Source organism: Thermobia domestica, chromosome 8, assembly GCF_964235325.1.
Source record: "Thermobia domestica chromosome 8, izTheDome1.hap1.1, whole genome shotgun sequence".
Lineage (NCBI taxonomy): Eukaryota > Metazoa > Arthropoda > Insecta > Zygentoma > Lepismatidae > Thermobia > Thermobia domestica.
In genome coordinates, this window is record NC_137461.1 from 139,783,349 (window position 1) to 139,927,527 (window position 144,179).

The 144,179-nt window shown below is 35.2% G+C and overlaps 1 protein-coding gene across 1 annotated transcript; it reads left to right on the plus strand.

Annotated features, from left to right (window-relative positions):
- Window positions 1-7,913: 7,913 nt before the first annotated feature.
- On the plus strand, window positions 7,914-118,111 carry LOC145693244 (transcription factor SOX-14-like). Its single transcript, XM_081769051.1, has 2 exons — window positions 7,914-8,540; window positions 114,880-118,111. The coding sequence occupies exons 1-2, from the start codon at window positions 8,344-8,346 to the stop codon at window positions 115,523-115,525; spliced, it is 843 nt and encodes a 280-aa protein (XP_081625177.1). The 5' UTR covers window positions 7,914-8,343; the 3' UTR covers window positions 115,526-118,111.
- The last annotated feature ends 26,068 nt before the right edge of the window (window positions 118,112-144,179 follow it).

Genomic DNA, 144,179 nt, shown 5'->3' on the forward strand with positions numbered 1-144,179 from the left:
ACGTGTGCTTTTGCGCTCGTCTTGGATTGACCATTAGTTCAAAAAAGAAAGGAAAAAATTAGAATTCAAGTGAATAGTGTATTACACGCTATAGTTGAGAACATGAAAGAAGGCGGTCTATTATGGCCTTCACGCTGGACTAATGGCTAGCACTTGCGTATTTTGATGAATGAAGTTCCGGGTTCGATTTCCGGCGGGAGAACTTCAAATTTCAACGCATTATGATGGTTCGGTCTGGTTTGATTTGATTTTTGGGTTTAGCACCTCTTTCAGCAGCTAGGCTATATGAGATGTGGACCTCTTAATGTATAATCCGAACCCACGCCAAAGACGCGTACGCTAACCGCTTAGCCACGAGGGAGTTTATGGTGGTTCGGATTTCATATTAAACTGAAATACCACGTCTCTTGTAGCCTTGGTGCTGAAGAAAGTTGCGAAACTTGCACCCACCAACCAACCTAGTACATATAGACTATTATTATGAAATATCCTTAATAATTAATCAATAAAAATATCATATATATTTTTCTATTAATGTGTCTACCAATATGAAATAAGGTAATTTTAATAACACTATTAGCATCTTACTTAAAACATTAAAAAATATATAGGCTATGTAAATTTGCTTCTGATAAGAGTAAAGTGTAATTCGTAGAAAATGGTGATCATCACTTGGGAAAAGAAAAGTTTGAGTGAAGCTACTTTAGCTCATTGCACAACATTAAATTAGATCATTTCATTCCTGCTAGCAATCTTTAATTACCCAACGAAAGAAAAGAGAATGTAAAATACTATGTATACTGTAAAAGTAATTCATAGTCTACACCAGTGATGGTCAAACTACAGCCCGCAAGTCAATTACGGTCCCTGGAAGATTCTATTCTTCCTAGGATATGATTGCTAATCTGATGAATGAAGAGAAGAATGCGGTTATTCGGAAGAGTTGTGTTAGGCTGATAAACAAGCATCAGTTCACCTCAGTTCGAACTAGATTATGAGAAACCAATCATTAATAAATAGGGCTTAGGATTATAAGGATTTTGTAAAAGGTAAACCACTCTTGTTTTTAACAAAATATATTTGCCCGCCTAAAGATATTTCACTTTAGTTTGACTCTCTCCTAAAAGAATTGTCCATTACGGTCTACACGCAAATTATTCTAATTGAATATTGTACTCCTCTACTGTACGATTCTTCAGTAAAATTACAAAGGAACACTGGTAAATCTGTTACGTAACATTGTTATTTAATTATAGGCTATACACTTAATCTTTAGCCCAGAGAGAATAATTTATCTACGTGATATTAGTATGATATTGATGGAACGTTATTATTATTATTATTATTATTATTATTATTATTATTATTATTATTATTATTATTATTATTATTATTATTATTCTTAGAACCTATTAATGAACATCAACTTGTTTTATTCGAACTACAAACCGGGGGCCGCATGGCTCAGTAGTAGAGCGTTCATCTCTAGTGCATGGGATCCCTGGATCGATACTAGTTAGCGTCAAGTGAACTGTGAGATAAACACCATGTGCGTGAGTTTTCTCGGAGTTCTACCATTTCCTCCCACTTTCTTCATTCCACCGTTCCGTTCCTTTCTCATCATCATCCTTTAGCTTAACTGGCATATCGTGGGACGTAAAACTGAAAGATTTCATTTCATTTCATTTTCGAACTATCAACCACGAACTTCAAGATTAAAATGGGTCGAGGCAAAACAATACATATAAAAGGAAAACGCATTTGAATATTATTTTTACACTTGTCTTATCATTAGGAAGTCATTTTCTCCACTTTCGCACGTATACAGCTGCAATGAACTAGAAGCCAATTGTAGTTTTGTTAATGGACTACGCGGGTAGACGCTTTGATTCATCCGAAATGTTGTAATGAAGATATTTAGCAAGAGCAGACGACTTATTTAGGCCCATATTAGGATTACTATTATTTAACAGCGAATGAGAAATAGATACAGTTTTGGAAGGAAAATGAAGCTTTCCTTCCAAATGGACAATTTTCTTTGCTCAGTTGCTTCTGAGGAAGAATTTCGCGAATAAGATAGTTTTTGATTACAATCGCTAAGTTTAACAAACCTTTTTAGATGTAGTAAGAGTTAGTCAAATTATATTTTTGTGCTGTCGCACCGGGAATCAAATCCGGAACCACGTGCATCAGCGTTAGCCACTTGTTTAAGCTTTTTTTTTTATTGAGAACTTATTTTATTGTTCTCATATATATATATAGTTATTTTATTGAGGACTCAATAGTACAAGTATATAGTTCAAAAACACGAAAATATATAACAACCTTACTAGTGATCAAAAAATCGCCCCAAATTATGAGAGGGCAACAGAAACTTCAAATAACTAGCAAATGAGCTGTTATAAGAAATAACATTTTGATGTTTGACATTAACACAAGAACAATTTGAATTGATATTGTGAGTGAGCTACATCTGTAACGACACCGTATGAGCACACAATCAGAGCATCAAATTATTTTTAGGCCTCGGCATACCAAAAATCAGGAGTTCGTAACAGAGTATCTGGAAATGCTAGAAATCCAACAATGTCACATTGGTAAAACCTTGAAACACGTCGGAAGACAATGTTGAAATCATCTTACTGTTCGCAAGAGGGATATACGCCGTCTGCAAGAAATCTAGTATGTGCTATCCGAGCGAATTTGACAAGATGATCGCGTACGATTTTACCATTCCATTCGTATACATTGTTGTATGACAGGATACATTCCTACTTTTCGTCCACTGATAGATAGGATTTAGTCTTATTGCAGGGATGTCAAGTAGTAACCATAAGCCATACAATTTTTTAACAAACCTTCGAGATGAAAAAGTCGAATCTCATTGTAAATATTGGCATCCAATAAGATCTCTTTCCAATAATAGACAGATGGGAGTAATTTACTTACATATGATGAGGCAAATACCCCGACAGTTTCATACCAAAATAAGGCTCACTCTTGCATGAAGGAAAAAGATTCTTGATATAGTTTAGGCCTACTATTATCATTTCGTGAAATATAGGGCACAACACTTTTACTGTTATGATTCGTATGACTCTATTGCTTAGTTCGATCGAATGTACTGAAAAATTTGAAAAAAAAATCTACTGTCTAATTCTAAAAGAACTACTGTAAAATTTGAACAAGATTACTATACAATTCATACGAGTAAAATTCGAAAAAAATTACTATAGGTCTAAAAATCTTACAATTCTACTGTTAAATTCATACAACTGTAGTACCAAAGTGAAACTTTAGTTTACATCGCCCTAATTATTCTTCATTTTTCAACCCTTCTTTTTATTTTATCTTTCATTTCTCAAATGAAAGAATGTACAAAATAATGTTTGTGTTGTAAATAATATAATTTTTAAGATAAGGAATCTTATCTAGATTTTCATCTGGCTACTTAATGCATTATCATGAATCTTATGAACCTTCCTTTACATTCTTAAATTTATTCTTCTAAATGCGATTTTACTAAAATACTATGTTAAGCACGTTTTCAAAAATCAACACCAAACTCAATTGTTAATATTTCTAGCAAACATTTCTCAAACTGTGGTCTGCGAACCACAAGTAGTGGTTCTATAATTGAAAATCTTAAACAAGTAAAGAAATATAGACTAGGTCTATGTAAATAATAGATTATATAATTTAATGAAATAAAGATTTATTTAAGACTATAGATAAATGTTTTATTATAAAATATTCTTTGTAAATAATAGATTATAAAGATTATTTTAAGACTATAGGTAAATGTTTTATTATAAAATATTCTTGATAGCTTTTATTCATTTATTAATTTCAAAAATAAAATTAAGATAATTTTAATGAAGGATGAAACAAAATGACATGCGAAAAAGAAGGATCAGCGTTAAAAATAAACTAGAGGAAGCTTTTGGTTACTCTTTCTTATGAGGAGATTTGTATTACGTACCATACATGGTGGCGAGGTGAGTGAGATATCCTGGAAGAGTCAGGGAATTTGAAATTTCTAGAAAATTTACGGAATTCTCAGAATTTCTGCTACTAGTCAGCGAGATTTCAAGCTTCCGAAAGCATAGGGTGGACATTTTTTATCATAATTTTTCGTCATCGCATCCTTGCAGTATTAAACATGTTATTCCAAAAACAATTTGGAACAGACAGTAGTTGACGGGATAATAAAAACAATATATATATATATATATATATATATATATATATATATATATATATATATATATATATATATATATATATATATATGTGTGTGTGTGTGTGTGTGGAAAGAAAGTTCTGTTAACATTTGATTCAACAAAGAAAGGAACGCAGATATTGTAAAATATTTTCCAAGACATTATTGAGTATGTACTTTTTATAATAGTGAATATGTATTTTTTATAATAGTCCAAATTTATTTATACGATCAACTTGAACTAATTCATAATGATCATAAGCTCTTAACAGAATTAATAGAAAAACGAATACTATTAAAAGAAGACAAAATTGTGGCAAAATAACAAGAAATGCTAAAAAAACAAGAAATGAAGGTAAAAGAAAGATATACATTATAATCAAATTGGGATAGTAAACTTGAAAATGAAAATGTATCTTTCAGTGACGATGACAGTTATGATGAGATAAATTCTTAAGTGCATATTGTAATTTTTTATAATAGTTGAGGTCATAATGAAAGAAAAATTATTATATTTGAATAAACAGAGAAAGGATGTAAATATTGTATAATCTTTTTCAATACGTTTTTTTTTATTATTTTACTCGAGATTTCTTCATAGTTTGTTATTAAAATACTTACCAACATATCCTCTTTTTATTGTCCTAACAAACCAATATGTACTATTTATGTTGATAGTAAAGTAGTTTAAATTGACCGAGCTCCTTGGCTTTCAGAATTTTATATCATCCCCCACCCCGTTACGAAATCCTGGCTAAACGAACCAGTATATGTTCCAGTAAAGTAGTTTAGAATGATCGAGCCCCTGGTGCGATGACCATAGTATTTCATGTCACGAACCCCCCCCTCTTCAGGAAATCCTGGCTACGTGCCTGCTGCAGTGACATGCTATTGGACATTATTTATTATTATTATTATTATTATTATTAATAATAATAATAATAATAATAATAATAATAATAATAATAATAATAATAATAATAATAATAATAATAATAATAATAATAATAATAATAATAATAATATCCTGTAAGGTATGCAACTTTTTAACTATTTTGAACCTGAAGTTCAGCGTATCGACACCTTTATTTTTAGAAACAAAACACTGTATTATATCTATATCTATATTTCTCTATCTATTTATCTATCTATCTATATCATTCTATATAAAATAAAACTAAAATAACTCTCTGTCGCTATATTAACAAAGAGTAAAGCAATCTAAATGACGTACAACCTGCTGAGTGTTGCGTAAACTGTGTACTTAAACATCCAACATCGCGCCTTTTATTTTTCGTTACGTTATATATTTGCTACAGCCAAGCCTTTCCATCGCGTTCACTCAGGAACAACAGTGAACCAGACCAAAGATGACGATGACTTGTAGGCTAAAAGTTGATTTTCTTTTATTGAGAATGTCGCTATGGCTGATTTCTCGACAATACAATAACTGAGTGCGTCTTTCCAATATAAACATCGCCGTGACTAATGCAAAACAACATCGATTTGAGCAACATGTGAAACTACTTGCAACATCACACACCCTACTATTCAAAATTGATAAATACAACTAATCGATTAAGAAAGTGTGACGTCATCAAGCATAGTTATCTCGTAGTATGAAATTAACACTCCAATAAACTTTGTGTACGACATGTTTTTCAACTTGGAGAAATTGGATAATGAATGGCGAGGTTTCAGCAGCTGGATATCCTTAAAAGCTTACTCGTACATATTTTTGGTTGTGCGAAACATTTCAGAAATGCTAGTAAACTTCTACTATTAATGCAGATAAAAATACGGTTTGGTTCTTTCCAGAGTGAAATAACTATTTCTTATATACCCCTACTCAATTTTGAGTACAAGGTCACGTTAAAATATACATCTTTGATACTTGAAATTCAATAAAATCTTATTTAGTGCAGTGTAGCTTATATCCTTGCTGACTATATAAATAACCTGCAACAGCTCTTGATAACCGAAACATTAATTGTAACATTTTCTTATCCTTCCGGACGGTGGTGCTTCCAATATATTTTTAATGATAAATTTTTAAAATACAGTTTCGTTCTTAAAACATTTATTCAACATATTTGATTGTAAATTCTAACATTTTTCTTCTTCTATAAATATAAAATTCTAAGTTTTACAAAATATATTTTTGTAATGCTAAGGTTGTTGAGAACATTACACATATTAAAGTAGAATAATTAATGATATTATATTTAAAATGGTCAATAGAAGAAAAATTTGGCTAAAATTAACTTTGATACTTGAAATTCAATAAAGTCTTATTTAGTGCAGCGTATCTTATATCCTTGCTTACTATAAATAACCTGCAACAGCTCTTGATAACCGAAACATTAATTGTAACATTTTCTTATCCTTCCGGACGGTGGTGCTGAAAGAGATGGCAGAATTTATTTGTTTTCTGAAACGGGACAAGACCAAAATTAATCCGTTACACATTGTCTCTTAAGTCCAAATTGTTATAATATTTACGTATTTCAATACCGAAAATTCTATATTGCACCCACAACTATTTGAGTAAATCTTTCCTTTCCTGATCACAGTGGTAGATCGAGAAGATAAAAGCCTGGGCAGAGAGGGGGCAACCAGAAACCAGACTATGATGGATATATGATGAGTTTACGCAAACCATTTTAATTTGAAATCCGCTTATGCACTTCGTTAACAGGAACTAGGAATATCTGATGATTCAAAATTTTTCCAATAAAGAATAAAAGACAATGTTTACTATAAACTTTAAAAAAATATAAATAATAGCTTCAATTATTTTTGTCATTCAAAAACTGGAGGAGCCTAAACCTCCCCGGCTCCGGTCTAGATCCTCCACTGCCTAATCAAGTGGCTTACCGTTTGACTTCTATGTACGTGGTTCGTAGTTCAATTTTCGGTAAATGCACTAGTAGCGGATAAAGCTGTAAAGAAATCTTGAATTTAACATCCCACGATTATGACCTTTTAGGGTAGAGACGGATGATTAATGAAAATGAAATGAAATCTAAGTTTTACGTCTCACTGTTATGACGGTTAGGCTAAAGGAGGCGGTGTCAATGAGAAATTAATGAAAATGGTGGAATGAAGAAAATGGGAGGAAACGGGAGAATCCTGAGAAAACCCACAAGCACGGTGTTTGTCCACCACAAAGTTCACTTGGCGCGAGCTGGGATCGAACCAGGGATCCCAATTACCAGAGGTGAACGCTCTACCACTGAGCCACCGAACCCCCATGAAAATGAATGAGTACGAAATAATTGGTGGAACGAAAATGTGGGAGGAAACGGAAAACTCCGAGGAAAACAATGAACATGATGTCTTTACAAATTTATATAGCCTGGGATCGAACCAGTGTCCCTCGCATTATTCTAAGGGAAACGCTCTACCATTAAGACATCATGCCTTCCTGTATAAAAATACGAATACTAGTTTTAGCATAACGTCCAGTCTTGTATACCCTTGCGCTGAAAACTGATATTAAACAACTCTAATTAATCAATCAATAAATAAATCTTCCTCACTCTTGTATTGGGAAGGAAAATACAAGTAACGGTAAATATGAGAGTTGGTGCCTTTGGGAACTTCTTAGTTTGTTTCACTGCTCAGTTTTGTTGTGACACGGCGCTGTCATATCACCACAAACTAGTCTCATTCACACGGAACCAACACACATACACAAATACATTATTTCACATTGCACACACTTACACCACATTACAAAACATAGACACCGATGCACTAATACACACACACACATACACACAGACACGCACACATACAATGTCATGCTCTCTCACACACAAAAAGAGACAAGGAGAGAGACGCAAATATACACATAAACTGTTGAGATCTCACCGCCACTGACTTGTGAATTCATCATCACACGCGGACGACCGTCGGTTGTATAAGGAAGTGGATCCACAAGCCATGTGTTGTTGGTTCAATCACAGACATTAAACAGTTTGTCCGCTTTTTATGTATTAACAAAATTCTTTTTTTAAATTTATTATTTGTCTCCCCCTCTCGTGCTGCTATTATTGACCACGTTTTCGCACGTAGCTTTTTTCTCGACGGACACTAATAGTGAGTGCGCGCGAAATATGAGTGGGAAATCTCAAGAACATATCAAAAGGCCGATGAATGCCTTTATGGTGTGGTCTCGAGGCCAAAGAAGAAAGATGGCCCAAGAAAATCCCAAGATGCACAATTCTGAGATCTCCAAGAGGCTGGGAGCCGAGTGGAAGTTATTGTCAGAGGCGGAGAAACGACCTTTCATAGACGAAGCCAAAAGGTTAAGGTAGGCTGTCTTATTTCAATTATAATTTAAGCCTTCATTTATATATTGTTTTAGTATAAATTATATTACAATTATGGAAAAGTTTATTAAACGTAAATGACACTCTAGAATCAAGCGTAATAATGAATACCGGTTGATATTAAAAGCCGACAGATAGTTTATAGTAAACGTACTAAGATTGTAATATCACAGGAAAATATTGACAAATAATTTCTAATTTTGTCACATTTAAATAACAATTAAAAGTAACGAAGAGAAATATGTTTGGTATTAAAACAATGATTACTAATATCCAAATAAGATCTGTTAATAATAATGATCACTCATTGTTTATCTTAATACCAATAATATTCATTACGACGAATTGTGATTTAACAATGATATAAAAACAGAATAAATTGTTCGTTTATTTAATGTAATTAAACAGTGACAAAACTACCAAATTGTTTGTGCTAAGCAAAAGAAATCAGTAATGTCAAAATACTAGTTATTGTAATACTCAACGCTAGGTTATATATAAAACATGTGTTGAATCTAACGAAGACCAGGAATACCCAGTTGCATCATACTTTGTGACATGATTTCTTGACATTGTCTTTAAACAATGTTCCAACGTAACAGGAAAGTGAGAAAATTTGATATTGAAATAGTGGCCAATAATTATAGAAAAATTATTAATTATTTTAACTTAAAATGTATGTTGCGCTTAATTGTAAATTAACAATGTTAAAGTGGGAAATTTGTCACAGAATTTTCCTGATTTTACAGGAAAATATTTCAGTGTGCATAATTCACTTTGTCTTCGTAAAATCATTCATTATTAGGTCTATTATATCTGGCGCACTGGGTACAATTGATGTTTGTACAACTAAAAAAGAAAATGTGAACACAAGTAGCTATATTTATTAAATTTTAAACACAATTTTCACTTTAAAAAAGAAGTTTAAAATATTACACTTGACTGAAATTTTATTCAGCTTTTTAATCTTATAGGCTGCAATTTTCAAAATTTATTGTTTTAAAAGTTCTCATTATTAAGTGGTACTTCAAATTGTAATTTTGACGTCATAAATATGCCAAGGTAATATTCCATTTAATCACCCAAACTTCTTGGATATTTTTTGAAAACCCTGTCTATGATAGTTTAAATTATAGTCTGTTGTAAAAGCTTATAAAACTCTTTTTTTATAGTCTATTTCGTTGCCGTATTTTTTTAAAATCCTGCATAAGTGCATTTAAAATTCATAGTAAGCCCTGTAATACATATCGAAAAACTACAGCCACGTTTAATGGTTCCTAAGCTGGGATGTTACAGAAACTTTCTCGAAGTTTTATTTTTAAAAAAATCCCTTCGACATAAAGAATCACTTTCCGGAGATGCACAATATTTTCTCCATGTTTTATTTACGCAGATTAAATTGTGTCAGCAACCTAGGACTATAATACTGTTTGTTCTAAATGCAGCCCTATAAGATGCCATGAAATAGCGTAATAGATACTTTCATGACACTAATCAACCTACAAAAAAGTGTACTTCTGCTCCTGGGCCCATAATATTGGTTAAAAGTTAGATTACGAAAAACAACGTGAACGCGCTAAGTATTCATTTAATTTCCCTGATTTTATGTTCAACGATAGTGTACTCCGACCAGAAGACGTACTTCCAACCGTTAACTATCTTCTAATTCAAGTGGTTCCCCAATTATATTGCGACGCTGAGTTACAATGGAAATTATGTATAATCTCCAGAAATAAAGATTGAATTATCAGCGTCATGTAATTCATGTGCATACATGGTGCTACTTTAGCCTTATGATCAATACAGTAAAAGATTTTAGGAAAAAGTCAACCAATTACTGACAAACGTTCTGTCATAAAATCATCTTCAAATTACAATTATACTTAATACGAGGAAACGTTGGTATTAAACTCTTGGTAGTAAAAATTGGTAAATGAATGCAAACAGCAACAACAACAACGCTTAATCACTGTGCATTTTAATTTGAACTGTATGTTCTATTTTAATCGTATGCATTTGTAATAACAATGAAATACTTTTTTCAGTTGATATTTTAAAATCAAAATATGTTATACAGTGAGTACGAAGTCCGCAATTACCTTCCTGGATCATCGAAAGGTTTTGGTTCTTGGAAATACATATGCCAAACGTTAGGCCTACTAATTTGTTCTCTCATAATATACTTCATATATTTACATAAAATATAATGGTACTACCATAGTTAGTTACTAAGGATGTGTTGTTTTATATGATGTATTTATTATATGCGCCCGTGCATTAAAGTGTGTGTGTACTCGTACTGTGCTTGTGTGTCGGTCTTTTGCCCCCGCCCCCTTGGAAAAGTCCTGCAGACGTCTCTGGTGAGTACATATGTAGAAATAGACCAATCGTGAAAAATAAATGGTAACGGGATTTCTTAGTCATTATTTCTTGCTGCGCTATCTGTCAACTCGGCAAATAATTGCATCATTAGTTGGACTTTACAAATTCCGGCATAACATGTATATTTGTTATACTCATATTATAAAACTGTATTAGGATTTTTTAAATTTCAAAGTATATCTGTAAGTGTAATAGTCTGATTTCACATTGTGATATTTTTAAACTTAATAGTGTTATTTTCAATCGATAATCCTCTAGTTTCAAAGTAGAGACCTGATTTTGTCTCTTAAGGCGGGGGTCGCGGTGGTTTAGTGGTACAGTCCCTGGTGCTTGGGGTCCTCGGTTCGATCCAAGCTCGCGCCAAATTGGCTTTGTGGTGGACAAAACAAGGTGTGTGTGTGTGTGTTTCCTTGGGATTCTCCCATTTCCTCATACTTTCTTGATTCTACCATTTCACTCATTCTCCTCATCATCGTATCTTTTAGCCTTCCCGGCATAACTGTGGTACGTAAAAGTGGAAGATTTCAGTTTTTTCTCACTCTCTTCAGGCTGTACTAAGTACACTGCATTTGCGAACTCGCTACTAAAATCGTAATTGGTAGGACTATAACTTCAATTTATATACTAATAGAGGGTTAAAAGTCAAATACGAAACTTATTTTTAGGACGCAAAGGCAACTCTTGTTGTATCTTACCGTTTTTGCTCTATGAGAATTAATATTGAAATGGAAGTGGTAAATTACTATTACTTGATCCTTTAGTAGGAAGATTAGGGTGAAATGAAATCTATTCTTAGGAAACTTAATTGATTGCAGAAAAGAGCTTTTCGCTATCTATTACCGATTTTCCTCTATGGTGGCGATCAACGTTAAAATCGGAAATACTTGTTTTCTGCCACTTCCGGTTTGAATAGAAAAAAATGAAATGAAATCTTTAAGTTTTCCATCCCACGGTTATGCCGGTTAGGCTAAAGGAGACGGTAATGATGAGTAATGAATGAAATGGTGGAATGAAGAAAGTAGGAGGAAATGGGAGAACCCCGAGGAAACCCATGCACACGGTGTTTGTCCACCACAAAGTTCACTTGGCGGGGGTTGGGATCGAACCCGGGACCCCAAGCACCAGAGGTGAACGTTCGTTCTACCACCACGGCCCGCAACGGTTTGAATAGAGTGTGAAAAACTAGGGAAGGAGATGAAACGTATTCTTGGGACACTGAATTGGTTTCAGAAAACAGTCTGCAGACAAGGGCGGCGATTCTGGGGGCCAGGGGGCCCAGGCCTCCCCAAAGCTCACGTGGGCCCCCATATATTTTTATGAATATGTATTTTTATATGCATATATATATATATATATATATATATATATATATATATATATATATATATTGAGAATGCCCCCTCCCCCAAAGTTACAGAGGAATCGGCGCCCTTGTCTGCAGACATCACTTATCGCTAGTCTTGTCCACAAGACGTGACGATACGAAACATAAAGTTTACTCGTCTCGTCTCGCCTCGTAAAATTTTGTAGTAGTTTTGCTCCGTCTCGATTCCAGATGAAATTTTACTAATCCGTGTCTCGATTGTCAAAAAGCTTTCCTCGTGTCGTTTTGTAAATGTATATATTAAATATGTGTCCTGAATTTTTCTTGATTTCTTCTAAAATTATCAGAATCTTTCTGAGTAACAACAGGTCCACGAAGAATGTGATATAACTAGGGGTAAAAGTGAGGGAAAACGTGCGGGGACGCCGTCCTCTTACCTCCAAAAATATATACGGCGTCCTTCCAGTTCCTAAAAAGTTACAAAGATAGGCAAGGGGACGGCGTGATGTCATGCCTCTACCTACCTTTTCAGATCCACTTTTACTCCTGGATATAACATATTCATTTAAACCATATTTATTGTTGAAGTATTTATATTGTGTAGTGACTTGTGAATCTTTAAACGTTGATAAATGTTCTTCATTGTGTACCCACAAATACTTTATCATTTTATAATTTTTGACGGATCGTGTAACACTAAAACAGTATTTGAGATCTACAGTGTTGCCCACGAGCCTCCTGAAATTTCTCGTCTCGAACATAAAAAGGTACTTCTCTTTACGTAGTTCAATACTGAAACCGGATGGTGTAATGAATTTATGCCACTTCCGGTTCTAATAAAAAAGATAAGGTTGAAAATTGTATATAAAATACTTTCTTAAGACTTGGAAGCGATTCTGGAAAGGCGCTTGTAGTTATCTAAGTACCGATTCTATACTAAGGTCATTAACATTGAGACCGGAAATGGTTGATTTCTACTACTTCCGGTTTTACTAGAAGGTTAACGCAGGAAACTGAATCTCTTCTTGGGACGCTGAACCGCTTCCCGAGAGAGATATATATAAAGTATATATATATTCAGAGCGTTTGACTACGGGCCTATGATATAAAGTACTCTCCAACTACCTCCATAAAAATTGTTGCGTGAGTACCTTAGGATTCTAGAACATGTATTTTTGGATAGAGTACATACTAGTTTTTAAGTGAAGTCTTGAACCGACTACAGTAGATCCCATAGTTTTGGAGCTATGGACCTTTAGAATTCATTTTTTCATGTTTTCGGCAGCCTATACACATAAACGATGGGGTTTTCGCCCTGTTTATTGGAAATTTTTTGTTTGTTTTACTCTCACGAATCACTCTGCTTTTGTGCAACGAATTTAGCGCCATACTATATATGGCGAGAGAGAGAGAGACACAGAGAGAGAGAGAGAGAGACTGTTCCTAAACAACACTAACAGCTTTTTGAGATGATTCCTGATACAAAGATAAGATAAAAGGTAGCTATAGACCAGCCTGGGTGCACAAATGATTCCTTTTGGAGTTATAGGCTGCCGAAAACATGTAAAAATGAACTTTAAAGGTTCATAGCTCCAAAATTATGGGACCTACCGTAGTCGGGTCAAGACCTCACTTACGAACTAATTGTGTGCCCTATCCAAATATTCAGGTTTCAGAATCCTGCCATACTTCCGCAACAATTTTTATAGAGGTAGTTGGTGAGTATTTCAGATCAGTGGCGGCGATTGGACGTTAAAAGTGGGGGGGGGCAAGACATGATCTGAATATTTGTATATCAATGCTTGTTTACCTGGTTGATGCTAACACTTTGACAAAAGGTTGTATAACTAATAGGATACTATCTTTTTCAGTTCAAATACTGTATATTTTATTTCATATTCTATTAAGTAAATTGACAAGAGCAACGCAAATAGGTACTAGCCCTTTGTATTGTTAAACAACGAAAGTGTAAGAAGAGGTTTGATTTCTTGATCATGAACATCTTAAAATTATGTCTGGAAAATTTGTGATCTGATTAAATAATTATTCAATAACAAATTTGCAAAACAAATAAATAGAAAGGATAATATTAATCATAGTAATAAATAATGATGCTTGTTTTGCAAAAGTTACATTGAAACCGGGGATTAATGAACAACTTATATTTTTAATTCCACACATGCTATTAAATGTATGTTATTACTCTTAGAAGGACAGTAAGTACTACGAGCGTATGCTACGACATTTAAAGAAATACTTTTGCAACTTCCCGAAATATGTTCGTTTCCATTAAGTGCAGTTTTCACTTTCTTGGAATACATCTAAACTTAACAATATTTAAAATCACTCCACACTCCAGTTATACAAACGAATTCTGTAACCTAGAATTATGTTCAACTCTAAATTTAATTGTATATACATTCGTACACCCCTAAAACACCACTTCACTCGTATATTACACTGCAAAACAGTGGAAAGGTAGAAGTTGTTTCTTATTACTCTGTTTTATTCAATGTTGCTTACTATTAGAAAAAAGAAAATACATTTTAGGAACTGTCAATTTTTGTGCAATTAAAGAATAACTTGTGAATGATTTTTTTTTTTTTTTTTTTTTTTTTTTTGCGAAATGTTATCTCAATTAGTTTTAAAGTGGCTGAATAACATTGTAAGTAAGAAATGAAAGTACGCTGGAATTATTGCGCCCCAATAGGTTAAATTTTGGTCAAATTTCCGTGGCAACTAAAACGCAATTTCTATAGCTTTCTTACGGGGGGATGTCCGTGTTTTGCCTGCATACTAGAAATTTGCCAACCAACACTTTGCTATTACTCGCAGAAGTTTAATTTTTGGTCGGTGAACGTGTATAGTAGTTCTGCGTCTCGGTGTTAATTTCCTCCTCTGAATCTTGCCTTTTACGCATGTGCACTGAGAAAAAAATTGTAGGTGGTGTACCTAAAAAGATAGATTACATGCGTAATTCCTGTAGTTTTTGGACTTAACGTAAAGGAGACGCATAACTGAAAACGCATTTTTATAATACTTTCTGTATAAGTGTTTCAGCTATACGTACTTTCTGTATGAAACAATGTAGGCGGTCAGGATCTCACATACAAATGGATGTATGTAACATATAGCTGATGAAGGTAACATAAGTATATGCATGATGTAACGCAAATTATTGTGTGCTTCCTTTGTATTTTCGGGCTTAAATATATCTATTTTCCGTTTTGACGTTCCTTCCAGGTTGTTTTATCATCACAATCTTCGGTAATGATGTAGTAAATATATGTTTGCTTTCTCGTTTCGGAAAGAATACACAAATCATTTTATTGTTGTTTACTGTTCTGCATTCACAGTTCTTTGTTTTCGTTATTGGTCTGTGTTAGTAAACTTAGTGCCAACGAAATTGATAACTTAGAGATATATTATGGGAAAGCAATCAGGGAAGACGTTAACAAACCGCAGAAGATGAAGAAAACAGTATGGGCAACTTACTTTCATAAATACTCAACTGACGAAAAATCAACGGATATGCTATGTCCCAAAGGAGAAAATTTTGCCGTGGGTATAATAGATCTCAAGCAACTAAAGAACATTATAAACATAAGCATTCTTTGTATGCTGCAGTGATGGATGCTATCAAACCTACCTACAGAGCTCTTCCGGATCCGCTCTTTTGGAAAAATTTTTGCATGGGAAAGACACAGAACCCCAATAAAAGTTTCAATGCACTGAAATGGCAACGATACCCAAAAACTACATTTGCGGGTTCAAAAATCGTACAAACTGCAGTATATGATGCTGTTCTGCGTTTTAATAGTGGCCGTGAAGCAAGAGCTGGTGTTCTGAAAAAGATGTGAATTTCAAGCGGTAAGTACACCTCCAAACTACTGCGAGGCATGGACAGAAAGTGTATAACGAAATCTGAGTTGTCAATCTTGAAGCTTACCAAGGAATCAAGAATGAGGAAAAGGTGTAAGAAGGATGAAGAAGACACGGCCGAAGACGAAGAATATGGTTATCGTGCTTTCTGAATGTTGTCATCCTCCTTATTGATGAAAACCTATTGTAAATTTTAAACTTTTAATTTCTCAAAATTGCATATTTGGACATTCATGTATCATTTTCTCAAACACTATTAACGCTAAAGTAGCCAAATTTTGCACAAATTTTATTCATATGTAACTCTATTTACGAAACGAAAATTATAGCATAGTTCCTTAATTTCTATCAATTACTGTTTGATGAATATAAAAAATCACATTAATTAAATCCTTCAAATTAAAAAAAAATAATTATTAGCTTTATATGTAACCTACAAAAATAATCCGGGTTCTGTAGCATTACAAGCTAGTCTAGGGTACGTGGTATAAAAATTAAACGAATCCCTTCAGTAAGTTCCAAGAAAAAATACAAATATTTTAGGGCTCTGCTAAAAATTTGAGCCCATGCCACACAGAGAAAAATCCGTTCTCCAGACAGCAGTATATTGTACAAATATACGGTATCCTCTTGTTTACTAAAGAAATCAGTACGGAGCATACGTTATCCGTATGTTACATAGGCACTGCACTTAGATGTTACATCATGCCGTTGCAGGATGTCTGACATTTAACAGTTTTCCGTATATTTGCATTTCTCGAAGGGAATCTCATGTCGTATGATTATGAAACTTCCCGCAATAAAACTTCAAAGAATGTAGATTCCGAAAATAATACTTTCCAAAAATGAACAATTTCAACCCCAAACACGGACATCTTCTCTTAACACCACGATAAGAGAAATAACCAATACGTACTCATGCAACGGCAAATATATGGCGTCATCCTTTTAAGAACCAGTAATATGTACAATAACTTTACATTTCCAAATGAAACTATATACATCAATGGTTCACTTCAAAAAAGTGGGAGGGCAACTGCCCCCCTTTGCCCCCCCTAATCGCCGCCCATGCTTCAGATTATATGCCCGTAGCCCAACACCCTCTATAAAAATTGTTGCTTGAATACCTTATGATTCTGCAACATGTATTTTAGATATCGCAGATATTGGTTCCTAAGTGAAATCTTGATCTAACTATGGTAGGTCCCATAGTTTTGGAGCTATGAACCTTTAAAGTTCATTTTTTCATGTTTTAGGCAGCCTATAACTCCGAAAGGAAGCTTTGTGCATCCAGGTTGGTCTATACTTTTCGTCTTATCTTGGTGTCAGGAATCACCTCCCAAATGTTGTCGGTGTTGTTTTGAAACACCCTATATAATAAAAATTGTCCACTCTCCATGTTTGAATTTCCTATCAGAAGGTAGTTTAATATTTTCATTATGAATATACCTTCAAATAAATCCAGAACAAATATTTGCGAAAAGCAATAATCTCGTTTTCTCTTTTCCTTCATAACCTCAAATGTAATTTAATATTGATTTATTTTTAATGCCCTTAATGGATTTATTTTATACTATATACGAGTAATTTTGTGTGTGTGTGGAAAATATTGTTGAAATTAGTTGGAGGAGAAGATGGGGAAAGAGCAACTTTTGACGAAAATTTTATTTGCCACTACAACTGGAACTAAGTTTCGGAAAAGTGTAGCTCTACTGAAATCATGTTTTACTGAAATCTGGTATTATTTCAACAAATTTCATGAAACCAGTGTCATTTCGAGAAGCAGAATAATAATAATAATAATAGCAATAAATGAACGTTGGAGAACGGATATGTATTAATCCGAAAGTGCCTTTCGGTTTATCTTCATTTTCATCAAAACAGCTTGTTGATCTCAATTAAACTTTGCATAAACATGAGAATACACGGTGAGAAAAATTAGAAAAGTAACTCTCCAGTAGCACGTGCTACTGAGGAATAATCACTTAGAAATACTTTTTCCCATACAAGTTAATAAAGGAATAATTAACACTTATATTAAAACCAAAATACAGTGTAACGGTTTCGATAACTTAAAGTTATCTTTATCAGACACTAATTGAGAGTTAGTCTGATGAAGATAAAGTTAAGTTGTCGAAACAGTTACACTATATTTTAGTATTAATAAATAAGCATATATACCCTGGTCAGAAGTATCAATTATTCCATTAGTGAGTTCCAGAGTCGTGATGGATAAAGTTAATGGAACGAAGCGACATTTCAATCAATGCTGATAGTTGAAGAGATCAGCGTTATATACCCTCTACCATACCCTCTACTGAAGTTTTAGCCTCATATCCGAAGTATGTACGTTTTTAACCTCACCAATATTTTTAATTTTAATAAAAAAAATCTGTTAACTTCAAAAAAAAAACTTTTAACCTCAAAAAGCTTTTAATTAAAAAAATACTTATTAACCTATAAACTTCTAACCTCAGCACATATTTCCATGTATGGGGTGTGGGATGTAGACAGCCACCGTTAAAGTCAGCGTTATCCGTGAAGATGTTAACGGATTGTCTTTTTTAACGAACTTTACCGAGATAATATCTCTAGCTTTATATGGCAAAACCAAATTTTAAAAACTCTATTTTTTCAAGAGTTATCATGTAGAGTAACGGACAGACTGATATATTAACATTATAATCTTATAAGGTATATTGCTGTGATCCTAATAATTCAAGTATAATTAAAAGTTTAAAAAAGGAAACAAGATTTCCTGATTTTTAGACAATCATTATTATAAAGGTAACCAAGAAAGTTTTTTCGTCTTTTTACCCCCACCTTCGAACATCGACCATGTCACCTAAGACGTACCTGGAAGATGAAAAGTAGTGCCCATAAGCATCGACGACCTTCTGCCAACTTATAGAAGGTAATGAATTAAATCGCGGTAGAACTTGGTTGGCCGTGAAGCGAAGAAGCTGTCAAGTGTATTTTGCACCTGTACTAGGAATTTTAACTGTCGTCTTCTAAGCTGATTGTCCAAGGAATGGGATAGGTGATAATATGACGGTGCAATGTCCGGGGAGTATGGCGGATGCAATAGTGTTTCCTATCCAAGACGTAGAATGGTTTCTCGGGTCATCCTAGCCACGTAGGGCTTAGTGTTGTCCTGTAACATGATGACACCTTTGCGATTCAGAAGTGCTAGCCCAAAGTTTCGAGTTTTTCTTGAACAGGCTCAACTGCTTACAGTACACAGTTGCATTGAATGCTCTGACCAGCTGGTAGCAGTTCTAGATGTACGATGCCGCGAGCAGTCCACCAAACACACAGGTGGACCTTCTTCTGGTGCAGTGCTGATTTCGACTGTTTTGGAACCGGTTCGTGAGATGCTAACCAATGATGACGGCGTCGTGGAGCTTCATACAGGACCCACTTCTCATCACGTCAACACTCTGTGCAGAAATGGCTCCTTCCTCAGACGAGACAGCAAAGAAACACAGGTGTCTGCTCGCGTTGCCTTCTGGCCCGGAGTCAAATCATGTGCGATCCATAGAGTCAACTTCTAGTGGTTCCCAAGTTGATGGAGGTGCTGCCGAATGGTTTCTCTACTCACATTGAATTGTAGTCCCAGTTTCTCACATGTGTGGCCACAGTTTGCCTCAATTGCTGCCCGAAGATCTTCATTTTGTACATGTGTTGATCTTCCAGCACGTGGTCCGTCTTCGAGTGTTTCGTTACCGTCCTTAAACTTTTTAAACAACCGCTGCACTGATCGCGTAGTCATGACACTCTCACCATAGGCTTGGCATATCTTCCGCCCGCTGCAGCGACGTTTGACCCCAGTTTGAACTCGTACAGCATACACTCTGTGGAGGTTCCATGTTCATCCTGTCCTTACGCAAGTTCACGGTGTAACTGAACTGCCACAATCAGATAGTATGTTGGATATACCCACACCAACAATTGAACTTCGCCTTATTTCCATTTGCATTAAACTCACAGTGTGAGGGCCAGTGGAAGACAGATCTCATCATCGGGTCAAGACGTCTATCATTCCGTGTGATATGGCCACATTGCAATGTTCACTACCAGATCATCGCTGCATGCTGATCTCTTTTGACCATTGCTTTACATAGGGCATTTTTGTCGTGACGACACGTCCTGTTCAAACATCAATTTCGTGGTATGAGAAATCACCTTCCTATAAACTGAATTAAGTTATTCATTTATGTTGTGTTCTTTGATGTCAACAAGGCACAGTGTCCCTTGTTCATAGGTTTCCCGTTTGCTTGCTCATGCTCAATCAATTTAGTTCTGCGTAAATCGCCCTGTCGGTACGCATTCTCATCATTCATTGGATCTTGCACTGGGAAAAGTTGAGAATTAGTGATATATGAAAAGAAAATAAATACTAAAAAGACAAAAGCAATAATGGATTGAAGGGGAAAACATACTGTCGCAAACAACGGGGTAACCAGGGTGGTCAGGGTGCATACATTTCCCCTCAAACCTAAAAGATAATATTGGCCACTAAAGTTTGGAAATAGAAGTTCTTTTGTCATTTCTTTCTCTCACAGAAATATAGGTCCAGAATACCTTACCTTTATAAGCATGGGATGAAGGAAGCAAAGAAGAGGATATTATTTTCATGTGCACACGTAATAAGATACAAGGGTAAGTCATAAATCTTGCAATATTCTGGTACACACAATATACCTGTATTTGTTACAGTACAGTGAAAGCAGGTTAACATTCATAGTATAGTCTCTGTTGTTGAACTGACTGCAGCCACCTTCCTACCAGTTCCTCGATCCCATGTTGATACGATATCTTGTCCTTAGAGATAATGAAATCAGTCAGTGCTATTTTCCACCTCCTGCTGGTTGCTGGAACATTGTGATTTCAAGAAGAGCGCCATGGACCGAATCAAGTAGTAATCCAAAGATAAAGGTCAGGACTACATGCCGATTGTGGCATTTCATCAACATAACTCTTGAGAACCACTGGATAGGACATACCAAGTTGATTTGATAATTGTCATCTACTAGTGGATAGATTTACCTCAATGGCGTGTCATATGACTTCAGAATATATTACTTGGGGCGGATAAAACTTGGTTGATCTTCTATGTTTTTACAACCTGCACGAAATTTCTGGAACCAACGAATTGCTGTGCTGTGGTTTTCCTTTCTCTTTTGCACTTTTCCCTTCCTTCCGCATCACATGTTTTGCGTTGCTGCCGCAGCGTTGTCCCCGACCTGGAACTTATATAGTAACAGTTCACGTATCAGACGTTGTTGAGCATTCATTGTCACTGCCACTAAAGACTTACTGAAGAAACTGACGGAGTACAAGCCTCCGTGTTAAATAGTGCGCTTACCACACTATCTCTTGGTCAGTTTGTCTTTGTACTTTCGGTTGATAACGGCGGAAGTCTGCTGTTTGGGTTGTGCAAATATTGCGACTTATGACTTATCTCTCTGAAGTTCTGAATGATAAAGGACAGATAAGAATAATGCATCTTTGAACCAAAGCTAAGAAAAATACTATATAAATCAAAGTTTTTGCTTACTTTACAGCAAAGAAACATGAATAGATAGAGAGAGACGAAAATTAGCTAGATGAGTCCGAAATTTGAGCGACGTGAAGAGTAAGCGAAAAAAAACATCAGTGAAACGGAGAAGTAAAGAAAACTGAACAGTAGGATAGTAATAATGATAATAAAAAGAGGAAAATAAATTAACTTAAACTTTGTTTGAAAAGACATTGTATTGTAAGAAGTATAGATAAAATATAAAGTAGAAGTAAAAAGGGATAAGAAGAAAATGCAATTTTTGAATGGTATTAAATAAGGTAATTTTTACATCAAAACAAAGCGATTGGCGGAAGACATTAAAACATTACTATATATTTAAAAATGAGCTCGGAAACAGGAAGTACGAAGAGATTATTTTAAGAATGTTTCTCGAATAAAAAGTTATGAGACAAGCATGGGTCAACTTGACCCAAATTATGCATACAGGGGTTAACAAAGGATCTGAATCTTCTGTTCAGTTCAACTGGAAATACCTTTCAGTTTCCTCAAGTCATAAAGATACTTAATCTATTTGTACAGTGCCTTGTAAAAATTGCAACATCCATAAAGGATGGCCCAAATGGCACCAAAATCGAAGGGTGAGTACGACAGTGATTAATTTTGACGAAAGATAACGGACACATAGGTAAAATAGCACCTTCTCTTGTGTAAACGTCGCTTGTGGTAGAGTTATACCACGCTCAGTCAGTAAAGGACCATCAAACGAAATGGAAACAAGGAAGCAAATGCCAGGATGCCTCGTCGACGTTAAAGAGCGTAATATCAGCACCTGAATGATTTCGAAACAGACAGAATGATCGGTATGTCATACACGTACTCGAAAACAGGTATGTCACACCATGACGTTTCAGCTCGTACAGGATATGTTGCTACGACATTGATGCATGTGTGGAAACAATAAATTGAAAAGAGTTGTAGATAGCAGCGAGTGGGTGCTGGACTACACAATGCGACCACATCAGGGGATGACTACCACATTGTTCTCATGGCTTATAACTTCCTCCTTAATGTTAGCTCGACACTTGAACACCATAATGTGAGTGAACGTCTGTGCGTCGGCAGTTCAACGCCGTCTGCTGCAAGCTGGGCTGGTGACACGTATGTCGCTGCGTCAGCTGGCATTAACCAGGAACCACTAACGTCCCAGACTGAGATCGGCGCATGGACTCGTTGCTAGCGTGTTGAGTATTAAAATGTAGGACACGATCAAGCGGGACTCGTCCAAAAAATTACATTTCGCTACTCATCAGGCCAGTGACGGAATCCCATGTGCCCATTGCCGCCTTAGGAGTTTGTGGTTGCTGATCAATGGCAGCCGACACAATAGTATGCGTGCCATCAACTTATCAGACTGTCGGACCATCGAGGCATACAAGTCCACAACCGTTACAGTGCTTCAGCGTTAAGCCAACTCTGTGGACGAAAACTGTATGGTCCATTACGGCTGTATGGACAGGACGGCGGTCATCCCGTGCTATGATCGCATTACATCATTCAGTACTCGCTCGTTACTGTTTACAACTCTTTTCTATCCATTGTTTTCACACATGCATTACTGTCGTAGCAGCATGCCCGTACAAGCCGAAATATCATCGTATGACCTACGTTTTTCCCGAAGACGGATCATCTTGTCCCTGTTCAAACTTACTCACATGCTGATATTGCACTCTTTGACTTCGACGAGCCATTCTGGATTTGCTTCCACTTTCCACTTTGTTTGACGATTCTTCGGGTCTAACATTACCACAAGCAAGGGCGGCACATTAGCACAAGGGAGGACGCTTCTGGGCCTGTGCGTCCGCCATCCTTCATCAAACTTAATAATTTATTGCTAGTACTATTCTTACTAGGTGATACAAGTCTCACAAACTGTAGTGTAGTGTATATACAGAGTGGACCATTTGCAATGAGACACTCTTGTAACTTTTAAACTAATGGACAAAAACGCTGAAATTTTGTAGTTCAAATAATGATAGAGGAACATTGTTTGGATATACTCTGTAATCCTTTCTTATTCGTTACTTTCGCAACAATGGGAGTATATTCTGTCCAAATATTTTATGTTTCTAGCTATGGTAGTATGGCTTAAGCCAGTGGTTCTCAACCTTTTTAACTGACGGCACACATTGCTGAATATCCTGGATATCACGACACACCTGTTTGATATATTATTATTATTATTATTTTATTATTATTATTATTATTATTATTATTATTATTATTATCTATTATAATAGTGAAACCTATTAATTCTTATAATGACTCTATATAGCACTGAACAGTATTGCTACCGTTGGAGATGTTGAGGTACAGTCTGTCTCGATATTAACTAATTATTATTAAATTCTTCATAACTTTTAAGTTCTAAAATTTCGCGACACAGCTTAAGGGACTGCGTAACACACCAGTGTGACGCGACACATCGGTTGAAAACCACTGGCCTAATCGTTGATGAGTGAGTCACCTGTGTTCTTTTATATACAAGTATATACGAATGAAAACATACGTTGTGAAAGACAGTAAGAGATAAATTGAATGCAATATCAGTGTATCATGTGCATATCTCTTTTACCAACATGGTAAAAAAAATAGTCTTTTCATTTATAAAAGAACAAAACCAAGCAAACATAAAGTTATCTTCAATTTCGTAATCACTTCACAGTAACGGTTCTATCTCGTGTGAATTAGGTCTGATTAATATGTTGACATTGATTATATTTATCACAGATACAAGCTTTTAGTTCGAAAAAATCGAACTCAAGACGAAAAAAACGTGTCCACTGCACATGTTGAGTTCTGATCTTGCTCTTAAAACAGTTTTTACTTCAAATTGAATGACTATATCAAATTAAATCGTTCAATATATTGTTATCGCTCAATTCATCTAGCAGTAAATATTCATTTTTAAAAATAATTTTCCTGTTTCAGTTACTAAACTTGTTCTTTCAATACTATCATACTACAGCCTTCAAAAAATGAACCATAAAAGAACTTTGAAAGTACTGTTTTTTATAAGATTTCTCAGCACTCATGCCATGTAATTGGTTGTTTCGTTATTCACATGATATCTCGTTAAATTGCAAGCTCGATCGGAAAGGATAAACAGTTCATCAAATGAAAGATACAATTCAATCACACCAATTTTCTGCTTTAACTAGAATTAGTTGTTGAATGCAAATCAATTACTGAACGATTATCATCATCATAGGTATTCTGCCATTATTGGCAGTTCACTTACTGCAACTGAGAAGCTTCCATGCTTCATGGTCTTTCGCTAACCTTTTTGTCTTCACGTACGATTTTTTTGGTTTGGTGATATCGTCCATTAATTGTAGTCTCCTTTGCCCTCTCTCTCAGTTTCCTGCAACCATAGCTTCTACTACGTCTCTCATAATAGAGTTCCTTCTTAGCCAATGTCCCAACCAGTTTCTCTTCCTCTTCTTAATAATATCTAAAATTGTTCTTTTCTCCTTCATCACTTCTAACGCCTTCTCATTTGTTTTCCTCTCGATCCAGGTAGTTCTCTCCATTCTTCTCAACACTCCCATTTCGGAAATTTCCAAGCTACGGCAAAACTTACAAGTACACCAATGAATTTCCGAGAAAATTATACATGAATGTGATGTATCACTTGCACCTATTTCCATTTGAAAAACCGAAGTTGAATCCAATATGGCGGGCGGAGTGGGTAAAATGTATCAGAGTAGCAGTACTTGATCCAATTTGTTTTGCATATGCCCACTTTCATGTGCAGTTATATCTAAAGAAACTAAAAGCAATTTTGTGTCCGAGCGTTTATATAACTGAATTACGGATATATGAAGGCCTATAAATATGGCACTCGTATATGTATGAAAAGTCTTGTAGAATGTCTTTATCCATCCAGCTACCATGCAGATACCAGAGCAGAAACGCTAAGAGACAATGAAAAAATATTGAAAAAATATATTTCTTCTCCTTTCTTATTACTCCATTGAAATTGAAATGATAAAATTTAACCAATTTCAGTTTCAATATTGGAACTTGGAACTATCTAGATAATTCCTTCAGTGTGTCAAGAACAGGTACGATCTCCATCATTATCTCTCTATTGAAACCAGAAGTGGTAAATTGATCAATATTAGGTTCCTATAACTTGTAGATCTTCTGTCATCTTACAATAATAACTACCTTTATTATTATTATTATTATTATTAGCGTAATCCAATACCTTTAATCACAGATATGCTCTATACATACATAATTTATTTCCTTTTTATACATTTAAAATAATATTTGCTTTTACACATGGGTTACATTACATTTTATTTGTACTTCATTGGTTTTCGTTGAATGGACTTTTACACTACTGCTCCTAACACAGCGATTTGTAAAAGAAAATTACTTTTATTATGCTTAAAACACCAAGTAAATTGATTTTTGTACTAACATTTTTAGCTAATGAATGGATTTTCAATACCTCACGTGAAATAAAAATTATTCGGGATACAGGTATTATGCTTTCATCATGCGAGTAACTGTCTGCAGTGTTTTAGTCTTGTAAGACAAACTACCGCTGAAGCTCAAAAAATTAACTAACCGTAATTAGCTAACTGATTAATTAACTAACTAAATACTAATGCTTTTTCGAAAAAAAAGGCTCTTTGTGATTTCTTCATCCAATTACTAACTTTGATATCGTCACATTGCTTCAGTTGCAAAGCGCTCACTTCTGGGGTCTCTGGTTCGATTCAAGCTCGCACCCAGCGGGGATTTCTAATGGGCATACACCGTGTACATGGACTTTCTCGGGATTCTCCTGTTTCCTCTGACTTTCTGCGTTCCACCTATTCATTAATTATGATCATTTCCGTCTCGATGCATAATCGTAGGACGTAAAGCTAGAAATTTAATTTAACTTCATTTTGAGACAATGTTGTATTTGTGAGTCTTAGGGGTTCACGTAGTCAACTACACGGCTCACGACATATTGAGCAAGTACTTGACTATTGAAGTGCTGTCTAGTCTTGGTAATAAAACATTCTATGTAGTTGAACAAAGAAAGCGTATATTTATAACATGAAGATGGACCAAATAATTAACCTTGTGGAACTGTATAAAGATTGCAAATGTTTGTGTAATATATCGTACATACAATTGAATATATACAAATCTCTAGAAGCCTGAAATCAGGCGTCCCCCGCGAGCCCATATTTTCCTCTTTTTTTCTCGATTTACATCTAATAACTTTGACCGTTAGCAAATCACAAACAACTGATATGCCTTGACAGCCAGTGTTGTAGACACGGCTAGAATATCTACAGAACTCTGAAGAACTTATGTATGTGAACCTTTTGTAACGCATCACCGAACCTTTTGTAACGCATCACCGATCAATATACTGTAATACACTCGTGTTAAGAAACCATAAACTTGATTCCGTGGGAATTCAAGGTTCGACATAGGAACTTGTAAGATTTTGAACGGTATTGTCTTGTTCGCTTCAAAAGTTGAATTATGCAACCAACTTGTCATTAGTACTGTTTGGGTTGCCTAACTACAGCTTTGTCGCAACAAACTTGGAAGCCAGGAAAAACGTACTACCTCAAAGAAATAGAAAGACAAGTACGAAAGCCATATTTATTTATTTATTTATTTATTTATTTAATTGTGCTATTAAGAGTACGCTTCAGTTCAAGTATCCTTCTGTACAAACTTTCAAATATTTGGTTTGAACAACTTAATTTCAGGTGTGCAGAATTAAAGAAATACAAAGCCCATTTCAGTGTGGTGTAATGTAATACGATAGTAAAAATTACTTACATTCACATTTTTTAAATCGTTATAAGCTGTAGTTGGTCTTGACTCAAACAATTCGTCCGTCCAATCAAGCTCTCAATTTCACTTCAATATTGAGCGATTCAATTCACAATGAGTTCGAAAGTGATTGAAAGATCAGAACATCTGGCGGAGACAAGTCTGCACAGTATAAAAGATGAGGCAGTGCTTCCCGTTGGAGTTCTTGAACCAAGGGTTTGGTCATATTTGCGATCTGAGGATGGGCGCTGTCATGTTACAGAAATCGCATACTAGGTCCTTTTGGATGAATTACTTTGTTGAGTCGGTGCAGTTGTTGAACGTAGAGCTTCGCATTATGTGTCTGGTTGCGCTCAAGCAGTTTGCAATGAGTTATGGCTTCCCAGTCCCACATACAACATAAACTTTCGAGGATAAAGCTCTTAATTTGCTCGCATATTCGCATGTTTTTCTGGGCTGAACCATTCTTTACGCTGCCTCATATTAACATAAAGTCGCCATTTTCTATCGACAGTGACAATACGGTAAGGAAAACATTATTTGTGATCATGTGTTGAGTGATGCCAAGCGAGAAAGCCAGCGGGGATTGTGGATCGTTTGCTTTTTGTTGTTTTCATTCAAAGTCTGTGACACCTATGCACCAAGTTTCTGAACTTTGCCCGCTGAGTGAAGATGGTTTACCACATTAAAAAAAAAAAAAAAGAAAGAAAGAAAAGAAAAGAAAAGAAAAGAAAATCACAGTACATGTGCTCTACTAATTCTCTATGCATTTCACTTGGATTTTCGTGAAGAATGTGATTTAATCTCTCTTCATCAAACTCGACTGGTTGACTGATGAATAACCTGTCCTTGAGGTCAAAATTTCCATTATTGAAGCTCGAAAACCAACTGGAAGCAGCATTTTGAGGCATTAATCCTTCTCTGTACACAGCAAAAATCTCACGAGCAGTTTACTACTTCGATTAAAATCAAGAAGCAAAAGGCGTCGAAATTGCTGTTTTGTCCACTTGACACTCCATTCTGAAAAGACACAAAAATCAACAAAATAAATATATTAAAACATACTACCTTGTAGAGCAAATAATTCTCTTTTAAATACGAGTGTATATATTTTCGTAATATAAACATTTTGCCAATCCATTTTATTTCTGCGTGTATTTTTTAAATTAAAAAAAAAAACTCTTGCGAATTACTCCTCAAGTGTCCTCCCATCTCGCCTAATCCCATCTTGCGTAACGATTTATCAGCCACTGGGAATCATGCTCACATTTCAGAAAAGAAATACTCTATGTATTAATCTTTCGTACATAAGAAAATCAATAACCCAGTTTCAGTATATTTCAATCAATATTGGAAATCTCTGTTTTCTACTCTGTTAACTTCCTATCGCGTATGCTTTGCAAATAAGTCACAGCCATGTTTAGAACAGTTTCATAAAGAGTATCTGTTACTTTCATATATCAGCAGCACAATTCATTAGAAGTATACAGGGTGTTTCAAAACAACACCGACAATCTTTGAGAGCTGATTCCTGATAAGACAAAAAGTATAGACCAACCTGTATGCACAAATGTTCCTTTTTAGTGCTATGACCAGCCGAAAAATTGTCGGAAAATTGCAAAAACAGCCACAATTCGAGAACAAAATGTTGGATCGAAATCTAGTAAAAGGAAAAGTTCATTATTTTTAGTCGTCGTCAATTCTATTACTGCTCAAAGTGATGTGACGCAGGGGCGGCGCAAGGGTGAGTATCAAATAAACTGAAAATCCCTGGTATATTTTATCAAATTGACTGAGGAAAATTGACTATAATCAAGTAAATTACGTCAAGGAACAAAAATCGTGCTACGTTGTAAAAGTTAGAACAATGCTGTTAGAATTCATAAAAAGAAGAGATACATATGTTTGATTAATCTAGCGTGCTCAGAGTAGAATAAATTTTCCAAGAGGGAACTGCCCTTCCGATAGACATATTCTCTGAGTGTATGACTTATCGGTTTTTTTTTTTTTTTTTTTTTTTTTTTGAAAATACTGAAATATGTATGTTGCATGAGGAAGCACAACTTTTGTAGGTGTAATTATTAAGAATGTATTGTATTTCATAACCAATCCATTACTTTAATCTCTCTCTTATTGTTTCTTTTTCTTTCATTTTTTAAATTTTTGAATATATCCTTAGTTGTTTACATTCCTGAACTAATTCACTATTAAATTTACTATCATACGAACTTCTAACTTTATTATAACATGTTACCTAACTGTCTTTTCCGTCTTACTCTTACAAGTTCTCCTGATGGAAGTTTCGTACACACGTTTCATTCGCAGTACCCTTTCACTTTTCATGCCCTAATACGTTTGCTATACCCCAAATTATGTAAAAGTTAAGAACCAGTGACAACACTAGAGGGGAATAGGAGGACCGGTGACGGCACCTGACCCCCGCAGACGAGTTGTGTTATGATATAGTTGAAGTAATATAAAATTGCCCTTTTCGTATACAAAAATTTGCAGTCTCCCATTTTTTTCTGTCCCTTCTCTTATCCCCACCCAATTTACTAAAACTAGCATCGTTAATGTTAGGAATCTTTCAGTGAGTTTCTGTATCAATTCCATCCGAATTTAAAATACTTTTCACTGAATGTTTAATAGATTAAGCAATAGTTACTGCAGGCACGTAGCCAGGATTTCGTAAAGGGCTCCCCCGTGGTCCGTGACATGAAATACTGTGGTCATCACACCAGGGGCTCGATCATTCTAAACTATTTTACTGGCAACTTACATTGGTTCGTTAGCCAGGATTTCGTAATTCGGGAGGGGGGATGACATGAAATACTGTGGTCATCACAACAGGAGCTCGATCAATTTAAACTATTATACTTCCAACATATATTGGTTTGTTAGGACAATAAAATGAGGATATGGTAATAAGTATTTTAATAACAAACTATGAAGAAATCTCGAGTAAAAGAATAGAAAAATTATTGAAAAAGATTTTACAATATCTACCTTCACTCCTCTGTTCATTCAAATGTAATAATTTTTCTTTCAGTATGACCTCAACTATCATAAAAAGTGCATATCCACTATTATAAAAAGTACATATCCAATAATGTCTTGTAAAATATTTTACAATGTTTGCGTTCCTTTCTCTGTTGAATCAAATGTTAACAGAACTTTCTTTCCACATAACTTTTTGTTTTTACCATTCCGTCAACTACTGTCTGTTTCAAATGACAAGTTAATGCAGCAGTAGAAAACTTTTTGAAATAACATGTTTGATACTGCAGAGAAGCGATGACGAAAAATTATGATAAAAAAATGTCCACATTGTTACAGAACGGCATTATGCTTTCGAAAGCTTGAAATTTCCCTGACTAATAGCAGAAATTCTGAGAATTCTGTAACTTTTCTAAAAATTTCAATTTTCCTGACTTTTCTAGAATATCCCGCTCATTCGCCACAATGTATTGCAAATAATACACATCTTCTCATAAGAAAAGTAACCAAAAGCTTGCTGTACTTTTTATTTTTAACGCTGATTCTTCTTTTTCTCGTTGCTTTTTGTTTCACCCTTCCTTATTTTTTCATTTCTGGTTTCGAAGTAGGGACCGGGCCCTCCCTTGGCTACGTGCCTGGTTACTGATTCAATGAAGCAATCGATGCAATTTAGTTCACTATTGTTGATTACGTAGGTCTTGTAGGAATGACCTGGTAACGCCTATTTAATCGTAATGTGAAATATCCTAATACAAAGAGTGTTCAATACATATCCTCATATATTAATGTCTAAACCTTATCAAATATGAATTGAAGTAACATTTGTCGACGCACTATCCTATCACTACGTTTTTTTCATATGTCTATGAGCCTCTTTACTCAGTCACTGTAGAATTATTTTCTCCGTTCCTCCATCAATAGAAAATTGCCTGAACTATTTCTTGTCCATAATACGACTAATAATGCTAAAAGACTCACAAATCGAATTTAGTTCGTACAGTTAGCATTTCTTACAATCAACCTACAACTGCAGCTCTCAGCCTTTCGAAACTTATGAGCCTCATAGACTTCTCTTCCATACAAATAATAGCAACAATGTATTAAAAACATTTTAATGGTGAGCCATTGACAAATTGTAAGCAACGCCTTAAAATTGAAACCAAATATTTCAGTTTAACGATCCACGCTAAGGAGACAATGATTAAGGCAAGTGAATGGTGATGGCAGATATGGTGGAATGAGAATGTGGAAGGAAATTGGAGTATCCCAAGAAAACCTATAGACAAGACACGATGGTGTCACCACAAAGTTACTTGGCTAGGAATCGAACCAGGGAACACACGTACCAGAGGTGAGCTGTTTACCACTGAGTCACCGTGACCCCTCTCCCACACTCTCTGAGAGACGCGGTCAATCAGTTAAGAATAATTGACTTAGAAAAACGTACTTACCGTTCTCGAACAAAGGAAACTCTACGAATTACGCATTCTGAACCGTTTATACTTCCTGTATATTGGTTTATCACATACACAATATTTGCTAGACCGATACATCTGTCAGAATCATAGTGCTTCTAGGGCCATGGCGGCTTAGTGATACTTCGGTGCGGAATGGACCTCGTTCGATCCGAGATTATAAACGTTCGTGGTAGATACCATCGTACCTATATCCTATTTTCTTTTACATTCTTATTTCACGAATTATTTCTCAATAATTAGCTTCCATCTATTATCTGTCTCTATTATTGGATCGGATTTGAGTTTAGCATCCCTTCGGTAGCAAAGTTATATGAGATATGGAGCTACGGATTAACATGAGATCCGAACCGCCTGCTTTCCTGCTGGGAATCGGAGCCGGATCTCCTATGCCAAAGTTGCATACGCTAGCGACATAACATGAGTGATCTCTCTGTCTTCATTAGTCTAGAGGGCATAACATTTAAATGTTACGGACTTCATATAGTTTCAGTACTTCCTCGATACCAATTCTGTGCTGAGACAAAGATCAATTAAATATGTGTATTTTCCCTTCTTCGAATTCTAACTATGTTCTTCTAACTTGACTTGACTTCTCCACGTTCTAAGACTTTTGTCAGTTAGTTGAAATATCATGTTACTTGTAGTTAATTTGTCTGTCAAAATATCCCAGGAATTCTTCAATTTCTTTGGAGTGACCTTTGCCCCGCAACTGTACCACGTAGAGTTGTGCGTTAATGGAAACGACGGCTAAAAATAATAAACGTTCTCTTTCACAGACTTCGATCCAACATTTTGGTCTCGAGTTATGTCTTTTTTTTTTTTTTTGGTATTCTCTCGACCGATTTTTGGCTGGTCATAGCGCCAAAAGGAAGCATTTTTGTATTTACGTTGGTCTATAATTTTGTCTTATCTTGGTGTCAGGAATCAGCTCCCAAACATTGTCAGTGTTGTTTTAAAACACCTTGTATATTTCTATCCTGTTTCTAATTAACTCCTGCCAATGACCTTCCAATATTCCCAAAATAAACCGAAAGTGAACTAAACTCACTAAATCGCTTTTCCCTCTATGCTTTCTTGTTGTACAGCATTTATATATTTATATTGTAGTTGACAGAGATTGCCAATGTTGCTTGAAAAATCTGGTTAAAATGCTTATACTCGAATTCCCTCTTTAGTGCAGAAATTTCCTGATTTCATCTTACCGCCATTTTAGGCGAGATAGAATTAGACAAGATGGGAATTCCCATCTTGCCTAAAATGGCTGACATTCTTATCTTGGAGACATCAATGTCTGATAAATCGTTAGGCGAGATGGAATGAAATCACTCCTCAATCTCTGAATTGTTAATTAGAATAGAGCAGTGGTTCTCAAACTTCTTGTTACTGCGACCCACATTAAATAAAAGAAAAGATTTTGTGCCCCACCTATTTTTATTCAAATACGTATTGATATTCTACGTTGTCTATCGTATATATATATAGCCCCTTTAGCCCCCTGGAACCGCCCTTATGTACATATATATATATATACAGTGGCGGATCCAGGATATGATCAAGGGAAGGGTTAAACCATAGTTTGCCGCTTTATCCAGTGTAAAACAGATTTGAAGTCCATTTTATCCAGAGTATATCTGAGGGTCAAGGGAGGGCTATAGCCCCTATAGTTTCCCCTTGGATCCGCCTTTATATATATATATATATATATATATATATATATATATATATATATATATATATATTCAAAGAGAGTTAAAGTGTTTCCATAGACAGGTAACACAGAGCTAACACTATTCCCGACGCAATGCCCTACCCCGTGACAGATTTTGACTCACCCGCTCTCTTTCCATCCTAATCCAGCGTCTCTACTGACTGTACAACAGGACACACTCTGAGTAACCACTTACTCCACACCTCATTAACAAACGCTTCCAATTCTCGTTTTCTGAATAATACTTCACAACATATGTTTCTACATCAAAACAAAATTTCCATAATTAAAAGGAAGAACTTCTCGCGACCCACCAATGGGTCGCAACCCACACTTTGAGAAACACTAGAATAGAGCAACGTGAAGAATGTACATTTTGTATGATTTTGCATTACATTTATATTTGTATGAATATAAAATGAAATGAAATAAAACCTTAGTTTTATGTCCCACAATTATGCCAGTTAGGCTAAAGGAGACGATGATGAGGAGAAATGAATAAAATGGTGGAATGAATAAAGTGGGAGGAAACGGGAAAACCCAGACCCACACGGTGTTTTTCCATCACAAAATTCGCTTGGTCCGGGCTGGGATCGAACCTGGGACCCCACGCACCAGAGGTGAACGCTTTACCACTTTTTTAATCTTCCTGACTTATTTTTCTATTTCCACCACTTTTTAGGACTACTACACTCGACAGGGACACAAACACAGAAACATCACAGAGCTAATACTATTCCCGACAGGGACAGTTAAGGTTCCACCCTTGCTACTACAAAGGGGACTCTAACCCCCAATGAGCTTCCCCACAAAGCTCACTTGTGGTCAAAGATCGAACCAAGGACCCCATGCACCAGAGGTGAACGCTCTACCATTGAGCCATCGGTGTCCTTGTAAGAATTTGAATGAAGCAAAAATTTGTATCATATTCATTTCGAATGGAAGAGAAATTTTGAGCTCAATATGTGATTCTTATTGCTCATTTCAGCTTATGGGACTAAGGATGACAAAAATCTAATAAACATAGCAGAAATTGATTTTTGTTTTCGGTTTCGTTCTTTAACTGAACACTCTTTGGCACATATGGTACATACAAGTGAATTTCAACATACCACTTGGAAAACATTATAAATCACTCAAAAACGTGGCCAGATAACGAGCAAATGGAGTAAATGTGAAGTGGAAGGATATATAATTTTCAATATCCAATAAGTACTTGCTCGCTTACCTGATACTTGCGTCACAGAGAAAGAAGGAAAAAAAGATATATGTGGAAAGAGTTATCCAATCATATTCATTGACTGAATATATACATGTGCAAGAAAACTCTTATGTGTGTTTTTATATATACTGTTATGTAATTCTATAAGTGGAACACTCCTCAAGTACGGATTTCAATTTTATCTTTTCTATATTTGCCATATATTAACACGATCGGAAGAGACTTATAAAGTGAGCTTCCTCCAAACATCTTATTCCTTTATCTGTGTCGTCTTGTCTTTTTTGAGTGCTTTTTCCCGACATACCCCATTGAGCCAGGTATCCCTTCTCTTACGAGTGGTTAAATGCACGTGTTTTGTATGCTTGTGGTACCATGTTCGGTTCACGATTGGGATACTTACTTCGAATATAAAGAGTAATTTGGATTCTAGTTTAAATATTTTGACCCAGATATATAGTCTTGATGCTGAAAGAAATACTGATTTCTAATTAATTGCCTAGTCAACCATTAATCATTACTTAATCATTAATAGAGCTGGGTAGAGCCACCAGTTTTTTTACCTGTAATTTAAAAGGATATGTAGAGCCTGTCTATCTCATCTATGCCCTCGGAAAGTATGCGAACTATATTTCGACCCCACCCTCGCCACCCTCTGACGGGGGAAATTCTTCCTTTGCTTAGGGAAAAGAAGTGAATGACCTCAGCTGTGTTGCCAATTTGTCATTCAATCGTTTGGTCTTGACGAGTGAAGATCGTAGGCTACTTAGAATGGCTAACAAGATAGAGGACAGCGAAGTCCGTGAAATAATTCATTTTGGCAACTCTTCCGCATCTAACAATTGAAAGATCTCGGCCGCAACAACTTCTCCCTCCTCTTTTGAGAGAGGTACGGGAAAGCACACATCGACTGCAGCGCCAGAAGGGGCACAGATCAAATAGAAAGGTTCTAGTAAACTTTAAACTAGAGAGGTATAGTGAAGAGATAAACTGGAAATTCAGGTCAGAAACACTATACACGGAAGGAAGAAGTCATAGTTGTTTCTGTTATAAGGATCACGCTAGTAAGCCTTATAAGATTAATGTTAGGCCGATCGTCCGTTACTTCACACTACAACTCTTGGATGAAGGTAAAGTTTTGAATTATATTTTTTTCGAGCAATAGACAACTAGAACGGTTATCTCGACCGAGTTTGTTAATGAAGTCAATCTGTTAACATCTAGAACAATTATCTCTGCAGAGTTCGTTTATGGAATGAATTCGTTGGTGACGGTGACTTTAACGATAACTATCTATGCTCATTTATGTGCTGAGGTGAGAATATTATTTCAGGTTAAAGTTTTTTTTAAACTTAAAAGTTGTTTTGAGGTTAACAAATTTCTCAAAACGTATTGCTTTGATTTAAACCTTAAATACTTGAGGTATGAGAAGACACATAAAGCCTAGAATATTGCTCTTGCTTACACTGATAACAAGTGGATGTGCTTCCCAGAGATTAAAAATATATTTTGTTAATCCTAATATTATATTTGATGTTACAACCTCAGATCAAGGGTGTATCAACAAGGAAAGACATTAACCAATTGCAGACTCCCCCAAAACTTCCCAACCCTACATACCTAGGTACACCTGTGCACTTCCTCAATAAAACTATACTTGTTTAACAGGGAAATAATTTATGTAACATGAAAATTTGATCTTACACTTCATCTGTACTCCTTTTCTTATAAAACCAATATAGTTCTATCACTTTTCTGAAATATAGGTGTAAGTATTTTACAATTATTAACCGTCTTCTCGGTTGCAGAATAATACTCGTTCAATACTATATGGACGTAGTGGCCTATAGTATCGCACTCCTCTCCAAAGCTTGGACCCTTTCCAAGAAAAAATTCTGGGTGTGTGCCTGCCTCATATGCTTAAGGTATTGGAGAGTATCTACCTTGCACACTTGAGGTATGAGAGAGTATATAAACCCTATTAGTTTAATTTTAAATATAAGATTTTGTGGTTAAACTAAAAAAAAAAAATATTGATGAAGTTAAAACGTTACATACTTGGGGTATGGGAGGATATAAAAAATAGTATAATACTGACTGTTCCAGCCAGGCCCGTGCTGGCCCACCGGGACGTGTCCCGGTGCGCCCTCCGAAATATCACAGTATAAATAAAGGTACAAGTTTTTAGTAATAAATTCTTGCAGTTTTATTGGTAAAGAACCCGTGAAAGGTGCAGTGCGCCCTTTAAATTAGGCGCCCTTCCGAGACCACATCAAAGATGAACGATTTTATTTACTCTTCTGTATGGCACAGTTCTGTACAATAAATACACATAGTTACTGTTATCGAACCATCCGTGAAAGGTACAGTGCGCCCTTTACATAAGGCGCCCTACGAAACATCACGTTATAGATAAGTGGTTTTAGTTATGCTGTATACCAGCTTTGTTTAATTAATTCAAATACTGACTGGTAGTACAGAACCTGTGAAGAATACAAGGCGCCCTTTACATAAGATGCCCTGCGAAGCATCACATTATTTTTTTAATTTTTTCTTCTGTATTTCAGTTTTGTATTATAAATTCATACAGTTGCTATTGGCAGAGAACACGTAAAGAGTAGAATCATTTACAAAAATATTATGAAGTTATATAGCTATAAAACGAAACAATGTCATACATCAAGAATAGTTCGGATAGTCAAACGTACGATCCATTTATGTAATACTACACTGACACTAGTCTCTAATTTACCATTTTTACGGCATCGAAGATTTCACAGTCTTAATATGCATCCATATATCCGAGCATATTGATTGTTCCTGTGTGTTTTAAAACAGTGTTCGGATAATCAGTATCTGTTGTATTTCTGAAATATAGCTGTATTAATTTCCGTAAAATGTGGTCTTCCTGTCATCACGGCACGGCGCGTGTTCAGGTTGTGGATCGAGGAGAAGGCCTCTAGGATATAGAGGTTAGCTGCGAATATACTGAGTAAGTAGTCGCGGACAGACAAAAGATGATTATCCAGCTTGAGAATTTGGTGTGAGGCTAACAATCTCATCCTATAAAAAAAAAAAAAAAAAAAAAAAATCAGATAAGTTCGCAGAATCTTCGGATCAGAACTGATAACTTGGCACGAACTCCGCAAAGTAAAATCGACATGAGATTTGGATCATGAAATATAAGAAGCAATATAGGGTAGGCGCGTTAAAATTTATAAAAAGAGTTTAGAAATAGAGGTTGGACCTAGTGGGATATCAATAAGTTAGATGAGAAGGAAATGGAGAAACCAAGTCCGAAAAATTTTACGTTCTTTTACGGGGAACAAATTAAAAATTACCAACTAGAAACAGGGCTTTCCGTTCACAAACGAATACGTAATATCAGCAATTACATAGGTTGAATTTGTTAATGATAGATTTTCTTTTACTTCTCTTAAGGGTCAGTGGTGTAATATTATTGTTTTAAATGCACATGCCCCAACAGAAAATAAGGATGGCGATTAAAAAATACAGTTTTTACGAAAGAATAGAATGGGTATTTGATCATCTCCTGCAATACCATATGAAAATTCTGTTAGGCTGTTTCAGTGCGAAGGTAGGACCAGAGGGTATTTTCAAACCGATTATACGGAATAAATGTTTGCATAAGGAAGGTTGTGTCAACGGCGTTAGACTCGTGAACTGTGCAATATCCAGAAACCTTATCGTGAAGATTACAAAATTCCAACATCGCGACATTCATAAATACACTTGGACTTCATCAGATGGAAAAACACATATTCAAACTGATCATGTTTTAGTAGACAGAAAAGAACAGTCTAGCACAACTGATGTTCGGTCGTACAGAGGAGTTGATTGTGATAGTAAGGGAGAGACTATCGTGGAATAAAGGAAATATTCAATATCTGAAAACGGAGCCTTTTATTTATTATTTTAAATAAAGGAGACTCAGGTGAGAGGGGAGCCAGATTGAAGTGTCGAATAGATTCTCGGTTTTAGAAGGTTCGGAGTGCACTAGTGTTCAAGATACTTGGTTGAAATTAGAGATAACATTAAAATTTCAGCAAAAGAAATATTGGAGCACGCAGAAATACGTAGGAACAAATCATGGTTCAACCAGGAATGTACTAAAGTAGCAGAAAAGAGAAAACAGAAGAAACTGCGTTGGCTACAAAATCCGAACGAAATAACTACATAAAATTTCATGTCATCTGGCAGAAAACTTCGAAAACTTTTAGAACAAAGAAACGCGACTTTAGAAATTTAAAATTAATTAACTTGAAGATAATAGTGAAAACAAAAACATTCGGGACATGTATAAATGCATCAACGAACTTAAGAAAGGCTATCAACTTCGTGCTTATATATTAAAGAAATCTAAAGGAGCGGTTCTCAATGATACAGATAACATCTTAAATAGATGGAAAGATTTCTTTGACGATTTGCTTAACACATAGCCAAAAACTAATGCGCATGGAGAAAGTGAAATGCATGCAGCATAACCGTATATTCCAGAACCTAACCAGACAGAAATAGAAATCGCTATTAAAAATAAATAAATAAATAAATAAACTCACATCTCCAGGTGTAGATGAAATTCTGGTTGACTTAATTTTAGCTGGAGGGGAAAAATTATAGAGCAAGATACACAAACTCATTCTCATTATCTGGAACAAGGAGGAATTACCACAAGAGTGATATGAATCATTGTCCCAGTTCAGAAGAAAAGCAACAAAACTGATTGTAATAATTATCGAGGCATTTCTCTTCTGTCAACATCCAATAAATCCTCTTAAACATTGTATTAGCAATATTGACTATACGCAGATGAAATTATTGGAGATTATCATAACCGTAAAATCGATCAACTATCGACCAGATATTTACCATTCGACTAATACTTGAAAAGAAATAAGAGAATACAACATCCTGGCACATCAATTATTGACTTTAGACTCTGGTAGGAAGGAAACATTGTACAATATGCTTACAGAATTTGCAATACCGAAAAAGGTAGATTAATTAAGATATGTTTAAATGAATCCCAAATGAAGGTTCGAATAGAGAAATTCTTGTTCACGAGCTTTCACGTTGTGAATGACCTGAAACAAGGAGATGCGTTATCGTCATTATTATTTAACTTTGTTCTGGAGAACACAATAAGGAAAATCAAAGACAGCAATCAGGTCCTAGAGCTGAATTGTATTTGCCAGGTTATAGCGTATGCTGATGATGTAGATTTAATAGGTAATGATAGAATAATAGAAAGGAATGCAGAAATCTTAATTAACGCTTCCAGGAATATGGACTTAAAAGTAAATTCAGAGAAAACTAAATAAATGGAAGTTTGTCGGGATCGTAATACTGCATTCTATGGATGCGTTAAAATACCAAATAATATTTCCTTTCGACAAAGTGGATACTTTCAAATATCTAGGATTATTATTAACAGACCAAAACCATAATCACTAAAAAATTTGGTGTCAACTGATAGCAGAGATTTCGTGCTATTATTCAGTTACAAATCTTTTGTTGTCGCTAATTCTGTTGAGGAATTTGTAGCTCAAAATATAAAACGATAATCATGCCTGCTGTGCTGTATGGTTGCGAAACATGGTCATTGACTCTGAGGGAAAATCGCAGACTGAAAGTATTTGAAAACAAGATTCTTAAACCAATATTCGAACTCAAAAAGGAACGGGAATGGGGAAAGGCTGAAACTTCATAAGGAGGAATGCACAATTTTATACCCTTTACCAAACATTGTTAGGGTCATCAAGTGTAGGAGGCTCAAATGGTTATGTAGCCAGAATGGAAGAAATTAGAAACGCTTTCGAAGTTGTAACTGGAAATCCAAATAGGAAAATGACCGTTAGGAAGACCGAGGTGCAGATGGGAGGACAATATTAAAGTGGTTCTCGCAGATAGAGATGCGCACGAGACGAGTCGAGACAGGATTTTCCTAACAAAATTCGAGTCGAGACACGGCTCTTCCAATAGAGAAATATACATTTTTCGAGTCGAGACATAACTTTTACAGCACATTTTCGAGACGAGACAGCCACAAATCTTGTCTCGTGCGCATCCCTACTCGCAGAGATTGATATATAAAGTAGAAATCAATGGAGAGCTTTTGTAAACGAGGCAATGAGCCTCCTGCGTCCATAGGCGTGCTATATTAAGTTGTTGATACATTTAGCTTCTTTTTGTTTGATAGAAATGTTATTACAGGAACTAAAATTTTTCTGTAGTAAAGAGGATTTCGATTCGAGATTAGCTATTTACGTTGATATTAAAAGAAATTTGGTGGTGATTTTGATATAAAATGGCACCCATACTCTTTCAAAGTCTCTCTCTCTCTCTCTCTCTCTCTCTCTCTCTATATATATATATATATATATATATATATATATTCCCGTTTGTATGGGCGCCCTTTTAGTAGACTGGTCCACCGCCCTCATTAGTATCCCAGCACGGCCCTGGTTCCAGCTACCAATATAGATTCATTCATAAACGTGAGTACCGCCTGATCCTCTGTATTGTATTTACTAGAGTCCATTCACTTCTACACGTCAATTAATTATCCAATATAAGTCTCATGTATTTCGTATTGAGTCAAAAAAATCAGGCCCATAACAGATAAATTTTTATGGTAGGAAACCAGGAGGTAAGTATTTCACCTATGTAGAAGCTAAGGGGCGGTACACAGCAGAAGTGAGTACAGGATATCTTTCTTTACGCTTGAGGAGTTTAATTTGCACTGTAATCAAGAATGAAAATTACAACAATGAGAAAGGAACTAGAAGCAAGTCATCTATTAAAGGTAAATCTCAGCGTTTGTTCGGTGGAACTAAAGAAAAACCTGGAAGAATCTCAGGCAAGATGGCCGACGCATGACTTAAAAGCTGGAAAATCCCGACTGCGAAGTAAAGCCACTAGTAAGTAGCCTGCAGCTGCTCGGTGATGGAGCATTTTTCGATACGTTCAGGTATGTACGAACTCGTATTCAAACTCTTATGCATGATCAACTGCAAAATGATTGTACCTCTCTATGACCTGGAAATCCCCTGGATTCTGTTTAGTGATTCCATGAGTTGTTGCAGGAACCTCAAATGGATGTGAATCAACTCATTCATAAGTTGATCCGTATTTTTTTTAAATTCGTCTTTTCCCGATGTGAAAGATATAAAAGACATCCTATAGATGTAAGATACATCTCCTGCTTGCAGTGTGAAGCAGACTGCGGAAATTGGAAAGGATTCCGATCCGGAGTATTAAACGCTGAGAAAGCCTTGTCATCCGCATGAAAGATCTGAACATACCGCTTAATACTAAAGTTATTATGCTATACAGATTGTTAGGACATACAAGAACTACCGGCTCGGTAGCCGACTATGCAGATCAAATTCCTGTCCATGAGATAGTGCACACACAACATGATGCAAGCAAACTGAATGAGCCTTTATATACCACCAAACCTGCTGGTTATGGGAATAATTTAATAACTTTTAATGGTGACAAACATCCAGACCAGTAGCCACAGACACCACCTGCAAATCAATAATTATCACTTTAGACGAAGTGTGAACGACTATGTTAGGTTGGCTTTCTAATTGCTTCTGAAATTGGTATCTGAGGCTCCTTCAGCACAGTCCATCCCTGGTCCTTGAGATCCTCATGCACAGATAATATCGGAACTTCTTATTCGAATTCCATGGATTCTACCATAATTTGCTATAATGTAGGCTGCAGTCCCACAGCTGGCCAAACACATTCCACATATTCTAGAACCCCTCGAAGCTTTGATTAAACTAGGAATAGAATATTGATATGGTTCCCATGAATCTTACCCGGAAGGTTAAGTAAACCTCAAGAAGAGTAGAGTAAATAACTGTATCCCAGGAGCATTCGTAGAATTCTAATCTGTCAGTAGAACTAAGCAACGTTAGAGGCATCTATTTCCTAACTACACGATTATCCCTCACCACTAGTCAATAGCCTCAATTCGACGTGCTCAACTCAATTTCTCACTGGATTGCGAGTAGAAGACAGCACAGATAAAATATAAATAAAATCTCGAGTGATAAGTTGTGCAGCTTACTAGAACGCCTGTACAGGGATGATCAACCTCAACGAAGGAATACCAAGTTCACCTTCTCTTACCAGAATATGAAAGAAGGCCTTGGGGGCATCATGGGATAGACGAAGCTATAGGTACACCTCTGGCTGCACTCATCTATCGTTTCCTTTGAACGAACCTACTGCTGTACGGTTTAGCACCAATACCTGGTAGAACAGGAACAGGACAGCGGTAACTTCTGCAGTTTCAATAGCATTTTCCTAATATGTTCGAGATGAAGCGCTAAGGAAGTCTTGGTTGACTGAAGTCCCGAGGATGTAAAATATACTCTAAAGTGGCTACAACCAGGGCTTGAAGAATGAATCCGAATCCCACTTTAAACTGTAGCTCCATCATGTTCTTAATATTTTCCTCCTTACCAAAGAGTTCCATTGGGAGTACAGAGTTCGTCTTTAAGTTGGGCTCCAGTCTGTTCTTCCTAAGTATCTCCACTCCTGTGCTTAGTTGTCACCGTCGCATTTGGCCAAAAACAAATTTGAAGGTAGGTGTCTGTGGCCACGATAACACATATGGCGCATGGTTCCGAAAAAAAAAGAAAGGCAAAATAATTTGCTTGAGACGTATATTGTAATTGGTTAGTTACAGTGAATACTCCGTATAGGTACACTCGTGCTAATAAATTAAGGATAATGCGGATACAAGGTGAAACAACGCTCTGGTGGGCGGTTTTCGGTTGGAAATCACCTCGGGGTATAACCATGCGGTGCATTTGACCATTCGGTGCGGTGCATGCGGTGCGGTCGTCGCACGGTGGCGCTGGCAGCAGTTCAAATACGCAGAGGTGTGTTGGTGCATGTCAGAGTACGGTGCAGCGTGTAAGTGTGCAGATGTTGTCAGACGTGCTAATGGTAACTGTGTGTTGAAAATGGCTCAAAGAACACATATTGATGACGTTATAAGAGGTAGAATAATAGGGCGACTGGAGACTGGTCAAACACAGCAGGTCGTAGCACGGGCCCTCCGTGTACCACAAAGTGTGATCTCAAGATTATGGCAACGATTCCAGCAGACAGGAAACGTGTCCAGGCGCTACAGTACGGGACGTCTACAGTGTACAGCACCACAAGAAGATCGATATCACACCATCAGTGCCCGCAGACGGCCACGGGTAGCCTTGCTCGGGACTTTGCTACAGCCACTGGAACAGTTGTCTCCCGACACACAGTCTACAGACGACTGAACACACATGGTTTATTCGCCCGGAGACCTGCAAGGTGCATTCCACTGACCCCTGTTCACAGGAGAGCCCGTAAAGCCTGATGTCAAGAACACAGTACATGGTCAATGGAACAGTGGTCCCAAGTTATGTTCACGGACGAGTCCAGGTACAGTCTGAACAGTGATTCTCGCCGAGTTATCATCTGGCGTAAATCAGGAACTAGATACCAACCCCATAATGTCCTTGAAAGGGACCTGCATGGAGGTAGTCGTTTGATGGTGTGGGGTGGGATTATGGTTGGTTCACGTACAGCCCTGCATGTCTTTGACAGAGGAACTGTAACAGATCAGGTGTATCGGGACGTCATTTTGCATCAGTATGTTCGCCTTTTCAGGAGTGCAGTGGGTCCCACCTTACTCCTGATGGATGATAACGCATGGCCCCACCGAGCTGCCATCGTGGAGGAGTACCGTGAAACAAAAGATATCAGGCTAATGGAGTGGCCTGCCTGTTCTCCAGACCTAAATCCCATCGAGCATGTCTGGGATGCTCTCGGTCGACGTATCGCTGCACGTCTTCAAACCCCTAGGACACTTCAGGAACTCCGACAGGCACTGGTGCAAGAATGGGAGGCTATACACCAGCAGCTGCTCGACCACTTGATCCAGAGTATGCCAACCCGTTGTGCGGTCTGTGTACGTGTTCATGGTGATCATATCCCATATTGATGTTGGGGTACATGCGCAGGAAACAGTGGCGTTGTGTAGCACATGTGTTTCTCAACTTATCACCAATACCGTGGATACCGTGGATACCACCAATAACGTGATACCGATATGTTTCGTTTGTTCGTATGTTGTGTTCACTATGTGCCTATGCTATTAGCGCCAGTTTTCTGTAGTGCCACGTTGTATAGTACCACAATCTACAATTATCCTTAATTTTTGAGCATGAGTGTAGATACAAACATTTTTTCCTTAATTTCAGTCCTGCAGCTTCGCATACAACTTCCGACTGCCCAATATCCTTCTCGGCCAGACTGCTTAGCGTCTAATGGTCAAATCACTCTTTTCTTTGATAAACCAACTCACTGGTGTTAATTATACACTGTCTAATTTTCAGTAGATGCACTGTATGTTCTCAATATCACTGAAGTGAGGTCCCTGAGGTAGTACATTCATAGAGACTTCTTGCTGCTTCCTTCTTGAGGTCATTACACATGGTGAGAAAAAAGAAAGCGTCTGTGTCATGTTCTTTTCTTAAATACGCACCGGTCTACCCTCCTGCCATCTGCTATAAACCTGGTAGAAAATCCCAAAGATATTCCAGAAGGAGTGGTTGATGTGGTGACGCTGCCTATCACATTGTGCGGTAGATGAAATGAAAGCCTGCGAGATTAAGCAATGTATGGGAGTGTCTGGGTTTCATCCGCTGCTCCAAATAGTCACAATTGGATTTACATCCAGCAATTATGAAGCCATATCAAATGCTACAGGTTGTCTGAATGTTCTTCAAAGCATATAAACACGTCAGTTGTCATCTTGGAAGATGGGAAAGTCCACTGCATATTCATCATGAAGACGGAGAAATAGCAACTCCTGGTTATAGAAAATGTCCTAATAACTATGCAGAACACAAATTGTATTCACATTCATCTACAGTATATACAGAACTCACATTCCCCTCACATATAAGTGGACCCAAGTCATGATGGACGCAAGTAAAAGACACTACTTCTCGCATTATATATATATATATATATATATATATATATATATATATATATATATATATATATATATATATATATATATATATATATATATATATATATATATACACTCACACCCTCATGGAACTTTCTTTAGCTCGATTTACACAGTCCACACGTAATTGCATACATTATGAGTGAAGTGCTTCATAAGACTTTATTCATCTACGCTTAGTATCATGGCAATAAACACAAAAACGCGAGTCATCAGACCACACTACATGTTTCTAGCCTGCTACAGTCCACTGCTTATGTTCTTAAACTCACTAAAGACGCACAGTGTTATGCGGCTAAGTAAGAAATTATTTCTATCGTGGTACTCAATTATAACCAATGCATTATGTTTCTTATGCAGTGTTCTTTCGGAAATTGTATGTTGGATTCCGGTATCAATACGTAGAAAGAAATGATTAGGAACTAATTTCAAAATTTAAGTATCTACTTGTAGCAAGCAACTTGAAACATAATATAGAAAAAATACTTCTGAACTGATTGTGTTCCATTCCTATAGTAATATAAATAGACCTATAAGAGCAATATTGTGTCCAACGTTCATTTTACGTAAATCTATGTTATTAAGCAAATACAGTAGCTCATCAACATAGCATCAATATAAAACTTAGTTTAATAAATAAAGTTTTGTTTCTTTGGATACAAACCCCAAAATGGTTCGGATTTTTCTACAAATAAATCTAGTCTCATATAGGTTCCAGGTTGAAAAAGGAACGTTAAACACCAAGTAATGATTAATCAAAGGAAACAATAAACATAAAAAGGCAGGAAAATGATCACACATTGGTCCTTAAAAACGTGAAATGAGAAAACCTTAAAGACTGTAGTACCTAACATTAGAGAGAGGATTAAAAAAAAGTGCAATGAGTTTTTCGTAGTACAAATGAAGTACTTTCGGTTTATTTATGCACTCTTGCTATATTTACTTTTGATAATGATGTTGGTCGTTTACTCATTAAATAGAGCAATCTTTTTTTAACTATCCACAAACGCTTCGGTAGTGAGTGAAACGAAGAGAGAGCTCGTTGATCATTGATTGTCATTTGTTGACATGTGTTTCTTTTTTCTCCTCCCCCACCCACCCACACAACTCGGCGGCAATCACTGCTCGCATATCGTCCCCCCCACACGTCAGTCAATCTGCACTTGAGCTTTTCAACAATCACAATAATGTAACAAGCTGTCATGGCACTTCAAGTAGATAGTAAACACATCACAGACAATATATACACACTTTACACATGCATTAAATATTTCTTGAAGGAGAACAGCGAGGGAGATATTTTTGTTTTACTAATTTAAACGTTTGCCTAACGAAACTCTTTCTGTTCTCTTTTGGTGTATTTTTTTACATTCATATTACTCAATTACCGGTATGTTTTTTAATCTGTATCTAACAAAATTCCAAATGATTATTATTTTTTTTATTTAATTGTCTATATGCTATATAACACCCTAGCAGAACAGATGATAGGCCCAACTGTGGGGAACGATAGATTTACCAAGTGCCCTACGTTGTAACTATCCACTGAAAGAGTCCAAAATAACGAAAGGAAGAAAGAAGAAAAGCCAGGCAGAGGCCACTCAGTAATGTAGCAATACAATAAAGTTTTCTAACCAAATGTTTTGATCTAAATGTATTTTTCACAGTTGGAAAGTTTAATTCAATTACTACATACAACTAGCACAAAGAGTAGTTTCAAAGAATTTTAAAAAAAACATTAACTAATTATCTGTAAATTGTACTATTTTTGTTGTTACTACATCACTTTGGCAAGCCCCATATCTTGATATGAAAGAAAGGTATAATAATAATAATAATAATAATAATAATAATAATAATAATAATAATAATAATAATAATAATAATAATAATAATAATATCAATTAGGCTACATCAAATGTTGTATCATCTGGTTTGTGGCTGTGTAGTAAGTCTTCTTCCGATTTGTTGTGATGAAACTTCTGTAATATGTTATTTCTTTTCGCAAATATGTGTTCAATGAATATTGCCATTTTTTATATTTTACTTTCTTTTTGTTTGGGAAATAAAAAACTTTTGCATGTCCTCCTTATAGCCACTTTTGTTGCATTTGATCAATTCCGTTTTTATGTCGATATGTCACCTAACTGATGGTAACTTTTCACAACGCTCTCTTTTACTTTTTTTAAAATTTTCCTACTACAGGTAATATTGAATCGCATTACAAATAATAAATATATTGATTTTTAATTGACTTTTTGATAAGAAGTATTTTGTTCTATAAATATTGTTTCTAGGGAAGATTTTGTCCTATGAGCATGTCTTCACCTAAGAGGGGATTTTGTCCAGGTACTTCTCACCGCATTCCAAGCCTACATCATCAATAGAACCTTCTCCCCGATTACAGACTAGAATGCTAACCATATAATTAACAGGGGGATTTTCAACGAAAATAATTACTGCATTTGATTTGGGATGATTGACAAGAAACCAATATATATATATATGTTCATTAATGCCATGTTATAACTGCATTAAACAGTGATTTTTTTAAAAAAAAATCATTAACAACTAATCGTGTAGATCAGAATTTCTCATTTTTGAATTCAAGTTTCCGGTTAATTCAGTCCGGAAGTGTGGTAGATCAATTGTTGTATTGGGGATTCAAACAACAAAAATTAAATGAGATTTGTAAATTGGTGATAAAATTTGAACTGAAGGGCTAAAAGAAGAACTCGAGTTACATTTAAGATAAATTTCCTATATATACAACTGACAGTTAAGCTGGATTTTTGTAACGTATACCTAAAATAAAAACAGTATATATAAAAATTCAGATAATTTATTCTGAAGGAAGGAAAATGAAGACACACAGGAAAAAAATGAGGTAAGTCTAGAAATGGTAGAAAATGAGTTAAGAACAGAATAATGTAGCCTGAAAGGTGTAGTTTGTATGGACTAAATCCCACAGTAAGAAGAAATTAGTCACTAAGAAAATTAATGCTAAAGGGTTTGACTACATGGGAAGAAGTAGGTAAGCCAGTAGAAAACAGGGCAATTGTGTAAAATTATATAAAAAAACTGACTTAACTCGTTTTCTCCCTGTAGTCTTTTTTCTTCGTTCAGAATAAATTATCTGAATTTTCTTTTATATATACTCCTATTTTAGGTATACGTTACGAAAATCCAGTTTAACTGTCACTTTTATATATTTTACAGTTCTTTGTGTCACTCTATTTATACGAATATGTTCAATCAAACCACGTATGTATGTATATAATATGGTAATGTTGAGTTTCTGTCACTTAGTAACATTATTTTCTATGTATAAATAGAAATTGACGAGTAATGCTGCGCGTTATAGAAGTCAACTTTTTTTTTAAATAATGCTTGCAACATGGGATGGATATTGTCCCCTTTAAAACCTTATTTTCTTTTCTTTAAGTTTACATCCCATGAATATGCTTCGAGACAAAGGGGGACGGTTATAATGAACGAAATGTTGAAGTGAAGAAAATTCGACGAAATGGGAGAACTCCGAGAAAGCCTATGCACACGATGTCTGTACACTACAAAGCCCATTTGGTACTAGCTGGGATCAAACCAGGGACCTCATTTATCAAAAATGAGCGCTCTATCACTGAGACATCTCTCTCTCTTAACTTATTAATGTTAATGCTTTTTGCCCCAGACAGTAGGGTTGTTTATGAATTATATACCCGAAGTTTCATTCAAATAAAACAAATTTCACAACAGTTATCGTGGAACAAATAGACACACAAATACCGATTGAGTCGAATAGTAGAAGATCGCTGCGCTCACTTCAATAACTACTTTTAAAAGGTCTTTTATGTGTCCGAATGGTTATCATACGCTATCTTTGGTGTTGCACATGGTCCTCGGGGAAATTTGATATCAGCAAGTTACTTAATATCTAATAAATTCCTGTTTAGACACGCAGAAATAACGTGATGCAAGCGGACGTGCTAATTATGCATCATTCAATTAGAAGCTGATCGGCTGGCCACAACCCTCATGGATTGAGATTTTCTTTTCTAAAAGATGTTACCTTGAACGTAAGGAAATATGACGAAAAGAGATGTGGATGAAGAATACTTAAATTTCTGAAACTAAACGTTTTCTGCAAATAGTAGCCAATAGGTACGTATTGTAAATACCTGTCTTAATACCGTAACTATTATGTTTTTAAGTATGGTAAATAAATTAATTAATAAGTAAGAATTTGCTAGCATAAAAATCGTTAAGTCTTTCTTCTCTTACTTTTAAATATTTTCTTTTTACTTTGTGTAAAGTATTCAGTTGAATGATAAATTTTCCAGCAGTCTCAAAGGGTCAAGTGAAGCGAATGGTGATATAACTGTGGTAATAGTATTTATTCGCGTAGCATTGTGCTGAGAACTCTGATTTATGCCCTCCCAACTTCTGCGGACTATTTTTCAGTTGGCGATTAATTCCTCTGGTGTAGAACGTTATCTGCCTAGCGGAGAACTAATCCTGAATAATGAAGATTACAGTTTCAGAAACAATATGGTATCAAACCTTTCCTCCTCAAGTGGAAACAATGTTGAATTCTCTATTCATTACTCCTATTACAGTACGAAACTGGAGAAACTGACTACGTATTTTAACTCCTTAACTGTATGGAAATAATGTGTTGGATATAATATTAATACCACAGTCCTTCAAAATATTTTTTTTGTAAAAAAGTTGCAAGTTGAAATGATTTTGTTGGAAGACGTTTATTGATTTTTTTTATTGCAATTTACGAAACAAAGCAACATATAGTACTCATCTGCAATAATCAAATGGAAGGTAGATATCACAAATCTTTTCAGTTCAGCTTTCCGCATACGATTACACCGTCTTTTAGGCAGTGAACTTTTTTATATTCTGTATTTTATTTTATTTTGTATGATGGTGCCGTTTCCCGAACTGCGGTCCGCGAACCAGAAGTGGTCCTCAAGTTCTACCATTGCGATCCTTTTACTAAGACTGAACAATAGTCTAAGAGACAGGAACTGTAAAATTCTAGTAAATTTTGTATTATACACAGTAATTGAGAATCTCAAATAGGTAGAGTTTGGAAATCATATAGCCTAAATAAGCGCTTTTCATTCTCTCTCCCAGCATTGGCATTTTATGAATTCTAGAAGAATTTTTGCTATTAATAGCAATATAAAATTGTCGGAATTTTAATTAATACTACTTTACAAATATAAGTACATTTGTAATAATAAAAATATGCTTATTTTATAAAAGTTTGGAAAAAGCTGCTTTATGTGGATTTTTACGTTATTTTTTTTTTAGTAGCACATAGTTCGTTAGAAAATTGAATACTGATAAAAGTATAACATAAAAAATAGATAAAATTACCCAAAACACTACTAAAGTCATGTAAAGTATAGTAGCTCAGTGGTAGAGCGTTTACCACTGATGCAAGGGGCTCCAGTTTGATTAGAGGCCGTGTAAACTTGTGATGGACAAATACTGTGTCTATGAGCTTTCAAAGGGTTCTCCCGTGGCCTCCCACATTCTAATTCCATCAATTATTTCATAATCAATCACTTTCATTAACCATCTTTCTCTTTTTAGCCTACAGCGCATATTTGTGGAACGTAAAATATTTCACGAGTAGTTAAGACATATAAATGTAAGAGAATTGATAACAAAATAAAGAGCTAAGTGTACGGATGTTAAAGAGTTGAATATAAATACTATTGATCAAACAGGTAAATGTAATACACAAATAATTAAAGGTGAAATTAGATTCTATAAAAGTTAGATGGACAGCTGTATGAAAGTAAAAAAAGAAAAGAAAAGAAAAGAAAGAAGAAAATAGAAAAGAAAAGAAAGTGAACGCTACGCGGACTTCATAATATTAATCATCATCATCATAAATATTCTGCAATTACTGGAAGGTTACTCGCCGCAACTAGAAGATGTCATGCTCCATCGTCTCCACATACGATATTTCTGTTTTGATATCCTCCATTAATTGTAGTCTTCTTCTTCCCCTTCCCCTCTTTCCTGCCTCCATATTCTAGCACGTCTCTTATGACACAGTTCCTTCTTATCTAATGTCCTAACTAGTTTCTCTTCCTCCTCTTAACATCTAAAACTGTTCCTTTCCCCCACCATTTCTAACATCCCCTCATTAGTTTCCCGCTGAACTCAACTAATTCTCGGGGGCCGCGGTGGCTCAGTGGTGCCGGTGGGTGTAGCCGAGTGGTCTGAGCGTTAGGCTGATGATCGTGAGGTGAAGCTCATTTGGGGTTCGAGTCCTACTGTAATTGCAAGGGTGGAATTTTAACTGTCCTCGTTGTTTGTGTGTTCGTCTCCCTGTCGAGTCTAGTAGTCCTGAGAAATGGTTAAAATAGAAAAAATAGGTAGTTTAGAAAAACAAAAAAGTGGTAGAGCGTTCACCTCCGGTGCATGGGGTCCGGGTTCAAACCCTGCTCTCGCCAAGTGAACTTTGTGATAGACAGACACCGTGTGCTTGGGTTTCCTCTGGGTTCTCCCGTTTCCTCCCACTTTCTTAATACCACCATTTCATTCATTCCTCATCATCACCGTCTCCTTTAGCCTAGCCGGCATAGTCGTGGGACGTAAAACTCACAAATTTCATTTCAATTTTTTCAACTAATTCTCTCCATTCTTCTGCACACCCACATTTCGAAAGCTTATAATATTAAAATAAAATTTAAAAAATAACAAAGCAATCAATTAGGTCGTTAATATAGCTGCAGTTATTGTGGATTTTAAGTATTTTCATTCTCGATCTGATTTTTCTTTTCTGAAAACGTCAACCAAAATGACAACATACCATACACGATCTCAAGAATTCATTCAAACTTGGTCGAACTTGATATGAAGGTATACCTTACTTTTGTTTATGACGCACATGTAGTATTTTCCTGTACATGCCTTTGATTCCCTAGTTACTGGCAATTGAAGTTGAGACTTAACAACTTAACCCAGTCGTACTTTCGCAAATTATTTCACTTATTGCTAATCAGAACAATAATAAATACATGGAATAAACCTCTTAATCTTGACTCAAGTTAAACATAAACCTGCTAAATATTAAACAAATACTGAAAAGGTATATTTGTTCCTATTTAGGAAATTTATTGCTACTTAAGAAATATTTAGGTGTTCTTTCTTACAGTGAAAAATTGAACGTGCATTAGAAGGATAAAGTGAAGAGGTAGACTATATTAGGGATACCATGTATGCAAAAACTGAATAATTATGGCTTCATTTAACTTATAACCACTTACACAAATAAATTGGTATTTCTTCGATATAAAGGTATTCTGGCTTCTTATAGTTCTATGAAAGCAGACAAAAAAATTAAGAATTAATTTCAGAAAAACGTGTGACTGTTAGAAGGGGGACATTGTATAACATTCTTACAGAATTTTGGAATATCGGAAAAGCTAGTTAGGTGTTTAAATGTTTAAAATGAATCCCAAAGTAAAGTCCGAGTATGAAAATACTTATCCAGAAGCTTTCACGTCAAGAATGGCTTGAAACAAGGAGATGTATTTTTTTTCCATTATTACACAGGTCTGCAACCAAAAAACTGTTTTCATAAGTTTAGCTGATTTTTAGGCTTCTGTGTGCACCGAAGTCGAAAATGACCCGGATGAGGATCACTGACACATATCGTAATGTGTCATGAATGAGAGTACGAGATTACAAAGAAAAACCAAAAGCAATAAGTCTGAATTTAGTACGATTACATCTTAGATTTGTGAAACGTTAGTAAGTAGTTCTGGCTACATTGTTTGTTGTTCAAATACTACTTGTGCGCGAGTACGCGAGTTTTTGTTAGCCCTGATATTAGAATACTCATATCTGACAAAGTGTTTCATCAGTTCAATGACTCCAACTCAAAAAGAGGCTTATGTTGCCTTTACTGTGGTCATCAAAACGTTTTTGGGAAACCTAAAAGACCCACAGTACAAGAAAATGATGGAAAAATTGATGCCCGCGTTGCGAAAGCTTGGTTGCTCCATGAGCTTAAAAGTCAATTTTCTCAGCTCCCACCTTGACTACTTTCCTGACAATGTGGGAGCACTGAGTGAAGAGCAGGCGGAGCGTTTTCATAAAGATACAAAAGAAATGGAACGACATTATCAGGGGAACTGGAGTGTTAGGATGATGGTAGACTACTGCTGGATGTTGCTTAGAGATTTTGCGGCAGCCACCTACAAAAGGACAAGCGCCAAACGAAGTTTGACCTTTAAAAAAAAGACGATTTCACAAGCAATCTGATTAAGAGTGGTATTACATTTTTGTCTTCACGTGTGTGCGTATTGCTGTACATTAACTTGTGTTACGCTGTTAATGGTGTTTCTGTAAATCGCATATTTGTGTTCATTTTCTTGTTCAACAATGACCACCCGTTTGTTCGAAATCCAGGCATCCCAGAACAAAACGGTTGTCATTCCTGGATTCAGCACACCCCAGCACATACGAATCAGTTAACTAAACCGAAACAGCTTAGCATTGATTTATTTTTGCAGACCTGCGTTATTCAATTTTGTTCTAGAATACGCTAAAAAGAAAATCAAAGATAACAACTAGGGTCTAGAGCTACTAGTAACTGGCACGGGCCAGGTTATGACTTACGCTGATGATGTAAATCTGATAAGGGATGATATGAGAACAATAGAAAGAAATGCAGAGGTTTTATTAAACGTCTTTGGGAACATGAATTTAAAAGTAAATTCAGAGAAAACTACATACTTGTAAAGTCTCAAGGATCATAATTCTGCAAATTATGGATTCGCAATAACATCAAATAATACTTTCAACAAAGTAGATACTTTCAAATGTCTAGGATCAATATTAACAGACTGAAACCATATCCAAACCATTACATGTCAACTGAAAGCAGGTAATATGTGCTATTATTCAGTCCAAAATCTTTTGCTTTCGCAGATTCTGTTTAAGAATTTCAAACTTAAAATATATAAAACGAAAATTATATCTGTTATACTGTTTGGTTCCGAAACATGAAACCTAACATTGTTGCGGTCATTAAGTCTACGCGACTTGTAGGACATGTACATAGCGTGTAAGAAAGTAGGAACAGTATCAAATTTTTAATTGGAAACCCAATCGAAAATAATAATAATAATAAAAAACATTATGAAGACCTAGGCGCATATGGGAGGGCAATATTAAAATGTACCTCGCGAAAATAGAAATACAAAATAGAACCATAATCCAGTTGTCTAAGGACAGAAGTCAATGGAAAGCTCTTTTGTGAATGCGGCATTAAATATCGTTGTTCCATAGGCCATAAAGTTAGTTATGTACGACAAATGAGCAAAGGGAACGGCCGTGCTTCTGTAGAGTAGCGTTCACTTCTGGTATATGGAGTCTCTGCTTCGATCCTCGCTCTCCCTAAGTGGACTTTCTGGTGACACCTAGATGTTAGAGACACCTAGCGGGGAAAGAAAAAAACATAGACTGGATTATTTAACTACAGTTGAAAGAAATGACCATTTCAAAATATCGTAAGACGGAGTTACTTTGCACATCAGGGGTTACTTTGCACAAAATATGAAAAGAATTTTGCAGTTCTCTATCGGTAAAACAATGAACAGTAAAGAGAAAGTTTCAACTGCCACCGTAAGATAGAACATCTAACTGTATTTTGGCTATAATGTCGGCGGTTAACATCAGTTCTAATTAGCGGGAGGGTTCGTTGTAGAATTATGGAAAGAAATTTGGAAAAATTATGGAAATTTGGAAAATTATGGAATATTTTGAAAGATATCACGTACAAGAATTTCAAAGTTAAGTCAGTTTCGTGTGTATAGTGGGACTTTGATGCAATAGTTGAAATTGAAATGTAAAACATTATAAAGTCATTTAAAAAAGTAAAACTGAGAGAAGGCGGTTACAGCCTCTGCCCGGGGTTACTTTGCACCGGTCCAAAATATCGCTTAGATAGGAAATTATTACTATTGGAAACTCCTGCATTTTAAATTTAGGTAAATTTCCTATTTAGGTAGATGCCGGAATGAATTTCTTATTGGAAAATAAATTATGAACAGTGGCGGATCCAGAAAAGTAGTTTGAGAGGGGCTTCACTCACAAAGGCTTCGTTTTTTAGAAATCACTAGACTTTGGGGGGCGGAGCTTGCAGCTTATAAGCATAGGAATGACTAACATTAATTAAAAAAAAAGAAAGAAGAAATCATGCCATTTGGGTGGGCTTCAGCCTGAAAGTCCCAGACCTCGTAAATCTTCCGCTGATTACGGTTGGGACGATATTCTTGGACATAAGGAATAACCAAGGCAAATCAGTTCACAGGGATTTATTTTCTGTTCCTGAGTTTACATTTTTGTGGGACATATTCTAAACTATTAGAATGTGGTTCCTGTGCCGGTACCAGAAAATAAATCTACAAATATCGGTAATTTAAACTAATTCTGATACCGGTGCCATCATCCTAATATCAATATTTGTAGATTGCATGCAGTTTTGTATAGAAAATAAAATGTATAAATACTGAAGGGAAAACATTGCACAGAAACGTTATGTTCGTATGTTGAACATACTTTTTTGTACGTTGTGCAAAGTAACCCCGCCTATGGGGTTACTTTGCACCAAAGTTTATATTTCAATAACTATAGTCATATTGAATGTTTACTAATGAACTTGCACTATTTTTTTCCTTATATATCTAGCTATTATATCTATGTTTAAAATACAGTGTTCTAAATCATTACGTTTGTAAGTTACATGTGATTTTCTTTAAAATTACTTAAATCTTGTGCAAAGTAACCCCGTCTTACGGTATTTAATTTTGACATACGTTCATGCATTGTAACGCTTGCCATTAACATTTAATGTTCAACTGAGGAATATTTTGTGGTGTTCAGTTTCTTTGAAGGAATGTATTCTTTGTAGAATCTGAGCCTTTCTAGCTATAAAGGATGTAAAAATACTACGCGTTTAATTGGTATTGAATATTAGTTATTAATGCATACATTCGTTTCAAATCCCCAATTCTATTTACAATATTTTCCGCAAATTTACGCCATGTATGCTCCAACAAGAACATCACAAGCAAACAAAAATACGGAAAGGATATTAATGTGAAAAAGGCTATATTGCTGAAGTTTATATATACATTCTGGTAGTTTGAGTTTCTGTCTGGTAGCATCAAACAATAACTACTGAACCAATTGAAATAATACTTGATATAATAATCAACCTTATTCTACCAAAGATCATATGATATTGAATTTATTCATTTTGTTCAACGTAGTCAAGGAATCGACATAGGCAACGCCTCGGTGTGGAAACAGCATCGGAAAAGACTTTTTCGTTATGTATTTGATAGATTCCTTTATTTCCAACGAAAGTATGGAGATGGAAAACATTGAAGGCGTTTTTCTTGCTCGTATTCTTTCCATGCATGTCAGCCTACCTGTTGATCGACAGGTCTCTGTTCTCTATTTCTTTTATTTCTTTCTTTTGAACAACTGGATACACCTTGTTCTTCCCGTACATGTAAGCTGGCCTGGAAATCGACAGAGGGAGCAACGCCAAAGGCATTGCTCTTCGTTATCTGTTTGACTTACTCTTTTACTTTCAACGAGGGCGTGTGAGGGCGTCACCCCTCAAGATATGGGGAATTGGGTGCAAAATAATTTTTATCATTACATTTTCATTGAACTACGCATCCTGAGGGTTTAAGGCGTTCACATACACTCCATAAACCAATTCTCTCGTTGCAATGAGAACATTACAGTTTATAGATATTATTTAAGGCGTCAAGCCGACTCTACATTTATTTATTTATATAGCAAAGTCTAAGTGCATTCTCACGATGTATCATCCTATATTAATCCTAGGATGATATTGACAGTTTTATGTCTGTCTACAAAAGGATTAATTGAAAGATAAAAGCGCTATCATAAGAAGAAAAGGCTTCTCTTAAAAGGCTTGTTTGTAAAAAATGTGTCAAATACCTTCTTCTTTATGATTACAAATCACCTTCATATTGAAGAATAAAATATGCTAAGTATTAAGTAGTTTTTTTTTTCTTTTCTAATCCTAATCTATCGTCCTTATTGTCTAGGAAGCATTGCTTTTGGATGATGAAAATATTATGGATTGAGTTTGTTTTGCATTAATGCAGAGGAAAGAATAAAAATATATTAAGCATAGTTTTGTAGACTCAAAATTGAAACGTCTCATGCCTTGTTGTTAGTAACCATATGCTATTCGTACATATTGTGAAGTTCAGTGTTGTTTTACTCCCTTCATCCACCTAATGTTTCCCAGGAAATCTTGTTTACACAGCTCTAAGCATTATATGGTGATTCTTCCTTCAAATTTAATGACCAAGTTTCAGTCTGGCATAGTACAACTCAGACAGAACTCTCAGGCAAGACACATTATTATTATTATTATTATTATTATTATTATTATTATTATTATTATTATTATTATTATTATTATTATTATTATTATTATTATTATTATTATTATATTTTTAAACTATACAATGCATAAGTGTCGAAAGACTTATAGAACGCCTTCTTCCTTCTATCTGTTCATTTGTTTGTCTGTCGGTCGATAGATATCAGACAAAGAACAGTAAGAGTTATCAAAAAGCGGTTTTCTGCAATAGACTAAGCAACTCAAGAAGAGATTTCATATATTAGGCTGAACTTCTATTCAAATCGGAAGCGGTAGAAATCAACTATTCGTTTTAATGTTTATCGCCATAGAACCAAAACTGTAACGGATAGCGACAAACGGGTTTTTGCAACCGCTTCAGCTTCTCACGAGAACATATCATCACTACCTGGAACACTTTACCACAAGTGACTGAAATTTGTTAGTTCTTCCGATTTCAATACTGATTTGCATAGAGCAATAACGGTAAACGATATGGAGAAGCGGTTTCTTACAATCGATTCAGCGATCGAAGAAATATGTTTCATGTCCTCCGTTGACTCTTTATTCAAACTGGAAGTAGTAGAAGTTAACAATTACCGGTTTTAATGTTGATTACTATATAACAAAAACGGTAATAAACAGCAACAAACGGATTTCAGTAATCAATTCAACGTCAACACACCATCTCCATCCTCAACATTCTATTCAAATCGGATGTGGTTGTAATTTACTAGTACTTCCGGTTTCAAGAGCAAAAACAGTAAGGATTACCAAAAAAACTGTGACAGAGAATCAGTGCTCTAGGAATGAGTTTTATCTCCTCTTCTATCTATCTGTTGAAACAGAAAGTGATGAAAATCTACGTTTATTAGATTACAACACTGATCGCATAATTTATAAAACAAAAATAATTAATGACAAACAGATTTTTTATATGGGTTCAGTACCAAGGACATATTATATCTCTGATTTTATTCTTTTTATTGTAACCAGAAGTGCCAGGTATCAATTACTACTTCTCATAGAAGATCACACATAGACAGAAAATAGTAAGAGATAGTAATCTAATCTAACCTAATCTAATCTAAATAAAATAGTTTGTTTGTCTGTCTGTGTGCGGCCTGGGGACCAAACGAGTGGACCGAGAGTTACCAAATTTGGGTCACGGATGCCTTGGTACAGGCCCCAGACCAAAAGGAAGCATTTTTTTAAAATTTCCAACCAGGGGCGTCCCAGAGGCAGACGTTTACCATTACATGTAAAAGTAGTAGAAAATGACAGATATTAGTGTCGAATTCATAGTTTTTGCGGTCGCTGAGATCAATGGTGAAACTCTGATCACATAACTTCCAAATTCACCCCATTTGGCTGCGGGACGTTGGTCACTGGGGGGGGGGGAGAATATCGAGACATGTAAAAATAATCCTAAATGAACTATATTAGTGTCAAATCCAGTTTTCGAAGTAGCTGAGATGAATAGTGATACTCCAACAGGCGTTGACATCCAAATACGGCCCCCATGCGAAGAATGGTTATTTCAGCTAGTTATATATATATATATATATATATATATATATATATATATATATATATATATATACATATATATATATATATATATATATATATATATATATATATATATATATATATATATATATATATATATATATATATATATATATTTGATTTTATTCATCGATTGCATCCAGTAGTTATAGATGTAATATTTCAAATTTGAATATTAAATCCGCATAGTTTGAAAGTCTACCATGGCTTTACAATGTATGACTCTTCTCTTCTTTTATTATTATAAAAACATATTTCATTCGGCAGAAGAGGGAAGTAGTATCTTTCAATAGGCTGTAACGCACTTCGCTGGTAGCGTGTAGTATTGTCTCCTTGATTGGCTCGTTATCAACTTACCGTTTATACATCTATGTGATTGGTCCTCCTGAATTACGTGTTTTTAACGTCTTTTGTAATGCCTTGTGATGCCAAAGGAGATTATAGGTAGCTTTAGTGTAATTTACAATGGTTCTTCTTCATAGATAAAAATGAGTACAGAAAAAATATCATTGCTTAGCACTTTTCATCAGTGTAATATAATTGGTTGACAGCAGATAGCCTTCGTGAAGAAAATCAAAATAGTTTCTTATGCATTGCATATTCTTTCATTTTAAATCTAGATAAGTGAAAATAAAGTGCAAATTTAAGTAAAGTCTAATACTTGCTTCGAGTGATTGGGAAAAGTTTTTACATAAAGAATTCAAAGTCAGATTGGTCCATTCCACTTTTATGGGAACAGACTTCACAGGTTAAAGTTCACTTCCTTTCAGCGGGTACTAAAGGCTTAATTTTGTAACTTTTAACAAGGAAAAAGATAAATGTTTTTATAATAATGAGACTTTTACGGATGATAGACTCATTCAGAATAAACCTCTGGCTCATGGGTTTCCATGGTTAGTTTCCGCCAAGTGGACTTTGTAGTGGACAAACACCTGAGCAGGGGTTTTCTTGTTTCCTCCCATTTTCGTCATTCCACCATTACCATGCATCTCATCATCACTTTTTCCCATTAAATTCCTTTCTAGGTTTACAAATGCTACCTAAGTTGGTCTTCCCATTCGATTTGTTCCAGTAAATCCTCTTAATCCAAGTATTGCTACCCTCATTCTGGTTTTCTTTCTAAATCCAAACTGATTTATCTGCTGGTATTTCTTCTATCTTGGATTCCAATCTTCTATAAATGATTTTTCTCAAAATCTTTGAAGCATGAGTAAGCAGGCTTATCCTTCTATGAATCTCACATTTCTCAAATTCACTACTGTTTTTGGTATTACCACTATCTTGCTTGTCTGGAAGTCTGGAGGGACCTGCCTTTCTTCGCAAATGTTTTAAATTAATTTGTATAACCTGTCCTGAACTTTCTGCCCCGTACTTTGTATGATTTCTGCTGGAGTTTTTCCATATTTTAGGTTTGTAATCAGAGGCGGATCTAGAAGCTAAAAACTGGGGGAGGGCAGTTAGAATTCAGACTATGGTAGGTATATCATGAGTTTACTACAAACTTTCAAAAATATATAAATTATAGCTTAAATTATTTTTGTCACTTAGGAAAATGGGGGGTCTAGGCCCCCGGCCCAGGCTAGATCCGCCAGTGTTTGTAATCTCTGTCGTACTCGGAATTGAGCATGAAGTCTCCTCTCGCCTCTTCTACTTCCTCCATATTTTCTGCCGCTTCCATAGACTCTCTCCAAATAAGAGTCAATTAAAATTAATAGAAAGGAAGGAAAGTAAGAGACTCCATAGAACACAGACAAGTAAACTACAGCCCACGTGACAGACACGGCCCTCTGGCAGGTTCTATCCGCCTCGTGACATGGTTACTAATCAGACGAATTTAACTTCAGTTCTGAGTATAAGTGCATCCCAGTTCGAACCAGACTATGATGGTACTCACAATTTCATTGATCAAATTTCCCTTCATAATTTTTCATTCAATAATAAAGCTTAGTATTACAAGAATTTTGTAAACTGTACCATTGTGTTGTGTATTGTTGTATTTAATAAATTATATTGGAACACCTAAAATTTCTTTCTTTTTTTCTTTACCCCCTCCAAAATTGCCCATCACTGCCGTAGAAAATTTAAGATTTCTGTCTTCAGGTGGATCACCATCCGAAAGTCAGTATAGATTTTGATTAATTCCCTTAACTACAGCGTAATGAAATGTTACATATTATAAATATTACACTACAAAATTGTTATGTTTCTGCTACAACACAAAATACTGATTAATTATCATTATTATCATTATTACAATTCAGTTAATCAATTGTCATTCCTTCCAAATTCCTCCGCAACTGTGTATACAAAGTACTTCACTACAATTATGTAGATTAAATACAACTAAAACTTAATAGTTTCATAATTTCTGTCACTGTTAGATGTTATTTTGCATAGGTATTGGGCACTGGCAACAACTTTTTATATCATAACAAATATTTTTCTATGTCGAACACCGTATACAGTATTACGCGATACAGTACATTTGTTAAAATTGGAATTGCAAGGAACCGAACTATTTTTCAAAATTGGACAAGTTTCCTCATTATGCAAAATTGCATAGAGATATTAGTGTAAGTCTGAATAAATTATACTAATTTTATGTACATATTTATAGCCGTATCTGCTGTTTACGATTGTAGATTATGGCTGATTTTCATTTTTATACATGTAAAATTTCACAGTATATTTATAAATATCAATTACTTCATTATCTTTTATCCTTGTACGCTAGATTTCACACTGGATTTCACTGCACTGCTTTAACACTACACTGCAATATATCTTTAGGTTTATGCACTTAAAAACTAAGGACTAGGCCTATTAGACCTTCTTCCGAAGGTCTAACAAGGAATTGATCATTTCTGACATGTGAGAGGTTTGGCTACAGCGAGAGCTTAGCTTTGAAATATTGGTCTAGATATGTGCATGTTATTTGATCTTGCATTAGTAAACCATTCCCCAATGACTTCGGTAATTTCCTCGTTGCAGGTTTTCTTTAGTTTCCTTTTCATTTCCTAGCAGCCATTCGTCCATTATTTCATCTTTCCATTTTAGCGCATCATAAATTTACACTTTTCCGCATTTAAATCATGCCATTATTGTCGGTACAGAGATTGTCTTTCTGTTCTGTTTTGGTCACTTTAGTGACAATGAGACATGAGACTTACTGTAGCTATGATTCTGAGTGTCAGAAACTTGGAAACATATTAGTTTTCCTATGTAAAAAATTCAGTGGATTGCTTTATAGGGTCAGTACTTGTTTTCCACTATTCCGCATTCTCTAACTATTGGTTTGGGGTATTATATACCAAGTCACTCAGCATTGGTAAAGGAGAAAGGAATACTGTTTAAACATCTCCCATATTTTCACTACCTGCCAAGTCACCGTTATTCAAACCCTCTCAAAAGATGAGTATTAAGTTATACGTAAACAACGCAGAGTAGACGAACAAGATGAAAGCGGTGAAAATACTGCAGGATATTAATTATAAATTTCCCTATCATGTATTATTCTGAAAATATTTCCTTATTATTCACATACTTTCTAGTGAATTTTTGAGTTATTGCTTTCTGTTTCGATTCCGTATTACGCAAAAAAAAAAAAAAAAAAAAGGCTGGGACCAAGGAAATTTTTTACATTGGTCAAGTTTCCACCATGTCCACGTTCCGGCTTGGATAAGTTTTACTGTATTATTATTATATCCGCAACAGGCAAAGAAAACCACAACATTCAATCTTATTAAGTTTTCATGACAACTAATCTAAGTATTCCGTTACCATTTACTACACTCCCAGTTTGCCTTACGCAATAGTTCTCTCTTTTAACCTTCTCTACTCTGTCCATCTTTTTCTTTGTACTACATTTTCTATCACATCTTCAAAATATGCATTTTGTTTTCAAGCAGCGTCCTGATCAGTTTCTTTTCTTCAATTTAATTAACACTAGTATCAGTCTTCTCTGTGACAATTTTTTAAAACGTTTTCTAATTTGTTTTGCATATCATCACATCAATTTTTTCGTCCTTCTTCACATTCATATTTCAAAGCACTTTCCCTATTGTTCATTCCTGGAATTACAAAACAAAAACATTAATCGATGATGATTTTATTAACAGTTTCTCAGGAACCCAAATTTAATTTCTCTTCTCCCTAAATGATACTTCATCCATTTCTATTTGTTTCGTGAATTCAACGGCACCTCAAGAGAAATATGTATATTACGGAAAAACGAATTAAAATGGTTCTAGTCATCGGAATTTTAAAATGGAGAAAAGTAGAGAACATGAGTCATGCATTGGGAAACCTGTGAGAAAAATGTTAACAATAGTAATGGAGAAATTAACATTAGATACACTGTTAGTGGTTTCTCAAAATCAAGAAAAAATCTTATTACAGAAACCACCCTTTCTTGTATGCCCACCTAGTAATATTTTATTAAAAATAAGACGTCAAAATTCTCATTTTATTTCAAGAAAATTTTAGTAAAAATTAATATTTATTCCTCATTTTTAAGGATCTAAATTCTATTTAAGGTGAGTCTTTTTCTTCTTAAAGATGAGAAAGTAACTTTCTTATCAATGAGAAAATGTTCTCAGGTTTGAGAAAGACGTGTCTTTCTTAAGAATGAGAACGTTATACATAAAAGGAACTCTCAAATACGAAAAATAAAAGTAAGAGGTATAAAAATAAACTTAACAAAAAGTACAAACATATTTTTATATACGCGAATTTCTATACCTAACGATTAAAAACTGGTTAGCTACATATTTCAACCTAAGTTTTCGTTGATTGGTTGATTTCAAGTTTAGCGTCCCGTTCAGTAACGAGATACGACCTTACAGTTTAATTTGACTCATAAACCATATGAGCTCCCACCGATAATCGAACCCAGATCTCTGACAAATGAATTTCCTTTAGATGTCATCTTCCGTATGTCTGGGTCAAAATGGGATAATTTCAAACATGAATCTCTATTTATGCTGCTCGTTATTAAAAATGTAGCGCCAGGAAGCAGATAAAGTAGCAGCGTCAAAAGTCAGTAGACAGATACTTGATGGTACAAATAGAAAATGATTAGACTCCCTGCTCTGCGCTACGCTTGACAGCTTAACATAATTGGCGACGGTCAGTAGCCTGTGGGCCACCACGGGTCGTCAGAATGGGTGCAACATGGCAAGGTATCGAGAGGATGAGCCTTGGATATCTTCCTGAAATACGGCAAGCCCGCGTCTTTGACATGATGCCACAGATTATCATCTGTAGCTGGCGGAGTTAGCAGAAGTGAGAGGCGTTGTGCATCCATCGACCAGACTGGCGAAAGATAAACTCCGCTCCGGCCAAGGAAGGAGAACAACATTGTGACCAGTTCGGAAATGTAGGACAGTATGTTATACACAAGAACGAGCATTATCCTGCTGGAATGTACATCCCGGCAGGACATGCACTATAGAAACACGATCAGATCCAACATCTCATCAATATACCGTTAGTGGATCAATTATTGTCATGGCGCAGGAGACGCGAACGAGGACGGATCCAGTGGTTCCTCATACAATAGTACTTGGTGCCGGACCGAAGTGGCTATGCAAACTGTAGGCGTCTCCCAGCCTAGTGCCACGGCAGCCCGATATGGATGCTGCCAAGATGATGCTGCAGACAGATGCGGGATTCTTTTGAAAATAAAATATCCTGCTATTCGTCTCTCCATGCTCGTCGCTTGTCACGCATCTTCCATACTCATACTGTACAATCAGTTGAAAACGCAGTAATGGACTTCGTGCATATATACCCCGCTCTGCCAAACGACGTAGAACTGTTCGTGGGGACACTGGCGCAGGAGACGCGAACGGGCTCTGGGGACACTGGGCTCTGTACAAATCTCCAGTGCTTGTGCTAGTATGTGGGATTCGGCTGTCCGATCCATCAGAGCCATACGCCAAGCTATCTGCTCTCACGATCCGTGGTATATCACAGTCGTTGAGATCTGGCGGGTTGCTGTGCAGTGCCTTCAGTTGAACTTGTCTATACTGTATTAAACTGTTCCCTTTGGCTTCTTTCCTACCTCCAACATTAACCTAGAAGCTTCGGTTTTCCTGTGTTGCTGTTGTAGAAGCTGCACGACGGTAAAAATATTGGGATGTTCTTTTGTTAGCTTACGTTTAATGTTTAATTTGGAATAATAATAATAATAATAATAATAATAATAATAATAATAATAATAATAATACAATCACTAGTCAATATTCGATCAGAATCAACACCATCATCAATTAAAAGATATTATTTTGCCCATTAACGTCTTAATCCACCTACCCACTAAAATAATGGACTTTTGTGTCGTGATAAGCTCCCCTGCGCTTCGACAATTGGCCACTTGCTGCATACCGTTGGAAAGGTCATTCCATCACCTTTCAAATCCTCTATGTCTTACCTCTGTAAAATAGTTACAGGGTGAACAACACGCAACAAATTCAAAAATGTTTCACAACGTGTAGCTTTCAAATCGTTGAGATTAGGACCTATGTTCATATGAAATTTTTTGCTTAGAACCACTCATACTATTATTTCCCAAAATATTATCCTTACTTCCTGGGACACCCTGTATATATGATACTATTGCATGTAGTATAGAACCATTATAGAAGACAAATCACCTGATAAAATGATGCCATGAAAGGAGATGTGATGTAGAAGAAAAGTCTCCTTTTTAAGGGCAGCATTATATTACTGTACATCCTCTTGCACTGTTTGTTTAATATATTTTTTCTATGACTTGAGGATGTAAACTGCGGCACCTTTTAAGTATTGCGAGCCTTGGCATTATGGAAATAAACTACTGGAAATCAACTGCTGAAAAACTACTTAAATTAAGTTGTAAAATGACTTCATTTTAGACCGAAATAAGTTTGTTTTGTGTACGTTTCAGTTGCAATGTCAAACGGATTTCTTGCAACTAAGTCAATCGATTTTCCATTTCTCTGCGGGTGTTAAAAAAAATCAAATTCCTGTTTACAAAAGTACACATGAATAATACTGCTAATAACATTACTGTATCCTAGTTATTTTCCCGGGAAGAATAAATAGAATAACATCCAAAATTTATTATGAAACTTGAAGAAATAGTTATTCTTCTTACAGAATCCGTTGGAATTATTAAATAGATTATTACCGCCATTTAGAAATATGAGTTCCGATGTAGATGAAAACACGCTAGTAGGCATGTAGTTCAGAGCTGCATTTCCCTTAAAAAAATCTCTCTAGATATATATAAAATTTCTTGTCTCGGAAGACAGGTTGGACGGGAATTTTTGTTCTGCCTAAAGATAAGATAATTAAAAATATTTTCTACAAAGTGCTGGAGGATTTTCAGGCAGAACGGGCATGAATCGTTTTACCTTTCAGTCTTAGTTGGCAATTTGATAATATCTTCTATTATCTTTTTGTATTCTATTCTTCTCAATTGATTGAATGCTAGGTAATGGATCTTGCAGATACCCCAGATGAAAGCAACATGATAAAATATAATGAAAATAAAATGTCCGTGACCCCTCGGGGATCCGTGGACCATAGATTGGGAAACACTGTATTACATGATTCATACTTTAAAACTAGGAATTGATATAAGATGATTGTAAATATAATGAAAGAGCATTATCAGCGTTTAAAAATACAGAAGTCATCACACACTATACTCTAATGGAACACTTCTGCTAATATTTGATTATATACTAGTTTTGGATTGTGAACGACTTTTATGCTCGTTTGGGTTCGAACAGTGATTAAGGAACCTGGGTAATATGAACTTTTTTTTAAAAAAAAATAAAAGAAATAAAGTTACTAATTTTACAGTTATTGTTATGTAGCATTTGAATTTCCTTTCACCAAGCGCAAAATCGTACAAGAATGCTTCCAAAATTCTAGTAGTTTACATGACGGAACGAAAGTTTTTGAGGTGAAACGAGATGATTTAAAAAAAAAATCTTCGAAAATTGAGACAAGAAGAGACTTAAAAAAATATACGGTTAGGACGAGAATATCATATTCCTTGTCTTGTCTCGTCTCTGTGGTTAGCACTAAGAAACATCGTGCACCCAAAAGCACCAAATTAGCCATTAGAACAGCGGGAAGAACAAGTGAAAAATACAATATTTAGTGGTGTTACATACGCGAAGCTTCCTTCACTTCTCTGCATAATCACCACCTTAATTTAGATATTTGTCGTATCTGTTCACAAGATTCAGAATTCCCATGTCACACTTTTCTGCCGCCAGTTCATTAAGCCAGATGGTCACTATATTCGAACAAAAGACTCAGTATTGACACTCTTGACACGATATCACACAGATTGAGACACCTTTCTTGATCAGATTGTGACTGGTGATGAGACCTGGGTGTTTCACATCATTCTAGAGTGCAACCGCTAGTCGCTTCAGTGTGATAATCCCTTATCATCCAAAAGAGCGAGAAAATCCAAATAGACTCTCTCAACACGAAAGGTCATGGCAACCGTCTTTTAGAATCGTAAAGGTGTTCTTTTGGTGGATTTTGTCCTAGCGATTTCCACCTTTTTCTATGCTGAAAGAGTTTCTGGCTGGTTAACATTTTGGAAGTGACGAAGAATGCAAGGGAGAGTGCAATGGCCACATGGCTTAATGAACTGGGGACAGATAAGTACAAAATGGGAATTCTGAAGCTCGTGACTGAATACGAAAAATGTTTAAATATAAGAGTTGATTGTGTATAGATGTAAAGGAAGCTTTAGGTATATAACACAATTGTTTTTTTTTCAACAAATATTGCGTTTTACATTTTTGTATAACTAATCGATCTTTATTTTTGGATGACCCTCGTATATACACGGAGAAAAAATCGAGTGCATTTAGTTAGAAGGAACATCCGTAGATTACGGCTACAGACGGCTTTCCTGGCGCTGCCCCCGCCACGGCAGGAAAATTGCAATCTGTGTTATAGTGCAGTTTTTCTGTACTGCATTGGAACCAGGTCAAGCTAGGTGGTGTATACTATTCCTTATCTTTTTAGGGATGTTTCGTACAGATTTGCTAATTGCTTCTATGTGCTCAATTCTTTTTTCTATAGGTTACATACATATTTTATGAATAACGTTTGCGATGTTCAGGGTTAACTATGGATATTGTATGTATATCTAGATTGTACATTGCTGTCAGTATACAACCAGATAATGTTTATCAAAATGCTTAAATAACCACATCTGAACCTGCCAACTGAGGACACACATGTGCTGGTACAGAAAATCTCATGTGAGATATAGAATCCTGCACATTTTTGCCTCTTCGAATTTTTCTGGACTAAATATCAGATTCATTTTCTCGTAGTGTATCCACATATACATTTATTCGTTGTCGAAATACGAATTTTCATTACATTCATCTCAAATAAACTATTTATGGTTTGAAACACTTATAAACAACAAAGACGCCAACCAAAATTGGAGGATTCAGTAGACATCGTTAGGAAGAGAGCACAAACAACGGGAAAGGTTGAAATCTTGCATTTGCTATTGTTCCCCGTATTCATCAGAGCATATCATAACACACAGCTTATACGTCTACAGAAAAGGCAAGGGCATCTTCTTTCATCTCTTCACCCATAGTTGCGTGTGCGCAAGCACTGTTCTTTTGTTTCAAATGAGAAGGGCCAAACACAAAGTTGTTTTCAAGAAAGTTAAGCTTTCGAAGGAGTACTGTTTGAGCGTCTTGTTTCAAGGCACTTTGTTCGTATATGCTGAACCGAAAACAAGTTATGGTAAAATTTATAATGCGGAAATTTTATTCTTTAAGCTTTATTAAAACAAGAAAGTTAGGAAAATGGAAGCACAGAAATAGATCTCGTTCCATCCAACAGATCCAGAATAGTATAACCCTTGCCAAGGGAAGACAGGAATTTGTCCTCTCCTTTAGAGACTAAATATGCTCTATAGTAGTGTGAATGATACCTAATATGCACTAGAGAAAGTTAAACACTTTTTGAATATATTAGATGGGCACGAAAAATATTTGTTTCCTTGCTGAGATCTTCGTTAGTTTCGACTTGATTTTTTCAAGTTAATATTCTTCGCAAATATGCGAAACCTCAATTTTGTTTACTCATCTCATGTGGCAGCATTTCCTTTAGACTATCTGGTTCATATTAGTTTTGCTATCTTAAGTAACTTGAACTAGAAAACAAATCAGTCACTTTAGAGTATGTACCGACTAACGATCTATGTATTTTTTTCTTTAAAGGAAAGTGGTTAACTATGGCAATATGTCTTATAACTATGGAAATGAGATATGAAGATTTTTTAACGGGAGGAGGTTATAATAAAATATCACAAATGAAAATAAAAATATTCGGAACCACTAGATAGAAGCACTAACGAATGACACTAATTTTATCGTTAGTGCTTGAAGTGGGGATCAGCTTGAACTTGGCTCCATTTAATGTTTTTACTTGTAGCACTTACACTAATGTAGCACTAACGTTAGGGATTGATGCACTAAGAAACACTAACGATGCACTAACAATTGCACTAGAAGAGGCCATTAGTGCTTTTGAATTTGGAGGTAATTTCTTGCAATGAAAAATTCCCCATGCATTTCTTATGGGAGTTTCGTGACTTATAATTCTCTATATCTACACTAATAGTGAAGCACTAACGAAACTATTAGTATTTCCTAGAAGCAATAACGATGCACTAACGAACGGCACTAATTTTTTCCTTATTGCTTGAAGTGGGGTGCAGCGTGTACCATTTTTTCACTCTAGAGCCTACACTAATGAAGCACTAACTTAGGGGTTGGTGCGCTAGGAAGCACTAACGATAGACACTAATTTTATCGTTAGTGCGTCAAGTGGTTGGACTAAGTTCACGGACGTCGTAATTTGCCAGATTTCTTTACTTTTTTATGATTCGTGAATACGTTTTTTTTTCTGTGCATTTATACTTTAAATTACAAATTTGCGTAAAACTCAAATTACTACTCATATTTAACATTAAGAATATACGAAGGAAATACAATGATGTATCAATTTTTTTCTACTGTATTAGTAACAATATATAAATTTTATGGCGTATATCCATATTGTTAAGAAAATGTACAAGAAAAAGAAAGGAAAAGCATTTATCAAAATTTATTCATATAAGTATACACGAAATCAGTATTTTATATGTGAGAACGCACAACCTCTTACTTCAATTCATCTGTCAAGCAATTATTATATATATTATGAGCACAGACCTTATTACTATTTGAAGTCAAATCAACGAATAAATTTATCATAAATCTTGTACTGTAGCTTTACTGTAAGGAAGATAGTGTGCTTATTTATAGGATTATTTTACAATTGTAAATTTACATTCAATAAAATACTGAAAATAATAACATCATTTTCATTGCAAAATTTCTTGGGAATTGACGTTAGGGAGGCAAACTTTTCTTCAGTTCCTAAATTTGAAAAAGACATTGACTATGTTGTAGTATTGTAATCAAGATCTCTTGGAAGGGATAAAAAGTGGTGGGGAACGGCATATACAGGATGGCCCAAAAGTACTTATATAGCCCTGCATTGATCAAATATAACATTCTAATTTATGGATTTATTTATTCGTCCCTTCCGAGCTTAAGATATAAGTAAAAATACATTAAGAACAAATAATAGAGAAACTAAGTCTACCTGATGGATAACAATAAGAAATTATATAAAATGCAATGAACTGATCAGTATGGTACTGTATACCTACTTTTGCGCCATCCTGTGAACTGTGAAAGTTGATGGTCTGCCATCATCGGCTTCAAACCTCCAAACTGAGAAAAATCCATTATCCGGATAGCGGTATATTGTACAAATATACGGAATTCTTATGTTTACTACTGAAATCAGTAAGAAGCATACATTATCCAAATACTTCATATATACTGCCCTTTTCTCGCTTAGACACTACATCATGCCGTTGCAGGATGTCTGACATCTAACAATCTTCCATATATTATATACGTATGCGTATGTAACATACTTCAGCTATGTGTCATATATGTCCATCTGTATTGAGATCTTGACCTCCTATATACAATTCTTTCTTTTGTTCAAAAAGTACGTAAAATATATGTTTTCAACTATACGTTTGCTATACGTTTAGTTACATAGGGTTGTATATTAAGTCCAAAACTACAGGATTTACACATGCAACCTACATTTTTACGTACTCCACATACAAAATTTTTCTCAGTGCATGCTAACAGCAGACCCCTTCCTTCATAACTTTTTAGTGTTGCACACAAGTAAAAAAAAAGCTGAAACCCAAATTAACATATAAATTTTAAAATTTTCAAAAAAAGAAAAAGAATATATTTTGATATTCGAATCTACCTAGAAACCAAATGGCAACATCATAAACGACAACTTCCATTCCAAAACAGAAAGAAGAAAAAAATCAATATTCTCCCTGAAGAAAGAATCCGAAGAAAGGTTTCCTTATCCATAATGCAATTCCATTTTAAACGAAAAGTGTTATTTGTTTTTGCTATATCTTTTGTTAATTTTAAAACTAAATACATTATAAAAGAAAAAAAAACCTAATTAATTCAAGGATTGTAGCACACATGTAAGAAATAGTAATGGAATAAGAAAAATAAAGAAGAATAAATAAACAAACACAAAGAAAGATAAAACTTGCAACAATAAGAGGTTATAGAAATAACAGTGTGAAAATGTTTCGCGCCTCCCACTGAGTCTATTGCACCCTCGGCGATTGTTGGGCTTGACTCGCAGATAAAGTAAGAAACAGAGGCGTATTCAATTAGCATGAATGTTGAAATCTGGCCAGATAATCCGCTTTCGGTTTGGAGTCTGTTTTATCTGCGAGGCAGACCCTGTAAGCTGGTATTAACAAATGGTTCCACAATTATCAACAGAGTTGCACGATTTTCAAAATAATCGCTTTCGTATTCCGACTCACAGGAACAGAAATAAAGAGAGAAAAGAGGGTGCGAGTAAGGGTGGGAGGAGAGATCAACAGAAGCATAATACTTCTACCGTCTTTTGTTCTCGGTAGCCATTGATGAAGATACTTTGTTTTTCGTTATAGAGAATAAGGAGCTTTGAATTACATTTCTCTCTCCTCTTTCCTCATGAAAAATGAAAATATGAAATTTAAAAACTGTGTGGCCGATACGGTTACATTGAATATGCTGTTTATTATAAGGGAACATAGGATTTTTTTAAAAGAATAAAACCGTGTATTGTGTTTTTATTCCTAACGAAAAACCTTGAAAATAAGTAACAAATATCCACCTTTTATCCCTAAGGCCAATGTACTCTATTTATAGTGAATTTCGTTATTTCTTCCCGTAAAATGTTATATTTAGTTATTTTTGCAATAAAATGCACTATTATGTTATTTCTCCTCAAAAATGTCCTGTTTCGTTATTAGGATCATAAACAATCTGGTGGGGTCTATGATATTGTAACGTTATTACGAACGTTACTCCACACGTTAACACTCGAATGAAAACGAATTTTTGATTATTTTTTGGGGGTAGATAGCTGAACTATTATCTCGGCCGAGCTCGTTAATGAAGTCAATCTGTTAACACCTTCATGGATAACGGTGATTTTAAAGCTGGCTATCCATATCCAATTCATAAATAAATGTGTTTCACATAACGCTAATATGTAGCCCTCAACACATATAAGAGTCGTGGGGTTGCATAAACATCTAGGCAAAAATATTTAGATATTCTTAATCCTGATTATAAATACAAATTCATTCATTCGTTCATAAATGAACATTTCGTTTGACTCTCTTTTACTCTTGACATAAAATGTCATATTTTAAATTTGATAGTGTATTGTTATCCATCCAATTTTACACCCAATTGCTGACCTCTTATTTCGTTGTTTCTTGTCCTTGCATGTCCTATTTTTAGAAATAATAACTTGTACTTATTGATTTCTTGTTCTAAGATAGTATATTCTAGATTTATTAGGTTGAGTTTAAATTTATTATGATTTCTTTTATTTTACGGGACTATTTATTGTGCCCTTAATTTCATTTCACCTTCTTGTAGTAATAAGGGGAATTGAAAGATCAGGATATGAAAGAACACAGAGTGGAATGGATTGGAAAACAAATAATAAAGGAAAGAACATGCAACAAATGGCGGAAGCATACGATTTTGCTATCCTGAATAACTTCTATAAGAAGAAAGAAGAACATCGAAGATCGACTTGATCTTATGGAGGAGATAAAACCTACATGGTACAAAGATTGCAAAGTAATACCAGATGAAAGTCTAACGGAGCAACACCGCCTCGTAGTAGCCGATATCTGCATCAAGGAAAAAGTTGGAAGAAGACGAGAAATGTTCTACATCGCAAATACTGAAAATGAAAGGAGAAGAGGTACACGTGGAAGGGGAGTGGACCAGAGTATCAGTAGCACTCAGAAAAACAGCAAGAAAAGTTTGAGAGAAACAAAAGGAAGAGGCCTCATTGACAAGGAAATGTGGTGGTGGAATAAAAAAGTTCAAGTAATTGTGAAGGAAGAAGAGGAACGATACGACAAAATGTTAGAGCTCTGGCATTTAATAAGACCTGAAGGATTACAAGGTAGGGAAGAAGAATACCAAGAAGTTGGAAGCAAAAGAGGGAGGAAAGATTATATACAATCTTTCGAAGGTAAGAGAAAGGCAAAAAAAAGTTATTTCCCATGTGTACTGCATCAAGGATGAAAACAATGAGATTCTAATAAGTGAAAAGGTAAAGAAGAGATGAAAGGTGTAACGTGAAACTGGACATATTTCGACTGAATCTGAATGATATACTGTTTCTTTCTAAACTTACCCTTGATAATGTTAATTTTTCATAGTATGATTGTCCGATAACATGACGACAATGCGAAGACAACACATGTCCATCCCCAAATCTCTTCACAGCGTTATGCTTTCACCTAACTCTGTTAATCGATGTCCAGCTCAATATCCCAGTGGATAGATCTATGCATGCTTATCAATAATTGTTACCTGAGCTGCTGCTACGCTATAATCAAATCTAAACTGCAAACACCATCATACAGCCAAGAATTCCATGTGGTTAAAAGTTCTAGCTGAATTTTGTCATTCTCCATCTTAGTTTACCTTCATTTATAACAGCGTTTCCCAACCTTTTTCAACTTGCGGCACACTACGGGTGTAACTTAAATTCTAGCGGCACACTCATAGATATTATTATTATTATTATTATTATTATTATTATTATTATTATTATTATTATTATTATTATTTGCAAATATAAAATACCATGTTTTTTTTCTGTGATTACTGATCATCTTCTCACAGAGATGAAGGCTCGATCACTGGTTTTCCCCTATGCTAATTCATTATGCTTATTTTTTATTCTAATTTTAAAATAGAAAACAATTGCAATGAAACATAGGACTCAGATTTTAAAAAATGCGCTTTCTTTTCCGAAAACTGTATCCAACCTTTCACTAAGAACGAAGATAACTAAATTACGAACGTACAAATAAATGTCTTGTACTTTTAACTCTGCTGTTTTAGCCAAAATCGGTGCATATTATTGCAATCACACAGCTTGCGATGCGTCAAAGTCAAAACACAGCTGTTGAACAAAGTGTTGTTCTGTCATTCACGTGCGAATGAGTGTTCTACGAACGTTCACTTGACGCGTACCGTACAAGTAGTTCCATTTCTCGGTGTTAGTATGACTCTCAATTGAAGCGTAACATAGCAGCTAACCGTGGAAATGTGTACGAACCGAAATACTGTCTGCTACACAGTAATAGATGTAGAATAATGTATTACAATTACAGTATTTTTTTCCATGGTAGAAATTCATAGTAATGTGAAATATAAAAATATATTTTTTTCCGTATGTCTTGCAATTTGGTTGCTATAGAATTAATAATTTTCTTTCGATTTCCTTGCGGCACACCAGCGGTCCATTCGCGGCACACCGATTGGGAAACGCTTATTTATAACGTAAACAAAGCTCCCACACTTAGCGATAACTAATAATTCTCCATCTGTCCGATGGACATCGATGTTCTTAATTTCATAATGAGATTTTAGAAAATCCTTTCGTTTACACCATATTTTCTTTATTCAGTACGATGACACAGTCTACTCCAAAAACGATGCAGACATCGCAATCGAAACTATTGATTGTTATACTTTCCTATACAACGGCAATTTATCTCCATAAAACGTTCAAACACGTAAATAAAGGATGAATTATGAAACATACTTATTAATCTAACATGAAACATGAGAAATTTGAAATAGGAAAGAAAAGAATAACGAAGAAACAAAAATAATACGAGTATAGGGTACTGTCAGATTCCATACGAGATATGGCCTCATTCCGCTCTCTCCCCTACGCATTCGAATCCTCAACCAATCTGTAACGAACAAGGTATATTATACCCGAGTCAGGGATTGTTTCGGCTTGTGACTATGGTAGAGGTAGAAAATGTAATGAAAAAGATGAAGAGTGGAAAAGCCCCAGGACCACACAATATCTCTACCGAAGCATGGAAAAGTTTAGGTAAAAAAGGTGTGCAGTTTTTTGCTCAATTTTCTAATATGATATCGGAATTAGGGAATATGGAAAAAGAATGGAGAAGCAACTACTTTGAGCTGGTTTTTGAAAACAAAGGAGATGTGGAAGAATGTGTCAACTAAAGGGGTATAAAACTTATAAGCCTGCAATGAAGCTCTGGGAGAGAGTGATAGAAGCAGGATTGAGGGGAGAGACCGAAATATCACCGAACCAATTAAGTTTCATGCCAGGACGGTCGACAGTGTATGTAATATTTGCACTTAGGATGCTAATGGAAAAATACAAAGAACACCTGAAGATCTTTATATGGTTTCCATCGACCTAGAGAAAGCGCATGATAGAGTGCCATGAAATTTTATTTGGTGGATACTGAAGAAATGTGTCCCGAAGACATACATCTGTATGATTCAAGATATGTATGATGGATGTAGAACAGGAGTGAAGAGCGCATATGGAATAACGTAAGACTTCACGGTTAAAGGCATCAGAGATCTTACCTCACATCTTTTTGCAATTGTTATAGATCATAAACGTTATCCAAGAGTTAGCACCTTGAAGTATGTTATTTGCGGACACATCGTGCTGGTGAGTGACACCAAGGCAGGACTGCAAGAGAAATTAGATACGTGGAGAGGAGCATTGATTGAGCAAATAACTTGACGGAATATTTAGATTGTTCTTCTAGGAGAAATGTAATCGAGAATACAAGAATACGACTGAAAGAGGTGGTAATGACGAGGAAATTCAAGTACTTGGAATCAATACTACAGGAAAATATAGGAATAGAAGATGTAAATATCAGAATTAGCAGCGGTTGGATAAAATGGAGAGAAGCGGCAGGAATATTGTGTGCCCAAGGACTGATTGCATCTGAAAGAAAATCACCTATCTCTCTAAATAAAATATGTATACGTCTTAAACTTTGTAGGTCATATGTACTGGTAGGTTAGTAATAATGAAGCTGGTAAACCTTATTCTATATTGTATATACTTAACTTGTATACAATGCTAAAAACATACATATCTACAAAATATACATCTTTTAAAATCTTCTATTTAGTATACAAATGTAAGTTCCATGCCATTATAGAAAAGGGAATATAAATAATCACACAGTTTAAAACATCTTCAAGCCAAAGCTAGTTTCGCAAATTACATTATTACCTGCCCAGATATACTAAATTAAAATAAACCTTGTTTTCCAACCCTACGCTACTCCAATTCACCAAACTATTTGCTTTATACCTAGATATTATTCCAAATATTTACAAAGTGTCGAGTATGTACATCACTGTTAGGATTATATGTGTCACTGTTAGGAAAAATCAAGTAAAGATAGATATAGTCTGCTACTTAATAATATGCATTTCCATATATATACGAGGGTGGATCAATCATTAATGCTTGAAATGTATTAATGAACATATAACAGCAAAAAGAATTACAGATCATAGCGTGAACTATCCTCTACAGAAAATTAGTGTTCAATATAGTCTCCATGATTTTGAAAACATTTGCACCATCGTCGAACCCAGATATCAATACTATATTTTGGACAAATTCATGGGTTTGCTTCTTGTCGCATGATTTTAATACTGTTTTAACTTGCTTGGGAACCCCTTAGCAGAAACTTTGTAATATCCCAAGCAGTGATGTAAATTTTCCTATTCATATAAACATACTCCACTTATTCCTACATTGTTGTATAACCGTAAAATCTATTTGTAATAAATATTGTCTGAAAAAAAGTTTCATGAAGTGAAAATCTAATAATTCTTCATTCCTGCAAAATGATTCAGAAACTTCAATACAGTATATTCTTCCCTCAAAATTCACCTTTGATCTCACAAAATATATTTCGTTAATTTAATAACGATGTTTTCTCATAGCTTTAAACACAATAAAATCAAAAATTTCTTCTTATTTTCTGTTACAAACATAATCTTCATAAGGAACTGGAACTTTTATGTAGTTCCTTACAAAGCAAGCCTATATGTGAAGAAATAGTGGAATTTTATTTTTTTGAAATAACTGATAAATCCACAAAGGTTTCTTTTCACTTCCTCGTTACATTTTAAACAATGGGATGGGATATTTGTACTCTACGAACTCGATTTATGTTCTCTTCACTTTAGACACACACACACACACACACACAGAGACGCTATGTAAGTTTTTACTTGCCATCTTGAAATATTAGAAAATTTTCCGGTCCGCGAAAGCTAATTGGAAAATTAAAATTTATTGCTGTTTAACTTTCCTCTACAAGAATTCTATTTTATAGCTCAATGTGCAGTTAAATATAGTGGAAAAATTTCCACCTAATATCACTATACATAATATTCAAAATTGTCTGGGTTATGAAAAGTTTTTTCACTTGTTTCTGCAAAGAAATAAAACTTTCCGATTCATAAAAAGTTGTTTTACCTTTTGCTTCAAAATGATGAAAATTTTCCTACTTATAAAAAGTTTTTCAATTTTTCCATACACAACAGAAAATTTTACGATTTATACAAAAAACTGTTTCACTTGTTCCTATATAGTAGCGGAAATTTGCTGCCATGAAAATTTTCAGATTCTTTAAATGATCTTCCACTCTTTAACATTTCTATACATGAAGTCAATCATTTTTATGGTTAATGAAGAATTGTTACTTGATCACTGATATTTGTTTAAAACGGAAAATTTTCCGGAAAAATATTGGGGAAAATTTCCCGGAAAATTTTCTGAAATGAAAAATTTTCCGAGGAAAATTTTCCACCTCACATCACAAATTCCAAGCCTCCAATTACTCCTTGGCCAGAGCCATACGAGACATTCAATGTATCAGCAATATCCTGAACTGTAATCTGCCCATCTCAAAGCAATTCATTAGCACGTTCTCGATTTGCGTTTGTGACCGATATTGTTGGCCAGCCGCTTCTAGATTTATCTGCAATTTCTGTTCCTCCGTTTCTAAACTTCTTCATCCAATGCCGCACTTACTGATATCCATTACAGCGTCCCCATAAACATTTTTCAGGGGATTATTGATTTGCATAGGGGGACAATCTTGTTTTGCGAGAAATTCAATGACAAATGTTTCTTGTAGCTTCAGATCCATGGTTTTAATCAGGCAAACTAAGAAAGAAAAGACTACATTAGTAGAGTAAGGTTACGTCTATATCATGCATAAATAGTTCAGTAGCATAGTAGAAAGTAAGATAATTTGGCGTATTCCTGACACGCAAAGCATATTTTCGTCTTCAGGCAGCTACAATTTATCTACATTGAAATTATTGCACACACTACTATACTTTATACATTCGTCCTCATAACGATACTACATTCGTACTGCAAACGTAATTGTATTCTGTTCAATTTTCCGCAAACGCTACAGATACGCAATGTCGAGTTTCTGCAATTTTCTTGGGCAATTCCGACACTTGCTATGGGGAGTTCCGATATTCTTCTAAGTAAAAATTAAAAGGTAAAATGCAGTAATACAGGTACAAATGTAAGTGGCAAATGTAAGTAGCACATTCATACATTAAAATCTTAGGAGAACTTTAAAATGTGTCCTAGTTTATCCCACAAATTATTCTTTTTATAACACTCTTCCGAAGTCTTAGAAAATGATTCTACTACGTCTTTTGTTGGGCCTCTAGCTCTAGAAAATGATAACCCTTAAGATTTCTGTGTAGTCATTGATGGATGCCGGTTTTAGAATCAATACATCAAATCATATCTAGCTACTTCCGATTTCTTGCTGAAATGGTGTTCAATTTAGTAATTATCAGCATAAGAAAAAATTAGCCGACGTAAATCGCTGACGATGAGACTAAATCTCACGGTGTCAAATTTTAGGATTAATTTTACGAATTCCTTCTCTTGCTTTTCTGAGAGGATTGGACAATTCCTGAACTTCTTAGTAATGAATCTATGTACTTTGGAAACCTTTTCTCGTAATGTGTTTCTAGGCATATCAAATTGTCTGTCTCCGGTTGTTGGTGCCATTTCGTTTCGAGTAGTCTCAACGACACTTCGTATTTCTGAATGACTACTGAATGGTTTTACGTTGATAACTACCTACCATTCTGCTGCAGTTATAAATGTAAAACACTGATAAGGTCACTTGAACACTTTACGTTTGATACTAATATAATAGGTTGTAGGAATTGCAAAATTGCCGAAGTATAGGAACTCTTCAACGTTGACTGTCCCTAATACACTAAAACGACCCAACTACTGTTAGTTATATACAGTATATCCTTATATAGAAAAACTGAAAAAAGCAACAACACCCGCCACCCCACTATACTCTTACCTATAGAGCGCCAACTTCCATATGGTGCATTATTTCTTCTTTTCTCTCTTATCAAGCAAGTGAACGCTTAGTTACGTGAAACCGTATTTTACATGACACTATCTTATAGACAGGTATAGTTGGAGTGGGTCAATGAAAACTTGACCCACGACCCACTGACCCACCACCCACCGTGACCCACTCTGACCCACCACCCACCGTGACCCACCATGACCCACCACCCACCGTGACCCACTGTGACCTACCATGACCCACCACCCACGGTGATCCATTGTGACCCACCACCCACAGTTACCCACTCTGACCCACCACCCACCATGAACCACTCATCCACTGTGACCTATTCTGACTCACCAAAATCCATCGTCATCAACTCTGAACGCGATTCATGGCCTCTTCTGTACTGACTAAAGAGTTTACACTTGTAATAAAACATGACCGTGAAATTGTCACTAATCGGAGTTTGAATTTCTAGTCAATTGCTCAAGCACCGCTCTGTCAGAATAATGGTGGATCTGATCTTTATGATATAAAATGGTAAAGAGTTTGTCAGTGAGGAAATTGAAACAGTTCGAGGTGAGGGGAAATTAGTGTGTGCGTAAAATATACTTGCACTAAGAGAGTATTTTTGCAAGTGTTAATTTCGGAACGCATTGCAAAAGAAAAATTCTATTCGCAGGAAAATACCCCTGTACAATATGGAAAAGGTTATGGTTTCTCAGTTCACAGTATTTTTCTCACAAAAGACTTGAAAAATCAGTTTTTCATAATGTATAAAGGTGCTCGGGTACCCTATGTGAGAGCATCTCCATAAAGTATGCTCATAATTGTAATTTGTGTAATCACTGAACACCACGTTAAATTTAAGATACAAATATGCATAATTGCAATTATTATGAATATTTATTCAAAGTAGTTTACCTAAAGCAAAGAAGAGACTTACTAAAAAATAGGTTCAAAGTTGAATAGCACAAATAAGCCATTAGTAATACAAGTTGGCATATACATTTTCTATAGCTCGTAATTTTCCACTTTAAAACAAACCTGAAATCGGGTTTATTTCCTGTTGGTAACATTTTCGTGGTAAATCATCCGGAGCGGAATGGTGTCCATACTTCAGCCAAGAAATAAATAGCTCGTCTACTTTGAGCTTGTCTAGCGGTGGGCCATTAACATTGATGAACAACAAGTTAGATAATCTTTGACCACTTAGTCTATTTCTAATATCAGTCATCTGTAAATTCATAAGTAGAAGTCCCCGTTCGAACTCTGTCGTGGAAATTGATAATACTTCTACCCGATTTCTGCAACTCCTCATCGACAATCTGCTTGTTAGACTTAAGTCTGATAACGATTTTTCTCGGTCAGTTTTGAAATACTCAGCAAGAAGTATCATCTCTCTATCACCATACAACATCTTTTCCATATCGACCATGTCAGTTGGCAATGTCGACTCATGGAGAACAGAAACTTCATCTACCACGCCTTCGATAGGGAATCTTGTGAATAAATTATCAGTTAAAGCCTGATGAACTGAAGAATTCTTATTTGTTTATAAATTTAATTTTTGTAATTACACATGAAGGTTTGATGCCATTACGAAGTTCCCTCTCCCGTCCAGAAAGCGAAAGAGAACGTGGTTCCTGGAAAGTGTTCAGAGGTGAATGGGAATTTCTCTCCTTCTTCCCCTTCAATTACCACACTGCTGTTTGCCATGTGCCAAATTACGATGAATTTCAATTAAATTATCATAGTATAATTATTTCCTTGTTGAATTATCAATACTTTTCAGTGGAAAAAAGGATGAAATTTGAAAGTTCCAAATCAAGGTAAGTAGACCAACGTAAAGGGAAAAAAGTGTGAAATTTTCCATATAATTATGCGTACAATCCAAACTTAAAATTTCCGTGTAATTAAGCTTACAGTACAAATTTTAAGTTTATTATTCTCACAACTTTATGGGTTGATTGTCCTGTGCTGTAAGCGCTCCATATAATAAACATAAGCTTCAGCAATTATTATAGTAGAAAGCAATGGATATATGAAGCCAAGCACTGTAATTTTTTGTTTCTGATTTTTTCCCCTTAAATAACGTCGATCGTTTTCGATCATTTTTACAAACCAACTCACTACCAATTTTCCATATATAGAAAGTGCCCCCCCTCCATAAAGGAGAATTTAAAAATATGCTAGGACATATTTTGTTTATTTTCAATAAAGAATTAATACACTGAATTTCAGCTCAGTAAGTATAACGGCTTGCGAGATACTATTTTTTTCCGCAAAAATTCGGATCCTCACCCTCCTTAGGATATGTAGCTTTTATAATGAAAGCAATACAACATCCCAATTTGGATTAAGGCCTAACTACATAACAAAAGTAATTTCATTTGACTTTGCAATTCGGCCGTGATGATCAGGCACACATAGTTACATTCAATTTTTATATAATAATTTATATATTACAGTGATTCAAAAATGTATTTTTTCCAGTAGTTAGCTCCTCTAAAAACTCACAGATCTCGAAAGCCAAGTAGTAGTATAAGTCCTATTGCTATTATTACTATTAAAAGTATCAATATCCAAAAGCGCCTGAAGTTCTTTTTTCACTTGGTTATATATACTCACCTCAGGTAAGTAGACAGAAACAAGTGGAACAGGAAGGGAAATGAAGGTCTTGGAAGTAGAACGAAGATAAATTTACCAGTCTTCAGAAGATACTGTCTACAATGCAGTGAGTAGAGAGGGTCGGTAGATCATACTGAGTCGGTGGGTCGCAGTGGGTCACGGTGGGTGGTGGGTCGCAGTGGGTCATGGTGGGTGGTGGGTCGCAGTGGGTCACGGTGGGTGGTGGGTCACAGTGGGTCATGGTGGGTGGTGGGTCGCAGTGGGTCACGGTAGGTGGTGGGTCAGAGTGGGTCACATGCCGTTGACCCACGACCCACTGACCCACTCAAAAAACTTGACCCACTTGACCCACTGACTCACCGACCCACTGACCCACTCCATCTCTGTTAGACAAATGATCTGACTTAAACACATCTATCCGATATGATAATAGTGATAGAAATGACGAGCTGCTCTTATAACTCACAACATACCCAAACCCCTGTGAGTCTACGAACTTCATTTGTCTTCGAAAATCAAATGGACTACAGGGCTGCAAGCTTAGAACTGTAAGAATTCCCCAAATATCAGGACCGCCCCAAACGACCTTAATATAATTTAATATAGCTATAGTATCGTTTAGTAATATAGCTATAATAGTAATACAGAGGTTGTTCAGGCTACGTTTGTCCGATTTCGTTCCTTCCCCCTCCCGGGCAGAATGGACTCACTCGACCTGGCTCATGGCGTCCTGTAGTGTTGAACAGTGGCTTCCCGGGAACGGAGTTGTTTTTCCGCGCGGACGACAATAACGCACAAAACAGGACCATTGTTGTGAGTGTTGTGTTAAACTTGTTTCAAGTGTGTGGGTTTCCGATCTGTGACCAAAATGCCGCTCAAACTAAGCCGGTTTTGGGAAGGCTGTGTTGCGGCTCTTTATGACGCCCACTTTAGTGTTTCTGTCATTAGAAAACAGTGCAAGAAGAATGGTTGCCACATCAGTTTAAGTTGAATAAAAAATATTATTAAAAAGTACAAGGGCACGAAGCTCCACCATTTGGATCACTAACGAAGTTACCTAGGAAGCGAGAATGCACCAAGGCCACCTCTATCATGCAGAGGAAACTAAGCAAAATGGCAATGCAAGAAAATCCACCAACACAAAGGTGTATGGCTAATCGTCTTGACGTGTCTTTGGGGACTGTGAGCCAAAACTCGCGGCCATCTTCACGGATGCATCAGATTGGGAGCGCATGACATACCTTTCAGCACACAATATTCATATTTTTCAATTTTCATTCATATTTTTCATTCTTACCCTCACGGATGCCATTTTGTTCAGTTGGATGTGAACTATCGATTCATATATGTATCATCTTTGTGCAATATTTTTAGTTATAGAAAAAGCTCGAGAATTAATCATCATTTTATCCTATATCTCATTGATTCAATCCCATATCTCCGAGATAAGAATTTCTTTCATTTAGAAGAGATGATAATTCCTAACAACTTACCTAATCTCATTCCGCTGAACGGCAATCATTGATGTCTCTAAAGTAAGAATTTCCGCCATTTTAGGCAAGATGATAATTCCTAACTTGCCAAATCCCATCCCGCCTAACAGCAGCGATTGAAGTCTCCAAGATAAGAATTTCCACCATTTTAGGCGAGATGATAATTCCTAACTTGTCTAATTTTATCTCGCCTAAAACGTAATGAAGGAACTTCTGTACTAAGGAGAGCACTACGAAACTACCGAATCATAAATATATTTGGAGGAAAAATCTACATTATTTATTACTCTCAATCAAACATCACATATGAGGCGTATAGTTTCTAAATCCGCCATCTCCAATTTTCAAAAAAAATGAGGTAAGTAGATTTACTGGTATTCCTTTCCATGCCCTACATGATGGTGAAAAGAGTTGTTTGAAATGTCGCCACCTCCACCCTCAATTACTACTTTAAAGTTCAGGATATTCTTCAAAAGCCGTCATCTCCACTCAGCAGTATGTTTGTAAACCCCATCATCTCAATTCTATTCTATTCTATGCTATGAATTGAAGACCGACGTTAATGAAAAACAGTTGCAAGATGTTGTTCAACTCCTAACGAAACACTTCGGGGAGAATTGGCGTGCTAATTCAAACTTAGCCATTTATGTTGATGCTGAAAAGAGACTGACTGCGTCAACAGAAGAAAGTGTAGATGAGGCTTAGGCTGAATGCCAGTGATTCGAACATCATTCTGATGAGAACTATATCTGAAAACAGTGTAAAGATTACTTTCAATCCTTTTCTTGTTGGTAAAGGTGGCATTTATTCCGAAGTTCTCATCCTCCCACGTCCGCTTTTCGTGGGTTTTTCGCACCAATTCTTTCATCCTCAAATGTGTGTTTTAAAATGAATCGGTCGTACAATTTAGTCAAAATTTAAATTAATCATGTTTATAGATTTTTCATGCACTTTCTGACGCATTTTCTGACGATAGTATATGTATTTTTAAAATTTTCAAAAAGTCTAAAAGTTGGCATCACTGTTAGAAATTCCCCTGCCCTTATGGATGGCAGAGAGAGACTGAGATGTACACGGAGATGCAGTGACGTTACCAGAATAAAGCATTCCGCTTGAAAACCAACGCCTCTATGCGTCGCAACGGCATCCTTTGTGGTCGCACAATGCCAGAGTTTTACCGGTCGGAGAAGCCAGTGTCTGCGATTTCCACCGCGCCGTTTCTATCGACTTCCCTCTCACCCTCCCACCATTTCCTTCTCTCCTCTTCCTTCTTTCACTCTTATCTCTCATGTCGTACGTGCTGCTCTCTAGCTGCGAGTGATGGAAGTAGGCTCAACTGATGCTTTCACCATTGTCCCCCACTATCCTCTATTCTTTCTAAAACTAAGAAATTCATTCATTCTAAAACATTTTGATATTGTAATCTATAGAAAATAGTACCAAAATATTGATAAAGCAGAGGTCTAATAAGAAAGAAACGTTTGAAAAAATATTAGACCTATAAACTTTCTTAGTTCACCATAAATGATAGAAGCCATTCCTAAGCGAAGAATTAAACCACTAATAGAATTCCATTATTCAATATTGAAGTCGTTCCATATCGAAGTTGAAGTGGATGGATTTGCCAAAGGGGAAGTGAATCTTCGAGAGTGTATTATGTATGATATTACGCAATAATTTATTACTGGTAAATTTCGAACAGGTCTGTTTGAACGCGGTACTAGTGGGAAATTGAACTTAATTTTGTCGTTTTTCGAGCGGTTGCTATAGAACTTAAGGTAAGTGTCACTAAATCAGTTCACGGTGATTATAATCTGTATTTGTCGAGCTGCATTGAACAGCAATAATTTTAAAATATATTTTTATTACGTGTCTGACATTCTTTATATTGTTTATTTATTTTTTTAAAATTTTCCGTAATAGATCGCTTCATTGATTTTGTTTCACGTCCTTACACAAAACCGAGGTTATGAAGGTCTTTGCTAATATTTACGTGACCTGGAATCGTGCTGGAAATTGAGTCCAATGAAATGGAGCGGGAAATGCGCTGTTGCTTAGAGGTTGCATGATTCAACTTGACCCATTAATTACGCAAAACAGAGTTCTGTACTACACGCTATTAACACGTAATATTGTTAAATAATTCACATAAACTACTAATATTCTGTCCAACTTCAAATCAATATCATTCATTCGCAGATCCCTTTACACTATCAGTGGCAACTTTTGTACCGAAAATGCCTTCCGGATGACAATACTCTGGTTTGAATGAACAACAGTCAACCGACTCACCTACACGACAACAATAGTCTGTTGGATTAGCACGCACAAACGTGCTACAGCAACCGCAACGACCCGTATAGCCTGGTCTCTAAAACCAATTATAGAACTGTTTTGCCTGTAATACACCGGAAGAATTCAGAACAATTCATGGAGATGCCTCCCGAACGCACACTTGAGGAAACGTCAAACACCATAAGTGCGCCAACAGTGTTTTTCCACTTCTGAAGATATGGTTAAAAAAAACAGCACTTAAAGAACTATAACATGAACGGTAAGAGTTATTAGAATTATACAGTAACAACAACAGTGAAAATATAAAACAAAGACAACAATAATAACAAAGTGAGCAGCAGTCCGACAACACTGTATCTTCGGGAGATATTCTCCGTACAGCACAAGGGGGATACTGGCAACATTTCATGAATGAGAATTGACGACCTGAACACACCCTTGCGTTTTATTAGGTAGTGAAATTGGCAGATCTAGGTCAAGCTTCACGACTCCTTACGATAAGTTAGTTGGCCAATCAAGTGTCTCGACGGGAAATGGTTCAAAGTAAGCCTCAACAACCGTATTTCTGGAAAAGTTCGTTTTGCAAGTGCATTAGTCTTGGAGTCTTAGGTTATGTCTATGATGACACTTTTCTTCTCTTTTCCACATCAAATCTTAGGTATGATAATACAGATTGCCTATATTTGCGTTGTTCAAGTTTTAATATGTAATGGGACGTATACCCATTCCTATTGTTATAGTTCACCGTTTACTCACCTCAAATTTACGAAAGAATGAACGTATATAGGGATGGTTATACGATGTACTTTTGGAAACGGTCTAGTGTATACCTAATTAAAAATTAAAACATTACACCACAGTGAAGCAAATACTACCTGTAATCAAGAAAATTTTCAAAACAAACCCACTAAACCATTACAAACAAATCTAAATATTACACAGCATCAAAAGTCATTCAGCAAAAGTGACAACTACGCATATCAACAAAAAAACTCTCGCTTTTCTTGTTTTCGTGAAGACTGATATATTCCTCCATACTCGCTATCAATCGGAAATTATAGATACGATTTTTCGTAGATGTACTGTTACGAGTACCAGAATGTTGAAAGAAGCAAGACGCGAAGAACGAAGGGAGAGAGAGAGATCTGAGAAGAGTGCCTCATACCAGAGTAAGTGTGTGTGTGTGTGTGTGTGTTTATGTGTTTCTATGTGAGTGTATGTGTGTCTGTCATGAGGGGGGAAAGGGTGCAACTGAAGAATTTTATCTGAAAGCTGAAGCTTGCTACAGATATCAGGGCTGAATGGGGAACACAATGAAGGCCTATTTAGGAGAATTGTAGGTGTCAAAGCTTCCATTCATTCGCCATTGAAGGCGCGAAGAAAGGACATATTCACGTTGAATAACGGTCCTCATTTTTTTCCTAACAAAAAAAAGTCAGAATAATCCCCTTACCCTTGCTCTTTTTCTTTCTTTCTCTTCCTTGTAATATTCCATCTTGAGGCGTTGTTGTATGCGATCTATCTACCGACAAGATATAACCAAAGCTTTTGTGGTTGCATTGTGTTTCTCAGTTCTCCAGTCGTTTACTGATAAAGAGACAGGTGATGTAATCAATGGACTACAATGTTATCATTCTCTTACGAGGCTTAATCAAACCATCATATTTTAACAGAACAAAACCCAAAGTAACACATCTGCTACGCGATAGACAGGACAAAAGTGGCTTTTTGATTCGGGTCGCCTTTTTGGCGAATTATGAGAGAGAATCTTTTTTCTTATTTATAGGATATACTTCAATTGAAAGAGATTCATTATATTATCATATTTATTTTCCTTTAAGTTAAAATTAATAAGGTTCTTGTAGTTCACCATGGATTATGTGCTTAGACTTATTGCGGATGGCTGAAAGCATGTGTAACTACTGACTACATATAGCAAGTTGGTTCATTACAAAGAGATGCAGACCATTTTATCATAGTACTTATACATAAGAGGCATATATCGTATAAAATGTAGTCCTTACAAGACGAGAAAGAGATTTATGGATATTTGTTTGTCGGTCTCGAAGTATGTATAAAATTGCCATACTCTTCAACGTATAAGAATCTCTATTTGTTTAAATTTCCTTTCTGACCCTCAAAATAAGGATAGTTTTCTGCAGGGAAAAACAAAAAGTTCCGATTTTCTAGAAAACGACTATAAGGACTTTGTTTATATTTTCATAAATCGATATTTCATTACCGATCCTGTAATGTACTTTTTAAGGTATAAGTAATTTTTCTGGAAATTCCAGAAGGGGTAGTTTACTCTTCAGGTTAAGTTTTTCGGACATTTTTTTTTCTTGAAATAAGACGCAATTTTATTCATATTTTATAAATAGTTCAGTTAAGGATGGTATCGAGACGAAACGAGACTGCAGTCAGCCTTGGTCTCGTCTCGGTTGACAAATACGCATCCCGATGTTTGATCCCATGTCGAGACGAAATTCGCTGTCTCGATCTCGACCTCATCTTGATCAACAAATGCTTGTCTTGATCTCGGTGTCCAAATCTCGATCTCGTCTTGGTCTCATTTGAATAGTTTCAAAATAAAGAATATGAAATTTAAAAAAAATATACAAGTAGTATTATCTCTCAGCGTGTCGTTTGCTTTTTTTGTTTATTCTTTCATTCTTGATTGCAGAATTACTATAGACCGCGTTCCCCTTCGTAAATAACTGACTAACGCTCTTGCTTTCTGTGTGTATGTCTAAGGGGGGGGGGGGACACGGTGGCTTAGTGATAGAGTGCTTATCTCTAGTGCGTGAGGTATCTAAGTTTGTGGTGGACAACATTATGTCCGTGTTTTTTTTTCGTGCTACACCCGTTTCCTCCCATTTTCTCATTCCACAATTCTTCCATCATCAGTCACTTGCTTTAATTATCTGCCTCCTTTAGCCTAACATTCATAATCGTGTGATATTAAACTGAAATATTTCATTTCATTTCATTTTATGTACATATGTCTTCGGCGGATTCAATCCACAGCGGTGTGTCAAATCTTGAATAACAGGAACAGTGATTCAGATCTCGCTGTTAGCAATAGGTCTTGTCTCATATAGCCTCACTACTAACTATAAACTTAATCATTCAACTCTAATGCTATAGTTTATCTACTTTATATTGAATCAATATTCAATTCCAAATACTAGATGATACGTAATTTCACTACAAATATTGGAATTGTATCTCGAACTACAGTTCGCGCAGAGATAAAGAAAGAAAATCTTTGTAGCACTTCTTTTCTTCCTTTTAAAGTATTTATATAGAATTTGTACTTTTAATGTAAAGTGCTCGTTGATAGTTTCAACCAATTCTCTGATTTAATTTGATGCTCTTTTCAAATGGAGGTTGGTTACCACTACTTTAAGGGCGGCTAGTACAAAAACAACACAAATTTTGAACTCTTCCCTCCTTGGGTAATTTCTAAACTACGTATAAAATTAATGTTGGAAGATTGAAACATTATGTGGTTGCTTTACAAAAGTAGGTTTAGAAATAGTGAATATGTCACTATTCACACATTCATATTCACATATTCACAACATGTTTTTTCAGTGACTAAAATGGCTGGAAAAAAGTAAACAAAATATATTGAATTCCAACTCAAAATTGTGCACTTTCTAAACCCTTTCGATATACTACGTTATCAGAGGTGTCATTGCTTCCTTGCTTCTTGTGTATACGCATGTGACTATGACCATCCAAGGACAATTGTCAGGATTACTATTAGGAACTAGATTTCTGGTCTTTCGGCGTCTACGGCCGTGTTAGTCCGTCACCATTACCTTTGGCACCATCCGGACATTTGTCTGGGTTGAATGAGTGAAACACAAGAGAACCTCAGTCAGGATGAATGGCCTGAGAAAGTTTTTACACTTTTTCGACTGAGTGTCCCCACCGGAAATCGAATCCGGGACCGCTCACATCAAAAGCGAGAGAGTTAAGGACTATGCTATGTAGCACTACACAAAAATAGTTTTTTCACTATCGTACATGTAACTTAATAAGGCAAGAATTTTGTTTAAAAAATAATTAAAGTATATAATTAAAATATTTTTTTAAAATCAATATTCGAGACGAAACCGAGACTTTCGTAACTGACCATAATCTCATACTTAGAATTACAATTAGGATTAGTTTTCCGGGCTTTCGGCATCTATGGCTATGTTCGCCTGCCACGTATGAGGAATGACTTTCCTCAAGGATCATACTATCCGAGGAAAGGGAAGGAAGAAAGAATTGGGAAAGGAAGGAGGAAGCGGCCTGAGACCTGTATGTTAGGTATCATGTTGGCATTCGCCTGGTGAACCTCCGGGTTCCAAAGGCAATTGAGTTATATATATATATATATATATATATATATATATATATATATATATATATATATATATATATATATATATATATATATATATATATATATATATAACAGAAATATTTAATATTTCCTAATTCGTCATGGCTTAAAATGCAATGTGAAGAACTTACAGAAAATCTTAGTATCAGAATCTTTTCATTCATATTACATTATATACTAATTAATAATTAACATATCAAAGGAATCATTTTTACTGGGTTTTAAAGTTGATATATCATGCAAATGTTAGAGATCTAATATATTTTCTAGGATAACATAAAAATAATTACAACTGAAACAGTAGATATTCAACTAACACCACCAAATGAAACAATTCAATACGCACACTTGTGTATCAGAAGTATTTTCATATAACGTTGGATAACTATTTAAACACTTAATTTGATATTAATAGTGGTTGATTTTATTTGAGCTAAACGAAATTGAGATGGACAGTACGGTTTAAGTGGTTTTGTTATAGTTCTCTCGTTTGCTGATTTTATTCTGCATGGATCAATCTTGTTTTTAATTTTAAGTAAGATCAGCAGCACTAAAAATGGAATTATTATTATTATTATTATTATTATTATTATTATTATTATTATTATTATTATTATTATTATTATTATTATTATTATTATTATTATTAGTTTGATGTCCCGCGGTTATGCTCTTTAGGCTGAGACGGAATGATTAATGAAAGTGAATGATTGTGAAATTTATTTTTGTGCTTTCCCACCGGAAATCGAACCCAGGACCACGTGGGAGGTCTTAAATGTAGGAAGTTAAACTAAAAATTTTAATTACAGCTTTCAATATTCTTTATATGTGATTGTAGAGGAGACAAAGTTACTTCGAATTTTCCATCATCTGCAGTCCCTTTCAAAAGGAATCCAAAATTATTTGTCTACATATTACTCTAAAATGGCGAAGATGTAGAAGTTCTAGCGTTTCTAAGTACATATTGAATATAAATATTTAATGAGCTTCTGGAGACAAAACTGTAATGAATATTAAAAAAAAAAAAAAAAAGAATAGAAACTTGTCAAAATTTTAAATAAAATAGCAGTGATGTTTCCATAATACATGTCTTTTCAACAATGACAACAATAATAAAAAATAGAGGCCACAGAGTTTCTAGGGTGTTAGGCTTAAAATCTGCTTAATCTGCTGTTAGCGTCACATATACATAGAGGAAATGACGTAGAATGCCTCGCATCAGTCATTCAGGAGGTGATTGTGTCTGCTGAAACACAGCATTGTTAGCTATTGAAGTGGCCACCATTGTTGTGCGACTGCTGTGGACAGTGTTTGCAGTCCTCACCCATAGTGCATTATCCACTTTTTGAAAAAAAAACTGTGAGAGAGTTACAAAAAAAAAAGTGGGGCTGAACACAGGGCGAGAAATACAAGAAAACAATAGCTACAGAAAAATGTGTTCCAAAAGGGAGAAGAGAATAGATCTAACTCACTTTGAAAACAGAACAGCAAAACAAAACAATGAAATTAGGGTTGAAAAAAGTTAACACACACATGTATACATATACATAAACTTCAAGCTTGCGTATAGTTCATGAGCATGTGCTGTGTTTGTTAGTTTTCCTCTATTTTTTTAAATTTACTTTTTGGTTGACATTTTCGTTTCTGAAAAGCTGGCTCGCGTTGTCAATTAAGCTGTGTTGTTGTTTCTTTAAAAAAATAAAATAAAATAAAAAAACTTAGACCATGGATGTCATCAGAGGAAGTTAACGAATCAGTCGGTCTTGGACTCTAAGCCACTATTATCACTGATTATTCTATTGAAAAAGAAAATAATCTCTTAAAAAGAAGCAAAGATGGTTGCAGCTATAGTAAGAGCTTCCATTTAACACATTTCATTGAATATCAGGTCTCTCAATTTCCGTATGAAGTTTTTTATTATCTATTTTATATTGATATAGGTAAATGGGTAGATGTTTCAGTGCAACTCTGGAATATCTGGAGTAATTTGAATCAAGTTTGGTACACATATGACTTACAATCTGAAAAAAAAAACTGTGGCGGTAAGACACCTTTAGTACCCCTAGAAGTGAGGGTGAAAAAGAGTTTATATTTAACAACAGCCCCTAACAGACTAGACAACACTTCGTAACCAAAAATGTTGTTGGTTGCCTATACCACAGGGATAATACTTTCATTGAAATGCGTATTCTATGGGGGAAAGGGAATTCAAATATTCTTCGTAAACATGCTCTCCTAGTGCGAAGAAAGGATATTTCAGACAGGGGTAACATTGCAGTCGTTATTTATTCTATTTGGTTCTTTACTCTCAGTTTTCGTTTGCACTAGATCTATTATTCTGGCGTGAAGAACGAGCATTTCAGCATTAAAGCATTTATATTAAACTACTGCGCAATTAAAAAAACTTCATCGATGTATATATATCGATGTGTGTGTTTTTTACGGCCTATCTTAATTCGAATCTATAGCCTGTATCCTAAATCATGCTAGCTGTATCCTACTTACTATTAAACAGGAATTCCAGTGTCTCTTGTTACCCATTGATTACGACGACTGTATTTTTAAAAGCTGAATTCTATTCTAGATTCAAAATCTATTTTGACATGAGTTGGATTTGTTGGGAGCATAAATTGAAATATTAGCGGTTAGGTACAGTACAAAATGCTTTAAAAAAAAAGACACTTGAGATTGACAAATGTCAATAATTGTCTCTCGTGTTGCAACAACTTGGAAGTTTGAGGTGGAATATCTGCTTCATTTATGTGTAATTAAAGGCGACTGACACTGATCCATAATACTTTGTTCATACATTCATCCCTCGGTTTTACGGAGCTCCATTTAACAGATATCGGAAGCAATGGACAAGATCAAGAGCAGCCCCAATTCAAAATTCCTGATTTTAAACTAAAAATACTACAGTGTTATAGTGTAACATCTTGCACTTACATTGGATAATGTACTTAATTAAAATTAGGGTGCCCTATTATTCCTTTTTCTTACGTAATATAATTATGAATATCAGCCACTGTAAACTTAGTGTTGGAACTTACTGGCAACATCGGACCGCTGTTACCCCTTTTAATCTATTAAAATGAATGAGTGTGTATATTGTAGATAGTCTTTACGCAGCCATAGTTTATACAGAATTTTATAACTGGGCTGCAAAGCTAAGATTTATTTGTAGAATATACACTGCCCCGCACGGAAGTGTGTTTTCGTTGTCAGGCACGTGCACAGGAATCCAGGAATCTATTTCAGGATAGGTCCAAAGCTTTAGGGTCTCCAAATTCTATATGAGCACAGAATATTTGTAAAATCATTCCTAAGACTAGACTAAATTTACAGTAAAGTAGAGTTGAGTTGAGTTGATTTTGAGTTTAACGTCCCCTTCAGCAGCGAGGCTATATGAGACGTGGACCTACTGATTAATGTGGAATCCGAACCACATGAGCTCCCGCCGGGAATCGAACCCGGGTCTCCCAAACAGTAAAGTACAGATTTAGGTTTGGGAGTTTCAAACCCATAGAACCCACCCTCGCCTACAATCCTGTTCATTGTCTAATTTGGAGAGTATTTCTGATTATTTAGAGATAGCATTAAATATTTGTGAATAAATAGCTGTTAGAGAAGTTCATATCCATTAAAGAAAAGTGATGGATTATATTAGAAGTAAAAAAAGAAAAAGAAAGAAAGAAAGAAAAGAAAATAGAAAAATGAAAGAAAAGAACATGTATTGGAGATCCTCCTAAATGTCTTAAAATGTCATATTGTTCAGTATTTATAATTCTTCTCCTGCTTTCCAGACATTGCCAAGTGTGATGATAAAGGTAGTCCATTTTCCATTATTCAATATGCGTGTTAATACGCAATTTTATACTTTATAAATAGTAATTTCTTCATTTCTACAGTACTCCTGTAATCATTACATATATTCCAATTTATAGGTTTTAGTATTAGTAGAATACAATATTGTCGCTGTATATTAACAAAATATCCTTAGTATTTGTGTTGGAATAATAAAATTATTGTTATGTTTGTATTTTACGTGAATGCAAGTTTGATTATAGTTACATAACTGAGTTAAATATTCATTTTTCTTAGCATTTTCCCACAGAAATCTGGGTCTCACAATCGAAATTGCCCAGATGAGGGGGAGTAACTTGGATGTTTACATCGTAAAACTGATGTAGATGTGGTTTATTAAAACTTTAAATACATTTCTATGATCATATTGTATCTAAGATTGATTTTTCTTAGGAGAGTTAGGATTTGCGAATTAACTATAATAAAAAAAATATTTTTTTTAAAAAAATTGCAAATATATTAGTGATTTCCAGCTTTTTTAAACTATCGACACCGTGACACACTTACGAGGAGGGTTAGATAAGTTTCTGGCCTCGGAGTGAAAACACGACGCCAGGCAGACAGTGAAAGTATTTTATTCACCGTAGTTGCCTTGTAGACTAACACACTTAATACAATGATCCAGTAGCAATTCTATCCCATGCTAATAAAACATTTTGTCTTGTGTTGCAAACCATGCCTCTGCAGCTGCTATGACGTCATTAGTGTCTCTCAATTTAGTTTCTTTCAGATGTATCTTAAGTTTGGGGAAAAGATAATAGTTTCAGGGGACTAGATCTGGAGAATAGGGGAGATGGTCAATGATATCAAGCTTCAGTTCATAAAGTTTGTGCATTGTGATGGCTGCTTTGTAGAAGAAGCGTGGTCTTGCAAGAAGGCGATGCGTGTGAACAGTTTTCCTCGACTCTTTTCCTTGAATGCGGTATGCATTTTTTTCCAACAGGTTCATATCTTTCGGTATTCCATGCACTGCCTTTTTCCAGATATTTGCTCAGTATTACCCCTTCACAATCCCAAAAAATGACACCCATCTCTTTTCCATAGTATTTTTCTCTGCAACATTTTTTCGGCCCTGGTGACCCACTTTGGCACCAATGAATACAGAAACTGAATTTTGGCCTCGGGATCATGCACATATAATGGCGTTTCATCAAGAGTAACAATTTGTTTAATAAAGTTGAAAGCACTCACTGAAAATCGGCGCACCATTTGTACATAGTCCCGTTTTGTCTGCTTCTGATCAGCTGAAAGGAGTTTGGCAACCCACTTTGCCGACAATTTTTCATACCAAGTTCTTCACGCACGATGTAATACACGCGCTCCACACTGATTCCTATGGTCTCTGCAATACGTAACAGACCAGTTCGTCCGTCTGCAAGGATCATGTCGTGCACACGATTCACAGTTTCTACGGTCACCACTGTTTTGGGTCTTCTACACCTTTCCTCAATTAGGTACATCTTCTGCTCCTCCTGAACTCTGCTACCACGATTTCACTGTACTCTATGAAAGACAGTCATTGACCATTGTTTGTATCAATTCATTAAAAATTTCCCTCTCTCCCATATTCTTTGAGAAGAGGTGTTTGATGACTCTCTCTTTAAAGTTCACACCGCCATGGTCACTTCAAACCTGCAACAAAAGAGAAGTATTTGTAATATACAGGTAAAATGAAATGTGTACATCTATGATTTTTTTCAAAACATCCTCTAAAATATAGCCACATAAGATAGTATACATGTAAGTATTTTAAAATATGATTTCATTTACTATGCTAGCCAGAAACTTATCTAAGCTAATCCCCGTCGTAAATTGCGCTATGTATCATTGAAATGTATCGTATACAGTCCAGAGTTATAGGCATTTTGTACATCATAAAACTTATTTTTAAATTCTAAAATTTCGCAACACGCCTATTGAAAATCGCTGTTTAAAGTACAACTATAACCGAAGATAGGTAGGTCAAGCTAGAGGACAGATGCATTATATATAAGCGAACCTGAGTTTGTGTGTGATCGAATCATACAATCACTACTTAACCTATTAAAATTATGGTTGGCATGATTATCAGTCTGAAGTCTTCCAAGGATCTTATGATATTACATTAACAATTTTCGCCATGGAATGTAAGAGATGGGTAGGAAGATTGGCAAGTAAAAAGTAATCGAAAACGACAAATATTAGTGTCTTTTATGGATCGTTGACATGAATAGTTACCATTGCGATGCCTTTAAGTCCAAATTCATCTTCCATCAGCATGGAGGATGACTGTGATGTACGAAAGAATTGACGAGGAGTGATGTACGAAGGATAGTGTATCGAAAGTTCGGGACCATAGGTCAACTACATTATGAATTATGAAACAAATGGAAAGACAAGAAAAATGATGGAAATAGGTGGTTTTGAATATTGAAAAATGGTGGATTTTTTTTTTAAACCGCACCAGCAGTTTGGACACCAAACAGATAAAACGCCCTATGCTAAATGAAAAAGCAACGTTGCCAGACAAGTAGGTTGGCCATCACTATACCAACAATACAGAATTGTTGGAAAACGACAGGCTTAAGGTGTTCTAGATTTCCTAACATAACAATGTTCACGTTCACCATTTCATTTTAAGTTCCGTTCAAATACCTTTTGAACTTAAAACATTTATATCGAGAGAGGGAGACAGAGAGAAAGTGTTCGGATCCAGAAACTTCGGTAATCAAAACAATTAGCTCAGCGCTCTCTGTTTTATCTTTGGTCTCCGACTTGACTTCCGTGGCACAGTGTCATTGATTTCTTACTTACTTGACCAGAGTCTTCTACGTTCTGTTTCAAATAGCTCGATAGTTTCCTCATGGTTCTGGGTCAACGCCGACAGATCTCTAAGGTCAGCCTAATATTCTATATGTTGCTTGCATCATTGCTTAAATTATTTATACTTATTTCAGTATTTCAAATAGGACTAAGTTCTCATACCAAAATTTAACCATATTGGCTTTAAGAACGTAATTTTCTGGTTTAATCAAAGAAGAGAAATGGTATTTTTTAAATTGTATTTGGTCTAGGGATTAATTCGTGCGGTTGGTACGCACACATTGAAGCTGTAGTACAAACACAAAATACATAAATTCCTTAAGAAAATTATTGTCCATCGCTAGCCACCACTTTCGCCCATCTGTCAGGCAATGTACGGATTCCGTGGCGAAAGAAGTCCTCATCCTTGGAAGCGATCCAGTCAGAGACCCATGTTTCGATACCTTCTGAAGAAGTAAACCGCTGTCCAATCAAATCGTTGTTCATGCAATCGAACAAGTAGTAGTCCGAAGGAGCAACGTCTGGTGAATACGGCGGGTGGGGTAAAACTTCCCATCCGGCATTTTCTAAATAGGTTTTGACCGGTTTTGCGACATGTGGGCGAGCGTTATCATGTTGAACAATAAGTTTATCATATCTGTTCTCCCATTCTGGCCAGAGCTTGCTTCAAACGCATTAATTGTCGTCGATAACGTTCTCCATTCATAGTTTCACCCGGTTGCAGCAGCTCATAGTACACCACACCTTTCATATCCCACCATATGCACAGCATAACTTTTGCACAGTGAATATCTCGTTTGGTTGTGATGGACCTGGTTCACCTGGTTTCACCCAGGCCTTTTTTCGTTTAGTGTTCTCGTAATGGATCCACTTCTCATCACCCGTAATAATTCGATGCAGAAACCCCTTTCTGCTCTGTCGTTGAAGCAGCAATTCGCAAATGGTTTTTCGTCTTTCAACGTCTCTGTCTTTCAATTCATGTGGAACCCAATGTGACATCTTTTGAATCACTCCCATGGCTTTCAAGCGTTTGGAGACTGTTGTTTGATCAACGCCTAATGCTGCTGCAAGTTGTTCCTGCGTTTGACACGAATCCTGCTCGAGCAATGCTGTCAATTCTTCGTCTTGAAATTTTTTTGGCTGTCCAGCTCACTCTTGGTCTGCCAAGCCGAAATCACCACTTCTAAACCGTGCAAACCACTTCTGACACGTTCGCTCAGCTAGAGCATGGTCACCATACACTTCCACCAAAATACGATGACTTTCAGTCGCACTTTTCTGCATGTTAAAGTAATGCAGCAGGACACCCCGCAAAAACACTTTATCAGGCACAAATTGCGCCATGTTCACTTAACTACAAACTGGTGTTGTTGACGCTTTAATCCACTGCCCTATACTACGAACGATACGCGATGACAGGGGTTTGCAACACATGTGTGGATACACGGAACTGTGGGACGCTCCGTTCGTTGCGCCATCTCTTGTCCAACCGCACGAATTAATTCATAGACCAAATATATAAATGCATGTGCTTTGAGAAGGGAGCAATGCCTCACCAAATTTTTACATTAGGGGCCGCTGACTTTGACGTCCCCCATATTTTTGCTAATGAGTACAACATAAAAAAAATCAAAGGACGTATGAAAAGAAATGTAAAGAAGGAAATGGAAAGCATATCATATTCCCTTAAATTACTTTTCTCACCTGCTTGTCTATTCCTGAAGTACTGAATGCCTTAGTTAGGTTGTGTGTATGAAAAGCCAGCAAGGAGAGCTCAGACAACTGAAAGTTTGTGTCGTAAAGGCTAGAAGTGGTGATGAACCGGGATCAAACGCACTAAAGACTTGTACGGTAGAGATAAACGAGGATGCGTGAAGTTTTCAGAGGTTACACAGGGGAGTGAAAGATGAAACAGATAGAAGGCTTGTGAATTAAAGATATATATTCAGGAGCGTTAGAAACCGCTAGCTCCACGATCTATGTTAGGAATAACGTGCGCTGCAATGTATTTTTATTCTTTTCGCGCTTTTGGACGGCCTTAGGTCCGAAATAATCACTTTTCTCTACATGTGTACATTCATTTTATTTTGATGCCAGAACTCGTCTCTTACAATTTGTCGGTATAGTTCGTTAGCACTCTGTATATGCAAGAGTTGCTTCATGCTATGTTTAGTTTTTACAAAAAGACCTGACTACTTATTTGTCTTATTAAAGATCTATATTCATGCAAAAGCGTACTGTAGAATTTAACATTTTAGGTTTAAATGAATATCACAATTACCAAATTGAAAAAGATAAAGAGTTTTATAATTATGAGTATATATATATATATATATATATATATATATATATATATATATATATATATATATATATATATATGAGTAGTATAAGTTAGTTACATATATGAGTAAGATTAGTAAGATTATACATGTTTTTCTTTATAAAGACAGAAGGATGGTTAGATGTTTGGAACAAGAATGTACAAAGAAACACCTTCAGAAATGGAGACTTAGTTTTTAAACTAATGTAGTTTAAAAATACCATATGCCTTTGCTAGAGAAACATCTTCAGTTAATGATATAGATTACTCTTAATCAAAAAAAAAAATCACAGCAGTAATATTCTTCTGTTTCTGCTTCTGAGGAAACCAAAGCTCGAAATAGATTGGGAGAATTATCTTTTCATTTTTTACCTCCGGATTCTGAGACATACATGATCAAATCGCTAGCAATAGAGTCAATCAAACGGTATATACGTAGCTACGTTAGCGCCGATTCTTCTCGGTTATCCCTTGTATGTATATATACGTATATATCTACAACAATAGAGATGTATTGTTACACTGACATCCCTTGTTCTTCTCTCTCTTGCTCCCTTCATCCAATATAATAGTTAGAAAATGTGGTAGTATTTATTGCCCAACTGGAATAATAGATTTAGGGGGCGGAGGCAGTGATCTTTTAAGTGGTTTGGCCAGCCGGTTGTTCTGATAATAAACTCTTCGGTGTTGATAATAAAGTCTTCATTTTGGTATCTCTCACTCCCACTTTCATCCCCCTTCCCCATCGTTTGGTTTTCTCCGTATCATTCATTCGTCCCACCCTAGTGCTTGCCTTCCCTCTGAAAAGGGGCGTTTGTTGCCGCCGTGCTTCCGATTAAACGATATTCAATTTGTGAAATGAAAAGAGAACAAAATAGCATACACCCTCTCTTATACAGACTGTGTGTGAGTGTGTGTGTAAAGAGGGTGGAAGAGAAACATGATTGATTTATTAAACCAAATAGAATAGTCCAGCTTAGCTTATTGTCAAGATAGACAGAAATTCGACTGTAGTCTCCTAACCTAGTGGCTCAGACGTTGTCTGTCGATTCTCTACTGTAGAGAGAGATATCAAATGAAGCTATGTCCTTCTAAAGCTGACCAATTCACTGGGTGTTCTATTAGTTTTCCTTAAACACAGCATGGAAACGTTAAGGTAATATTTATATGTAATTGTTAGAAGTGTGCGTGTCACCGTTAAAACAATTCAAACAACAATAGATAGAGTCTGCTTTTTAACAATATATTTTTGTTACATATACACAGTGTATAAGTATATGAACTGTTGTTTTCAGCGGTATTGTTGGCAAAAAACACATTTTTAGCGCCTTAAAAATATTTTTCGATTTCTCCAAAACTACGCATCAGAATTTCTCATCAAACATCTTATCTTGTTAAACTGACTGTGTTCTATAAATTGATAATGTCTCCTCTTTGGAAAATATTATAAGTAATTTTTAATCTATTTATAAAAAGGGAGGTTCCCAATTCGACTCATATGTCTATACATAAAATAAGTCCTGAGTGACTGAGTGATAAAGGCCTAAGTCAAATTGCTTAATCTAGAAACTTCAAATTTTGACAATGCATAGGATTTGCTACGTAAGGTACCATTAAGTAAGGATTTTTGGAAATTCGATAGAGAAGGAAAAAAATGGGCTGATTTTTGTTCTCGCCTTTTCTTTCCCTTCTAGGGGAAATATTTGCCAAATTTCATGTCTCTGTAAAAAAAAAAAAAAAAGGTTAGCGGAAGAACGTGGAGTATGGGAGCTTCTCAGTTGCGGTAAGTGACCTGCTAATAATGCCAGAATTCGAATGATGATGTTGATCCTTCCGACATTCAGATGCATGGACATGTTCCTCTTTCAACATATTGAAGTCCTGAATGAGTCAGTGACAGATCAGCGTCTAGGCCAAACCGTTGAAGCTAGAAACTAGAAATTTTTGACACAGCGCGTAAGATTTGTTACTTAAGATACCACTAAGTGAGGATTTTTGAAAATCCCACGGGAAGTAGGAAAACGGAAAAACAATTACCATAGTGAAATGTCCATATATGCAAATCTCGGAAGGGTATATAGGTGAAATTTGGTATATATACTTCCCGTTTAAAATAATTAGACACGTATTTCACAGTTTATTTTTGACATTTCTAGAAGGGAAGAAAAAACCTGGGGTTACAGTTGTTATAACAAAATAACTATATCTCGAAATCCTTTAAGATTAGAGACATGAAATTTGATATTTAGACTTTATATTTAAAATAATTACAAATGTGTTACAATTTTAAAAAAAAACATTTCTACTTACAGGGGAAGAAAAAGGAGGATAGAAAATAGAGTAGGGGTTACAATTGTTAAAATAAGATGGCCATCTTTCGAAATCCCTTAATCTCGAAATTGTGTCTTTGTTATTTTGTAAATGTAAGGATTTTATTCGGTTGAGAGAATGATAAAAGAAAATATATAGGCTCATAGAGGAATTAATGACATTAAGTATTCAGAAACGTAATATGCCTAGAAGTATTTAGAAGTTCGTTAAAACCTTAAAGTAAGAGTTGTGTCTATTTAAATTTAACTTTATCCACACTAGTGTCGTATCACGAATTAAGTGGAATTGCGTAACAAAGTTAGTTAAGTCCAAGAAGTGGTAGCTATTGTGAGATTTCATTTTTTGTGCGCAATATCAACGTCTGGAATCATTTTATACAAAAATTATCCTTTCAAATATACATGTATTATAAACATATAATGTACATTATGTAATGTGTATAATGATTCTAATGTAGGCTACATATGTAATATGTTAGTATGTATATTGCATTTTAAAACTCATACAAGTAAGAGCGAGTTAGAGGATTCAAGGCAGATTCTTAGTGTTAAATATTTAAGCACACTGGGAAAACCATTCGGGCTTTTATAAGTTATAGGCATGGAGTTTGGTTTTTTACAGGCTAAAATAAGAGGTGCTAGGGTGTTGGCCGAGCAAATGCAAGAGATCTAGGGATAAAGTCCCCAGCTAACTAAAGGCTTGGGTATATATATATATATCTATTTGATCCATCTATATGTGCCCGATTGTAAATTTTTCTCTGCTGCTCACAGATTCGACGAATCCGAATGATTTAAACAACAGGAAAAAGTCAAGTATCGCACCACGTTCCCGTGTGTATGGTGTGTACATCATGGCTCGCAAGGTGAACCGGTTTTGGGATGGGTACGTCGTAGCACTTTTCCACACCGATTTTCTGTGATACAGAATTAAATGAATTAGGGCAGGGAAAATAGATGTGCATTGGAGTCAGCGATCATCAGAAACATAATTAATCGACATGAACATCACGATGTTTCAGAACTTCGTTCACTCATTAAGGGGGTTAGAAAGTGACCGTAGACTGCGGTGACTCCACCTGTAGCTGAAGTTACGTCGAATGGCCGTGCAAGAAAGCCCTCCTACACAATATATGACGGCGAGACGATTGCACGTGGCACAGTCAACTGGAACCACTACCTACGTGACGAATTAACTCTTTGGATGATGTTTAAAGGTTGTGGGTATGTCCTTACTGCAGCCCATCGGAGGGAGAGAAAGACTCAGTGAAGGCATCTCTACGAACACCATCTATCCGGGGAAAAGTGGAAGTTTGTTGCCACACTCAATAAAGATGTGTTTACCTATCAGATTGTGGCAAAATTCGAGGAATAACGTACACCCAACGAGACACAAAAACCCGTCCTGATTCCATCAAAAGGATTTTTGGTTGTCACGGGATATTGCTATGAAGTTAACAATTCAGTAGAGGACTAAAAACTGCAAACTGAACTCCACGTTTTATCAGAAACATCACAAATTTATACAAACGATCTGCCCTGTTTGTATGGAAATACAATAAATCAAGTTCATTTGCGTATGGACAAGGGCTCATCACATATATCCTGTTCTACACAGAGATTTCTGCAACAGATGGCGGAAGACACCGGCATCCAGGCTATTCTCTTCCTTTAACATACCAGTGAAGTCACCTCATGCCAAATTCATGGATTTTTGCGGATCTGGCCTATTGAAAAGAGCACTTGCATCTCGTCATATCGCCACTGTCCGTTCCCGCTGGAAAGCCTGCCAGAAGTGGCTCAAGATTCCAGTTCCTGAATTTCAACGGAGTTCTGCATTGGAAATTACAGTGCAGGGCTATTGCCAAGATACATGGTGTCCCCATCGGGGCTAACAGATGATGGTTCTGTGGTTTTATGGAATATATATCATTAATTGCATGTTAGTGTCATAATGAAAAGCATGAAGGGAGTATATTTTAATATTGGTTTAATTTTAATCATTGGTAACGAGGTTATCATACAGCATCAAATTTTAGATTTAGAAAATATGATATTCTTTATTTTCTGGAAGACTTTGCATGAAGAACTTACGTTAATAATGTTTCGAATATTTTTACTACCAAATGATAAGACTCCTAAATAACTAACCCTATGGTCTTTGAAACCTGGAGGTTCAATGTCGCGTTCACCAAACCTCTCCCTTGACCAACTGAATCCAATTTCTATTTTGTACTTCTATTTCTGCGAGACCAATCTTAATATTGTCCTCCCATCTGCGACTAGGTCTACCTAATGGTCGTTTTCTGATTGGATTTCCAGTCAAAATTTCTACTTTCGTCCATTCTGGGTACATGACCTGCGTATCTGAACCTCTTACCCTTGATGACTCTAACAATGTTTGAGGGGGCACGGTGGCTCAGTGATAGAGCGTTCACCTCCGGTGCTTGGGGTCCCTGGTTCGATCCCAGCTTGCACCGTGTGGGCTTTGTGGTAGCTTTGTGGGTTTTCTCGGGGTCTCCCGTTTCCTCCGTCTTTCTTCATTACACCATTTCACTCATGTCTCATCATCATCGTCTCCTTTAGCCTAATCGGCATAACTGTGGGACGTAAAGATTTCATTTCATTTCTAACAATGTTTGACAAACGGCATAAATTTTGCACTTGTTTGTAAAGTTCCAGTTACTCTCTATTTCCCGTTCCTCTTGGGTTCTAATATTCGTCTCAGGGTTTAATTCTGAAATGCCTTCAGTCTGTGTTCTTTTCTCAGAATAAGCGACCGTTTATATATATATATATATATATATATATATATATATATATATATATATATATATATATATATATATATATATATATATATATATATCTTAAACTTCAAATTCCTAGACAAAATTTGCGACAATAAGGCTACCTAGTTATTAGAAAATAGACTTATTACTTTTAAACTCCCCCCCTCCGCTTCTATAGTTTATACAGCTTCTTTTGTTTTTTGGTGCTAGTTGATGTAGTTAGCATATCACATTAAACTGCACGTCTACGTCCACGTAGCTTGTGTTGGAAACATGTTTATTATTTCTTTTTTCAAACCAACCGACAACAGTTCTTTTGTTATTTAACATTCACTGTTATTGTATATTCTTTACAAATTTTCCCCGTTTTTTTGACATCCTCCTAAGTTTTGGTACAAATTTCGCAGCAATTGAAATTTTTATGATAGAATAGGCTTAAAAGTTGTAACAGAAGATGTCAAGATCAAGGGTGAAGATATATTGTGTTGTCATCTGCAGATTGGAAAATTGACTAATATACTCATCCCTAAGTATTGTGGACCTCAATTTAACGGATATTGGAAGCAACGAGCAAGTCGATTCAGTTTGAAAGTACTGATTTTAAACTAGAAATGTTATATATTGAATAAAAAATGTGTATATTTATACTGTACATGTATCTTACATTGTCAAATTGAATAGTTTGCCTGTAGCCTATTATTCATTTTTCTTTTGCAACGCAATGGTGGATATTAGCCACTGTAACATCGGACAACTATTACCGCAATTTTAATCTTGAAACGATGGATGAGAGTGTTCTCAATTCTGATTGGTTTCCTTCTATATCATCATCATAGGTATTCTGTTATTATTGACAGCTCACTTGCAGCAAACTGATGAGCGTCCATGCATTATGGTTCTCAGCTAACCTATCGCCTTGACATAGTAATTTTCTGGTTTCATCATCTCCCCTCTTTAGCCTCCCTTCTTTCCTTGCCACTGTACATTCTAGCACATCCCTCATGATATAGTTTCTTCTCAGCCAATATCCCAACCAAATTCTCTTTCTTTCTTTAATTATAAAAATAGTAATTTTCTTTCCTACTATTTATCTTCCGTTCAATGCACCTAATTTTCTCCATTCTTCTCCACATCAACATTTCGGAAGACTAGAGTCCTTCTTTTAAATCGTTATGTCTATGCTTCTGCCCCACATAAGTACAATATTCCATACGAAGTATTTTATGTACTCCTTCGTGGATATATGGTTACCGTACGCGTCTTTGGGTTTCATTCCCAGTGAGAGCTCATATGGTTTGGTCCCACCTTTAGGTGAGGGTTCATGTCTCATAAAGCCTCGTTACTGAACAGGACACTAATTTACAAATCAGCCAACGAAATATTTTTTGAATTGTTTTCTTAACCTTATTCAAGAATGCCCAAAATAGGCTTTTCTTCTACCTGAATGCTTCAATAATAGGTTACCACTATAAAATAGGCAGCAGCTAGGGAATAGAAAGTTCAGCACCTACTTTCCTGAACGAACGCCCATGAGTAATTCAGTAATTGTAATTGTATCTGCTTTGAAACTGTTCGTTATGTTTTATTGAAGCTTACAAAGACCAATAAGTATCTCTTGTTTAATCAAGTCTGTTAACTTAAAGAGTCAGATAAATCTTATCCATAAGATGATAGACGCCCATTATCATGTGTACTTTTTATTATTATTATTTTCTTTAATTTTTGTGTTTGCGAACTGCAAACTTTCCCACAATATATTATAAAGTGCTCCAAGTGTTCAAGTGTCTAAAGTATTACGTAAATGATAGTTTTGCGTGATGAGCTTATATTCTTTAAACAAAAAAAGTAAACATTACTTTTACAATTTAAGAAAAAAACATCCTAAAAAGTACTTGTTAAATCATTTAGTAAAAGTCAATTTTAGCTTAAAATTTTTGGTGTCGTATTTGGAATATTGGTATTATGATAATAAGAAAACAATTAAGGAGTGCACAAAATTTAAAATGGTTTGATTTTACTCATCAGTAATAGAAATATTTATCGCAAAGAGAAGGGGGAGATGTTGGGTGGTACTTCTTAATGAAAAAACATAGTACATCTTGATAATGTATACCTTTTATTAATTATCTTATATTCTCGTGTGAAGGTCATTATGTGGATGTGTAATGGAAATTTTATTGCTTATTCATTAATTACAAGTAGATCAATTTGTCTGTTTGTTGAAGTTTAGCGTCCATCGTCATGAATTTAATGTATTCCCACCGGAAATCAAATCCAAAAATACATGCACTAAAGGCGCACGTGCTAATCAGCAGGAAAGGCTATAAAGACTAATTGTATTGATCTGTGCAGAAAGGACTCTTTCCAAAATTTTGAACGATGAATAACCACAATGATTGTTTCGTCAATATGTTAAAATCGGCGTCAAATGTGACTGCCGAAGCCGAAAAATCGACAGCTTGTGTTTGAGTAATTAGTGTCTATCCAGAAAGTCAATCTTCATAAATTTCAGGGAAGCTTCGAGTGCACCAGGTGCCATTCAATTTATACAGCCTGGAATGTGATGGAAAATACAGACAAACTTTAAGTTCAAATAGGGTATACATTGGAAAGACTATTGTAATGATAATGATTTAGTTAGGAAATTTCTATGTGAAACTTCATAAATGATAACTGCAAGGTTCTACCTGGTATTCAGAAGGAAGAAGAATACACGACACGAATATGGAATCTATATGATTAGAAAATGAGGTTGAACTAAATACAAAATAAAGACAAATGGGTGTTTTGGATGTTTTATTTTGGATTGATATTTAGTGTCCCTTTCAGCATTGAGGCTATATGAGACGTGAACCTACAGCTTAATGTGAGATGAAAACCATATGAGCTCCTATCAGGAATTGAACCTGGATCTGCCGCACCAAGAAGCTAAACATATAGTCATGAAGGAGCTCTTGAAAACAGGTTCCGTTTCACATTGTGGAAGTACGATAGGTTTCCCAACAATGGATATCCAATATAGAAATCGGAAGATCTTAGGACAGAGCATCCATATTATTTTTACTCTGACATCTATTGACAGGCGAACGGATGACAGTATTAGCCTGTAAGACTCCCCTTACTTACTCATGTATAGCTTGGAAGTGAAACTTAAATTTCGCTATAGCGGAAAAATCATCCTTCATTAATTTTTTAAAGGAAATTTTGATTATAAATACAGACTGCACTTACTTCCGGTAACAGGTTTGTTAATTCTAATCTCGAAATTTGGTGGCGAATAATCAGAAACTAAAAGCCCCACTTGGCCAAATTTGAAATATTAGTAGATCTTAACAAGCTTAATATATGTGTAAAATGTCGTGGTGTGGAGGCACTTGGTTATTTGTCATTTTGAGTTATTGGCGATCAAACTTGAGGTTTGGACTCAAGTAAGTTCAAACCCCAACTTTGATTACAAATAACTTGAGGCCCAAACATCTGAGCAACATAGTATTTCATTTGCATAATAAACTCATGAAGAGTTACCACCATGCCAAATTTAGCCATGGTTGGATGAGTACTATCAATGGTTTTTAGTGAAATTTCTTGACTTCACCGACTTAAAAAAAAAACAACGTCATGGCCAATGATTTGGAAACTTAAGATCTGTACATCAAAATATCTCACACTATACTTGGATACGTAAAAGCCTCGTCAACTTTTATCACCATACCAATCTTGGGGAAGATCGGATGAGTTATAGTGATCATGATTTTATTCAAATTTCATTTCACTAAACCAAACCTAAATTTGGAAGTCAATAGCTTTCAAGAATGAATGGTATGTATACCATAATATTTCATGACTGTACTAATCTACACAAAATCTATTTCCATACTAAATTTGGTCAAGAACAGATTAACATTGTCGATAGTATAGAACACATAATGAGTTTTACTAAATTAAACCCCAACTATAATGGCCAATAACTCTGGTACTAAAGGTCTGCACATTAAAATGTGTACTAAGCTCGTGAAGTTCTATGACTATCCAAATTTTGGTCAAGATCGGATGACTTCCATCCATCTTGTATGATATTTAGTGTCCTCCTGATATTGTTTTCTTTAAAAGAAAAAATCAAATGAAGGACAAGAATGTTCCTAGTGAAAATGAAGTAGCATTTTTTGTTTCATTATCAAAAAAGAAACATATGTTACTTTAATTTATAGTATTTTTTCTGACCGCAATGACACTAATGAAATTACGCTAGAAGGGAATGTAACTTTATTGTATTATTGTAGTCACATTGCATCGTAATTATGAGCGTTAACCCCATTATATTGACTGCAATAGTTACACTGACAACTGTATAGTCATACCAATACCAAGCAACAAGAAAAAAAGTAGATATGGAGTTAAAGCAGCACTTAACCTAAGAAAGATTTCATTCACTGTTGTTTTGTCTTTCAGAATTTTATCATTTTATGAGAACGAAGAGTATACAAGTTACATAGGTGTATGAACGTTCTTAAATGAGTGAGAATTTGGGTTAATATTTTTAATTTTTTTTTTCAACAAACCAAATATCTACAAAGCAATATTCAAATAATATTAAATACATAACAGCAATGATTAGCTTAATACTATATCATGAATATAATTTACAGTGAGCTTGTAATTTTGCTTCATTTATGTTTGCAAAGATGATGCCATTTGTTAATTAGTAAGAGCAAACAAGAAATGTAGATTGGTTAGGTTACCTCAGATCCCCTTTCAGCACCATGAGAAATGGATCTACAACTTAATGTGGAATCTGAACCAATCAAAATTGTGTTTCCCGCGTGTGTACGCTATCCACATAGCCACAAGGGACATTCAAAATTCCCCCGAGAAAAAAGTCAATTCATTCGAATATTTTTTGCTTTACTAGTAAAATGTACTGTTGATAAAATCTTTTCCATATTTCAATTGGAAGCAACGGCGTAATCATTTGATCCATTGAGTTGGAACAACTTTAATGTGTAGCCCGGTTTTATAATATTTTTTTCATCTGTCAATATTTTACCTGGTGTACTTGTCTCTCAAAATAAGTAGATTACTAAAATTGTATATATTGAAAAAAAACTACAGTGTAATATAGTTTGCCGAATTTTAATCGCCAATAAGTGCAACTATTGGTCAAAGAGAGAGAGAGAGAGAGAGAGAGAGAGGGGGGGGGCATCGAAAGAAATAACCAGATCTAAAAGGTACTAAATCTTGATTTAAAAAGTAAAAGAAATTACAAGTTTATTAGATTCACAAGTACCTGTAGTAAGTCTCCATGTCGACAGCAAGGTGGAAAGGATTGCAGCAAGCGTCGATAAAAATCTAAGAAATACGAAATCTAAGAATAAAAATCTAAGTGGAATGTTGTTGTGACCGCCTAAAGTTTGTAAAACTAACGTAAGTGCAAAACCAGTGGATATTGTTGTAATACAAGTGTATATCCTAACAACTGATCATGATGACAATGAAGTAGAAGTAATATGTGACAAAATTAGTGATATATTGCATTAGGAGAGAAGATGTAAGGTTAACGCCATAGTAAGGGAAGGCTTCAACAGAGGGTGGGAGAAGGATTTGAGAATAAGATAGTGGAATCATTTGAACTAGATACAAAGAACACATGGTACCAGATGTTGGTCAACTTCTATAGGCAACATATTTGGTAATGACACATAAGTGGTTTAAGAAAAGAAAAACGAAGTTGTACAAGTGGAAAAGTCCAAGAGATTAAAGACGCTACCAAATCGATTATATCCTCGTCAAGTAACGTTTCAGGAATAGTGTACGGGACGCTAAGACACTACTGGGAGTGGACATGGACTCTTTTCGCAATCCCTTAGTGGCGAAAGTAGAAACATGGTTAAAGTCAATCAAGAAAATTGGAAAGAGAAATCGAAAATGGAATTTAAAACGACAACGAAATACAGTATTGTCAGTAATATGAAATAAGATATAGAAGAACAATTCTGTTAAATAGATGATAGGATAGCAGCGTGCAAGAAAACTGGGGAAGAGTTGAGCGGATTTTGCTAGATACACTTAGTAACGACATTGGAAAGATGGAAAGAGTACCAAGAAAACGATGGATAACTAAAGAGATGCTTAAGAAGATGAAGAAACGTGGAAGGGTGAAAATCACGGAATCAAAGAATACAATAGGTTGAATAATGAATCGAGAAGAGAAACTGATAGAGGTAGAGAGAAGTATATGGGAGCAGTATGTCAAGAAATAATGGAACTTATGCGCCGTAGCAGATATGATCTGATGTGTTAGAAAGCACAGGAGTTGGGTGGAAGAATAACCAAAGTATATGCGCTATTGGAATCGAAGATCAACAAGGTCACTTAATCACTGATCATCATAGAATCCTTAGGATCTGGAAAGCATACATAATTATCTATATTATTATTATTATTATTATTATTATTATTATTATTATTATTATTATTATTATTATTATTATTATTATTAGAAAAACCGCCAAGATATATAATAATCGAAATAGAAAAAGAAGTGGACGAAGAAAACAAAGTGAAGTAGTACAATGTAGACCCAATATTCTGAAAAGTGAAGTAGTACAAAATATCAAAGACATGAAAAGGAAGAAAGCCACTGGAGACGACGAAATAACAGCGGATTTGGTCAAGGGATTAGGAGACATTGCAATGAAAATATTGATTTCCCTTATTAACAAGATCTACATCCTATGTACTTGAGTGGAGAATGGCCAATGGATTTTCTAAATGTTACAATGATTGCATTACCTAAGTAAAAGTAAGCAAAGAAGTGCAGTGCTCACAGAACTATTAGCCTTATTTCCTACGGTAAAAAGATTATTGTGCGCTTATTCAATAAGCAGTTGTAAAGTAAGATAGAAGAGGTATTGGAGGAAGATCAATTTGGATTCCGAAAAGGAAAAGGCACCCACCAGAGATGCTATTAGGTTGATGATGTTTAAATCAGAACGAGTTCTCAACATAAAGGAAGAGCTATGTTTGTGCTTCATCGAGGGGCAAAAATCTTTCTATTGTGTCAATAGGACCAAACTTCTCAAAATACAAGTACTTAAGGAATTCAGAATCAACTGGAGAGACCATCGATGGAATCTGTGCACAGGACAAAGAGTGAAGTGGCACCTGAACCAAGGAGAAACAGTGTGGAGACTTAAAGAGAAGTCAAACAAGACAGTCAGTCAAGTTATATCAGGAATTGCAACGTTTACAGTGAATGCCTAATGAAGGAAGTATTAACAGAAGTTGAAGACTTCAAAATTGTTTCTTCATCATCAACAAGGTGAGGAATGAGGACGATACGATTATTAGAGCTAGAACCAAGGAAGGACTACAGAAAATGAACATAACAGTTGACATTGGGAAACAATATGTAATGGAAATCAACATCGAAAAGTCGAAAGTCATGAGAATATCCTGTAGAAACATTGTCTAAGGATCAGATTAGAATAAAGAGAGCTTGAAGACGTCGATCATTTCAAATATTTGGAAAGTATTTTGACAAGAGATTTACTGCATCAAAGATAGGTCAAGAATTGCTGTAGCAAGAAAGGCATTCAACAAAAAAAGATCATTCCTAGCTAGTGGGCTTAACATTGAACTAAGGAAGAGGCTTCTAAAATGGATATGGAGCAGGGATTGTATGGCTCAGAGACTTGGACATTACGTAAGTTAGAGAGGAAATATTTAGAGAGCTTTGAAATGTGGTGTTGGAAGAAGATAGAGAAGATAAAATGTACAGAGAAAGTAAAAAATGAAGTTTAAAACGAGTAGGAGAGAAGAGGATACTCTAATCCAGCATCTTTCACAGAAAGGCCAACTGGATTGGACATATGTTGCTGATAAATTTCCTTCTTCACACCACTACAGCGGGTAAGATGGAAAGAAAAAATAAACGAAACTTTTCAGTTTAACACCCACGATTATGCTAAGACTAAGGCAAGTGAATGATGATGGAAGAATTAGGGGAATGAGAGTGAGAGAAGAAACGGGAGTATGCCGAGAAAACTAACGGACACGATGTTGTCCACCACAAATTTACTTGGCGGAGGATCGAACCAGGGATCCCACGCACCAGAGGTAAGCCCTCTATCATTGAGTCACTGCGTCCCCAGATCGAAGAAAAGCGAAGAGTAGGATGAGGTACTTATGAATGACTTTGAATATATATATTGGGAGTTAAGGGAAGAAGCTGAAGATCGAGAAATGTGGAAAAAAACATTTCCAAACATTAATCTAAAGCGGAAAAGTTCCTATTAGTCTCAGGAATACCAACAGGAGTGAACTTAATAATAATAAGCTCATCGTACTTACCTGGCGATCTTTCTTGTTATTGAAGATGTATATGTCGATAAGCCTGCTACTTTGGACAAAAAAAGAACCCTAGATTACTTCGCTGGTTTGCCGGCTTACATTTGCCATATTTCAGGTAGAGCCGACTGAAATTCATAAATGCCAATTTTCGAACGCTCTTTTCATATATAAAAGTCATTAATACATTTTTTTTTTTTTACTCGAGTAGCTTATGCAATAATAAGCTCTACACTTTGTATTGCTCCTTGTGTTCCGATATCATTTTTGAGCCCAAATTAAACCTTTAAAAATATGTTATGCTCTAGTTTTCCTCCCATTCTTTGATAGATAACCCTGCACACAAGCTTCGACATCTGATAGTAAACATATTTTCCTATTGCCTTCATCTTTTCACTTTTCCTTTCTCTTTGGAATTTAAATTACGACACTCTCCTCAAAGTCTTTTGGCACTCCTCCGACTATACGAGTTTCATTTAGTAATTTAAAGAATTCTATTGTGTTTGTAAAGAAAAATGGTGTTGACATGTTTTATAGTTTACTGATGCTACAGTCGCTGGATTATCCAGTTTAAATTATTAGTTCTTGGTTCAATTATATCACTGCACTATATTCTTTCGATTTACTGCTAATTATCTAGTTAATTAATTTTACTTTTCTCTCTGTTTCTTTGCAGAGCTTTGCATATGAAGGAACATCCTGATTACAAGTACAGACCAAGACGGAAACCAAAGTCCATGATGAAAAAGGATCCTAAATATCCATTTTCCTTGCCGCTAATATCTCCAAATATGGATCCATTGCATGGAGTGCCACGATCTCTAATACCTCCCATGCCAGCACCTCCTTTGTTAGCCTCTGACTTAGATAAGATGAGGGATTTTCCAAGGTCACTTTTCCATCCATTTCCATATCCTTTATATCCTCGACTGGATCCAGCAACATTGGTAAAGTTAAGTGAAGAGAAGTTACGAGAAGACCTTGGATCTGCTGCAGCTGTCGCCGCTGCTGCTGGATCTCCTACTTCACCATCAACGTCATCGCCAAGCGCCGCTGCAGCTGCCGCTAAAGTCACGTCGTCTCCTGATCTTTCCGCCCTTTACAGCAATTCACTCTATTCATCGAGTTTAATGTCAGGATTAGCAGCACATCCTTATTCTAGTTTGGCGGGGCCTTGTGTTGTTCCGTGTGGTTGTGGACCAGGATTTAGCTCCTCTCAAGACATTAAGAGACCAGTTGCTTATGTTTTGGTGAAACCTGATGAGCATTACGCAGGTCATAGTTCTTCAGGAAGTTCATTATCGTCCACACATGTGATATGAAGACCACTTCCGGTTCTCCCGTCGGTAAGGGAGAACCAGGTGTTGTCAGGAAGATCAAGTTTAAGTGGCTGGTGGGATGACGTTAGGGAATCGAATTCCGAAAGACCTTCTTCTGCACCAGAAGTACCCCTCAGTTTGTCATCATCGAGTGATGGAGTTCAGTGAAATGGTATGTGATAGACCTTTACAGTGGAGAAAACATGTTCTTTTATTAACGAAAAAAGGCCTAGCTCTTATTGCAATTTATACTTGAAATAATGATGTGTTGTATAAATACAATAGATTTATCAATCGAGTAAACGATTCGAGATATTTAATTTCAATTTTGCAATTGAGCTGGCACGTTGTGTTGATAGAATTGTTGCCAATGTGCACCACATTAAATTATGTGCCAAATATACAACTCAGTTGTAATTATATAATGACTTTACCTACTTTACTTAAAATAATTACAATATTTAACGACATATCGTTGGCAATTGCTTAATTCATGACTTAGTACGCAATCTTATGTACAAATGAATTAAATGAATAACCACTGCAATGAAGAAACAACAAGAACCATATCTATATTAATGAAATCTAAATGACAGTACTTAATGCAATGATAAGTTAAATCAACTTTTTTAAAGCTGGTACACTAAGTAAATTTCAATTTTGAGATTTTTTTTCATTAATCTACAACTTAAGATAGCTGGACATGTAAAACAAGTTATTTCCTTTGAAATATCGAAAATCATTGTATTCTTAACATGGTATCTTACAAGCATTGTCATATTGAGTTAAAATTTGAGCCTCAGTGATAGCTTAAAACGTTCAATAACTAGATCTCCAAGTCTGAGAAGAAATCTTGAATCAAATTGATCCATTTTACTCATTTCTCGGGAATTACTCTTGCACTGTGAGTTCAACGCGTTATGAGCAGGTTTGTAAATCTTGCACTATGTGAAGCACTTAAAAATCATGATTTAACTAAAGTTCTTGATACTGTCAAGTTCCCTCTGTGTCCATCTGCATTTAAATTCCAAGCTTTTACTATTAATTCCTAAGCAGTTACTGTCACTTTACCAAACGAAAATTATTTTTGGTTAGGACTAACGTTAAATAGAAATTTACAGTACTACTGGCAAAATTTACAGTAAACAGAAAATGATAGAAGATCATATTTATGGCAAATATTTAGCAATAACGACGCCATCTTTAATTTCTTGGGAGAGGGACGTGAAGGAGCAGATACATTTTCAGAGACAGTTGTTTTAATCTCTCCGAAAATCATAGTTTTACATTATTTGCCATATCATAAAACACAACATGTCTTTGGAAGGCAGTTGGGAGGAAGACTTTAGTAGCTGGGGCAACCGCCCCTTGCCCCCTCTAGAGTCATTACTGATATCTATGCTGAGGTCTTACGGTCAACAAGTGAAAGAAAAACTGCAAACAAGCTTTATAACATTCATGAGAAAATGGTAAAAACTTATATAAGAAATAGAAAACAGTAAAATAAATAAATAAATAAAATAAAATTTATTAGGTGGCAACAAAAGGTAGTGGTATTGTAATATAGTTTTAATCATAATATTTTACAGTTCTCTGGAGTATTTCTTCCTCACAGTCATAAGATTAGACGGTTGGATCCCACGTTAAAGTGTAAGCTTACTTCTCGAATAGCCTTCGGTGCTGACAGGGACGTTAAATGCCTATCAGTATACCTAACACTTTTTTTGAAAGGTTTAGCGGTATCGAAAGTCACGTCATTGAACAAATGCAACAATATTTCCATATTTTGTAATACGGGAAGTGGAAATAAAGAAATGTAGTACATTAGCTGAAACTACTTAATCTGACCATTAAACAAGTCGGTCATACCTGATGTGTGTAGTGCGCAATTATTAAACTAAATTTTGGTGAATATAAAGGAGTTTCTCCTGTCAGCCCCTTTTAATCATAGGTTCTGGATAAGTTACTATTTTTGCCAACAATGAAACTTCTCTGAAAAAAATGTTTCAGGAGACACTACTGTTTGATGGGAAAAGCGGCTTAAGTTTGGAGGCCTAAATAATAGCTGCAAGTTGATAACTCATTTTTCTATATGTTTTAAACATTTCTTCGTTACGAAATATTAGCGATCAACCAAAAATTATGAAGCAATCGTCGCATTATCCATCCGTGTTACTTATAGAGAATTTCAGGAAAATTCTGACTTTAAATATGAGTGAAGTAAGTACCGTATTTGCTGGTGCATTAAACGAACTTCTTTATGAATAAGTTCAAAAAATGGGTGCGTTTCACACTCCGTTACAGTTATTTGTATTAGTTCAATGTCAATAAGTTTTCCCGATTATTCTGTGTTGTTTAATGTCTTTCTTGCTTCTTTACGATGTGTACAACAGCATTCTAGTTACGTAACTCAGTACGTGCAGTAACTCAGTAAATACAGTTAGGATGCAATCGCTGTTATTGTTGTAGTGTGTATGTTTTTCTCTGAACGGACATGCACTATATACAACCTCTGACACGAGCAATTCTACAGTTACTTAAGCACTGGTAATTCTACACATATCTCTTGCTAAAATATCACTTTATTTTTTTTAAAAAAAAAGCTTTATAATATGGAGTGAAAGTATTTTTTATTCGAAATTGAATACAAAAAATGAAGTGCGCTTTACAGTCAGCAAATACGATAATACAGAATGAATTTTTTACTCTAGTGGCTCCTGACGATACCTCTGTTATCTGTAAAAGTCTTTACCTTCAGAAATATTTCCTATATTTGGATATTTAAATTAATTTATGAACATTTTAAGCATAATAAACTTACATATGGAGGATATTTTCTGACTACGATTTTACTATTGTCATAAAGTTGGAGATAACAAACTCTGACTTTCATTATTACGTACTTCGAAGCCTTAAGTATGATCTACGTATCAAATCCAGAAAACATAGACAATTTTTGATACAGATTCAAAAAGACCTCATAAACATCACACTCCCAATATATATCAGTTCTATGAACACAAAATTCAAGTTCTTCAAAAAATTCTACAGTAAAATATACTGAACTGGCCTTTCACTTAACTCGATCGCACGTGTATGTCTATGAAAAGCATTAACACAATCGGTTGGACTATAACGTTCCATATAGAGGGCACGGAGACTCATTAGTACGGTTCTCACCTCTGCAAAGGATCCCTGGTATGATGCCACAACATATTAGAAAGTGATAGACAATATCGTATATATTGATTTTCTCGTAGTTCTCGCGTTTCCTACCACATTCTTCCATAATTATTCATTTTCATTAATCATTTATCTCCCTTAGACTAAAGGACATAATCCAGGGGCGTTATACTGAAGTTTTATTATTTTAACGTTCCTTTTCAGCTCCGAGCTATAAATGAAATCCGGAACACTACTTGGATTTGTATATGAGAGAAGCACCCTACCATGAATCGAACCCGGAACCTTGAGTACAAGAAGTATGCCATCAATATAAGAGTAAAAACATTGTAATTAAGGACTCACGGAAATTTAGGAATTTTGAGGTTCTTACAAGTGATACATAAATTTGCATAATTACTTGTGCATTTGGAATACAATCATTAACACGCTTAGACAGATTTGTCTGTAACTATGTGAGGACATGTGCAAAAATATTAACATCTCGAGAAAGATTTTTTATTGGCTATTAATTTAAAAAAAATATATATATATATAAAAAGAAATGTGTTTACCAAAAAACTATTCACAAAACTATCATACACGTAAATGGAAACAAATAGACGAAACTAACGAATACATTGTACAGTAATATAAGGGAAAAGGATGTTTTTATAATTCTAGTCTAAAGGAAACAAACATTCCATGAATGTAAAAATAAAAATCTAAATAAACAAAATGTAGTGTGATATCATTTTTAAAAAAAGCATGTGTATATAAAACATATATTATATATACTGTATATTGTAACAAATCACAAGACTGGAGTATTACTGTTCATTGTTGGAAGTCCATTGTATTGTATTATAACGAGTAAATAGATACAAAGTATTATGCAAAAATATAGCGGAGAAATTCTTGTTCCATCCTCTCATCATTGAAGTATTATTGATAGTTTTATTTTGTTATGTTTTACTTACTTAAAATTTTGAAAAAGTAAACATCAACCAAAGTAATACCGAAAGAAAATGTATGTTAGTTGTTTTGTTAGACATCTTACTAAATTAACAAACGAAAACGTTTTAAAATTTATAAATGCTTAACCATTGTACGAACTAAATACTTTTGTACGGTTGGAAGAGAATTAAAATTAACATACTGGTAATCGTGTATTCAGACCTCTAATATACGGGTTGTTTAACATTAATTAGCAGTAATATTTATATTAATTTTATTTCTAATAAAGGATATAACATATCAGGACCTTAGAAGAGAAAGGCTTATGTTTTTTCCTCGCATCAGACAGGTCTTGACAACACATAGATACCGCGTTTTGCCCTGGTCCGCTGTTAGTATTCTCACAGTTTCTAAATAAACAAAGATTCGCCCTTGCTATCTTGAAGTACTTGCAAAACTTTCAGCTTGATTTCCCAAAACCCGATTTCAGGATTCGCTCTTTCTTTTATAAGGTTCAGATATTTCATATGCTTTATTTCCATTTAAACGTACCTAGTGACTAATTACTTTGTAATTTGTTTATTATGCAATACTTTTTAAATGAATTATTTGTTAAATATATTTTTTAAAAATGTTTAGGTATTTAATAATGATTTTGCTGAGCAATATTAACTAATAAATAGTTGATTAACTATTAAATGAATAACCTTTAGTACGCATTGTTAATTATTTGTATAAATTGTTTTTTTAGTATTTAATAATTTGTCTATTGAGGAATACTCTTTTTTAAATGCTATTGTTAACTTGCCATATTTTTAAATATGATTAAATTCGATTATTTTAAAATACTTAAGTACAACACTTCTTTGCATTGTAATAATTAATGTTTCAACTTCATTTTGAAACACAACATAACATACTGTACATGTCAATGATAAATTGAGTATTATTTGTTACATTTAGCTGCTGAATTTGAATATACTATTTTAGGTTTATTAGAATACTTTAAACTTAAGTATAAAATAAATTTTCGAATTAATGTATGATTTGAGATTCTTTTTGTGTATAATTCTTGCATTATTATTCTAATATTGTTGTCTCTTCAATACCTTAATTAAAATATATTATATTGTTCCGATTGAGCGTGTGTAAGATACGTTCAAATTTTCCTTTTTAATATGTTCACCGTGCTAGTAACTTTTATCGGCATAATCACAATTCTCTTCGTGGCTTTGTATGTTTATATTCTACAACGATTTATTTTTTATGTGTCATGCACTTTTATTAGCCAAAAGGATGGGTATTAAACTAATAACTTTTTTACATTTATATTTAATTATTTTATGACAGGGAAAAATACTAGTCAAAAGCGAAACCGAGTAGTATATCGGTATTCACCTTATTCCACAAGTATTGCATGGGTAACTTATCTTAGGCATCAGACGTTCAGAACTCAAGCTAATATGAGAAGTTTAATTTAAATGCCCTTTGTAATAAGCTCTCCAAGCTGTTCTAGTGGCTAAGGGTGTAGCTTTGGTATACATGGTCCCAGATTAGATTCCCGGTGGGAAAGCACAATCATTATCGTCCGTTTCCTTCAGGCTAAATAGCATAACAGAGGGACGTTAAACTAAAAAGATAATTTCAGTTTTTCGGTTATAATAAATAAATATTTGAAAGGATTGAATATAAAGATACCATAAAGATGCATTTTTTGTCTTTGGCAAGTGTTTACTATTACAGCGAGGCTTTTAAGATTACATTTTATTTTTCTATAACGAATGAATATTTCAAATTGATTGCAATTGACTTCTGTAGGTAATGTTCTATTATGTGATTAACGTGGCTATTAAAACTTTAGCTAAATGTTAGAAAGTTATGTTTTTTAAAAAATTAAGAAAAAACAATATCAGTACCTAGGCGAAACTTTCAATAAAAAGAGTTTATCTTTAAATAGGATTTGACGATTTTTTTTGTCAAAAATTGAAAACAAAAACAAAGAATATTTTCTTAAAGAATCCACAATAGAGACATTGAACATGTTTATGCATGTTATATGTACACATGCATCACATATTTCAATATTTGGCAAATTTAATTTTTTGTCTAAATTGTAAAACATTTTTACAAGAACACAACATTGGAGGAAACAATCAATGTGTAGCAATGGATTAATTATGCCTGATAAATATATAGAAAATGCGTTGTTTGCGAATATTGTTTACCTGGTAGATGTATTCTAAAGATTGTATCTTTTTCTGTTGCAATTATCTTTTAGATATTGTTGACTCTTAACTCATAACTTCCAGACAAAGATAGTCGTTTGTAATTATAAAATTATAACTTAACGGCATGGAATACCTGTGTCATTCTTTTAGCTTATTAATTTATATTCTAATTTTTTTTCTTTGAAATGAATTGGAATTGTAATTATGTAATTTTGCTGGGTTTTCTTCAATTCTAGTTGAATGTCGTTTGTTTGTTCAAATTGAATTTGTATTATAAGTATGTTTAATATTACTATAAATGAAATTCGGTTGTCAAATATTTAAATTACACACCACAATAACACAAAATTTAATTTTCAAAATTTAATAAAGGGACAATGAAAGTCTTTGGAAAAAAGAAGGAAATCAGTCAAATCAAATAATTGTAAAAATTCTAGTTAATTTCAAAGAAAAATAATTCCCCATATATATATCGATGAGTAAAAAAGATGCGCAGATACTCAACACCGTTAAGTAAATATCGCTTAAATATTCACGATAAACAATAGAAAAGACAGAAAACAAGTCGAATCATACGTAATATCTAACAACCACTCTCTAACCAACGCAATATCTAATTCCAAGACATTCTGTAAAATATGTAACCAACACACGTTACCCTTCTGAGAACAAAATCAATTGAATACGTATGAGAAATTCGCACAAATAAATTTAATTATTCTTTAAAAGCTATTTTTAAAAAAATAATTTTGTTACTCATTTGTAATGCTTTCCTCCGTACTTATGGTGTCCCAAAAGTAATGGTAAAAAATGAAACGAAAGATTCCTGACACCAAAATAAGAAAAAAATTTATATGACCTATAGTTCGGAAGTGGACAGGGGCAGAGCTATAGTCCGGAAATGGAGTGTATAGCCTATATATGAGTTCCTATGGTAATATTCTGTTTTCAGTGAGTATGTGAAAAATACTTTTGACTGTAGAGGTTTGTTTGTTAATTTGAGTACACTATACTGTATCATACATAAATTGAATTACATTTTTATATATACTGTATACATAAGGCTACAAGATTGTCGATTTAGTTCTTTCTTTCTGGCCCTAGTCTGAACTTGTTTTTTTTCAACTGAAATCGAAACGCGAAAAATAATTTAAATCATCACACATGCATACTCTTCTCAAAAGCATGAGTATTTTTAAACACAAATAGGATAACTAGTCTGTAGTAATAATAATGAGAACCAAGAAACTAAGAATGCGAGTCATTGTTTATTGTAATTAAACATCCCTCTGAGAGTTCAATGAAAGCTGTAAACATCAGCCTGATTGCAGCGCCTTCGGGGCATCATTTGTGATTAAGCCCACTGCTTATGATTATTGTCAAGCCAAAAAAAAAAAAAAATTGATAGTCTTTCCAACGCTTAGACAAAAAGCAGTTTTTTATAATTTTTTCCTCAGTTCTGCGGAGTCTTCGTCTTGTGATGACGGTAGTTTTAGTTCTCCGTGTTTCGTTGTAAACTTCTATCTCTTTGCTTAGTATGCCCACTTGAACTGGTTAGTAATTTCAATGATGACATCACCGAAACGTAATATAAAGTTGGCAAGTTTCAGAAAAATAAGTGTCCGGATTTCACGTACTGAAAATATGGTAGTCTTATATATACACATCAAGTTTCAGTAAAACAGTATTTTCTTGAAGTCACAAAATCAAGAATTTCTTTTGTCACTTTATTTTATTGAATACATTTAAGTCTATTTGTGTAAATATAATAATTATAATCACAGTATTCTGTGGTATGATGAGTTGTTGGAATAAGAAAATGAAACACAACTGGCATTTCAAGAAAAATGAAAACAAAATAGTTCTTTCCTGAAAAATATGTTAGATCTCTGAAATTTAATGTATTGTGCAATGTTGTGTAGCTAAACAAAAAAAAAGTTGAAAAGAAGAAAAAGTATTGAGTTTTAATGTTTGTTTTCTGTGTTGTTATATAGTTCAACTGAAACTAAATATATAGATTAATATTACAAATAAGGGAAGACAAAAAAAGAAGAGAATGTCTTTTGAAGCCTCTTGAAAGTTATTTTCAAATCACGTTCTCAAATAATTTGTAAATAAAAAAAACAAAATTGTGGAATTATATTGGCTTTTATTTTTATTTTGTTGCTTTGTTATAAGAAATCCAAATATACTCCAATTAAAACAACCGTTCAGTAAATGAGAGTTGAAAACAGATTAAGGAAATCTAGTATTGCTCTGGAAACAATATTCCACTGTGTTAAACAAATCAATCAGTCTAGAGTCAAATTACCCTGGAGCACAATCCAAAATTAAAGAAAAAATCTTAGTCTTCTTTGCTCATAGTATTCAAAATATGTTTTAGAATCATCTACTTAAAGTGTTCAGAACAGCTTGCAATCCTCGTTCTATTTTTTTTAAAAGGAGAGGAAATCATCTACAGTGCTTAACAACAAATCAATCTAGACATTTCCTTTTAGTATCCAAAAAATTTAAAAAATTTACAAGTGCAAGTTTTTCAATTACTGAAAGAAGTTTTCCATCTTTGATTTTTAAAACCATATGTTTATTAAAATTGTTTTGCGAAACTAGCACTAAGTCCACATCCCATAACGTGGTACGCAAAAGCCTTCACACCATAATTGTATAGTAGTTGAAGGTGTATCACCATGCCAAGATTAATCTAGACCTATGAATTCGACTGAGGAAGTATAAGGTTCAAGTTCATTTGCTCCGTCCCTCGTATATCATGTAGAGGAATACGGACAGTCGAAAGTTGCAGAGAACATTTGAAGAGTACAGGGGAAAAAGGGGAATGTCCATTTTTACTAATTTTTCAGGAAACGATTTTTAAAGTTCAAAACTTTTCATTTCCTAAACTAATTGAAAATGCTACATATTTGGTTTACAAGTTCGTTATTATATTGGAAACCAGCTTGCGAAATCTTATGCTCAACGTATATTATTGTAAGGAAAAGAATACAAAAAAAAAAAAAAAAAAAAAAAAAAAACATGAGGTTGGTTTGTACTGGGAAAAAAGGGGTCTATAGCAGGCAAAACAATGGAAAAAAGAGGCGATTGTTTTTCTAAATTACAAACAATATTATTAAAAATAGATCGTTTTTTCTTTGTCGTTTTTATTCTCCTTTATTTCCCTAATTACTTCTTTGGTAGTTCCATATAGAAGATTTGATCATCTGGGTTGCATAAGATCTTCAGAGCTTGCATATTCTACCATTTTTCTTCCGAGGTAGGCAACTTGCCTTTAAAATAAAGGAAAAGATCTTGTAAATTACACCAATAATTATAGTGTTGATCATAGCATCCTATTCAAATTGTTCTCAACCGATTAAATATAGTACTTTATTGTACAACGAAAATTTTGGAAATGTACTTTTATCCTTGAATCAGGATCAAGTATGGGAGAGTGGGGCAAAGAGAACAAGTGGGGTACTAAGTTTCATTGACTTTGTTGACCTGATAGTCAACGTCGTACAAACAACTACCTGATATTGCTTACGGAAGGTGCAGTTGTTTAAGCACGTTTGATAACATTACAATGTTAAAAATCAGCTTCTGAGGCAAGAGTGATATATTTTAAACTCATTTATTAGATAATAATTCATTGAATATACCTGTATTTCACGCATGTCCGTGACAGAACAAGATGGTATGAAAATCTGAATTTTGTCCAAAAGTGGACATCCCCCTTTTTCCATTGTAAGTGATGACGATACGCCTTCTTCCATTTTACAAGCATTTTTTAAACAGCTATAGCAGGCTAACCGTAAACTTTTCTTCCATTTTTTGTATATTGAATGAAACTATTCAGCGTGCTCTACAAGATGGCATGAAAATATAAATTTTGCCCAGAAGTGGACATCCCCCTTTTTCCTTTGGACTCTTCATATGAGAAGATTTATATCTGGTAAGGAAGCATAAGAATCGAGTTAATTCCCTCCGTCCCTAACATATCGAGAGGAATACGAACAGTCGAAAGTTGTACGAACCCTATATCCTACAAGGGATAGATAGATATAAAGTTCATGAGTTTGTAGTGATTCTTGACAAGACAGGATATAACTGTTGGAATATGATAGAACAGAGAAACTTCGAAAAATATAAACCATGACTTGTGAATGTTTAACTTAGAATTCACTGTTGGACGTAAAAAATGCAGCAGCAAGAAGGAAATGAGATAGCAACTCCAAATGTGAAAGACGAGGCTGTTTAAAGCACAAGTATGAAATGATTACTTGTGGAACGTATGACCAGAGGTGCACACTTTGGCTTAACCTCACTCAACCTTACGCTTATACCATCAACCCAACATCACGCTCAGTCGACCTCACGCTCACACATATCAATTAGAGATCATTGCTATAACGGTAACATTTGGAAAATCTGATAAATAATCTCTCACTTCCTATCAATCAACAGTAGCGGTACCATGCAGTGGAATTCTGCTCTGAATGACTTAAAGTGTTTATTATATAGATCTGTAGATGGCGGAAACTTAGTACTACTTGTGACGTCGTTGCGAAAAGTGAAAATACTAAGTAATCGGCGGCGTCACGGAGAGTGCTTATTCGATTCTAAAATAGTTAACATACACATCTGTGCATCAAACCTATTATTATTATTATTATTATTATTATTATTATTATTATTATTATTATTATTATTATTATTATTATTATTATTAATTTATTTATTTATTTATTTATTTATTTATTTCTAATTGCTATAGTTTATTAAGTGAAAAGTTGTATTAGCACTTAAAATTTATATTTTTGTTGGTTACAATTCAAATAATAATACAGAGGTTAAATGGCATAGAACACAAAAATTTCAGCGAGCCAATGTAGGCACATCGCCACAAGCCAAAGAACTATTTCCCTGTGAAAATCCGAAACGTACAGTAATTTCTAAGTAGTGACCGAAAATGACTAATCTGAATGTGCTGACAATTTTAACTACATAATGAAGCCTTTGCTAGCGAGGTTGTAATTGTTGGAGGCGTCGTTTCTCTTGCTTCTATGACTCTGTAACACTCCTTGATGTGGTATGGGTGCAATATTGATGATCCTGAGAATTCTTAGCCAATCTCTTCGCCATAATGTAATGCTTTAGTGGTTCATCTTCAAAATAGGATCAACAATAATAGTCCCAAGGATTGAAAAGAAAAATCCTGACGGGAAAATAATTTCCTCTGCAATACTGCATGCTCATTATGGCTATTTTTTGTTCTAAAAGGAGATTCGTCAACATATCGCTACTTCAAACTGCTTTCAGTCGTGGAACTCAAGAGTAGCTTGTAGGCCTGTGACAAGGTAAGACTACAGCAAACACAACATCTTGAGCCATTACGTTGTTTGATTGTCAGTTAGTAACGATTGAGTTTAAGGAATTTGTTTTTCTTCCCAACTCCTACATAATATTTAACTTCAGAGAGAAAACTTTCATATTCTTATATACAAGATTATTTATATGTATACCACATTTTTAGGAAGATGATCATAAATTGTCTTTATCTATAAAACTTTTAGCCTTAATAGGCTGCCTAGCAACAAACAACAATTCACAACCATTTTTTAAAATGTACTAATATATAAGTGATAAAAACCTACTCTTATACTAATAACTACAACTTTCCCTTTATCTGTATTTGTGTCGATTTCCTTGTGTGTTGACAAAGCAATCTTACCTACTGCTTCATAAACCTGTTTCACGGCGTAACTGCTTTCCGCATCGACGGTCTTATATAGTAGAGACAGAATGCCGTGAAGTACTATAGGAAGAGGAAGGTGGGAAACATTTATGTTGGATGCTTACTCTATTGCAGAAACTTAGTGATAAACAGGGGTCATTGACATCAGGTACTATGGACGGTTCACTTATAGCTGGGAGAAAAGCAGTATATATTGGATACTCTATCTCAGTATCCGTAGATTGATCAATGAGAGTAAGCACAGTGAGCATAAGGAACTCGTTGGGGTCCTTTTGTGACGGAGCACCTTGAGCACTGGATAATGAGTGAGATGGTAGTTAAAGTATTATTAGCAGGTGAAAATGTTGGTGTCAAAGGAGCTACACTCCAATGTTTGGATGGCTGCAGACTCGGGAACATGCGTTTATCGTGTGGTCCATATGGTTGCTTGCAGAACAATTAGGATGAACATTCGTACGATAACTTTGGATGAGTAATTTCGAAGGAATGTGGTTCTTTAATTCAATAGACGCTATACGTACTCCATTTAGCACAAGGAAGCGGTACTTGTGAGACCACTGTTTATTTTATATCTTCTTCAAACTTCTGTAATTACCGAGGGCAGAATTTAGAAAACTGACCAAGTTCAAGAGGTAGATCCGTGATACTTACGTATACGTGTAAGGACATTTAGAACAGAAACAACACTACAAATGCCATCTTGATATTAAAATGGAAGCTCACTCGGGGTAATGAGAAGGAATTATTCAAACTGATCTGGAGTATTGTTAAAAAAAAAAAAAAAAAAAAAAAGTACAATAATCCTCAATCTTTGAATACCATCGATCTGCTCCGAATTCACATGTACATGTTCATCCAGCCAAACATGGATATTCAAAGCAATTGGGCATATATGACGCATGCTTTTCTGAAATACAAGCTCACAGTGTTCTGTCATAAATCCCAAAACATGTTACTCACAAATTCAAACAAAACAAAATAGAACTTTTCAAACAATGAGCAAACTCTGTAACAAAATTAAAGCTCCAGACAACCAAGATAAACACTGATAGGAGTCAATAGAGAAAACATTTAACTAGCCTCACATAAATGGTTACACATCTGGCATATCGAGTAGGAGCCAATATTCGCACATCTTCGTCTACCTGTAAACGAAGACCACTGAGTGTAATTATTTTCTTCCTAGTTTGTAATGCGCCTGTCATTTCATGACTGCACTACAGATCTACATTTCTTTCATGTTGTTGCTTACTTGTGTATTATTTACAGTTCCATTTTCTATATTATTATTCATATATCTTCTCGGCAAAGGCATATGGAATGGTAAATGGAATAAATTTTGCACCTCAAAAAGAATAAGACAAAGTTTTGATATAACATTTTTTTAAATGAATAAATATATCGTATAAAATTTATCGAATTTTAGAAAAAGCTTAAAATATCATAGAAACATTAATTTCACTGATTGTATCAGAGAGAACGAGTTTAAACTATCAGTGGAACATTTAGATCTAATGTAAGAAGTAGAGTCAACATAAAGTATTGTGATTTTTCTACATACATTTCAGTTTAGATTTTTGCAAAGATGATAGCAATTAAAATGCAAGTCCACAAGAAAAACACGTTCATAGAATGGAAAACCTTCCTCCCCCCTCCTCATAAACGTTAACTACAAGCAATGGAAGATGTGTAGTTGAAACAGTTACTTATCAACAAAATTATTGTATGATTTTTACTTCTTATTTCAGCCTTTTTGTTTCTATTGAATAGTAGTATGCCTAACTTTAAATAAACTGAACTAACTTTAAACAAATAAGGAGCTGGCATAGTTTAAAGGATACATCTGTTATCACATGCATCCTTAGGCAGATGTTAATGTTGATACTACACCTCTACGATATTCTCAAAACACACAGATATATTCTGTTGTCTTTTATGTCTGTTGCTTCCTTAGTCTTGTAGTAGTCTGCAAAGGATACTGAGAAATTATTTGTTATTTCTATATTGCTACCTTATGTGCATTCATAGTAATATTTATATGAAGTAGATAGAGGAATATAAAATATGGATAATACAAATACATCGAAATGAAGTGGATTATAAATAATAGTAAGAATAATGAAGTAAAATATGGATTTATAAAGCTACTTAAATATAGTAATATTAATATGGTATAAAGAGAATCAGAAACCAATTTATAATACTTATATATCAGTAGTCAGTATATATCAGTATCAGTAGTATATCAGAAGCACTCGGGTTTAACGCCGGAAATCTGAAAGGAAGAATATATCAATTATACACAAGCTCATACTAAAACATGCAAATACTAAAACTAGACACTAATACTAAAACCCATTAGATCTAACATATCTAAAAGAGTTCTAACATAACTATTTTTCACACGCATACATAATTTACTACTATATACATAAGCTAAAATATAAAAGTTCCACGCATAGGTTACTACTATGTAGAACAAAAGTAGCATATAATAACATTCCTACTAGATTACAAATACAACTAAATTGATAAAACTTCTGGAATTTACGAATCAGCATTTCTTTTAATTTACCTACTTCAACTTTACAAAACTAGAGTCAACTTGGTGATTTAGTATGTTACTTATCTTTTCATGTTATTTTCTTATTATTAATTGTATATCTTCTGTCATGTGATTATGTTTAACTTGTAACACAATTTAACCTGAAATGTTGTCGGATTCATTTGCCGAATACTTGTTTTAGTCTAAACTATCATCGAAAATTCACATCTGATACGATTGGACTAGAGTAAGGCCACGCTAAGAAGAGCTCTGACAACTCTCACGTGCGATCAAGCGCGGTTGCCATATTTATCTTCTGTAACAATATAAATATAACAAGGGGCACATTTTGTGGAAATGAATCATATATGTATTACAACAAAAATACTATTTAACATTATGCCTGACGAAAGTATGACAAAAGAAACAAACAAATTAGTATTGCGTTAAGATAATTTACAAAATCGTAAAGAAAACAACCGTTACTTCTAAACACATAGGGCCTTATGCAGAGTCGTTTTGACATATGATTAGCGTCATACTAAATGCCTGACTACTGCATGGAAACATATGTTAGTCGAACTCTTTAGTATGAGATCGGGCTTCTCCGTAGCTAAGCGGTTAGCGTACGCCTTTAGCATGGGAGACCCCGGTTCTATTCCCGGCGGGAGCTCATGTGGCTCGCATTCCACGTTAATTAGGAGGTCCACGTCTCATATAGCCTCGCTGTTGAAAGAGACGTTAAACTCAAAATCAGTTCAACTCTTTAGTATGACACTAAACACGCGTCAGAACGACTCTGGTAAGACCCATAACGTTATATATATATATAGATAGATAGATAGATAGATAGATAGATAGATAGATAGATAGATAGATAGATATTAATGAAAACTAGTTACGTTAGAGAAGGGCTTTCAATTGTAGATAATTTAATTCCATTTACTGTAGAAATCTTACGTTTTTTTCCTAGGGTGGATAAAATTTCCGTCGGTTCAGCTAGGTATTTCAGGCACTTCTCTTTTGTGATTCTTTTCACAGTTGTAGGGCTATTGTATAAAGCTGAATCTACTCTTTCAATCACTTTATTCAATGGCAATAAAGGATCGTCGTTACGTTCTTTCTCCAAATATTCCCTAAGATTAAACACAAATTCCCGTTCTCCTTTAGCCTAACCGGCATATCCGTGGGACGTAAAACTCAAACAAATTCCCGTGCCTGATTTGTCAAGGGCACCCTCTTTCCGCACTTCTTGCGCACTTCAGGCATTGTGTTCATAAACACAAACACACACACATACACATACTAAATTTATATTTTAGGTCTATGTGAATAATACGAATACAAACTATGTTCCACTGATGAATGAAAATAACAACACAATATTCACACCAGTGCACTGAGATGATAACACAAAAAATCAAAACAACCTGACATCACAAAAAATTTCACAGTAATGAGTAGGTATAAATGCGACAACACTGTTCGGTTACCATGGAAACAACCTAGTGTTTCCAAATGTATTTTTGTGGGTCTAAACCTATCCTCCCCTTCACATATTGGTGAAAAAATGTCTTCTACGAAAAGACAAACATAGCTGGATCACGTGCGTTACTTTCCAACCACTCAATTTCTAAATCAGTCCTAAATCTGAAAAGCTCATTATAACAATCTCTGTAATATATAGAGTATGTAGGTACATTTTTTCCTTATGTCAACAAATTTTCTACAAAGATCATTAGAAATTATACTCATTTCAGCCTGACATTCCAAATAATAGTTCATTGCCCTTGAACTCTAGAAGAGTCCATGCAGACTCACTACCCTCTTTGCTTTCAATTCCACGAAAACCTACTCCCTGCGGCGATAGGGAGGTGGACCGGTTGTTGTTCCATGTAACCCCACTTCTATTTACGTAGCAAATTTGTCAAAAGGACAGAGTTGTGTCAATAAGTGGAAAAAGAAAAAAAAGTATTCATTATTGTGGCAATAACTTTAGGCCCAGTGGAACTACGTTGTGCTGGAATGTTGAGGAGTAAAGTGAAGTACTATTAATTTTAAAATATCTAGTTTGTATATATTTCAACTTATAATCTGATTCAATCAGTGATAAAGTAATTCGATTCCTTTATCGTTCTGTCATGTGGTCGCTTTGATTCTTCTTGCTATGACGGTTCGCAACACTGTCGTCAACTTACACGATGTTAGATCTGTCAGAGCTCAGGTTACGATGGCCCTAGTCTAATGAATTCACGTGAGGTATTTACCGCCCCCCCCCCCCCAACTACGAATCTGAGGTGGGTTAATACATATTTTCCTCGACAGTTGCTGCGGTGGCGACTTTACAATTAAGATATTTAAATCAATTTCCCTTCCGGAAATCTATATGATGAAAGGACAAAACTGAAAGATAAGAAATTGAACGTTGCATAACCATAAGGGTTTTTGTACAAGTTCATGTAGAAGAACCGTGAGTAAAGTGTGCGATTCGCGTTTTCCTATAGCTATTTTCAATGGTTTACTGCCTATATATGAAAACCATGTCATGACCCTGTTCTTGCGATATATCAAATAGTGTCAGATAATTTCATGACAGAAAAAGAATGTTAAAGAATTTATGAAATAATGTTAAAATATTAAGGTTGAATGATCCCAGGGTTGGAAATCGTATTTAGAATTCATATAGGAACATGCATTGTATAAAATTGTGCAATATAAAGAAACTATGATGTAGATACGTACATCAGTCTACTAAAACAATTAAACAAATAAAGGTAGTTGTTTAGTTTAACTTTGATCTATCTCAGGAAAGGAACGAGAAGTAAAGGGGCAAAACTTCTTATTTGTTTTTTATCAACACAAGTAGACTTGTAATTAAGCATAAAGTGAAGTAAATATACATAAATAAGCCACTGAAATTCTAAGAAGATATGCTTTTTCAAGAATCTTATCTCTCTTTTAGTCGTCGGGTACTATTAATTTAGAATGCATAACAGTTATTTGACATAATAAAACACCACCATTATTCGAACAACTTAAAAATTCAAATTTCTCTTCCTGGCAAAAGGTAGAACTGATAAATTTAGCTTTAAATATCTTTCTTGGGTCTAATTTAAAAGTAGAAGAGAGATTTTTGTTTAGTTTAACGTCCCACGTTCATGCACCGAGGCTAAAGAGATGATGATAATGAGATGGATGATAATAGTGGGATGAAGATCGTAGGAGGAAGCGAGAGTACTCCGAGAACACCCACACTCACGATTTTTATTAAACACAAAATCCAGGGATCTCACTCGCCAGTCACCTCAACCATAGGTTGGTGGGCAACATGGAAATTTTAAAACTTTTCTCTCGCTTGGGAGAGCTATTTTATACTTTGATAAGGCCTCTTCTTCGTAATTACATCTAGATATTCCATCCTTGGTCTTCCTCTTCCTGGTTTTCCATCTGCCTTTCCCTCTATCAGCAGTGATCCAATCGGAGTGTCGAATAAGATGACCAAGCATGCCCTTTCTTCTTTTTTTTCTGTCGTCCTTCACTTGCTTCCTTTAGTACGTCTTCATTCCTTTTCCTTTCGATCCATGATATGCGCAGCATTCTGCGCCAACACCACATTTCAAGTGCTTTTAGCTTGGATATTTCAGCTTTTCTCAATGTTCACATCTCTGATCCGTACAGCGCCACGCTCCATAATAATGTCTTAATAAATCGTTTACGAACGTCCAGCGACACATTTCTTGATGTTGGTAGTCCTCTTTTCCTATTGAATGCTTGTTTAGCCTGTGTTATTCTGGAACTTACGTCTTTTTCACTTCTTCCATCCGAGGATATTAGACTTCCTAAATAGTGGAACGTCTTAACGTCTTCGATTTTCTCTCCATCTAGCCATACGTTTGCCTCTTCCTGTCCTCCTCTTGTGCACTTTATCACTTTTGTTTTCTTCTTATTTATCTTCATTTTGCATGTTTTTTCCAGTTGGTCGTTCAAGTTTGAAACTGCTTCCTGCATGTCCCCATCGTTCTCCGCTATCAATGCTATATCATCAGCAAACCTTATTGTGCTGAAACTTTGGCCATTTACTTTTACGCCTTTCTCGTTTTTATCCAAGAATTCTTTCATAGCCTCTTCTTCATAGACGTTAAACGGTCCACATCCTTGCCTCACTCCTTTACTGATTCTTGCTTCCTTCTGATCTATTCCTATAACAGCTGTCTGGTTCCTATAAAGTTGGCATATTATTCTTCTGTCTTTGTAATCTACTTTCATATTCTTCAACGCTCTGAACATGATATTCCAATCTACGTTGTCAAAAGCTTTCTCTATATCTACAAATGCTATCACAATTGGTTTGTTTATTCTGATGTGATATTCCATGATCAACTGTAGACTCAGTATTTCTTCCCTTGTTCCTCTTTTCCTCCTGAATCCAGACTGGTCCTCTGATAACCGTTCTTCGATCTTCCCCTCTATTCGTTGTGCTATAATTTTGCACAGTATTTTTGATGCGTGGGAAAGCAAACTTAACGTTCTATGTTCTTCGCATTTCCGTGCGCCTTTCCTCTTCGGGATAGGTACCAATATGCTTTTCTCGAAGTCTCTTGGTATTTTTCCCGAGATCTACATTTCATTAATAAGATTAAATAGTTTCTTCTTTGTTCCTATTCCGAGATTCTTAATCACTTCCGTTGGTATTTGATCTATACCTGGGGCTTTACCATGTTTCATTTTCTCCAAAGCATTATCAAATTCGCACTTTAAAATTGATGGTCCTAATTCATTTTCATCCATGTCTTCATCCTTCTCTATCTCTTCTTCGTTCGCTTCGTCTCCTTTGTAGAGTTCTTCAATGTATTCCTTCCATCTTCTTGTTACCTGCTCCTCTTCTATTAGCGTTGTTCCGCCCTTGTCTATGATAATGTCTGCGCGTTTCTTTTTCTCACCGAACTGTTTTCTAACCTTTCTATATGCCGTTTCTATATTGTCTTTGACTATATTTTCTTCAATTTCTTTGCATAAATTGTTTATCCAGTTTTCACTGGCCTTCTTTACTTCTCTGTTGATGTGATTTCTGCACCTTCTGTATTCCTCTTCTTTGTTTGCTATCTTGAACTGTCTTCTTTGCTCCATCATTTCCAATATTTCTGCTGCTATCCAGGGTTTATATTGGGTTCTCGTTTCTCTTCCTATGTGCTCGTCGGCAGCTTTTGTAATCTCTGCTTTCATGGCTTCCCATTTCAAGTCGATGTCGTCACCTGCTAAAGCTACCGTAGACGTCTCTTTGTCTATCGCATTTGCAAATTCCCTTTTCATGTTTTTATCTCTTCTTAGCTTGATTGTGTTTCATCTTTTGTTTGGTGCTACCACTCGTTTCCTCCTTAGTCAGAGTTTGCTCTTCATCAAAACTAAATTATGGTTTGAGTCAACGTCTGCTACTGGGTAACTCTTACTGTTCTTCACTTGATTTCTAAATGCTTGTCGGACTAGTATATGGTCTATTTGATATATTTCTCTGTCTACTGGTCATGTCCATGTGTATCTTCTTCTTAGTGGTTGTTCGAAAAGAGTGTTCGTTACAGTCAGATTATGTATGGCTTTTGCAGAACTCAATTAACCCCTTTCTGCATGATTTTTTTCCTTTAACGAAAAAATAATCAGTATTGGAAATCCTCATATGGGAACTTGAAAAATGAATTAAAACTTGAATTTTAGTTTTTTCACTTAATTCCGACGATATATAAGTAAGTGCCATATATGACAAACTTACAACTCACAAAGAACATGCCAGATGACACTAAACTCTCTTCATACACGTCAATATCTCACACAGCAGACAAAACAGTCATTTGGTGCCTTTCATAAATCACAAAAAAAGCTAAAGTGAAAAATGGGTATGTGCCATATATGGCACGGCATGCGGTAAGGGGTTAATCATGTACCTCTCGCATTCCTTTCCCCTACGCCGAAATCCCCAGTTACATTCTCTTCTTTGTCTTCGCCGACTACTGAGTTCCAGTCACCCATGATGATTAATTGTCCTGGTCTTCAACTTTCATCAATACTTCTTCTATTTACTCATAGATTTCTTCTACTTCCTCATCTGTGTAGCTTGATATAGGCATATATACTTGGATTATCGTAATATTTCTTGGTTAGGTTGCTATCTTCAATATTATTATCCTTTCATTTTATTTTCAACTGCCTATGACTTTCTATCCTATCTTCTTATTCAAGACAAAACCGACTCCTGCTGTACCGTTTGCAGCTCCTAAGTAAATCATTCTGAGGTCCCCGCTCCACATGTCTCCTCCATCAGGCCATCTAACTTCTCTAATTCCCAAGATATCTATCTTCATGCTTTCCATTTCTTTCTTCAGGTTTTCCAGTTTTCCACACTGTAACAGCGATCGCACATTCCAGGTTTCTGCAGGGGTTTCGTTTGATGACGACCGACGAGGCCCTGCTGTGTTTCCCTCCACTCCTGGGGACGACTCTCTGTGAAACAGTAGTGTCATATTCCCTTATATTACATTCTCTTATTTCTTTTTCCATTTTGTTTTCTAGGGACTGAGTAAAGTAGTGGTGTCCCAGGTCCTTTCACCTCGCAGTGAAACAACCATAGAGGACATCCTGTCCCTGCCTGTTTTGTTCACATCTGAACCTTGCCGATGTCAATCATCTTCAGCCTCAGTGTGGTTATGGTAGAGATGTTGCCCACTACCATAATATCTCTCTTCATCTGACTCCTATCCCTAAAGACCTGTCCAGCATGGGAAGCCCTCTGATAGCGAAGCTATATCCGGCATAGCTCTTGGGATCATTAGAGTACGCAAGCCCCCCCTCCACCGCGGCAAGGTGGAGATACTGAGGGAGGGGAGATAAAAGTAACAAACAAATTATTATAGTTTGTGATAAAGATTCGTAATTTTTAAAGGTTCTTCTCATAATGTTTGTATGTATATTTTGAATACTAATTACAGAGTTATTTGCTGAAAGACTTTATAGAAAATAAATTACATAGCCCTACATCTCGATCTGTTTTCCTGAAAAGAAGAATCGTTTTAAAAGCTGTTTTAAGAAAGTTAAAAAAAGAAAGATAACCCACCTTACGCATAGCAAAATGTATTGAAATTTTGGTTTATTTTGTGCTTTAGTATATTCTAACAAGAGGTCACTTTACTGTGGCATGAAGACTGTAATACTGACATTGCAAGTAAGTGTGATTTTACTTTGATTCTTGAAATCTTCAACCCTTTTAGAAACAAAGATTAGTTTCCCCTCAACCTCCTATGCAAATGACAGGTCGGATGAAGCACATGTTACATCAGAAAACAGCATTTTTTTAAAATCAAATATTCTTGTTTTTACCCTGCCAAAATAGATTTTTTTCCCTAAATTTTCCCTAGTTTTGGTCTGAAAGAAGGCAACCGGACAATTATATGTTTTGGGGACACTCGTATTGACAGTGAAACAATTAACAAATCAGATAAAGTAGATGGTTAATTATTATAATCTATGGTTATGATATTTTCTTTTCTTTCATCGTTTTTTAAAATCGTTCTAGATTAAAAATATAAACACTGTATCAAATTTGAGACTTAAAATTACCGTAATTTCCTGTATTGTAATTATTTTGTTTATCTACAGCGAAATTTTTATGTTCATACTGCAATATTATCGTTCAGTTTGCACCCCTGACTGTGGCAAAAATGCAGGAATCCAGTCCTAAAAGAAATTCGTAAATATTTAGAGTTTTTTTTTTTCAGAGTTAGTCAAAGTTCCTGTGAACAGATTTATACCATTGAGCAGACGTATACAAAGACAAGTCAAAGTGTAGTAGGACCAAGTGGGCACGGAATATAATTGTCCTTTGTATCATGATAGATCAAGCGATAGCGAGTAATGGCTTTCTGATATGGATTTAGCATCTGAGGAACAGGTTCTATCTTTGATCTTATTATCATATTGCACCCAATACTTATAGATGCACTGCTTCAAGCTTGAGTATTGAATTTGCATAGTTCTTTGTTTCACACTGTGAAATGATACTGACGTGTTTGAAATCAAACCCACACTCTTTGTGACGTTTGGTAGCCAGCTCGTGTACCTTTGGTTCTGGATTGGATATCAGGGAGAGAGAATCACAATTTGAATATATTTTGGTCTTTCAAATTTTACATTAAACTGTATATCTACTTCTCCAGCAATCTATTCGGAATTATTATCATTTTGGTTAGTCAATTCTTTACTATATGTAACGTTTCGTATTCATAGGGTATATAGGTTGGTTACTTAGTTTCAAGTTTTACTTTCCAAGGCTCTATGAAAGCAGACCTACAGCTTAATGCTGGCTCCAAACCTCATGAGCTTCTAGCGAGAATCGATCCAGTCTCTCATGGTAACCATGTAGTCAGCAAGAAATTCTGTAATAAATGAGAAAATTAGAAAAGATTAGGACACTATTGGTCAATATAACATCATGTTAAACAAATATCCCCTTCCTTAGCAAGCGGATTCCGTCTTTCTCCACCTAGCGTTTGAGACACTTATGAGAAAAAAATGCTCCAAGATTTTATTAATGATACTGTTCGAAAAATATAGGAAGGTGTACACTGTACAAAGTGTTTGCTTAAATTTCTTGACGATTATTTTTACATAATTCCCCCATTCAGCCAAATGATCTGGTTAAACTTCGAGCTTCCTCCGAATTAAAAGGCATGAATTGTTAACGTCACAGAGCACTTCACTGATGAGTACTAATTTACATAAATACTACAGAATGAATTGAAGGGAAACGAGACTCACTAATACATTGAACATTTAGATAGAGAAAATAATGAGAATATTTTTTATTTGTGATACATGTGTTGATATCCATATTCGAGATTTTCCAAACTTCAGAATTTTATTGAATGACACGAGCGGAGCTTAGGGCGGTTTCTGTTTGCCCTATGTAAAAGGCTGACACTGTCTCTCAGTCTGTTACCACAGTTTTGCCAGAAATGGATGCAGCATTATGAGGCTGCAGGCAGAAGTAAAATTTGTCTGAAAAGATAATATCCATATCCATTGGATCTCCATAAATGATATTCGCGGCATCTTTACAACACAGACTAGAACAACAAGTCGTAATTAGTGCACCAATGTTCAGGATGTGGTCATCCAATCCTTCTAGTCATGCGTACAAGATGTCTGTCTTCTGCTGTTCTCAACCTCGCTCACTATTAAACGATATCTCTCTGGCCTGCCTTCAGTTATTGTATCTGAAATAGTTTCGATTTCAGACCATTTTCCCCGGGGAATTTCAATATACAGGGGGTTAAAGTAGTACTGCGAAAATACTTATAACCCTTGCTGAGTACAACCGGAGATTTGCTCCGGATAATTTCTTACCCTGGGAGTTAACTTCCCTTCGGTCCATCCTCTGAAATCATCACTGACCCATTGGATCGTAGATGTCAATTATGATGGATTGTGGAGCTGTACTGCTAATATTTATTTTCTCCTTTTATGCTTTATCTAATCTACAAGTGCAAGGTGAACTCGATGGAATGTCTAGCAGGTAATTTTGACCTGTCACCCTTGTAGTTATTCTTGATACATTTATCTCCTCCTGACTCTGTGGGTAGAAATCCAGCAACGGACAAAATATCCTTATGTCTCTTTTATCTTTTTCGTCACAAATGTATTCACAATTCTCTCTTTCTCTTTCTGTAGCGTAGGATGTCCAACTTAAAAGGGTATTGTAACAGTAGAAAGGGTAAAACATAACTGTTTTTCTGAGGCAAATTCACAATCTCAATTCTATGCAATCTTTTTGTATTTTATTGCCAGAAAACCAATCCAAAAGTAGCTACTTTTATCTCATCTCTCAGAGACATTACTGAATACGAACCTTTTAAAAAAATGTCATTTCATGGTCTCAACTTTTAGGAACTCTATTAAATTGAAACACAAAAGGGGCGTCTTTATTTATTATTTTTCGAAAGAGAGAGAGAGAGAGAGAGAAGGAAAAAATAGAAGGCATAAATTAAGCGCTCTTTTATTCTTATAATCTTTTGTCTTCTCCTATCTCTTCTCCTGTCTGCAGAACAGAGAAAATACACATCCACCTTTGTTTCCCCTGTCTTTTTCAGCTTTACATTAAACAAGCAAAACGCTGAAGGACAAAAGCCAGTTGTAAAGAAACATACAACAAAGAAGTCCATTGATACGTAACTATAAAAGAATAAAAAGAAAGAGCCTACAAATAATCATGTTTTTTGTTTGCTGAAGGAAATGAAGCATTACTTACAGTGTGATATAATCTTAAACCGATAATCTTTGTGTACAAAAAGCATTTGCTCGTATGTTTTTTTTATATATAAATATACTCGTTTATGTATAGTAAAACTATCTTAAATATTTGGATGCGATAACATTCTAACATTTTAAGGTTAGTTTGTTTCTTCCTATATCGCATTTGTCTATTTCGGGAATTATCAAAAGTTAATATTCTGTATGTGGGAACGAAACAGCTTTTTCTTGAGAATTAATATTAGTGAATTACGTAACTGATACCGAAGGGGAGAAAGAAAAAGAGAACATTTTTCATTTTAACATGCAATTTCCTTAGTACAAGGGTTCATAATTGAGCCATTATCAAGAAATAATGCATTGAACTGCTTCATCATAAGACACATAAAAATGTGTTGAAATATTTGTCAATAGTTGCAAATGTTCTAAATAGGACAGTTTCCTTCATTTTTACGTTTAAAATCCAATCAGGAGCCAGCATTCCTCAGCCAATCAGAAGCCAGCATTTTCACTCAGGCAATCACAAGCCCCCATTCATAGACACAATGTACCCGTTGTCACAATAAATATTACACAAAGAAATTATAATATAGTGAAACCTGTTAACTTACTCCCAGTATCAGTTTTCAGTGAGAGCTCATTGACATTTAAACGCGTTTCGGTAGCTCGGATCCCACCTTAAACTGTAAACATATTACATTTCTCATGAAAAATCCACAACGAATAGTTTAGTCTTGTGGACAGTGATGCTCTGTGCAGCAGGGCAAGCGGGCAAATGTCCAGTGTACTCTTTCCTTTGTGGCGCTCCTAATACGATTTATTTAATAACGAAATAAAATGAGAAATTTCTCTGAAATATTTACATTACTCTTCTGGAATAATACGAAAATAATGAGTGTATCTTGTCAGTCTTTATTGGTAATAACTTTCCAACCCGCGCGTAAAGGTGGTTAAACTCAAGTTACAATTATATTGCCGGTGTCATATCATATCAGTAAAAATTTATTGTTATATTTTTACTTTCCTGTAAAAATATGTAGAGATAAAAATATGATATGATACCGAGTCGCCTTCCATTATACTTACCTACTGAAACCTACTAGTTAAAGTGGAATTCGAAAACATTTTTTTTAATTGTAAGAAGAAAGCACCGAACCCAATCACACACAGAAAGAATTTGTTCCTTTTCGTCCTATAGTTGTATGTGAGGTCCAAAAACTACAGGAATTACGCATGTAACCTACGTTTTTCGGTACACCAGATACGTTGTTTTTTTTTTCTGTGCAAAAAATTAACTTGTTTTCTCATCGATAGTTTCAGTACTACAAATTTCAATATTTTTAGATATTTCGATATATTGACCAAGTTAAATCCTGATATCGTACAATCCTTACTCAGTTTTTGCATTTATGTTTAAACTGCGTTATGCAAGATACTTCTGTTCTTGTGACCTTGATATTTTTTCTTTCATTTTAAGAAAAATCAAAAGAAGAATAAGAAACGATAATTAAATGATTCATTCAGAACTAGTTTTAAACATCGGGAAATTTGAAAAAAAAAAAAAAAAAAAACATTATACTTCAAAATAATAAATAAATAAATGCAAAATGAAAAGTCAAGAAAAGTGGGTAGTGTTGCTCTCGGGTCTAGTTCACCCAAGTCATAAACACTAAGTTAGTGTTACATGATTCATAGTAAGAAACTATAAATTGATAAATTGATTTGCAAGCATTATGAAGAACATTTATCACCGTTTAAAGATATGTAATTCATTACACAATATACTCCAATAATACACTTATGCTTTAGATGTTATATCACAAAACCCATCGTGGATTTATCGTGATTTGGAAGTATTCATACAGTTTCTAGATAAAATTAACCCCTTTCACTATGATTTATTTTCTGAATTCTGATAATTGAAGTATAAGTTATGAAAGCGTATTATAGATGGTTTATCATCATACAACTTCCAAAACATCAATATAGTAATCCTACGTGATGCTACAATAGTTTAAATTTTATGACGAGTGAAGCTCGTCATTGGGTCAATCCTTACGAAGTGGTCCAGAGGTGGTTGCTCGACCATCTCCGAAAATTATAAGAGTTTGAGTGTGATGAAATTTGTGTATCAGAACGTCAATAACATTATTCATGTTGTCGTATGTACAAATGTTCCTAAATGGCGGCCATCTTTGTTGTCGGTGGAGTGCCAATTTTTGCATTTGCAAGCATTTACGAAAACAACAGTTGCTCAGGACGTACGAATCAGACGATCACCAAACAAAAACGAATGTTTACAGGAGAGACTGAGGTACACGGGAAATATAAACTTTTACCTCTAAATAAATATGCAGGGTTGCAAACCAATACATTAAATCACCAGAAAAATACTGAAAATTACACTTTTAAAAGGGCTGTATTTTGGAATAGCATAAAGTGGGGGGTTTACGAGTTTGGTGCTGAATACTATTCATGTAAAGAGTTTGCAAAAATATCCACAGCTATGATATTATTGGCACCGTAGATTTATGGGGGTCCGAAAGTTGAAGTTTGTGATTTCGATGCCATTTTTGGGGCGTAATATCTCAGGAGGGCAAAGTGCTAAAAATTGCTGCTTATGCCACAAAGTAATTCTGTATATGAGTAAACTATTACAAAAAAATCATGACTGATATTACACAAATAAAAAAAAGTGAGGACATGGTAAATACGCGAAGAAAGCACTTGCGTGACGATGGTTGTAGCCCGGAAAATATTAAATAATTTGATATGTTTAATGCTAGATCTTAAAAACTATGCATGGTGCAGCAATAAGGCCCACTTTTGTTTGTTTTCAGTTGTGTAAAAGCTTGAGAGTGGCGTTTGTTTCATCTTTCTAGCTCCATGATCATTGCCACGTCCATATGGTAAGGGTGTTAGCTTCCCCTTGCTCGCACGACGCACATCATCGAACTGGACCACAATAGTAAGGCACTTAATGTATCAACAAAGTATCATTGAAATCCAATCACAGTTACGGAAGTTAATATGTTCACAAAGTTGCGATATATAGGATAGACTAGTCTTTGGCTAGCTGAGGACTCCGCCCCCAGACCTCCGCGTTTGCTCGGCCTACGGCCTCGGAAATCTCAAACCTACAATTCTACCAAATTTCAAGTTTATTTTCGTATTTCAACTATCTAAAAGATAAGATTTTGTATCACAAGAAAAGATCAATTTAAATAACTTGGGAATTACTTCATTCCGCCAATAGATACCTTAAAAGCTAAAAATATTCACTTTTGGCAATTTTCCTGTTGGTTAGTCCCGGAAGTCTACAATCATGCGAAATTTCATCATTCTAATCCTACCAGAAGTACCTAAACATTTTGGGGTGTAGAAGATGTCCCATATAAATAACATTGGGAAGACTTTTCAGTTCCCCATAAAACCTCTCTACGGTTGAACTCTTTTATTTTTGGTGATTTACTTAAGTAACGCTAACGAAAGCGTACAAGCATATCGAATTTCAAGTTTTTATTCTAATTCCAAGTACCTAAAATATGAGATTATAAGTCAAAAAAGGGCTATTTAAATAATATTGAGAATTTCTCCACCCACCCACCCTTAGACATCCTAAAAAATTAAAAATATTAACTTCTGGCAATTTTCCTGTGGGTTAGTACTTGGAAGCTACAATCATGCTAAATTTCAACTTTCCACGTCAACCGGAAGTACCCC

Excerpts from the sequence above, each read along its gene's own strand:
- LOC145693244 (XM_081769051.1), top strand. The coding sequence starts at position 8,344 with ATGAGTGGGAAATCTCAAGAACATATCAAAAGGCCGATGAATGCCTTT. Across the intron at positions 8,541-114,879 it reads GACGAAGCCAAAAGGTTAAG|AGCTTTGCATATGAAGGAAC; the intron begins GTAGGCTGTCTT and ends GTTTCTTTGCAG.